Source organism: Mytilus trossulus, chromosome 2 (genome assembly GCF_036588685.1).
Source record: "Mytilus trossulus isolate FHL-02 chromosome 2, PNRI_Mtr1.1.1.hap1, whole genome shotgun sequence".
NCBI lineage: Eukaryota > Metazoa > Mollusca > Bivalvia > Mytilida > Mytilidae > Mytilus > Mytilus trossulus.
The window spans coordinates 103009976-103151849 of record NC_086374.1 but is presented as its reverse complement, the minus strand read 5'-3'; the positions used below and the strand labels follow the sequence as shown (position 1 = coordinate 103151849).

The 141874-nt window shown below is 31.8% G+C and overlaps 3 protein-coding genes and 1 long non-coding RNA gene across 4 annotated transcripts; all 4 read right to left on the bottom strand.

Moving 5' to 3' along the window:
• Positions 1 to 2529: 2529 nt before the first annotated feature.
• On the bottom strand, positions 2530 to 16959 carry LOC134706184 (protocadherin gamma-B5-like). Its single transcript, XM_063564892.1, has 10 exons — positions 16947 to 16959; positions 16317 to 16546; positions 14496 to 14684; positions 11197 to 11311; positions 10636 to 10763; positions 9750 to 9892; positions 8301 to 8480; positions 7666 to 7849; positions 4765 to 4790; positions 2530 to 3999 (listed from the first exon to the last, which is right to left on the bottom strand). The coding sequence occupies exons 1-10, from the start codon at positions 16957 to 16959 to the stop codon at positions 3849 to 3851; spliced, it is 1359 nt and encodes a 452-aa protein (XP_063420962.1). The 3' UTR covers positions 2530 to 3848.
• Positions 16960 to 23604: 6645 nt separating this feature from the next.
• LOC134706183 (protein dachsous-like) lies at positions 23605 to 57140 on the bottom strand. The gene is made up of 17 exons (XM_063564891.1): positions 57126 to 57140; positions 54487 to 54493; positions 53592 to 53876; positions 51352 to 51429; positions 49869 to 51052; positions 48140 to 48241; positions 44778 to 44891; positions 43642 to 43741; positions 43028 to 43184; positions 41938 to 42357; positions 39404 to 39619; positions 36088 to 36631; positions 31944 to 32127; positions 30614 to 30723; positions 28817 to 28966; positions 26076 to 26178; positions 23605 to 23906 (listed from the first exon to the last, which is right to left on the bottom strand). Exons 1-17 carry the CDS (start codon positions 57138 to 57140, stop codon positions 23605 to 23607), a joined length of 4071 nt encoding a protein of 1356 aa, XP_063420961.1.
• Positions 57141 to 69443: 12303 nt separating this feature from the next.
• LOC134706182 (protocadherin Fat 4-like) lies at positions 69444 to 112249 on the bottom strand. Its single transcript, XM_063564890.1, has 26 exons — positions 111838 to 112249; positions 110962 to 111033; positions 104683 to 105875; positions 103842 to 103949; positions 102080 to 102193; positions 101352 to 101451; positions 100236 to 100395; positions 97729 to 98151; positions 94822 to 95034; positions 93238 to 93790; positions 90340 to 90523; positions 89557 to 89678; positions 88730 to 88882; positions 87418 to 87514; positions 85284 to 85596; positions 84535 to 84541; positions 83432 to 83609; positions 81910 to 82136; positions 79891 to 80085; positions 79099 to 79213; positions 78394 to 78521; positions 76741 to 76874; positions 75385 to 75564; positions 74130 to 74310; positions 70734 to 70759; positions 69444 to 70258 (listed from the first exon to the last, which is right to left on the bottom strand). The coding sequence occupies exons 3-26, from the start codon at positions 105763 to 105765 to the stop codon at positions 70108 to 70110; spliced, it is 5145 nt and encodes a 1714-aa protein (XP_063420960.1). The 5' UTR covers positions 105766 to 105875; positions 110962 to 111033; positions 111838 to 112249; the 3' UTR covers positions 69444 to 70107.
• Positions 112250 to 112255: 6 nt separating this feature from the next.
• Positions 112256 to 135162, bottom strand: LOC134708581 (uncharacterized). Its single transcript, XR_010105858.1, has 6 exons — positions 134941 to 135162; positions 119237 to 119346; positions 117425 to 117651; positions 115657 to 115712; positions 115043 to 115116; positions 112256 to 113690 (listed from the first exon to the last, which is right to left on the bottom strand). It is a non-coding gene; the product is annotated as an uncharacterized LOC134708581 (long non-coding RNA).
• Positions 135163 to 141874: the final 6712 nt, after the last annotated feature.

Genomic DNA, 141874 nt, shown 5'->3' with positions numbered 1-141874 from the left:
AAATGGACCCACTACAACGGGGAACGATATAAAAAGAGAGAGTACAATAAGAGATATTGAACTGAAAGCGTTTAAACTAAGTCAGATGGACAATAAATCAACAAAGACAACAGAAGCTTCTGGTGACACCAAATCAAACCAAGAGGGAAAACAAAAAGATCCTATAAGAAACGGAAAATTTGCCTTTTTACGCCGACAGACCACATCATTAAGTTTAAAAGAGAGAACTCAGCGTGATGGAACACGAACAGATTTATCTAGTGTAAAGACAAACACTCCAACAAGTAGGTCTGAAAAACCCCTGTTAACAAGGAGAGAAACGAAACCTAAAATGTTCAAAAAGCTATCGGAAAAACCATTAAATGTTGTCTCAGAGATTGTTACACCACTCACTCCAAAGTCAGATAATAATGATGACAGATCAAAAGACAACACAGCACACAGACAATCAGACAGACAGACGGATATACAAAACAAAGACAAAGAAAAGAGAAAAGTCGAACAAGAAAATGTTGGAAATCCACCAACTGGTACAAAAGATGTAAAAATATCGACTAAGGAACAAGAAAAAGAAAAAGCAAAACTGGACGAGATGAAAGTGATCCCATCAAAAGAAGCAACGGCTAATGTCAAATTAGATAACAAGAAGACCGTAAACAATTTAGAAGAGCTGGGAAAAGAGAAAAATATGGTTGATGAAAAGGAGAGGCAATCTGGCAAGACACCAGCTGTATCTTCGAATAAGCCAACAGAGAAAGTAAAGCCAAAAGAAGATAACAAATCGTCAACTGTCAAACAACAGAATGATGTCGTAATAAGTCAACATAAAGACAACAGTAAACAAACAGGTAGTAATATCGACCATGCAATTCCATCGACATCCAAAAAAATAGATGCAGCTGGCATTTCTACCGATAAGTCTAAGACACAAACGGAATCTCCCAAATATAAAACACTAGACAACAAAAAAGATCAAACAAATCAAATTCTTCAGAAACCAGCAGTAATGAAAAGAAAAGACGATGGTGCTATAGTTGGAAACAAAAAAGATGAACAGAGAAAAGAAGAAAAAGAAGATGACAAATCCAATCAAGAAAAAAGTGGAATATCTTCAAACATTACTAGATCGCCGGGCAATAAGCAAACTGAAGAAACAATAAAGGGAAGTACCCATCAAACTCATACCAGTTCTATTAATCAGCAGAAAGATGCACAGAAGCAACACCAGAACCTCGATACGAAATCAAGCATGACAAAAAATTCAGGAAAACCGGATGAAGCAGAAGCAACTATCCACAAGGACAAACCGGAAGGAGCAGAGAACAAAATTAAAGATGAAACAAAGAGATATAAACCTAGCCAAAGTGTTGAGGACAGTTTAAAGGGAGGAAAGAAGTGATTAATAATTAATAGCCCTAGGTAATTAGTTTTCCCGTAAAACTAACGTTTATTGTTCTTGTATTTTATTTGTATATCATTTCACATTAATAAAGTCTTAAAACATTTGCTCAAAAAAGCAGCAATAACAAATTTTTTATATTGAATACAAGTTTCTACGATATATGAATAACACAGGTAAAAGGTATAAGTCAACAAGACACCAACTCAACAGCAAAAATAGCTCGATGTCATATAGGGTGCAACTTACAGAATTACTAAATGTACTATACATTAAATCAAACTCTTAATAGTCTATTAAAGTTGTAAACAAATTTAACAGAAACATCCAAAAATTTGAAAAAGCTTTCAACTCTCTGAATAACTAAAATAACACGAAGATATGGCTAATAAGTTCCTGATATCAGACAAGGACATAAACGATCAACCCTCTTTCTGTCAGATCTCAGTCAGTAAATTTAACACGTGGTCCCATCATTAAGTGCACAGGTGAATTAAATAAAAAAAATTATAAAACTCGTTTTTTCATTATCATAGCTTAAAAATGTTATTATAAGTATTGCATGCTTCTTTTTGTAACTTCATAGGGTTGTACAAGCGTTGCGTGCGCACATTTTTAGAATGAAGTGCTCCCGCGCTTCATACAAAATGTACTTCGGTCAACGCTTTTACACCCGAATTAAGTTACAAAAAGAAGCATTCAATTCTTAAATAAAATGCTCAATATGTGTACTTAGGTTAAGTTGTTGTCTTTTTGAAACATTCATCATTTTTTTTCTCAATTTATTCAAGGTTTTTACAATATCACAGGTTTTTTTTTAACAAATCACAAAATTATCAGTGCTTCAATATAGCCCAAAACTGGTGAATATGGTATATGAAAAACATCATTTATCAATCTAAAATGATGTTGAATGTAAATATTTCTCCTGTTGTTAGTAAACTAGCAATTTCAACAATGATACAGTAGCAAGATTTGTAATTTGCATGTAGGCGTAAAAACGTTTCTAGAACAATTAGATAATACAATCCTTTTTATTTTTATGGAAAAATGATATATTATGTATAATTACATTAATTTATGGTTAAGAATTAAATTGATAAATATAAGCAAAAAATATATACACATATTAGTAATATAAAGCATTTAAGTATATCTGTTTGAAACTATATGGAAATAAATCACTAAACAAGTATTCGTGTAGAGAGAGGTAAGAGAGAACGTAATATATATTTAGAGATATAACAAAAGCTAGAGATACCAAATCCAATAAAATGACACACCCCTCTTGTGAAATGTATGATTATCTAGAATAGTAATTCAGCCTCAATGGTTTACATATATAATTGTTACTTGAATAGAGAGTTGTCTCATTGGCACACATACCACATCTTCCTATATCTATTAACAATACATAGTAAAGGTTCTGAGCAAGATTCATTAAATTATGGCGAGGGTTTAGAAGGAAAAGCGGACCGTATAATATGCATATCCATATACGTACAATGATATCAGTCAATGTCATTCGAAAACAAGACCTTAAAATCATTAATATGAAAAAAGAAACACGAGATTCAAAACATAAAAAATTTAAATCATATAAGTACGATTTTGCATAAATAATCATGAAAAAAACATCAACAGTAAAGCTGTTCAGGATTTGTTGCTGGATTGTTTCTGATACAAACGTTGGACAGAATAATAAACAAAACACCAAAAGCACGTGCTCACAGTAGGAAGAAATATATTATCAATTTATTCTGCAAGCGTTACAAAGCAGGGACATCTTAAGGGGATATAACAAATTTAAAGGTTTTGTTTCAAGTTTTCTCAACTCCACAAAAAGTAATTATATAAACTATACACTGCAATGGTATTACATACAGATTTATATATTATATCATTGAATCTACATATTACATTTATCAGTTTGTTTCCTGTATTTATTTACGTGTTTTTGGAGTGGATGGATAACTTAACACATCCATAAATTCAACTAAAAAGAACATTGAATATTAAATTATTTAAAAAAAAATAAGTATGTTCTAGGATACCATATTTATTGTTCAATGTTTTTGTTCTCATTTTTTAAGTACATTTCATGTGGGAAACGGTAAAAAAAAGACCTAAAAATTAGGACAATGAATAATGAAATATGAATATGGTGGTAGATGATTATAATTAATGCAATACTTTAATTGAATAAACGTTAAACACATTTACCATATTAAAATACATTGACTGCAATGGACACTATATCACATACATAAATACCATTCATGGTAAGAACTGAAAACTGGAAACAATTTTATATAAACAATCAAGATCGACGTAAATACAATAGTCAAATAGAAAAGAAAAAATGAAATGAACAATTCTAAAAAAAACTCTGAAATGAATAATTTGTGTGATGAAGTAGGCATACCGGAAAATTAAACATATAACATTTTCAACAGTTTTCGGATGTTCTACTTGTAGACGGGATTGCAGGTTTGGTAACCTTTCCATCAAATTCGTAAACAGGATAGTCTGGTGTTGGTTCTTCAAAAGATAACGGCCTTGAAGAGTGTAAATGTTTATTATCGAGTGGTCTCCTAAATCTGAAAATAAACAACATTGTATCTCGGTTATAAATCTTAATCATATTAGAAATAAAAAGCTCATATAAACTCTTGGTTTTGAACCCACAGTTGATTCTCTGTTTGATTGAAAGTTATTGGATTTTGATTGTGTATGGATGAATTTAACATGCTAATAGGTGTCAGGAATCCCAAAATCATGCATGGGTAGCTCGTAATCAAGATAGTTTTCTCTACACAGATATAATGTAAATTCCCTATTCCCGAGAGACAAACAATAGCCTTTTATACAACAGGCAGTCTTTTTTTTAAAGATCGAAATGCATCTTACAGAGCCCAAAAAACTAAAAATATATTTAGATCAAAAACGCATGGTGACTTCAGCACATGTGAGATGTATTTTCGCTTTGATATATGAGAAATAGGAGGGTTTGTCACTGAAGAAAATGTAAATAACTGACCAATGTAACTATAAAAATAAACCGTTTGGTAGTAAGAACCGTTTTTAGATTGAGTTGTTCATTTATGCAGGATGTTTTAACACACGATCATATTCTTAATTGCCGAAAGTAATATAATCATGTCTTTATCAATCGTTTTTTTCCATTTTTGTGTTAGGCTTTTATGCAGATAACACCAGTAGGTTGAAAACACACCGGCATTCAAAATGAAGTATCATAAATTAAACCACACCACATTCTATAAAAGGAGAATTAAAGTTAAATACACTTCAATGCTGACGGAAAAGATAAAAGAAATGCAATATGCGTCATTATCGTTTCATACCTTGCTTCCCCTTCAAGCTCTGTCACCTATAAAGAAAAACAAATCACATATGTAAACTTGCACGAAAACAAAACTGAAAAATCTAAAAGTGAAAAATCAAATGATTTATTTCATCAGACAATTCGTAATAATTATCAATAGATTTGTCACTAAAACATTAAAGGTTCCTGCAAGAAGTTTCCGTAATAATATCTCTATAATATTCTGGATTATACATAAAAAACCTATTTGAAATGTTCAATAATAATGAAAATATAATATTAAAATGCTAAAACAAAAAATGTGTTCATGCACATAACAGTCGCTGTATAATTAATCTAGAAACAGTTATTATGCGCAGGGGAATAATATTATATTTTTACATATTTTTAAAAGCAGAAACCAAACTATTTTATTGCAATTTTTCATTACGATTAGAACTCAAAACGATTTGGATTCTCCTTGATTTTTTTATATTTGCATTTAATCCAGTCAAATTGTAATGGAATAGTATCCTGTAATAAGCATTTACTGTCAGCAGTCAATAATCTCATCATAGATACCAGGACTAAATTTTGTATAAACGCCAGACTCGCGTTTCATCTAGAAAAGATTCATCAGTGACGCTCGAATTCAAAAAAGCCAAAAAAGCCAAACAAAGTACGAAGCCAAAAAACAAGTACCGTACAGAAAAAGCTCGATAAAATAATGAATAGAAAAACCCTCAGCTCAGTTCTTGTAATCAATATCAACTGCACAGTTGTTAATGATAAACCTTTACAAATCTTAAAACAGGTTCACCTAACCCGATAAAATGGGGTACAATTTCAATGTAGGTTAGCAATTGATGAATAAAACAAGATTGGAAATTATCTTAAAAATTATGAATGAAAACAAGGAAGCTCTTTCCGGATTTTCCCTGACCAGTTAAACTAAATACCCCAAAAATTGATGGCTACTGATTTATAATTGTACGTTCATCTTAGGCTAAATTATCAAAAATGAGATCGTCATATCCATATAAAGTCAAATTTGCATGGGGAAGTTGCCATGACTTTTGTGGTTGAATAATTTCTGAAGTTATCAACGCACAATTTAAATCAGTCATAGAGCTACGATGAGCACAATTAACAATACTCGTGTGATTTGAATAAAGAGCTACAATTATTTTTATATTTAGAATATTCACACAACAAATGTTCAAAAAGCAAAGCAAGCAATGAATTCTTTTTTAATTTGTTTAGGATCATAATGACGGAATCCAATATCTTGTTCCGTTGTTAAATTTTTCAATATTGTGCGTATACGATTTTATAATCAACATGCTATCATTCATATAAAAATATAAATATTGTTTGAAAACTTACATGCAAAAAAAATATCCAATGCAATACTAAACTTCATTTTACAGTTATATACTGATAAATAAATTCTTTTCTATCCTCTATGACAATATGCGAAAATATAGCTAGCATAATTTTATAACTGAGGTTATATAAAGCTTTTTTTGAGGCAACATGGGCAGTGTAAAATGAAGTTTAATAATAATATTATTATCTAACTTACATTAACCCCTAAAAGCGATAACTCATATCGTAAGTACTTATCTAAAATGAAATAAGCAAGTAAAACGTTTTCCTTCATCGGAAATTCCTTTTTTTGGGTATCATATTACACCGACAAATAACCAAGCCAGACATACCTAACATAGTTTGTTGTCTGATAATGTGGACAAAATATAATATGCATAGGGATGTATCTACCAAATTAAAGTTTTCATATAACAGTGTATTTAGATGTAAAATAATGTAAAAAAAAAGTCGACAAAAGTGGAAAACACGTTGCAAATTTGATGCATTAAAAACACTTTTATGGACCTGTCTACAGCAGGAATACTCAGCCGTAGATTGAAGCCATAAAAGTATAAAAACCGAAACATTTAAGGAAATATGTTACCAAAAGGGATTCAATAGTTATCAAATGTACCAGGCGCGTTTCGTTTTCATAAGACTCGTTAGTGACGCTCAGATCAAAATAGTTATAAAGCCAAATACATATAAAGTTAAAGGGCATTAGGGAACAAAAATTCTAAAGAGTTGTGACAAATACAACTATGGTTATCTATCCGTAGATAAGAAAATCCTGCGTATTTCGAAAAAAAAATATAATTTTGAAGACAGGAAGTTTATAAAAATGGCAATACAATAGATATTAAGCAGTGGTCTAATCCAGTTGAGTTAAATTTGCATGAAAGAGTTGAAACCTTATTTATTTTTTCATTTTAAACGTTATCAACGGATAATTTAAGACGAGATTGGTGTAAACGACATCAGAAGCGAATCAATGAACACTAAGCTGACGATTCCTACAGGTATCGATAATCCACCATTAGAGGTATCGACATAGTGCTGTATATCATAAAACAGCACGTTATAAATGTGTATGTGTACGAAATGCTTTTCTTGAATTACCTTCATCAGAAATGCTCAAAGCCGAATATTAAACGTGAAGGATTAACGAGAACGTGATATAGAAGATGGAATAATTTACAAAGAAATGATTCGTAAAAGTATTCCATGCGCATTAAAACAGAATTTGAAAATTGGAAAACGATTATTTAACAAGAAGCATAAACATATTTTGAAGGATTACTGTTTAGGAAAACAAAACTTATTCAATGATAACAGTATACGTGACAATAAAGATATTAATACTTTAGCAATAAATTCTCATAGTTGCTGAAAGCATCCTCAACGTGTTAGGCTGTATTTATGAAATAATGCAAATCACGCTTTTAGCAAGCTTTACTCCTATAAGATAAATAGTTCGTAAAAAACGGGAAAAGGTTTAATACCTCCTAAATGATGTTCATTTCGACAAACTTCACAAAAAAACATCGAAAAACAATATTGGATTACTTACTCTTTGATACTGGTCTTTGTCGTCTGAGAAATCACAGTTTCTACCTGGGGGGTCAAAAGACTCATTTGAATGCGAATATTCTACAGTTTCCCGTTTCTTCAGATGATCATAAGGAATAGGGTTGTCAAAATATTTCATTTTCCCAACAGGAGGAGTAGTTTCAGACACTGGAGATGTCCGCCACCTGTAAACACATACTTCAAATAAGTGACGAAATAAAATCAATTTGTTTGCTTTCTTCAAATACATTGCTGTTAAAATTATATCTATTTACTGACTAAGGAACACTTTTGATCATATAAACATCGCAATCGCTATATGTTGTCAGTGATTGTAAACCGTCTTACACCCTTACATTCATAGATTAATTGAACGACAGAACAAGGCAAAAATCTCATTTGGATAGAAGGTACAACAGTTATTATAATAAGTTTGACCATAGTTCTTTACATTACAGTAAGTGACATGAGCAACATTTATTTAGATAGAAACTATCTATTTTATTTCGTATTGCACTAAACCCCCAACTGTTGTCATTTTAGATGCAATTGAACATCTTGTCTACTTTTTGGTCATTTTCACATTAATTTTTATCAAGTCATATAGTTCAAGGATGTTAAATGAATGATACATACTTGTAAAGAAATACAAAAGACAGTAATATTGCCAAACACAGTGCTGCTACGAGTCCATACAAAGCATAAGACCATTTGTCCCGTTCACTCTCTATATTAAGTAATTCCTTAGAATGTGCTGCTCCTTGTATACAAGTCCCTGGGTTTTGGCCAAAAATCCGTAGTTTGACATTGACATAACTGAAGAAGTTATAAGCTTACAAATGATTATACATTACAAATAATTGCCATGCAGTATTTGTATATTTAATTGTCTTTGGATATTTGCAGTAGAGCTTATACTATATGAATATACAAACATACAAATCTTGAATTTGTTTTTTCTAGAATGCAAACTGTTTGAAATAAATCCAGTCATCTCCCTTTTGAGGTGTAATAACACCATTATTATTGTTTATTTTGATTGTTAAATATATAAAAAAAATTGTGCAAAATTAATCTTTGTTTCAAATAAAATTACTTGGCATGTGTGAGGTTTTATCATGTCCAGTACTATTGACATAATTTCACATAAATAAAGTCAATAGTAGTATACCGCTGTATAAAAGACATACATCGATTGAAGAAAACAAATCCGGGTTTAAAACTAAATCCGAGGGAAACACATCAACTATAAGCGGAAAACAACGAAACAAGAATAATACATAAATAGGAACAACTGCTATAATCTTGACTTGGTTCACGATATTTTAAGAACATAAATAAGAACAACTGCTATAATCTTGACTTGGTTCACGATATTTTAAGAACATAAATAGGAACAACTGCTATAATCTTGACTTGGTTCACGATATTTTAAGAACATAAATAGGAACAACTGCTATAATCTTCACTTGATTCACGATATTTTAAGAACATAAATAGGAACAACTGCTATAATCTTGACTTGGTTCACGATATTTTAAGAACACAATGGTGATTTGAACTGTTTTTGTGGCTAGCCAAACCTCTTCGCATTGTATACCATTTCATTGCAAATAATAAAAAAAATCATCGCTAGAAGATAACCAATCGAATGTTCACCTCTGTTTTTTTTACTATGTACATTCTTTAGTAACCATGTAACCTCAAGTTTTAAAATATTTGATAGAAACTGCAAATAAAATAAAGGTGCTTTAAAAAACCCAAGATAAATGTTAATTACACGGAAACGTTCTATTGCAAACAAATGCATGACTAATTTAAATTCAAGAGAATATTTTTTTCGACCTAATTTTGGACCAGATGTGACGTACTTTGCTTTGATGGTATTACACCTTTTACGATGCAAGATTTGATATTCTTACACCTTTGTTTTTACGATGCAAAATTTTGTGATATTACAATGCAAAACAACTGTTTTTCCGAATTACTATAAATCAAATGAACTTAATTGGTTCAATAATTTAAGTGAGAGTGCAGTTGTAAATATGATATAGAGCTAAGTTAACAACTGCAATTAGTATTTACCTGCTCTTTGGAATAATTCCGCTATCTTCAGCTTTTACGGTCAAGTTAACTATTACTGTAGGATCCTTCCCTATAGAGGAGTCTAGTTGATATTTTAAAACCACATAACTCTCGTCATTTATCATGTTTATTGCAAAGAATTCCTAAAATATTTGTAAATAATGAAATGAATAGCAATCTTTTAGTGCACTTGAATACTATAAATTTGTTTTCGATTTTGTGTTTTGTGAAAAAATGAATTGAACAGACAGTACAAATGAATTAACTAAGAGACATGTAAAAATTATATATATTTTGTCATGATTCGATATAATACATAGGCGTGATTTAGTTTTGATATTCCTTGATAAAATCTGTATTTTTCATCAGAATATTTGATAAAATACAGTAACCGATAACCTATAAATACAAAGTAGATTTTTTTCTTTGATGATGAACAAAAACTAAACATTGCAACTTCAATTTCCTGCAATCTGTTGAGTGCAAATTGTAATTTGTTATCGTGTGCTGTTTTTTTTCAATTTATCGTTTTTTTTATGATTTGCTGCAGGTGGTGATGTTTGGTCGATTCAACCACTTAAGACACCTCTGAGTCATGATAGTATTGTAGTAATAACGAACGAATTATTAAAAAAAATTCGTAGTTCACAGACAAATTTGTGATTTAGTAGATGCATGGAATGCTATCATATAGAAACATGTTGAAAGAGTTTTCGCATTCGCATCATAATAAATGTAGTAAAATGTATGTGTATGGAAAAAGAAGATCGAGTAGATTAACTAAACGTAGGAACGATAGAAGTGGCCAACTTATACATCTCTTATAATCGTGTGTTTAGTTGGACACCAAATCTTTTATTAACTTAATGCAAAATATGTTAATTACTCTTGAATTTCCATCAATAATAGATAGTGTTACTTCCCCCTCTTTTCCGTCATCAGCATCTTCTGCAATTACTTTTACGATCTTATGTTCAGCTGCTGTATTCCAATCAACATTTTGTTCATACCAATCTTATCAGTGTTAAAAAAAATCAGTTATACATTATACAGATATTTAATATTCATCATTTTGCTTAAGTCTTTTATATATGCTTCTTGAATAGTAATAATTTAAAAGTATATCAATCATTGAATATTTAGAATATGTAAACCGAACATCAAATTGTCTCACAATAATAGTATTTTGATTTGACTGATATTCAAGATGACATTGTATTCGAGACCAGATAAGTCAATGTTTTATCTACTTTAAAAAGTAAGTTCAATTTCGAAGGAGTCTTGAACCGAATACGGTAAACAAACTGGAAAGATTGACAAGTGTTTCGAATTAACACAAACTTGAATACGATGAGAGAGATTTATCTAAATATTACAAAGACGATAGTCTAGCCTCCGAGTTCTGTAACATTGACATCGTATATCGTGAACACACAATTTTATCTACCTTGTTGAAATACAGGTGTATGATTGTTTTTGTCATCAAACTGAATTGTTATTATGATTTCAGCATGACTTGGTAACTTCTTCAGATCTTTTCCATCCTGAGCAAACACATTTCCCTACAGGAAAATATAAAAAAAGAGCTCTATATTGTAATTTTGAAAAACATAATAATTCAAGGAAAGGAGACGGATACCAAAAGGACATCCAAACTCACAAGTCAATAATTAACTGACAACGTCATGGCTAAAAAACTACAAAAAAACAGTAAACAAATCACAACAAAGAAAACCAAAGACTGATCCACACAAACTTTATAAAAACTGAGGATGCTCAACGTGTGACACTCGTCGTATTGCTTATGATAGTACAACCCCTCTTTTATCAACTCAATGCAAATATGTTGAGCATAATGATTACTCTCGAATCTCAAGCAATAATAAATAGTGTTAATTCTCTGTCTTTTTTTTCATCATCATATAATGCAATTACATTTACGATCTCAAAAACAACTGGTGAATTCCCATCAACCAAATTACATTTAGCATCTGTCTTGTTGATCATGATAGTAAAAACTCTGTGATAATTCTAATTCGTTAAAAAAAAACGGGAAAAGGGTTGTAGTTAAGACAGTTAGAACATATCAGTTGTCATCTATGAAACGGATATTCCAAACCGGTCAACTAACTCGTGATTACGTCCGTAAAATGGAACGAATGGGCGATTTAAACTTCACTATTTGGATTTCTTGGATAAAGGATGTTCACCTCTGAGAAGCCAAACATTTCTAGGATAAAACCATTTTTTCTTAACCTGATGGTGATGATTCTGACGGTAAGATCAATTATTAATGATTTTCCAATTTTGACCATATTAAGGATATTAACATGAACAAATCACAGTTTAACAATTCAAAAGATTTCATACTTTCACTTAAGATTAATGGACCAATCTGAAAAAATCTGTGAGTTGAATTTTTCTCTGTTTTATTTAGAACACAAAGCATATTTTTTCAACTTCTTTGTCTCTTATGAATGACAAATACATATCTAAGAAAAAAAATTGATACGGAATGTACATATGAGTTGGTAGCATCATTTGTTTGCACTCGTCATCCCTTGTCTCAGCCTTTTGACTGATGAAACCTACTGGATTGATTATTATATTTGAATATGTTATAAATAAACAAATATTTATTGTAAGTTATTATTTTTCACCGAGTTAAATTTCAGTTTAATATTTTAAAACTCATTGGAATTTTCCACTTGTACCACATGCTTTAGAAATAGAAATCCCAAGCGAGATTTCAACGAGACTGACACCTCAGAAACATATACATGTACCCTTAATAGCTTCATTCTGAGCAGCCACCGTATATCTAAAAAATCAGCACCTCTTCATTTGTAATTTGTTTATGTACATGTTTGTTTTGACAATAATTTTAGATATTGTATACATGCATGAAGTCCACGAATATCATATCTTTTAATGAATTGAAACCGGGGTAATTAGCTAAAGGCACTACTTCAAATGTGTAACGTAATGCTATGTTTATCAGGAATATTACAGTTATTATCCATTGGTTTGATGAGTTTGAGCTTTTGATTTTGCCATGTTATTAGGGACTTTCTGTTTTGAGTTATCCTCGGCGTTCAGTATTTTTGTGATTTTACTTTTTATTGCATTCGATTTCACTTGTTTAGTTCGAACAAAGCAATTAAACAATCGAAACAAAATAAGAATTTAATTCCAAATAAAGAAATCGCCGTTCTGTTTATTTATGGAGGCTCGCGGGTATAAATCGTATCCTTTTTTATATCGGATTTCGCTTTTTTTTATTCCATAAAAAAACTTTATCCTATACTGAAAGGAAAAATAAAATAAAAATATGGGGTCACCGTTCATTTAAACTCACAATCTGCCTTCGAAAGAAGCATGTCTTTATATAAAGTTACTTTTTTCTGTTGAACTAATAGGAGAAAAAAGTAATATCGAAATAAAAAAAACAACTCAATTTCAGAAATCACTTAAATTTTACATTTTGTGTTTCCAAAGGCAGAGAATTTGGAGCGTTTTCAATGATATAAACATTTTTAAAGTCATTTCGGACCAAAACGAATTGATTTATTGTTTGATTTTTGTACCATATTGTAAAGTAACAACTATATACGTTCGGAAGACGTGTTTTTCAAGACTGTAGGCATCCCAATGGGAACAAACTGTGCCCCTCTACTTGCTGACTTGTTTCTTTATTAATATGAGGCCGACTTCATGCAGGAACTTCTTAGGAAGAAAGATAAGAAGTTAGCAATATCCTTTAACTCTAACTTCCGCTATATAGATGATGTCCTTTCACTAAACAATTCAAAATTTGGTGACTATGTGGAACGCATCTATCCCATCGAATTGGAGATAAAGGATACTACAGATACAGTTCAGTCGGCTTCATATCTTGACTTACATCTAGAAATTGACAATGAGGGTCGGTTGAAAACGAAACTTTACGACAAAAGAGATGATTTCAGCTTTCCAATTGTGAACGTTCACTTTCTAAGTAGCAACATTCCAGCAGCACCAGCATACGGGGTATATATCTCCCAATTGATACGATATTCCCGTGCTTGCATTTCCTATCATGATTTTCTTGATAGAGGGTTACTGCTCACAAGGAAGATATTAAACCAAGAGTTCCAAATGGTGAAGTTGAAATCATCCCTTCGTAAATTTTACGGACGCCACTACGAGTTGGTTATAGGGAATAACCGTTTCACAAATGATATCGGATATGTTCCGTACGTCGTAGCTTCAATCGCCTTCCCTTTCGTGAATTTGACCTACCGAATTAGACTATTTACCGGATTTATAATCACATAAGCAACACGACGGGTGCCGCATGTGGAGCAGGATCTGCTTACCCTTCCGGAGCACCTGAGATCACCCCTAGTTTTTGGTGGGGTTCGTGTTGTTTATTCTTTAGTTTTGTATGTTGCGTCATGTGTACTATTGTTTTTCTGTTTGTCTTTTTTCATTTTTAGTCATGGCGTTGTCATTTTATTTTAGATTTATGAGTTGGACTGTCCCTGTGGTATCTTTCGTCCCTTTTTTATATTGTAATGAATAAAATTTGTAATGAAAAAACAAATACGTTTCGATATTTGCTGATTTTTTTGTACCCTCGAGCAGCGGTGAGATAATTTTAAAACCCTAATCTATCTGTAAAAAGTTGAGAAATACTTTAACATCAAAAGATAAGTTTAAAGAATTTCTAGAGAGGATAAATTTATAAATCTGTATTTTACTCACCTTTATTTGAACATTTTGTGTATTGCTAAGTGACATGTTACCAGACTTGACTATTTCTCCTGTTAATTTGTCTATTGTAACAACCGCGCCAACACTGCTTTCCGTTATATTGATAGAATATAATGTTTCAGGCTTCTCGTCAAGATCAACTGCTTTCACCTCTCCTATAGGGGTTTCATTAGGTGCATACTAAAAGCAAACACCGGAACTATCAGGTCGCAATGTTCTTATATTCATACATGCGTATTTAATCATATATAATTCCGAAATATGAAAAATCAAAATAATCATGCATTTGCATACATTAACTAAAGATATACAATAGATTTATGATAATAGCTTGTTATAAATATTATGTGATCCATGTTGCTTATGACGTCTTAATTTCTATTTTTTGCTGCATACCAAAAAACAAAAAATTCTCGCAAAAGTATTGTCATGCTTTACAAATGTAACGAAAAGGTTTTTTAATAATGGACTCAAATGTTATGCTTTGTTTTGTTTAGATTGAGATGTGCTTATTGCACAGATCTTCAATAAAATTAGATGTCACTTTTAAATTGACATCGTGTAAAAAATCAACTACAAAATTTGAGACGGTAAAGTCGTATTGGAATAAACAATTTAGAAATGAAATGTTCTTCCTTGATTTTTTTACGGAGAGTTTTTAGTTAAAGAAAAAAATCAATGATTTTGTTAATGCCTTTTCTTTGATCTTGTTAAAAGAAATGCATGGACAAATGCTGATTCAAATGGGTTTTCTGTACTCACAAATAAATGTGTCTAATGCATGCTAATCGTTTGTTTGAAAAACTGTCCAACGAAACACTTTTCATTGAAAGCCCCCAGTCCCTTTAAAGGAGTAAGTTCGGTAAGGGTCATATTTGGCCCCAATTTTAAAGTTCATAATAACAAGACAATAAATGTTTTAAGTTGCCCTAAAGACATGTTAGAAAGTTCAACAGAACTGTTTTTGTCAAAGTTTATTTCTAACACGTTGATTTTTACATCCAAAAAAGGTGAAGATAAGGGATTTTGATGAAATTTGACAAAATCAGCTAGATTTCAACCAAATAAAGGACCAGGAAACATAGAGCGCAGGCGTCGACAAGCTTAAGATTCAAATAGGACACGTGAAATGTCTTCACAAACATTATTTCAAAAGATCTTTGTTGTCGACGTATGCGCTCTATGTTTCCTGTCCAATAATCTATGGAAATTCACCCATTTTTATTGATTTTTTCGTGAAAAATCAATATGAGTTCAACTTGTGACGTCATAATGAAACGCAGAAACGTAAAGTTTTCAACAAAATGGTTTATATCCTAGCTAGTCAATGTATTAGCTATAATTTATCGTGATATTGGTCGATAAATCCGAATTTGAAATTTACGCTAAAAAAAGGGGGCCATTTTAGGACCTTTTCGAACATACTCCTTTCTTTTCTGTACTATTAGTTAATCAACATCAATTCGTTTAACATTCAAAAACGTTTCAATCATTAAACATTGAATGCTGACAACAATGAGACATATGTGGAATCATATGATGTAATGTATGGCAATTTTTATAAATTTACTGATTAAAAAGTATAAAATATTCGAAATACCAAGGATGATCCTATCCCAGGCATAGATAACCTAAGTTGTATATGGCACAACCTTTTAGAATTTTAGGCAACCAATGCTCTTCAACTTTTTTTGTTTTGCTTTTTAATGTTTTTGATCCGAGCGTCACTGATTAGTCTTATGTACACGAAACACGCTTCTGACATATTAAATTATAAGCCTGGTACCTTTGATATCTACTTAGTTAGTATACCTGAAATATGCTAAATGCATAATTTATCTGGTTAAAGACTGGAACCTGATCATTGATATCTGTTATCTTGATTTTGAACTCCATTGTTGAGGAATTTTTAGGATGTTCTCCTTTATCAGTTGCTATTACGCCGACGATAACTTGTCCAAAATCTTCACCTTCTCGATCAAGTGTATGGTTACTATATCTGAACTTTATTACACCTTTATCTTTATCGATAATTATGTCATCTAAAATAAAAACAAAAAGTAATTGTCAAATGTAAGAAAATTCCCTAATCAGCAACTGTCTATGTATATCACAGGTATTGTATGATTGACAACGGGTAACTTTTCATTAAGCGGAAAAGATAAACATGTCAACCATAACAGGTCTTCAAAATTAACCCAACCTCTATGGGTATAGAAATGAAACATGTATGACAAGTATAAATAAAAGAGAAACAAAACTGTTTCATTCAAAATTAAACAACATTTTAAAAAGGAAACAAGTATGGTAGACGACACCAATTTACCTTCACTTGATATCTATCTCCTGGTTTTGGTCTAGGAACATATAGAATGAGACGGGGTTAAATATAAGTTTGAACGCTTAATCCCCTCATTAATTGGGAAGGTGGTGATGCAATACAGCATGAATGCATGCCAATTGTTAATATTTCTTGGAAATTGCTTGACTTAATCTAAGATTATCCTAGACTACTGAAAACTATTTCAAATGTCAATTGAAATAATAGATAAACTATTTTCTTACGAAATAAAATGTCGTATACCTCAAACGGATTTAGTGTATTTACATCTTTAGCAGTTTGAGAATGTAAAAAGACAAGTATCAATTGGTCGAACGACCTAGATACATTTTTTGCATTTGTTTTATTTATTGTTGCTTACATTATTTACAGCGGCCGCATTTTCAGAATAAAATTATCATTACTAACGTTATCGAGGTTGTGAACACTGATGAGTTCAAAGCAATACGACACAATTAGAGAGCTTATCGTTTTCAGGAAAACAACTCATTTGGCATTTACAAATATATTTACACTCTTTTTTATGAAATTACATTGAGAGCAGTACCATCAATAATAGTTCCCGATCATTAATTTTTAATATTCTTTTCTTCAACACGTCATACAATTATATCAAACGTACCTCTTTTGGTGTCTAGTAGATAAGTGCAATCGCAGATGTTGATCTCACCACTATCTCTCCTGTCATGCGCTACGACCTCACCCAATATTCCGCCATCTTTTTTGGTATGTTCCTGAATATCTACAGTCAGTGATTGATCAACGAAAAAGGGTCGTGGGTTATCATCCTTAATTTTGATCGTTACCTATTCAGGAAAACAAAAATATCATGAAAAAAATTTGTGATTGACATTAAAATAAATTCAATTTACAGTTTTAATTATAGACAAATTCATTGAGTTTGTAGGTAAAATGTTTGGTTAGTTTGCTTGCTAGGATAACCGTGAAGTCATTATTAAGTTAGGTATACTACCCTTCTTAAATAGTAGATTAGTCCGACATATAACCAATATATCTGTCTGTAGACTACTCTGTAGATCTTTAAAATGGCACCCATAAAACGTTCCATTATATTCAGTCCTCAGCAACACACAACAGACAACAACTAATGACCAATTACTCAACGTCTTTCTGTAATTGCCATCGTTTGACTAACCCATGATTTTGAATACTCCTTTTGAATCGCATTTACACTTTTTTCTTTATTGTTCTGCAAATAAATGTCATTGAATATACTTAAACAACTTATAAAAAGTAAAAGTAGACATACCTGAGCTCTAGTTGACCTTTGAGGTAAACCTTTATCAGAAACACCAACACTGAACATAATCTCGTCTTTCTGCACACTCTGAAGAACCGTATTTACTGTAATTTGACCTGTGTTAGCGTCAATGGCAAACCTTGAACTATGTGCAGATGATTCTGTAAATTAAACATGAGATTACAACAAGGACAGACCTTTCATGTATTTTGTATTTTATATATATATATATATAAATATGTAACTGCCTTAAAAAAAAACTTTTTCACGTCTTTAATTTCAGATAACTAAAAAGTAGCGATATTTCAATTAATAGAAATCACAGTATGCCCATCTGACATTTTTACCAGTTTCGATGCGTTACCGGTATTATCACTGACTGTATATTCCTCTGGTATCGTTAGAAAGGTAGTTCATAAAAAACTGTATAAACTCAAATGATTGTAATTACCAGAACATGATCTTGTGACCTCAAAGTAAATTTATAACTTCCATGCGGATAACTTGTCTAACATTCAGCAGGTTGAGAATACGATCCGAGTTTTGTTAGATATGGGATGATGTGGTATGAGTGCCAATGTGAAAATTCTCCATCCAAATAACAATTTAAAAAATTAAACCATTATAGGCCAATGTACGGTCTTCAAAACGGAGCCTTGGTACACACCGAACAACAAACTATAAAGGGCCCCAAAACTACTAGTGTAAAACCATTCAAACGGGAAAACCAAACGTCTAGTCTATATAACTAGAGGCTCTAAAGAGCCTGTGTCGCTCACCTGCGTCTATGTGAATATTAAACAAAGGAGGCAGACAGATTAGTGACAAAATTGTGTTTTGGTGATGGTGATGTGTTTGTACATCTTATTTTACTGAATATTCTTGCTGCTTACAATTATCTCTATCTATAATGAACGTGACCCAGTAGTTTCAGTGGAAAATGCTAGTAAAAATTTACAAAGGAGTATGTTCGATAAAGTCCTAAAATGGCCCCCTTTTTTAGATAGATAGTTTATTCTCATAAAACCATGCAAATACAAAGGTTACTGAGAAGTTGAAAATAATATACATAAAAAAAACAAATTATGCATTTAAAATGCATAAAATTCAAAAATTTCGGATGAGATAACATATTAAAGAATATATATATATATATATAAAGATTTTGATAGTCAAGTGCAATAGTTAAAATTGTATAAAGAAATACTTCCTATAAGTATAGGTATGGTATATAAATTATGGTTGTTAAGAAGGAGTGAGCTTACTATTAATACATCTTATAAAATTGCAGAGGTTTCTAAGTGTCTTTGTTTTTTTTTAATTAAACAGTTTGTTGAATGCAATAGTGTTATATCTTGGTATTAGTTCATTTGGAATAAATCTTCTTCTTTCATCTTTTAAAGCCGGACAAACAAAAATATAGTGGTATTCGTCTCCGATATCACTGTTCGTACATATTGAACATTTTCTATCGCTTCTGTTATACCATCTCCCCTTTTCTATTGGCAGTGAATGATTCGATGTTCGGAATTTACAAAGTGTATATATATCTCAGTCATTTATGATGTTGAAATAATTCTCAAATTCAAAATGTTCCTTAAAGAGCCTGTAAGTAATGCATTTTGATGTGCTCTGAATAGCTGAATTCCAACTTTGTTTAAACTGGTCAATTAATCTAAGTTTGATACTTTTGGTAACCATTTGGTGAGGTCTGTATTTTGCACATAAAATAAATTCGAAAATCCGGCATTGTCCAATATATTTTTAATGTTCTTTATCCATAAAATATCATCATTGTTTGTGTGATATCGGGAATATACAAATTTATATAAGATTGATGATAACTTATTTTCATCTATAAGCAGCCTGTACCAATATGTTATCATTCGACATTTAATGCTTATTTTCAATGGGTATCGTCCAGTTTCACCGTAAACAATCATGCTTGGGGTAGATCTCTTGAGGTGTAGTAAATGCTTTAAAAATTTGAGATGAACTTGTTCAATAATGTCATTTTTTCCAAATCCCCATACTTCACATCCGTATAGAAGAATTGGTTTCACCAGTTTGTCAAATAACTCTAATTGGCATTCAATTGATAAATTACACTGCCTTCCTTTTTTAATAACGTTGTACATAGCTTTTGTTGCTTTTTTTTTAGCGTAAATTTCAAATTCGAATTCATTGACCAGTATCACGTTATATTATAGCTAATAAATTGACTAGATACATGTAGGATATAAGCTATTTTGTTGAAAATTTTACGTTTCTGCGTTTCAATATGACGTCACAAGTTGTACTCATATTGATTTTTTACGACAAAATCAATGAAAATGGGTAAATTTCCAAAGATTATCGAACAGGAAACATAGAGCGCATACAACGACAACAAAGAACTTTTACAATAATGTTTGTGAAGACATTTGACATGTCTTTTTTCAATATTAAGCTTGTCGACGCTTGCACTCTATGTTTCCTGGTCCTGTATTTGGTTGAAATCCAGCTGATTTTGTCAAATTTCACCAAAATTCCTTATATTGACCTTTTTGGTATGTAAAAATCAACGTGTTAGAATTAAACTTTGACAACAACAGCTCTGTTTAACTTTCTCATATGTCTTTAAGGCAACTTAAAACACTAATTGTCTTGTAACCATGAACTTTATAACTGGGGCCAAATATGGCACTTACCGAACTTACTCCTTTTATGAAAATTGTTAAATATTGACTAAAAAGGGCAATAACTCCAAAAGGGGTCAACTGACCAGATTGGTCATGTTGACTTATTTGTAAATCTTATTTTGCTGAACATTATTGCTGTTTACAGTTTATCTCTATCTATAATAATATTCAAGATACATGTAATAACCAAAAACAGCAAAATTTCCTTAGATTTACCAATTTAGGGGCAGCAACCCAACAACGGGTTGTCCAATTCATCTGAAAATTCAGGGCAGATGGTGATGTGTTTGTAGATCTTACTTTATTGACCATTATTGTTGCTCAATTATCTGTATCTATGATGAACTTGGCGCAGTAACTACAGTGGAAAATATTTTCTAAAAATTTACAAAAAATTACAAAAATTTACGACTATTGGTCTATGTGAATATTAAACAACAAAGGGCACAGATGGTAACATGACAAAATTGTGTTTTGGTGATGGTGATGTGTTTGTATTAAACATCATTGCTGCCTACAATTATCTCTATCTAAAATGAACTTGGCCCAGTAGTTTCAGTGGAAAATGTTAGTAAAAATTTACAGTTTATGAAAATGGTTAAAAATTGACTATGAAGGGCAATAACTCATTAAGGGATCAACTGACCATTTCGGTCATGTTGACTTATTTGTAAATCTTACTTTGAACAAAATTGCTGTTTAAAGTTTATCTCTATCCATAATAATATTCAAGATAATAACCCAAAACAGCAAAAATTCCTTAAAATTACTAATTCAGGGGCAGCACCCAACAATGGGTTGTCCGATTCATCTAACAATTTAAGAGCAGATAGAACTTTACCTGATTTACAATTTTACCGCGTGTCAATTTGCTCTAAATGCTTTGGTTTTTGAGTTATAAGCCAAAAACTGTATTTTATCCCTATGTTCTATTTTTAGCCATTGCGGCCATCTTGGTTGGTTGGCCGGGTCACCGGACACATATTTTAAACTAGATACCCCAATGATGATTGTGGCCAAGTTTGGTTTAATTTGGCCCAGTAGTTTTAGAGGAGAAGATTTTTGTAAAGGTTAACGACAACGGACGACGACGGACGACGGACGACGACGACGGACGACGGACGACGACGACGGACGACGACGACGGACGACGGACGACGACGACAGACGACGGACGACGACGACGGACGCCGGACACAAAGTGATGGGAAAAGCTCACTTGGCCCTTTGGCCCAGATGAGCATAAAAGTTGTACATTAATTTATATTTTAAAATTGTAGACCGACTTCATCCTATATTTTGTCTAGCAAAGTCAGTTGAAATAGTTTTTTTTCAAAACGAACCTAGTCTATGTGATCATGACGTCTACATATATGCAATATAATTTTAATTGTTTGGAAATATCGTTTTGATAGACACAAACACTACACATTAGCGTTAAATGTATCGTTTAACTATTTTGACAACTCTTTGACAGCTACGATCGATGGTCGTCTCTTTAAACAAGCAACAAAGTGCGTATAGTAAGTGTTTATCAACTAGTGTTGGTTTCTTTACTGTTAATCTTTAATGTGATTGCGGGTTCTGCAGTCAATAGTTATTGTATAAATTCATTCTGACTATTAACAGTAAAATAGCGAATGGAAACGAGTTATTTGTCAAAACAACAACAACCCGACTAAAGAGCAGACAACAACACAAGGTCTTCAATAAATCTACAAGTCAGCGAGAACATCCCATCCCGTAGGCGGGCTTTAGTTGGCCGTTAACCAATCGTGTATACTATTTGAGCAAAATGAACTTCACACTCAACTCTTTAACATATAAATGAACTAAAATTAAACAACACACAAAACTATCAAAGGCTAAAAGTATCCTGATTTAAGAAAGGTGCATACATATAGTGGGGTTAAACATGTTTTGTGAGATCTTGAACCATCTTACCTCCTATACTTTGCATCTAGCCAAGGACAGGGTATGATAAAAATGAAATTGCTCCCTTAAGGAATAAGTTTATATATAGAACATTAAGAGCCTTTGTATACAACTAGACAAAACTATAGTTGTTGTGTTCTGGTGAAAGGAATATTGCCTATCAACGGATTTACTAAATAGCCAACATAATCACTTATGAATTGCTCTCTCATTACAAATTAGTACGATTAAAAAAAGCATGGTTTGGTTATCAATAACCGTACGGCTGTCAACATTGAGCAAAGCTAATACCGCTCAGTTAGCTATAAATTACCCCAAATTACATATTTCAAACAATTTAAACGAGAAAAATGACGAGAGACCTAATTTATGTAGAAAATTTGAACGAAAAACAAATATTAAACCCATCAACAAATGACAACTACTGATTTACGGGCTCCTGACTTAGGACAAGCACTTATATACACAATGTGGACAGAGGTGTAACCTTGCACCATACGAAAGAACTATTAAAATCAGTTGAAAAAGATTTCAGATGGATACAAATAGTAATAACATAGTCTTTTACTAAGCTTTCATGTCAAGTTGTAATGCAACCTTATTTCACAATAAGTTGACAACTCGCACTGTTTTCAGGCCTATTGATATACGTATTGGCTGAAAACCCTTTCACTTAGTACACATATGATAAATGTTTGGAAAAGCCAAAAGTATACGACTTTTGACGAGTGAAACACAAAAAAGTGACAGAGCACCAGAAACACGTGTGTAATCAGAAATGTTGGTTCACAAACATAAGAACTAAAGTATATGTAATCATCAAACGGAGGGCTATACAACTATACAATTTATGAAAAGTTTTATTCTGACTAAACGAAATAGCTACTTACCGAGGCTATAAACCAACATTCCGTTTACACCAGAATCGTTGTCTGTAGCATGTATTTTGTCAACGATAACTGTTCCAGGATCTGCATCACGTGATACATTAACGTTGATGTCGGGGGTAGATATAACAGGTGTGTTATCATTAACATCCGTTATAGTAATGCTAAGTGTGGCGGTAGAAGACAGTGTAGGTACACCTTTGTCCGATGCGCTGAGAGTGCATGTGTTTTGTACATCACCTTTATCATAATCTAGGATAATGGTTGGCTTGACTTTCAGAAACATCTTATCATGAACTGAAAAAAAAACCACAAGCCAGTGAAGAAATGCGTTTTCCTTTGATCATGTACGTATTGACATTGTATGAAAATATAACTTTTTTCACAATTTAAACTTTTACTATTAGTTTAGTAGTTGTATATATTGTTGTTTTTTTTTTATAGCAAAAGTACTTTACAATAAGACAACTATTGACATTTGTATGTGAAAAAAGACTTATTGTTCTGGGGCTGTCGTTCAGTGGTTTTCGTTTGTTTGTGTTGTTCAGTATTATTACTCGTTTTTCGTTTTTATATAGATTATATGAGTACATGTTACACAAACTACTGTACTACGTACTACAACTGTTGCTTAATGATATGGCTAATCGTCTAAGGAGATCTCTATCATTAATATGTTATTCTGAACAAGTCACAATGTATTAGTTCATTCTTCTGACACCACTTATGCGAGACATTTACAACGTTTCTTTCTTTGGTTTTACAACAGCTTACTAGAGAAGATTAAACCGATCATTTTCAATATTATTTGCATAGTGAAAATTGTTAATGTGTATTTTTTTCTAAAAGTTTGCCATCCTATTCAATGGGCTGTTTGAGTAGTTCTATTTAAAACCCCAGTGTAGAGATGTACTCCTCAAAGTTATCACAAGCGCAGTAGTATTCACTTCAATGTTGACATGAATTAGCATTGATATGGTCATAATTCTATATTAACCGTTTAGATTTTCTTTTTCGAAATACCAAGGTTTTTCTACTCAAGAAAAAGATTACCTCAGCTTTATTTGGCAAAAACTTTCGGACTATTTCGTTCTCAATCCCCTTCATCTTAATACTGTATTGTTTTTGAGTAGTTTTTTGGTGCCTTAAAACAATTCAGAAAACCGTGTATCTTAAACTCATCTTTTCGGAAGGCAACCAATAATAAAAAGAAGAACACTGAAAATTGTGGAATTTTAAATACTTTTATAAAAACAAATAGAAGATGTGGTATGATTGACAATGAGACAACTCTCAACATGAGACTACAGTGACATAGAAAGTAACAATTATAGGTCACCTCTCAGTCACAGTCAGGGACACACATGACCATGTGCAATGCAAAGATAAAGGTATCGGCAAATCGTAGATCTATGAATGTGTATATGTATATAACATGCAAGTAATATTAAATTTTCTTTTAGTTTACTGGTAAAACAATCAATATTTATATCACTAAAACAATATTCAATGTCCTTATTACAGTGTTGAATTGGTTACCTTTTAGATTAAGTGTTTATTAAAAGGGGCGATAAGTTTACAAGGATCGTTTCTAAATTTTCGGGCACGGTTTACAAGATTTCCGTCAAACTGAGGATGTCATATCTTGTTAAAAATAAGTTTACTACAGGTACAATTAAACTGTAAAACCAAATCTTTATATCAATGGAAAAATTAAGTAAAGGTGTTGAGTAATTTATTGTTACGAAATCCATGGCTTATTGGTTTACCAGTAATTCATAGATTACGTTCGTTATAATAAAAAAAAAGACACAAAAACACGGGCATAGCGAACGAACTTTGAAATATAAACACTGTAAGATGCCACCAAAGGAACATCACCATCTAAAAAAATTTAGTGTGGAGTTTCCCGTTACAGACCGACATATCTAAATCTAAGAAAGGACAGTTATTACCGTTATTTTTGTGATTTTACTTTTTATTAACGTTTAAATTTGATTTATTGAAAGAAAGTTCCGTTGGGTACATTTCAGAAGTATATTGAGAAAATTTGTTGATTGTTTAACGTAGAGATGTCATCAAGACTACGGTAAGTGTTGTTGAATTCATCAATTAATGCAATTTGGACCAGTCTTTACTGAGTTTGGTCATAAACTCTCTTTCATAACAGTACAAAAACAAGTCTGCTATTTAAGGGGCGCAATTTTAGTGCCCATAGGAATACCTATATCCTGTCGATAATCTAATTTATGTTAGTGAATTATACTAATAATTTCTACTCCTTTCAGGATAGATGGCTGTTTCTTTTTTATTACCTGGTTATTTCTGGCAGTTCATTAAACTGCTATTGAATTTCGTTTCCATGTGATAATATTACCATTGGAGTTCTCACTACTGCTGATTTAAGCAATAAAGAGAAGTTACAAATATTTGTTTTTATGTAGTAATGTTGAAAAATTGACACACCTCTGTAAACAGTAAACCAACAGTCGACATTATTGACAATAGACAACTCTATATCTCCATTCTCTCTGCTATCTTTATCGTGCACCATTCCAAACGATGTTTGCTGTGTAAGGAAATAGATTTAAATACATGTGTTATTATATAAAGGAGGAAGTGGTATGAATGCCAATGAGACAATGTTTCATCCAAATAACAATCTAAAAAAGTAAACCATTATAGGTCAATGTACGGCCTTCAACAACTTGGCTCACACCGACCAACAAGCTATAAAGGGTCCCTAAATTACTAGTGAAAAACCATTTAAACGTAAAAAAACAACGGTCTATTCTACATAAAAAAACTAGAAAGTTCAACTACCTTTTAAGGTTACAATAAGCCATGAGTTATTATGGACGCAGACATTTTGTGAAAACATGGTATTCAAATTAAAGAGTAATGCTTATCATGATTAGTCGATAAGTGCGCCCGTTTTTTTTCTATTGAAGACTCCGTGCATTCTGCATAATACCAAAGGTCAAATAATTTATTTTTTTGCCTTAACGACACAAAGATGTCTTTTCAACAATAGAATGAGACACGCATGTCTAAGTTCAAAATTGATCGACATGACAGATAAATACAAATTACGAAAAGCAATGGGATCCTATTAGTTTTGGACCTAATAGCACTGTCCGAAAAATATTTCTTTAATTCTAGCATATTTTTGTTTTAAAAAAATCAACTTTCTAAATAAAATTGAGAATGGAAATAAGGAATGAGTCAAAGAGACAACAACCCGACCATAGAAAAGACAACAGCAGAAGGTCACCAACAGGTCTTCAATGTAGAGAGAAATTCCCGCACCCGAAGGCGTCCTTCAGCTAGCCCCTTAACACATAGTTTCGAAAGTCTGCTTCACGAAAAGGGCTGCCACTGATGCATATGAAGAAATTGATTGTTTATTTCAATCTAAAGGTTGCAACAAAACTGTATGTTAAATTTATACTTGTTTCTACGTTGTCAGAGTAAGAGTTTATGATATCTTGAACTGCGTCGATATCCTAGATTATCGTTAATTGCAATTTTGATAAGAACATATTTGTAATTTTCAAGGTATAAGACTGCAAATTAAAATAAATTGCCTAAAACACCCAATTTGTGAAGGAAATATTTCTGTAATGCAGCATAAATCTGTATTATTTGTCCTTCATCTGGATATACCCTTCTTGTTTGTGTCTCTATTTGTTTTTGTTAACGAGTATTATTTAAATAAAAAAGGGATTGCATATACACGTATAAAACCTAAAGCTACTCTGCCTTCTCAAGATTGACAATTATAACAGTTGTAAACTTTCATTTTTTTGGTCTTATTTCATTAAGGCATTTCTATTTCTTAGATTCATTCTGAACTATTTGTTGTAAATGTCTTGATATGAAGAAAAGGCATCGGTATATGACTGATTCACATTAAAGAACTTGTAAACTATATTAAGATTTGAGTTATTGTATCATTCACGTATATCCAACAGCTACGTTTTATACTATAAATATTATGTCTATTTTAAAGGATAAAATCCGTGCGCTAAGAAATTTATCAGCAAAACAGATTTCCTAAGTTGCGAAAATTATTCAGCCAGGAATAAAGGCTTAAGTCGCATTCAAACATTTTAAAATCAAATGTGAGGACATATTGCTCTAAATATTCACCCAATGATTCAGTTCATATGGACTTTATTGCATATGAAGCCTTTGGAAACACAATAAATCGATTTCTATCCTTATCTTATTAGAATGTCGATTGCATTCTCTGATTTAACGTTGATGACTGGTGTTCATCGTTTTAACATTGTTTCAACCCCCGATTGTACAGATAAGTGAAAACCAATAAGTGGAGAAAATTGAAAAATTCCGTTTCACTTCCTTATGCATGTGTCGTAACTACAATCCCGTTTCCTGTTCACGAATATGACCTATCGCATTATACTGCTTATCGGCTTTGTGATAACACGAGCAAAACAACGAGTGCCACATGTTAACCCTTTAGGAGCACCAAATATCACTCTGAGTTTTAGGTTGGTTTCGTGTACTATTATTTGTCTCTTTGTTTTGTTTGTGGTGAACTACATATGCTGACAAACAACCGTATGAAGTATGGGAGATTTCTTTCAAGCGAAAATATTTTTAAATCAAATAGTCAAAGTTCCATAAGACAAATTAACGATTAAGCAAGTTTAAGAGAATGTAATGACAAAAAATCCTACCAATTATGATAGTTGTAATGTCAAACGGACGGATAGAGACCATTTATATATTTCCCGCTGGTCGACGAAATGGGGGGGGGGGGGGGGGGGGTAGATGTTATTTGAGTAATTTTGTAGCAGACGTTTTCAGTTCTTATATTATACATTTGAAGAATTAAATGCTGTATTTCAATTTACAGTGGTATTTCCGGTCTACTCTTGACAATGTTTAACCTTCTCTATACATGCTACAGTCATAGATATAGGAAGATGTGGTGTGAGTGCCAATGAGACAACTCTCCATCCAAATAACAATTTAAAAATTAAACCATTATAGGTTAAAGTACGGCCTTCAACACGGAGCCATGCCTATTAACTATAATAGTTTAAAAAGGTAATCTAAAGCTGAAATATATATAACGCAGAGAAAACGTGATGAACAAATGATATTTCGGAAATACAGTAGGTATCAACCTTGATATAGCAATGCTGAAACTAAATTACTATTTTATTCCTACTTACATTCGTGTTGATGTTCGTATCTTCTGGTAAAGAAATTGTGAAAACATGATTGGTATGTCCTTCAAATTCTGGTACGTTGTCGTTATAATCTAATATATCTATGACAACAGAAACACTGGAACTCATCGTTACATTATTTGGATTAAATGCCTACACAAAAAAATGATAACAATACATTGAACATTAAAAAAAAGCCAATCCAAATTATACCTGAGTTATTGCGGTACTAAAAATGATGTCAGGTACAAGTTTAACTAGCTATAAAACCGGTTTTAATCCACCATTTTCTACATAAAAAAATGCCTGTACCAAGACAGTTATATGATAGTGGTTTCCATTCGTTTGATGTGTTTGAGCGTTTATTTTCTATTTTACAAGGTACTTTCTGTTTTGTACTCGGAGTTCGGTATTTTTGTTATTATTTTATTTTTGGTTGATTTTGAATATTTTAAAACTAATAATTGTGTTCGCTCAAGTTGTTCTTTTGACAAGGGTTTTACAATTAAGAACAACATGGACAATGCAATAACTTGCTTGTGATTGGACTGTAAATTCATTTAATGATATTCCTTATTGGTTTTAATACTTTAATACCACTATCAATGATGATATGGTTTAAATTATTGATATAAATAGTTTTTCGTGTGTGCGGAGATTTATTTTCCCGAGGGTATCACAAGCCCAGTAGTCAGCACTTTTTGTGCCTACATGAATTGTCATTGATATGGTTATATTTATAAATTTACTGTTTACAAGTTTTTGAATTTTTTGAAATACAAAGGCTTTTTTACCTCAGGCATAGATTACCTTAGCTGTATTTGGCAAAACTTTTAGGAATTTTGGTCCTCAATGATCTTCAACTTTGTTTATTATTTGGCTTCTTTTTTTTTTTTATTTTTTTTTAAACTTTTTTGGATTCAAGCGTCACTGATACAATGTAAGTCTTTTGAAGACGAAACGCGCGTCTGGCGTATATACTAAATTTAGTCCTGATATCTATGATGAGTTTATTTGCATGAAAAACAATAAGACAAACGGAGAACTAGATTTGTTAATGTCTGTGTCATTTTGGTCTCTTGTGGACAGTTGTCTCATTGGCAATCATACCACATCTTCTATTTTATAACACAAGTTATACATGTTATATAATGGATAAATTGTGCCTGAATTTTATCATAATTGATGAAGGAAAATCTAAAACGGCGCTTTCAATGTATGAAATATCTAAAGTCTACTTTCCATTGTTTTGTATGTTTTGGTATGCGTATCTATTAACAGCAGAAAAGAGTATGGACATTGCGGCCCGCCTTTAACCCAAGAAAACAAAATGTTTGACAACTTTTTTAAATTTGCTAATTATAATTCTAAATAAATCAAATCAAATAAAGACATAAATGAAAAACCTGAAATTATTTATGAAGAGCCCTTCGTTTATAGTAAACTACAACAAAAGGCAAACGTTATGTGCAAATGCGAAAAAAAGCGTTATTTAAATTAAAGAACATATTAAAAAAAAACATCATGTCACACTTAGTAAATATTTATTCATTTGATTTTCCAACACTTTACTTAGATTAATTTTGTCGGTCATTCAAAACATGTAATGGTTAAAGAAATGTAAGTACTTATTCGTCAAAAGCTATTTGGTCTAAAACAAATTGTAATATTAAATGAAATCTGTCTCAGCTCATTTTGTCGAAGCGAGTTGGTACATTCGTAATTTGAAATCGCAAAAATGGTTGAAGAGGAGGAAAACTAGGCTCATTGAATTTCGCTTCAAGAATCGAATATAATCACCTCGACCGTGAATTTACACTGTTTGATAACCTCGTAATCTACTTGATCCGCCAGTTGTAACACCATCGTATTAGATCCATCATCTTTTTTCCTGAACGCTGATAAACACCCTGGAAGGTAAGTTTATACATATAAGAACTACTTTTGGTATATTTATCATAGTTTCATACAAAATATTAGGTATTTTATCTATGGTAAGATTTTGTTTTGCATCATTTGACGTATGACGACGAATGCATTCATAGAATATTTACATGTTTATCAATTCGGCGAATATTTCAGATTTGAAACCTTCCCATCTCTTTGGATTTGATTATCATTATGTGACGTTATAATAGAATTGATAATCGTGATTGCATAATGTTCTATATTTGGAAGAATATTTTTGTCACGAGCTTCTGTGGCTTAGCCTCATATTAGCATTGTGGGTTGTTCTCATAATTATACCACATATTGTAAATTGTATTGCATTTGGCAATGTTTGGTACAGAGATGAACCATAATTTTCACCATTACAGTCTGGTATCATGGTTTGAAATATATAGGGGAAATGACAAATTTAAATTATAACTCAATATAGTTTTGATTGGGGTTTGTGCTCCGTCTTCAATTTTCTTTTTGTTTGTTTTTTAGCAAAGACGTTGTCAGTTTATTGTCGAATTACGAATTCGAACGTCAATCTGGTATATTTCACTTATCTTTCGCAAATTTCTCCATTATAACTTTTTACGCTTCAGACGTAATCATAATCAATTGTGCCTTTGACGAATTCGTGATAAAAATGAGAAGAGCATTATAAGGAAAGGAACTGGTTATGTTTTATTCACGAGTTTAAAACATGTTTTGATTTATTAATGAAACATTTAATTAAGCTTAGTCATGGACATGCTATAAAAAAGGTTTTGGTTGAAGAGACATTTGCATGGTTAATCATATGTTTTTACTGGTTCTTCGTACTGCAAAAACCACGTTACAAAAATACAGATATCTAAACTGTATTACTTTCTCTTATATTTGAGTGTGAATTCACATTACTATAAGACGTGTCACAGGACTTTTCTATCCCTAATTTATGTTTTTGGTTTTGGTGATATATTTGTTATTCTCATCGGATTTTGTCTAATGCTACGTCCGTTTCTGTGTGTGTTACATTTTAAAATGTTTTGTCGTTGTTCTCCTTCAATATTAAATGCGTTTCCCTCAGTTTTAGTTTGTTGCCCCAATTTTGTTTTTTGTCCATAGATTTACGAGTTTTCAACAGCGGTATACTACTGTTGCCCTTATCTATGAGACTGTTTTCTTAATTATTTCGTACATATGAAGAACATACCGTCTCCGTAAAGTTTGAATTCAATTAAAGCGTTGTCACCACTGTCAGCATCAGTTGCTGTTATCTTTCTCTCAGGAGGAGACACGACAGTATCTATTTGTTCCTTTTCGTTTATTGTAAAGAAATATGAGTTTTGAACAAATAAGGGCTTATTGTCATTTTCATCTTCAATCGTAACTCTGACCTGTGTGGGTAAGTAAATAAATTTTAATTTAAAATGAACTGAAAAGAGAAAACATTCATTTTTAAGACATATACCACAAAACACCTTTTTTTCAGAATTTAGATTATACAGCAAACGTGCGTTTGCCGGGTCAAAACATAAGTCTGGTACCTTGTAAAAATCATAAAAACAATAAAAAAAATATCATTTATAGTTTTATTCACAATACGTTTTTCTCAAGAAATGAATTAAGATGTTGTAGGTTTATTAGTGTTGAAATAGAGGGAATCGCATACGCTCTGTAGGAGCAAACTGTACGTCGACGTCACAAACGTCTCCTGCTATTCATGTATCGACCGTCATTGGAACTGAGACGACTACACTGGTATCTAACGATCCAAAACAACAAATACAAGGATTTATGTAATATATTTTATATTGATTTCTACAAAACAAGTGCAGAATTTCGATATCCAGTATTTCAATGTTGCATATATCTATTCTGATTAATAAATGAATGGCAATAATTTATTTTGAATTTATTGAACCATAAAAATAATTGTTGACTCTTCACATTGAATAATCCGCGAAGAGGATTATGTAAAATGTGAAGATTAAAAAATTAGTCAAAATAAATTATTGCCATTCATTATAAATAACTTTCTATAAAAAAAGGCTCAAAGAACTTTTTATATTAATGATATTATTCAATAACAACGTTCACACAAGTTGACGTATGAATACACAACGTCAGAGTGGGTGTGTCGCCATAAAAAATGACAACATTGAAAATAAAAGTAATACTTTTAACCAATCCAAAGACAGTAAAAACAATCAATTTATTTATTAGTTTTGGGTACATATCTCTATGCATTTTTGGTTATTTATGGGATAGAGATAAATTCCTGACGAAATCTGAAAAAAACATATATAGTTAGATTGTTATTATGTGTAATACGATTTGATGACATTAACAACGGTGAAAACTTGCTTTTGAAGGAACTTTAAGTTGTATCCTTGATTGACACGAAACAAAAATTCACAAATAATTAAAACAAGCTTGTGAAAGACAAAACTATGTGCGATATCGGTTGTTGATGTCTATCATTGCTGACATCCATTTCTTTTAAACCCTGCTGAATAGTTGTCTTATTGGTAATTATAACATATTGGTATTTTTTTGCTCTACTGTGCATCTTTTTTCTATTACAAAATGTTTTCCCATCTTTTTCGTCCAAATTATTTGTAAAAAAGCCTTTCCTTTTTCATTTATAATATAAGAGAGATGATATGATTGTGTATGGTACAATATTTACATAGTACTACAAAAGAATAATGACATTGGGTATACATGGTATATAGGAATACTGAACATGTAAAAGAGAATGTATTAGTTAAGCTAAAGTTATACGTAATAACAGGGCAAATACGTTATACTTTTTAGATACAGTTGGGTTATAAACTGCAAGAGAAAATACTTTTGACTTGAAAATGCCCTTATAGACATTTTTGTGAGTTCGTTTGTCGGGCGATGCATGTAAAGCAGAATACACTTACAACGAACCCAGACCAGATCCTTTGGAATTCATGTCATTCCCTCAGTTTTTGTTTGTTACCTTGTTTTGTATCTTCCTGATCGAATTACGCGACTTAAACATCAGAAACTAGATTTGTCTTAGTAAATTACTTTTAATGATGTCATGTGGAAAATATTTATATTGAGTATGGAGTAGCTTAAAAGTAGATATATTCAACATTTTAAAGAACATTTTACTATTAACAATAACCCTATTTCTCGTATCAAACATAAACTAAAAGAACTAGCCAAGGAATTTGTTTTTGTTCCGGCCGATAAAGCTGCTAATAATATTATTATTGTTTGACGTAAATTTTACATTGAGGTTCTGAAAAAGGAAATCACCAATTCACCAACATTCCAACTGACTCCATTTTCAGAAAACGAAATATGTAACAAACATAAACTTTTAGCCACCTCTTTACAAGCAGAGCCAAATACAATGAAAGTCCCAACTATGTATTGGCTTCCGAAGCTACACAAAACCCCTTACAAATATAGATTTATTTCGTCTTCAAGCCATTGTTCAACTACTAAATTGTCTATTCTTCTTACCAGCACACTTGGTACAATTAAAAACCTTATAATAAATTGTTCAAATAAGGCCTTCGAAAATAGTGGAATAAATTACTTTTGGAGTGTCAAGAACTCGTTGGAAGTACTTGTTAAATTGCATGCTTATATTGGTGATTTTGAATCTGTTCAAAGTTTTGATTTTTCTACCCTATACCACATTGCCTCACATTCTCATTAAGAAAAAAATCACACACCTAATTAAATGGGCATTTAAAAAATCAGAATGTGAATATATATTTTCAAACTCTTTTAGGTCATTTTTTAGTAGCAATAAACACAAAAACTATGTTAATTGGACATGCTTTGATACTATATATGCCCTTGAATTTTTACTAGATAACATTTTTGTTCGCTTTGGGGATTCTGTATATCGTCAGATTATCGGAATTCCAATGGGGACTAACTGTGCACCACTTATCGCGGACCTCTTTTTGTATTGTTATGAGTTACAATTTATGACAAAAATAAGCAAAGACCCATCAAAACAACATCTGATATACAAATTTAATAATACTTTGAGATATTTGGATGATATTTTGGCTCTCAATAATGACGACTTCAGTATGCATACTTATGAGATTTATCCTGGTGAACTTACTTTAAATAAAGCTAATACTAACAATGACCACTGCCCTATCCTCGATCTTGATATCTATACCACTAACAGAAAGCTGAATACTAAAATTTATGATAAAAGGGATGATTTTTCATTTCCTATCGTTAATTATCCGTTTTTAGATGGTGACGTTCCTTTGTCACCATCTTACGGTGTTTATATATCTCAACTTGTACGATTCGCTCGTGTATGTAACAATGTTTTAGATATTAACGAGAGAAATTTATGTATTACTGAAAAATTATTACACCAGGGTTTTCGATATCACAAACTAGTCAAAACATTTACTAAATTTTATCATCGGTATAAAGACATCATTCGTAAATATAGCTCAACATGCAGACTTCTTATACGTTCAGGTATTTCAAATCCATTTTTTTATGGAAATATTCTTTATAAAGCACAAAGGTGTCAGTATTCACCTCATACACTTACAAAACCTTTGAATAGACTTATTAAGAAGGGATATAATTACGATACTGTTGTCAAGTAATTAAAGATTGCATATTTTGGCGTTAATATTGAGTCACCAATAAGGTCTTTGCGTCGGAACTAAACACATTTATTCTAAAAACAGTTGTTGGCATGACACGGGTTACTTTCTTTTTATATTTGTTATGATGGTATGATACTAAACCCCTAACGGGGAGGATTGTGCCTGATGTTCATATGATGAAATCATAATCTTTCAGTCAGTTTAATTGAAGTCTGGAGCTGGCATGTCAGTTAACTGCTAGTAGTCTGTTGTTATTTATGTGTTATTGTCATTTTATTTATTTTCTTTTGTTACATCTTCTGACATCATACTCGGACTTCTCTTGAACTAAATTTTAATGTGCGTATTGTTATGCGTTTACTTTTCTACATTGGCTAGAGGTATAGGGGGAGGGTTGAGATCTCACAAACATGTTTAACCCCGCCGCATTTTTGCGCCTGTGCCAAGTCAGGAGCCTCTGTCCTTTGTTAGTCTTGTATTATTTTAATTTTAGTTTCTTGTGTACAATTTGGAAATTAGTATGGCCTTCATTATCACTGAACAAGTATATATTTGTTTAGGGGCCAGCTGAAGGACGCCTCCGGGTGCGGGAATTTCTCGCTACACTGAAGACCTGTTGGTGACCTTCTGCTGTTGTTTTTTTTTTTGTCGGGTTGTTGTCTCTTTGACACATTCCCCATTTCCATTCTCAATTTTACATTTCGAACACAAACTTACTAAAGCTAGATCACTTTGTTCAGCATTGTCCGTACTTTGCACATGAATAACAAATTCATGGACTTCTTTCTCTTCTCTATCAATTTCTTTTTTCAAGGATACCATGCCAGTAGCACGACCCAGATAAAAGGATGAGTCTCCACTTTCATCAATTAAATCAAACATCAATGTTTTATTTTTGGGATTGGAAACCTTCCCTATAACGGATTGTAAGGGCGAGTTTTTGAGACTATTTTCCAGTATATGCATGTCGATTTCTTGCTGAGTAAACTTGATTGGCTGTTCATTATTAAGGGTATTAACTATAACAACAAGTGATTGTGTAGTCGTCATTGGTGGATTACCGTTATCGGTAACGGTAACTAATAAACTGTAGTTTCCTTTGGAATTTTCATTTGTTACTGTACGTAAAATTCCATCAACTTTGCCAATTTGAAGAATCTGTGTTGCATTTCCGCTGATTTTAAAATGAACTTTCCCGTTCTCTCCAGAATCCGCATCCGTTGCCTTAAAAACTTCAACTACACGTCCTGGTGAGAAATATCTGTGTAAATAGTCAATAGTAAAAATAAATATAACAATATATAGAAATTCATATTAAATCTAATTTACAATGTTTCCGATTATCCATTAATCATTCAAAGTTTGATAGCAATAACAAAAATTGCTTTGAAGTCATTCTAATATATTATATGAATTTTATATGTCTCAACAAACAAAACGAATCGCTATCTACATGTTTGAGTTTGCAATTGGTAACCTTCTATTATATACCTATAGGTTGCGTTTTGAAAATATAGCTGTTTCTCGAACCCGGCCTCTTTTTGGGAAGATCTTGAATATTCATAGAAAATTAATTTTGTTTACATACTGGTTCCCAGTTATGCTCTCTGTGTTCCATCTCACAGAGACATAACTTGGGAATATTACCAATAAATATACATGTGCATATGGTTTACATTACAATCTGTGGTAACCTTTCATACGAGGTAGGGGTAGTTAAGAAAAAATAGTGTTAGTTTTAGCTCTGAGAAATTTAGGGCATGTAAACGTTGAAAATATGCCGCGCAGCCCTATATTTTGATCTTTGAAAAAAATTGTAGTGCATATAAACTTTTCTATTCTAGGATGAGATTTGTTTCAAAACTTTATATTAAAATTGGTACTGTTTTATCCGTAAAAGGAGTTCCTGTGGGAAACTGCATTGTAAATATTTACAGAAATGCAACCTATATTGGGTGAAAAAGGAGAACATTCAGAATTAAACCAAATGTGTGTATTTAACAGGCTTTAAAGACATTAACTCAAATATGAAGTTTTATAAACATTTCATGAAGATTGATAGAATTCTGGGCCTTCAATGTGATGATTCAGCATAAATTCACAGTTTACAGTATGCATAGTTTACTTAAAGTACTGAATACAAGATTATATCAGATTGCTAGAAACCGCAGACTGATTTAGGAAATTTGAGGCCCCAGGAGCAAAAAACATAGAAAATTGCCTACCCCCTAGGTCATAAAACAAATAATTCAACTTGCAAATGCTATGATTTTATGTTTTTCAAGTTTTTAATATAGAAAATCAATAATCATGCTTGAAGTTATGCAAAAATCAGATGTAAGCAGTCATCGCAATAACATTTTAAGTTAAATAAACTCATCATAGATGCCAGGACTTAATTTATATTTCAGCCTGGTATCTACATACATACAACTATTGCAAATATGGCTCTGTTTGAACACTTCTAGTATATATATATTAGCTTAATTGTGTCAGGTATATGGTTACAGATGATATTATTGTGACAAGAAATCTAAATTGACCATTTGAGGCAGAAAATGTGTACTTTAATTGACAAAAAGGCATACTATAAGATGTGGACTGAAGACAGAGGCAGGAATGGATACTTTAGATAATTTTATATGTTATAATGATTGACTCCTACACATTACATCATATTTGTGTGCAAGATTTTCAAAATCTTTTTCAGTCACACTGAATATATTGATCGATTGTTGGATGCTTGCTTAACGACCAGTGGCAAATTTTTCAGGACGATACACACTGAATAATGTGACCTACACGTATTTATATTCGTCTTCGTGTCAGTTCTTAACTTTTTTTAATTTATGTACATCTTTTTCTCAAATGGTCAACTGTTAAGATATTCTTATATTATATTTAATAACATTCACGTAACTCACCATAGGGTCGGGTGGGGAGGGTATATCCTTATTATATGACTGTTTAATTATATTCTGATTATATGTTTAAAAAATGTATTGCTATTCAAAAGAAAAACTTTCTCAATATATCATTCGATTAAATTAAAATTGTTGAAAAATAACCCCTTTCCGCGATTGAAATGTCATTACAAAAAGAAAAAAACCCATACTCCCCCTCATCTTTTTCATAATCTTAATTGGTACAATAATTTTTAACTATGTGTCTTGTATTTGTCGAACACTGTTATCAGATGGTAACAATTCATTTGTGGGTTTCTTCATGCAGTTACAGTAATATTTTTATTGTGTATGGATAATTAATTTTAAAATGTTTGTATCTAGATTAATAAGTGAGTTTTATTTCACATTCTAAATGAGCCGTAGGGAGTATTAAAACCTGACCGTATAAGAAAGCAATAAGCCACTTTACTGTGGTCGGTAAAATAGGAAACCAAATTTTGGAAATCTTTATAATTTTTTTTTTTTGACGGAATATAAGTCAGATACTGCATATTTTAAGGTTTGTCTTGTCGTAGAACACACCTCGGGGTGTAATACGACAAGAAAAACCTAAAAATATGCATTATCTACAACATTAACTACAGCGACTCATTAGCTATCGCTTCAATAGAATATTGGTAAACAACTGTTCGTCGATAATTTCAATTAATTCTAAAACGTTAAAAATGATTCAAAACTATTTATTTTATGAGTTAATAAAGAATATGAGTTTATGTCACCGAAACAGTTACGCAAGTAACTAAGACACACTTCGTACCGATATAACGCTCAAACAAGAAAATGTCTCAATTAATTCTTGAATGAGCGACATCGACAAGTATTTGTAGACGAGGCGAATGTGTGGCTTATACAATCATAAATTTTTGAGCAAATATTTACTTCGATTTTACAAAATGAGCGAATAGTTTAAAAGAGACTATCTAGTATTGTGTGTTAGCCTAAAAAGAAATACACCTCGCCCATTCCTTTTTTTCTCTAAAACCAGATAAATTTTCGAGTTTAGAATTCAAACCCATTCATTAATACTTTTTAGAGGATCTTTTTACTTTTTATTTAAAGTAACATACCTGATTATAATTTGAGATTTAATATCAACAAATATTGGACTGTTATCATTCATATCTATGACATTAACCATAACAATTTGCGTAGACGACATCTTTGGAGATCCTCTGTCTTGGGCTTCAACGATTATTTCGTACGAAGCTGTATGTTCATAGTCAAATAAGTCGTTACAAGTAAGTATACCAGACTGATTGTTTAACTTAAAATTGTCTTCTCCGCTAAAAAAAGTAAACATTGTGCTAAGGTAAAGTTTTTAGTGTATCAAAACGAAATATATACTTTGTTCCTGTAAACAAACTATCAAAAACTATAAAACTATAACTGTTTCACCATGTCTTTCGATTATACTCTTTAATCATAGACTTAGAGTAAATAACGTATAGTGTGTAAAATATAATAATAGCTTTAAATTTACGTGAATTCAATATTTTACCAAAATGTGTCTGGCGGGATGAAATGACCAATTTTTGTTACATGCTTCCGGCTATTTTCACAGGCTTTTCCGTAACGTTATCTCATAGTATTTCGACGTTTCTCGGCAAATTACAACAAAAAATATACCTCAGTGAAAAACAGAACAAAGCAGAATACAAAATATTATTAGGAAAAAGGAAAATATATCATACAATAGGCCATATACATTACAAATGTTGACTTTTCCAAACAGTATTTATTATGTTTTGTTTGTTCGTTTTTATGGTCAACAAAAATAAAACTATACTATCCTGGTTTTCTTCCTTTTTGTAACATATCATTATTTTATTTCTTTTTATATAAAAGAGGGGCGATAGATCCCAAAGGAACAGTCATAAATGTATCATTTGGTTTCCGACATTTCTAAAATTTTCACTAATTGAATTTTTTAACCACTAAAATGGATCGGTAAACTAAACGGAAGATTATAATCAAATGCTCATAGCATGTCGTTTTTCATATCTGTTGTATTATCAACCCTCGAGTTCTCGACTTTTTGCCTCATATTGACCCTTGTGCTGCTAATACATCTGATAGGAAATATGGCATGTTATTATATGATTCTAGCACGCCCTTACCATCCTCATGACGCTATTCTTACGACCTGACTACGTTCATACTACGACCATCATTCTCATTGTCATTTTCACATAAAATATATTAAATCTCTCCAGGTTTTGTTTGTCTGTATTTAGTTAGGACCTCTTGTCCATTTTCTCTAACGGCTCAACCATGCTTCCTGTTTTTTTTATATATATAATAAATCGTTGGTTTTCCTGCTTAAACGATTTTACACTAGTAATTTTGGAGCTTTTTATGGCTTGCTGTTCGGTATGAGCCAAGGATTCGTTTTTAAAGGCCGTACCTTGGCCTATAATGGTTAACTTTTAAAAATTATTACTTGGATGAAGAGTTGTCTCATTGGCACTCATACTAAATTTTACTATATCTATTGACACATCGGTGTCATCTCTGCTATCGTTCACTAAAATGTCGTTATTTGAGCTTTATGGACAATAAATAGATTGTAATTTAGGTTGGATTGGTCGGTCCGACATCTCTGCTTTATCAGGATTCATTACTACCAACGCCCCTCTACATCAACGCCCTACCACCACGTCCATGTATTTAGTAGATTAAGGTGGCATGACTGTATTGTTTACGGGAAATCTACGTATTTAAAATCAGAAATAGAAGGAATGAAACTGTATTGATATGGAACACGATGTTGACGTAATTGCCGAGAACGTAGTAAGATCGCGATATGAACGTAGTATAATCGTTGGAAGAACGTGCTATAATCGCAGTAGAAGCGTGGTAAGATCGTGTTGCAATCGACTAAATATTGGTAAGGTCGTAGTGAGAACGTTATGAGCGTAGAAAGATCTTGATAAGCGTAGTGAGGTCGCAGAATCAGCGCGATGAGAGCGTGGTATTATCGTAGCGGGATCGTTGTAGAAGCGTAATAAAGACGTAGTAGCATCGTGAAAGCAAAGAAATTTACATTTTCGTGCCGCTCATACCGCGACCTCACCACGATCTGAATTTATTTTAGATCGTGATGAACGTGGTGCGATCGTGATCTAGTGGGACTTGGCCATTACAAAATTTAATTTACAAATTAGCTGTAAATTGTGTATCATATTATCAAATCAGACTCCCACGTGTCACCAAATACTGATAAGAGTATCATTATAGTCTTGTCAAATGCATTTTATTTTATGGTAAAGGGAAAATAGTGAATAGAAAATAATTTTTAAACTTGATTATGAAAATGCATTGAATATTCGACACAGATTTTCGCTCAAAATTGTTTTGTTTCAATTTCAAGATTGTAATGTTTTAAAATTAGATTAACATGATTCATTTTATAATGTCATCATACTGGCGAAGGCCATCTGTTAACCAAAATATCTTACATTTGTTCGGGTTTTTTTTATGATATTGCACCCTTTTAGACTTATATGTATTGTTATATATATACAGATGAGCAAACTATGATAATCGAATTTTATCAACGTATACTTTCTCATTGTTAATAGTAACCAGATCTTTTTCTTACCTTTTTAAGAAGTATTTTATCTGACTGTTTAATGTATTAGCCTGGTCGGCGTCACTAGCGCTAATGTGTATAATAGAATTTGCGCAAGATCTGTTTTCCTCAAATGAAACTGTTACTTGGTCCTGGTCAAAGACTGGTGAATTGTCGTTTACATCGTCAATTGTCACGGTCACAGCTTCAGATGATTGGCGGATGTTGTCACCGTTGTCACGTGCATAGACAGTCATGTGGTGTATTTTAACAGCCTCGCGATCAAGTTGTCTGGAAACAAGTATGTTCCCCGTCAATTGATCTATTCGAAAATATCCACCATCAGTTACAAGGTCAAATGTTATTTTTGCATTTTTACCCTCGTCAGCATCACTAGCAGTCACCAGCCCTACATTGGTTCCAACTAACGAGTCTTCGCTCATATTATAACTGAGAAAAAATACCATATCAATGTTATTTTGCATAAACCATGTTTTGTGGAGGAATAAGAGTTCAGCTCAGTTTCAAAGAACATTTCTTGTATGTTATTCAAAAATAACCAGTAAAAATTGTTTACCCTCATCTTTGCAGTAGTTTATATTTGAAAATGGTATAACTGCTTTTAGATGCGGTTACAATTAAACAACATAACGTTTTTCAGCAAAAAAAAAGCAATGATATTTTGTATTTCTATCTACGATATGCAACTTCAAATAGAAAGAACGATCAAATGATTGTGAACTGCTCTTCAAAACTCTCTAATGATGATTAAACATTTTTTTTTTCAAAAGTCTGATAGAGTTACAATTTTTAAAGGCACTATAAGGGGATCTATAGTTGACTGCTTCAATCTCCGCCGTTTGAACTCTGCTGAATAACTGTCTCACTGGCAGCTTTGTTTCTATTTTCAGTTATTCAAAATACGTTAAAACAAACGGACTGGATTGTGTTTGTATGTTGGCAGCCTTAGCTAGTATTTCTCTTCAAAACTAAGATAACATAAACAGTTTTAGGCATTTATAACATAGAGGTGAAATACTACACAACAGATGTAACTAAACATTAAACTGGTAACATATCTTTTGGAACACCTTTATTGTGAAACAATTTGAATATTCACCTTTTTGAAACTGTGATATTCGGATCATTGTCGTTAATATCCAAGATTCTGACGAAAACTATAGTATTATTGTTATGAATTCCATCAAATGCATTAATCTCTATATCAAGCGATGGATATGTTTCCCTGTCAATAGCAACTTTTGTTTTAATAGTTCCTAAAACACAAGAACAACAAATTTCAGTACCTATTAATATTTGAATTAATATTTTGCATCTATAGTTACAAAAAAATTAAGGAACTCTGCAAGCATATTGAAAATAAAAGTTCCACTTGAAATGTTATGTAAAGTAAAAGAGGGTTATGGCCATGTGTTCAAATTTATGATATACAATCACTAGGTGCAGCTTAAAACACACAAAAAAAAAAGAAAGTATGCTTGTATTGCTGTTCTTCAAAGCATTAGTTCTTTGACACAAAGTAAAAATGTTTCGCCCGACACATTAAATATTCTATTCTGCATGAGGTAAATAAATGTGTTCAAATATTGCATAGTAAGACTCATCGCTTTTAACATATAACACATGCAACTTAAGTTCAACTGGGGAACACTGGAGTTTGTTTACGTATACATTTGAACCAGATTTTAACAGTATTAATTACAATCGTTTTACCAGTTTTTTCGTCAATAACAAATTTATCTCCATTTGTCAGAATGCTATAAAAGACAGTCTGGTTGATATCTTTATCAGTAGTAGATATGCCTGGAACAATCTAAAATATGAATAATATGAATAATGTGAATATATAAATTTTTATTTAAAGTCACATCAAGTATTGCTCTTTTTTCGAATTATAATAGTTATGGAGTATTTGTAAAGAAGAAGATGTGGTATGATTGCCTATGAGACAACTATCCACAAAAGACAAAATTACAAACACATTAACAACTATAGGTCACAGTACGGCCTTCAACAATGAGCTAAGCCCATACCGCATAGTCAGCTATAAAAGGCCCCGATAAGACAATGTAACACAATTCAAACGAGAAAACAAACGGCATAATGTATGTATAAAAAATGAAAGAAAAAAAAATATGTAACACACAAACAAACAACAACCACTGAATTACAGGCTCCTGACTTGGGACAGGCACATACATAAATAATGTGGCGGGATTTTTGAGACGGTAACAATAACCACAAGACAATTGAGGGCAACATAGACTGTTGCTTTACTATTCTTATACGAAACATCAAGCCCAAAATTTACAGATTCTATTTAAATGTATTCCTTTAACAAAATATGTATGCAAATGAATCTACAATTAAAATACAAGTTTCTTTTACATAGTTTTAATAGAATGCAATAACACTTTACTAAAATATATTTCTTGTTTCAAGTATAACGATACAGTACCGTTTATATCTTTAGATATTATATGACTCTGTAGAATAAATCCTTTCTTTTTTTAACAAAGTATGTTTGTTTTCAATAAGAATATTTTTAACTCTTTGCTTCTCGCATTCTTCCGAAGTAATACTGTCTTGTCTTTCAATTTAATTTTGGGTTGAAAGTGCTCTATATTTTAATAAATCACGAAAAGACTACACAAAACTAATAACGTAATATGTTATAGCAATTGGTTAATAGAACAGTTTGTGGACTGCTATTGCACGAGGGTAAAATTAACAAGAATGTATATAAATTCAAATAATTAACAGAGGAAATAAATGGCGAAATATCATCCAAAGTCCTAGCTTTTATTTTTACTCTCACTTTAGATATGGGTCTTTCAAAGTTATCTTACCAATATTTCTTTATCCTTATCCTCTTCTTCAATTGTAGCGTTGTAAGGAGCACCAACAAATATAGGAGGTTCATCGTTTACATCTGTTACTAAAATAGTCACTATGCCAATAACCTGTAAATTAAAATGGTACATCTAAAGGGCTCTAGTTGTAAAATTGTGTGAATAAAAGCTAACATGAACACTCTTTCAATTGCTAAATAAATGCTTAACTGAATAGCTGAGATGTTTAAAATCAAAGAAGCGTCGTTTTTTTTTTGTACAATTCTACATTCGGACAAATAATCACAAGTTTATAAGAAAGAGATAATGATTGGAATTACTAAGAAGGTTATCGCTAAATGGCTATTCAGAATCATTCTAGAAATTAATAATTAATTTATTGCTTTCTTCATCAAATAATTGCAAACCAGGGTATGCTTAACACGCACAAATCAAGGCTATACAATAGTGTTTTTTATAATTCAAAACAGTTTGAAACAATTTACAATCATTCAATTGATAATACTTTTTTTGTTCCTCAAGACTACACATTGGGGAAAAAACTTCTTCAAAATAAAAAATAAAATAGTATTATTTCAATGATTCATCAGTAAGATAAGTAAAATTGAGAATGGAAATGGGGAATGTGTCAATAAGACAACAACCCGACCGTAGAAAAAAACAGCAGAAGGTCACCAACAGGTCTTCAATGTAGCAAAAAATTCCCGCACCCGAGGCGTCCTTCAGCTGGCCCCTAAACAAATATATACTAGTTCAGTGATAATGAACGCCATACTAGTTTCCTAATTGTACACAAGAAACTAAAATAAAAAAAATGCAAGACTAACAAAGACCAGAGGCTCCTGACTTGGGACAGGCGCAAAAATGTGGCGGGGTTAAACATGTTTGTAAGATCTCAACCCTCCCCTATACCTCTAGTCAATGTAGAAAAGTAAACGCATAACAATATGCCCATTAAAATTCAGTTCAAGAGAAGTCCGAGTCTGATGTCAGAAGATGTAACCAAAGAAAATAAACAAAATGACAATAATACATAAATAACAACAGACTACTAGCAGTTAACTGACATGCCATCTCCAGGACCATTTATTTTGACAATGTTTTCCGATAACACGAGCAAAAGAGTGTTGTGAAAGTATTTGAATTTTAAAAAGATCTATTAAATAGGATTAATGGAAGAAATAAAAACTTTCTTCAACCCTTCATTAAAATAAACAAATTAGTTGATGATTTTGTCATAAAGCTTGCCTGTATGATTTTTATTCGAACTCGTATTTTGAATCGGAGTCTTACAGCTATTGAAACTACGACCAGTGTAGAGTAGAACGTTTAAATCAATAACGATAGTACAAAATTGCAAACGCAGAAATTATTGAGCATATTTTTGATTGCGATTTTCAAGAACGGACAAAAATGCGATGTTACTAATTTCGAATTCTGGAAAAGCTGCATCCAGGTATATGTATCAGTTATCAAAATGCATCATCCAGTCGTAATATTTGCAGCAAAATAAAATTCGCAATAATTTCATAATTTAATTACAGTAAACGAATACTGTTTAACTCAAACGATAACACATATTATGAGTTTTCATTATTCTGATCTCACATCGTTTAACTGGGAATAATTTTATAACAGTCAAATCTATTTTTATAAGAATCATAATTTAAATCAAGTACAATTTTGTTTTCAATTACATTCAACTGTATTGAAAAAAGTTACGTATATAAATATGGTAAAAAAGCTAACAACTATGAATTCGAATAACCAAATGGACGATCACTTGTTATAGTACAATATTATATCGTGGATAGGTTTTTGTGTCCTGTTAAATTGTTCCTTTTAAAAGTTTTGGATTCTCATAAATTCTATGTATAACTTTTGGACTAGTTTGATTTCTGTAATTTATTCTTACATACTTTTGATTTTTTAACCCTGTCTGCGCTCATTGCCTATGTAAAATTTAAAATTGTTTATAATCCAGGTACTTTGGATAACTATTGTATGCACATTGAACGACAAATTTATGTGACGTATATAATTTTTCTGACATCAGACACTCAAATCAATCCATGTGTTCGTAGATAGTAGATGTTGTTGTGTCCTGTTAAATTGTTATACGATGATGACTGATGTTCCCATATTTTGACTATTTTATTGATTGTGACTGTTTATTTAACGCATCATGTAAATGTAACGGAATTTGATGAGACTATTATTAAAGTGAGAGGGTTAGCGCTATAGAACCAGGTTTAATCCACCATTTTCTACATTTGAAAATGCCTGTACCAAGTCAGGAATATGACAGTTCTTGTCCATTCGTTTTTGATGCGTTTTGTTTTTTGATTTTGCCATGTGATTATGGACTTTCCAAATTGATTTTCCTCTGAGTTCAGTATTTTTGTGATTTTACTTTTCATTACTCTTTAAATAAGATATATTCAATGACTTGTTGCCGCCCAGTAAGAACGACTTCTTTAGAGTAGTAAACAGTCTGCCTCCGATTAGGAATCGATTTGATTTATGTAAAAATAAATAAAATATCTTTTCCTTAATGTTAATCAATGAATCATTCATATGCAGTACGAAGGTAACGCCAAGAAAATATAACACCTTTACTTATTGTTTTTGTTTTGTTTAAAAAGGTTTCATCGTCTGAAAGGAGAAAGAATAAGCAAGAAAACGAAATTTACTTTAAAATGAGCGCAGCTCAATACGACTACAGAGACCGAACATTCAAGGCAAGTATGAAAACAACATTTAAGTGTATTACAGGTCTGAACGATAATCGACAATACATATTTGACACAGCATTGGTTTCAGACAGAATGAATATGGTATAAGAACTTGAAAATTTGAATTGGACATTTACAAGTCATGGGCCAACATCAAAATTTTAATATAATTATGGTTAGATTCAGCTTATGAAAGAACCTCAGGAATTTAATTGTGGATGAATTAAAAAAAAAAAATTTGATTATATATCTTTTGCATCTCAATGTGGGTCTATTTGATATCAGGGCTAAAACCCAAATCTAAATACTATTTAAATTTTGGACCCAGATTTTAAACGATTTGGAACCCCTTGTGGGACATTTTCAAATATCAATATACTTACGCGTCGCAAATCATGAAAAATGCTTGTTTTTTACCACTTTTTGGCTCCAAATCCTCTAACGGTTTGAACAATAAATCATTAAAACAATCCAAAGATTCCTTCGGTGATATAGATTTTTAAGGTATAATTTCATAAGGATGAAGACACATATTCTTGAAACAAACTGATTAGTGACATGGGCGACAATGACAAAGTCATGCCATGATATACGACCGAAACGATGACGACTGGAATACCTTACCGCTAGAGAACACTCTGCTTCATTTTCTTTGCTAGCTAATATTGTAAGTTTGAATTCCTGCTCCTTCTCCCTGTCAAATGCTCTTTTGTTTCTTATTTCTCCCTACAAATGTAAAACAAAGAAGATTAACATTCTATAAAATAAAGTTGTATTTTGTTTTAAAGGCTCTACAAAGATTCATATATAACTTATTACCGAAAGATATTAATGTTATACACACCAGAAAATTCGAATCTATCGAAGATCATCTACTTACAAAGACTGCCAACAACGAACAACCTATGGTACAGAAACCATGACGTTGTACAGCCGAAAATTTAGCGAGTATAAAAAAGAAGATGTATGATTGCCAATGAGACAACTATCCACAAAAGACCAAAATGACACAAATATTAACAACTATAGGTCACCGTAGGGCCTTCAACAATGAGCAAAGCCCATACCGCATAGTCAGCTATATTAGGCCCCGATAGATCAATGTAAAACAATTGAAACAAGAGGTTTAGTTTTATCATATTCTATTTGCCTAAGTATGCAAAAGTGAGGACTATTATTATCAAACTAGTCAAAGATATAGTCAAGCCAAAAATAAAACGCACAAAATGCATACCTTTTTTCCATCAAGACCATGTGACATAATAGTAAAACACAAAAATTAAATCCTGCACATTTAAAACACAAAAAAGGATTAACGCAAACTTGAAAAAGCAGCAAAAACACTACGCATGTGGGTAAGCAGGATTAAAATACGCTAAGTTATCAGCGGCTGCTGTTGGAAGTGCTGTTACTTAAGATTAAAAAAAGAAATAAAGAAACTACTGTACTAACAGGTTTCTTGAAGTCTCATCATAAAATTTATTTCCCATTTGCAGAAGAATTGTTTGTGTATTGGATAAATACGTACTTAGAATCGCCATATTCGATTTTATTAGGTATTATGTGTTTAACAAATCCAATAATCAGCAGAAATGTAACTATTGTATTTTGCATTGAAGAAAATCAAATACCTAAATTAATATTTTTTTCAGTGGAAGGCAATTGCTAGATTAATTTCTGAATTAATTTTAGGCTTTGAAATGTTAAATGCTGAGCCTGTTCGTTGTATGTCAATTAAAAAAGTACTTACGACGCCTGAAATTTTGAAGCTTTATATTAATTTTCTAGCATTAAGTAAATCATCATGCTGATGGTCTTTTTGTTCCTGGTGGATTCATGCTCAGTAATCAGCTTTAGATACTGACATGATTTGTTACTTAAAGTTTTTGATGAGACATTCTGTCTCAAACAAGGCAAATTTCACCTAATTTTGTTGTTATATTACGCCCCTTTAGATGCTATGACTCCGAACGTATTTATAAAACCATTTTGTTTAATTTTCAAGATCAGGGCCTAAGGAAGGATTAGTTATATAGCTAACTGTGTAATCCTCTTGAAATAAAGCGTATTGTTGTTATTGTTTCAATTTAACAAATTCTATCAAAACTCAAACCTGAAGTTTAGAAACAAATGAGACAGTTATAATAGTTTGTTTAGTGTTTACAAGTCACCTTATTTGTGCAAGGAAATGATATACAGCATTGTAGAAGTGGATATTTTTCAGTTATATTTTTAGTACATTATTAAAATAAACATTGGAAAATGACTCGTTTGTGAAATAAATTCTGTAGAAAATGCAACATCTATTTATTCTTTACAAACCAGCTGATTTAATTACATGCCGATCACTTACCGTTTTAGAGTCGATAGTAAAATCATTTTTAGTTGATTGGTCGGCAAATCGATAGTTTTCATATTCGGGTTCATAAACAGTTACAATTACTGTAGATTCTTCATTTTCAAGGATTGTTCCATTGAATGTCTTGTTTAGCTCTAAGTTGGCAGCTTTACGAATATCAACAGTGATTTCCTCACTGTTGGTGTATATTCCATCTCTAATGGTAACATTTGCATAATAAATAATGGAACTAGGATCAAATTGACTACGAGTTGTAATAACTCCATTTTTATCTATCGATAATTTATCACTTGGAGTTATTGCATACGTTAAATGTGCATCTGTGTCGAGATCAAAAGCAGTAACAACACCCAATGTCAAATCTGTATAAGCAGATTGTACAGTAACAAAACGATACGGTGCTCCTAAAAACACAGGAGCTTTGTTGTTTACATCTAGAACCTTAATGATAATCTGTATTTTAAAAGCAGCACCACTAACTGTTAACGTAATCGGTTTATGTACCTCCTTTTCTGTATGATAGTCAAGTGACACTGATCCAAGCATTAACGAGCTGCCATTCAAAGCTAATTCTGTCGTATGAATTGTATGCGGAATAGACAGTTTAAAGAAACCCACAAAGGTATATCTTCCACTGTCCTCTGTTAATGTATGAGTGTATTGAGAACGTACAATAAGAATTGTTATATTAGCAACTAAATTGCCATTTTGTTTAACTTGGATGTATGATGAATATGCTATTGTTTGTGGTCCTCCTATGGTATCAAGATTGATATTTGTTGTTGTCTTTATGCTACCATCATTTTCAACAGACACTAAAACATCTGGTGATATAGTTGTTACGGTACCCCCGGATAAACACGACTGACAAACTTGACCGACAACACTGTCTTTCAGAGTCCCGTTAATTAAATATAGCATTTTCTCAATGATATTTGTTCTAGTAATGGTGATTGCAACATGAATAAAATCACGTATCACAATACCGTCAACAGTAACCGACACAACTACAAAAATGTCGTATTTTGATTTAGAAAGTCGCGCGTTGCTCCTGGTTATCACGACATTCTCTGTATTTGCAGTGGTTAGTGAAAAACTGTCTAAATCGGATCCCATCATTTCAGCTGTAGGGGAAATTTTGTGAAAACCAACAACCTCTGTAAACTTTTCTCTTAAAACTAAAAAAGATAATTCAAGGTAATTGTGAAATTTGAATAAAAACAACCTCAACAACGGCCAGCCAGTAACCAGTACAAAATGTCACGATGATATACTTTCCGACATGAGTTATGCACAACACATATTTTTTTTTAAGAAATCATTTATTAAACAATAGTTCAACTGCCTGTTAAATCATACACATCGCCATATGGATCACGTGAACTTGTTCAATCCAACTGATAATATCTGCCTAGAGATGTGTTCAATCTCTTATAAAACAGCACAAGTGACTGTAAATTATACAAAAATAACTTACCTTGCTGGCCTATTGGACCGCTCTCCGAAATATTTATTGACACTTTATGATACTCTTGGCTGAATAATTTAGTAGGCACTAAAAAGAAGAACACGTATAAATTAAGCGTTTTCTTCTGTCACAATTGTCTCATAAAATTGAAACGTACCCCAAGTATATTAATTCATATTACCCATTCATCTGACCAAATCTTATTCGGATCACTCCTTCACTACTATTAATTATGATAAGGATATATCTTATTCGTTCATAACTAACCTCATATCCATAAAAGATAAAAAAAAAAACAAAAAAAACAAAAAACAAAAAAAAAAAAAAAAACAAAAAAAAAAAAAAAAAAAAAACTTCAGTATTGTTTACTTTCAATTTCAGCCATGCTTTCATTTGTTGCTACTCATATTTTCACTTTTATTCTTTCTATAACTAATTCTTATATTAGTACTTGTAAATCTATAATAGAGAGGCGAAGGTACTGGAGGAAGAGTCAAACTCTTAGACCGAAAATAAAACTGACAACGCCATGGCTAAACAAATTAAAAGACAAAGAGACAAATAATAGTACAAATGACAAAACATAGAAAACAAAGGACTGAGCAACACGAACCCCACCGAAAACTGGGGGTGATCTCAGATGCTCCATAAGAGTAGGCAGATCCAGCTCGTGTTGCTCATGTTATAAAAAAAAACCGAGAAAAATAGTCTTATTAGGTAAGTCACATTCGTTGTGAAAAGGGATGTGGATTATAGTTACGCATCATATCTGTTAAACGGTTATTCAATAACGGTCAACTAACTCGTGATGGCTCACATAAGATTTACAATTGGATGATTTCAACTTCACCATTTGGAACTGTTGGTTTAATAGCTTCCTTTTAAGCAGCAACCCTCTATCACGGAATCATGATAAGAAATTCAAGCCCTTGAATAACGTATCAATTGGGATATATATACTCCGTATACAGGCGCTGCTTGAATGTTGCCACATAGGAATGGAAAGTTCACAATTGGAAAGCTGAAATCATCTCTTTTGCCGTAAAATTTTGTTTTCAACCGACCTTCATTGTCAGTTTCTATATGCAAGTCAAGATATAAAACATACTTAACTGTATCTGTTGTATCCTTTATATCTAGTTCGATGGGATGGATGCGTTCAACATAGTCATTAAATTTTGAATTATTTAATGAGAGAACATCATCTATATAGCGGAATGTAAAGTTAAAGGATATTGCTAAATTCTTATCTTTCTTCCTAAGAAGTTCCCAAATGTATGGAGTCATCCTAATAATAATAAAGAAACAAGTCGGGGGAAGAGGGTCACAAATATTTTCATACTTTAAAATTAAACTGAGAACTTACGTCCATATATTTATGTTATTGTAGACAATTTTGTTTGTTCTTCTCAAGCCAAGTTTTGTACCTCCTTATTTTGTATGTCTATATGTTACATTTTTGTCAAACTTTGACTAAAATATTAAATGCCTAATTAAGATGTTAAAATTAGTACATAATAATTTCAGATATGTCTATCCGTTTTATCTTAATATCCAGACTAAGAGGTATTATGATCATTATAAGACAGTATTTATAACCTTCATTATATAATATTAACATTACCCTTAGATCTTTACAACATATATATCAATACACATATATAAGTATTAACAATTATACGAAAGCCCCTGATAAGAATTTAGCATAAAAAAACCCGATCACTTACTAAAAAAAATCACTAATAACTTTTAAAAGAAGGGAACAAACGACTTATAATAGAATCCCAAAAAAAATCATTCAAAATATGTAACATATAACACGATACTATTAAATTTAATGATGTTTGAATCAAATGGTCATGGTAAAATGAAGGAGACAATAAAAGTGTACAAATAAACAAAATTATTTAAGATATACATGATTAATTTTTGTTATTTCATTTGTATCATCACAATTGTCGACAATTGATTAGCAACGATATTATATGTATAGCAACCGTACAACTAAGTTATCAAATAATATAGCACCGAATTATAAGATTAAAAGATCTCATGGCTTTTGTGTGCAAGAATTCTTAGTTTTCGTCGCCAAAGGCCATCAACACAAACTTAATACTTGCTATTAGAAAACGTCTGTTCAGGAAAAATGTCTGTTATATTCATGACACTGTATTTAAAAACAGATTGAATGCAAGATTTTTATTTTTTTTTCAATAGAATTTAATACCTACATTTCAGACATGACGTACTGTTCTTAGCATATCCCTTGACACATAAGCATCTCCAAGTGCTAGCTACAGATGTTTCAGTACATGCACTGTTTGAAACTATACATTTAGCATCTTGCCCGTGTGTACCGCATTCCTCGTCAAGTTTGGCATCAGTTCTGTTTAATCCGCCACCAATACAGGGTGTAGGGGAAGGAACAGGTGGTGGTGTTGTTGTTTTTCCTCTCGTAGTCGACGGTTCTGTTGTTTGTTCTGTTGAAGTTTCATATTGAGGGGTAGTTAACGGCTCCTCTGTAGTTGTATTTTCTGTAATGAAATGGCGTGGAGAAGCAGAGTTGTAATATTAACTTACACATAAAGTTGTTTTCTTAAGTTTTAATAAAAGTGCATTTATACTCTGTACATAACCATCAAACAGCTTATTGAGTTTGAAATTGCGTTGATGCTAGGATTTAAAATAAAATACTACAAAATAAACCTTAGGTCAAATACAACCGATTCGGATAAGAAATACATACTGTTTTAATGGAAATTCGTAGTTTCAGGGTCGATAATTTCAGAGTTCATTCACCTAAATTATAAAAGATGTTACACGATTGTTCGACTATCGATTGTTCACCATGTAAACCAAATAAACCAAACACATTTTTCTGGGCGCTTTGAAAATATTATTCGAAATGCTTGGATTCTGAAACGCTGAAATGAATAGTTTTCCCTAAAAAAAATGACCATTTATTCACTTTTTAAGTCACGATACACGATAAACGATAGAGCAGATTTTTTTAACGAGTAAAACCTCATTTTGTAATTCAATCTTTAACGAAAATTTAACCTTTCTGATAAACTGCATGATGCATGTTTGCTATGAAAGCAACATAAGCAACAAACGTGCTACTATCCTACAAAGCAAACTTACCTTCAACCTGAAATAAAGAAGCATCTAAAACGAAAAAGCATCTGAAATAATAAATCTGCAAACTCTAATACTTACTTTGGAGATATAAATGTAAATACTTTAATACTTACATACTTTGACTTTTAACGTAAACCTTATTCAACACCTACTCACGAAATGTTGATTTACTGAATTCATTGCTGTCAACTGGAAGTATAAAAAAAATCATTTAAAAGTGTTTATATTACAACAAAATCTTGCTTTTTTCCACAAATGAAGGTTTCCTGATGTGTCTCATTCGTCTATTCCCTGAATTGTGTGAAAACAAGTACTGCAAATGTGTATACGACTTATTCGCCTGTAGTTCCTAATCTTATTTGTTAGCTTCTTCTGTATGCTATTGATCTTTGACATCTTTCTAGACTTTTACTGGTGTTTTTTTCCAAAACATATCTGTTAATACTCTATATTTCATTTTATAATAGCAAATGGTGTATGACTATTCAATAATAATTGAATATTTAGAAGAAAAAGTTTTGATTTTAAAAATTTGTGGTGAGCAATCTTGTACAACTGAAAAAAAGCAGTGTGAAATCATATGTATTGAAATCTTTCGTAGAATTGACGACTTTGGCGAAAAAGTAATAAGCTTGTAATAAGTTTGTAATAAGTTTGTAATAAGTTTGCAATAAGCTTGTAATTAGCTTGTAATAAATAAGATTGTAATAAATAAGCTTGTAATAAATAAGCTTGTATTAAGTTTGTAATAAGTTTGTATTAAGTTTGTAATTTGTGACGTTAACCAATCACTAAATTCAATGAACGTTTCAACATACTAAAGAATTTAAGTTTTAACTATTGAGTCGTAACGTACCAAAAGAAAAAATTGCTCAATTAGCAAGGATGGATAGTGTCCATGATCTTCACAATGGAAAAATTTATTCTGGTCCTCCGTGTGTATCTGACGGTGCTGGGAATACACCTACAAACTTAAGATTACAGGTAAATAATACTGAATAATTCTTTCTCAATAACTCTACTTAAAAATTAAATAAACTGCAAGCCAGTTCTCTGTATATTTCGCTATACATTGTCATATTGTTTTCGTACTATTACATTAGAAAATTATACAATACATGTTAGGTAAAGTGTTTTACAATATATGTATTTACTTATTGATGTACACCTGTCGTTTTTTTTAAAGTTTTATTTGCTTACCATGTTTTCTTTTCTCTTACAGATCCCTGTAATTCAATCTGCAAAGATTAACGATCATAAACAGTTATAGGTGAAATTTCATTTAAAGATTTCAAATAATTGCCAGGCAACGATTGTTAAAGGTTCATTGATTGTTTCTTTTTCTATATTTTTCTATAATATCGGTTATTATTTAACAAAAAAATTAAGAAAATTACAGATTTATGAGAAAATAACTATAAAAAAGAGGATGTGGTACGATTGCGAATGAGACAACTGTCCACAAGAGACCAAAATGATACAGACATTTAAAACAACTATAGATCATCGTACGGCTTTCAACAATGAGCAAAACCCATAGCGCATAGTCAGCTACAAAAGGCCCCGATATAATAATGTAAAACAATGCAAACCAGAAAACTTACGGCCTTATTTATATAAAAAATGAACGAAAAAAATAAAAACACATACACAAACGACAACCACTGAATTACAGGCTCCTGACATGGGACAGGCACATACATAAATAATGTCGCGGTGTTAAACAAGTTAGCCGGATCGGTTATACATGTTAGCAGGATCCCAACCCTCCCCTAACCTGAAACTATGCTTTTTGAGTGATCGTTTACTATGCTCTATTGCCGTATCTCTCATGCTTATTTAATGAGGGTTGGTTGTGTGGCCAGAATTGTTGTACAGTAAAAATAAAATTGAAAATGGAAATGGGGCTTGTGTCAAAGAGACAACAACCCGACCATAGTACAGACAACAGTGTTATTACATCAATTGATAGGAGAACGAGACCGACAGACGCCCTGCATCGGTATTGATCTCGCAATAGCAGGTACGACAAATCTTGATAGCCATATAGTTCTGTACCATTACTACCCACGTGGTCCACAAAATAAACATTTATCTTTACCTGTTCTCAAATATTGTTTTATGGATTTGAAATATAACTTACTGAGATATAAATTTAAAATTGTTGATATAAATGTCTTATTTTAAGTGATTGTCGACTCACAATGTCATATTAAAAATATGAGGGTTTGTATGGGGTTTATAAAAAAGATAATAATGACCCAAATGTACAGAAATAATTGCAAAAAAAAGGGAGAATAATGAGGAGCTCAAATATTAAGAGTATAGAATATTGGGGGAAAAAAATATAAACAATAGGGAAAAAAGTATCAAAAAAATAAAGAAGAAAATAATGAAGAAACGCCAATCCAGACCCTCATAATAGGGACAGCATGAGTGAAACATAATGTCGTTCATTCGAAACAATACAGAATAAAAACTTTGCTGAATACGCGGTATGTCACGCCTCGAAATTAAGAAATCTATTTAAAATCATGGTGCATATACATACAAATTGGAGTTCAGTAAGATCCAATATTCTCTGTATACAAATTGACCAAAAGTACTTTAATTTTTGCTTCTTTACAGAAAGATTTTCATACCTCTTCTGCCTCCATTCTACGGAATGTAAATACTTTGGTGAATCGTTTAGTACTGATGGGGTACGTATGAGGGTTTGGACGGGGTTAAATGATAAAAGAATAATGCCCTTGAAATGAGGATTAGAGAATAACGTGCAAAAAAATGAAGATAAGAGAAAAAAAGGGGTTAATTTTTTGAAGATTAGAGAAAAAATGCGTGTAAATTAAATGTTCACAGATTAACAGACCCCCCCCCCCCCCACCCCATTCCAGATCCTCACGTATGACCTAACAAAAGGAGATAAACAAAATCTGAACATCAAGTTATTAGTAATACGAAAAAATCACAGTCGAGTCTAAAATGCATTTTAAAAACAGGATTATTTTTTTTTAATTTGGAAAACTTACATGTACCATGGTTCTTCAAAAGAAATTTAAATGTCGTCATCTCCTCAAATTGGATCATGCACACCGCCAATGAATATATCGATCATTTCACTTTCAATATCCAACAATTCCATCAAAGTACAGTTTAGTTCTGAAGCAGAAGTAAACGTGAGTCAGATTTATAGTTTGAACACAACATACATTTGTACTCATGAAACTTATCCGGGTTGGAAACTATAGATTTTTCCTAGAGCAAATTCACACGGCAATTACATAAAAAAGAAGATTCGGTATGATTGCCAATAAGTGTACGCGTTCATTGACTTGTATCAGTATTCAATTCATAGAAGCCGGGGACAACTTTGACGAAAGTTTCTACAATAGGCCTTTTGGACAGACGTGAGAATAATGAAATGATAGACAGAGCCGAGCGGTTACTAGACTAGCTTTGGAGATGAAGTTTTTAAAAATTGTTTTAAAAAATAAATTCAAAGCAATTTATGAATATATTTTCTATCTTTATATTCTTGGAAAAGGCAAATAATTCCTATTACATGTATGATATATTATGCAACAGCCAGATTTTTGATAATGCACATAAATAACAATGGCAAATTGAAATGTTTCAAAAACATGATATTTCTAAGACTAAAAAATGAATATTAAAGAAATATAGCACTTACCGTCACTTAAATTAGGTATGATTGAAAATAAAAAGTTCACCAACTGTTGCAAAGAATAGATATTTTGGACTTTTTTCCTCGTTTGCGAGTTTCGGATTTTCTACTTCCTTATATGCTTATCCAAGAATTCAGTTATAATATTTTCAATCTGTTTAAAGTGTTTTAACTTTATCTCGTTTTTCCAGATAATCTACGATATTGATGTAAAATTGTTTTATAACACAACCTTAAATATCTTAACTATTCACTGTCATTTTAAAAACTCATGCATTACGGTAGCGATATACGAAAATATATTTGATAAGAGCATTTAATGTATGATATAAATCATAAAATTTCATACCGACATGTATGTAACCCTTCAAGTATTTATTTAGTCGATGTTTTATTAGGGGTATTGTAATATTGCTCGCTTTAAAGATTAATTTAAAAAAAAAAAGCGGTTCACTCTTTTTCTCTCTTTAAAAACTGAGACATGCTTAATATATTCACGTTCCTGTCCAAAGTTAACAACCTTGAGCTTTTAGATCAATTTCCTGTTCCAAGACAGGAACTCAGAGCTCATGTTTATGTCCTGTCCAAAGACAAACGTCAAGCTACAAGTTCATGTTTCTGTCCAAAGTCAAGAACCTGGAGCTCCAAGTTCATATTCCTGAATCTCGAACTCAGTGGTCATGTTCCTGTCTAAAGTCGATAACATTAAAGCTCAATGCTCAAGCCAATGTCTAAAGACATGAACCTCGAGCTACATAGTCTTTAGTCTTTAGAGCTCCATGCTCAAGCCAATGTATAAAGACATGAACCTCGAGCTACATAGTCATTAGAGCTCCATGCTCAAGCCAATGTATAAACCATGAAGCTCGAGCTACATAGTCATTAGGGCTCCATGCTCAAGCCAATGTACAAAGACATTAACCTCGAGCTACATAGTCATTAGAGCTCCATGCTCAAGCCAATGTATAAAGACATGAACCTCGAGCTACATAGTCATTAGAGCTCCATGCTCAAGCCAATGTATAAACCATGAAGCTCGAGCTACATAGTCATTAGGGCTCCATGCTCAAGCCAATGTACAAAGACATTAACCTCGAGCTACATAGTCATTAGAGCTCCATGCTCAAGCCAATGTATAAAGACATGAACCTCGACCTACATAGTCATTAGGGCTCCATGCTCAAGCCAATATATAAAGACATTAACCTCGAGCTACATAGTCAGTAGTGCTCCATTCTCAAGCCAATGTATAAAGACATGAACCTCGAGCTACATAGTCTTTAGAGCTCCATGCTCAAGCCAATGTATAAAGACATGAACCTCGAGCTACATAGTCATTAGAGCTCCATGCTCAAGCCAATGTATAAAGACATGAACCTCGAGCTACATAGTCATTAGAGCTCCATGCTCAAGCCAATGTATAAAGACATGAACCTCGAGCTACATAGTCATTAGAGCTCCATGATCAAGCCAATGTCTGAAGACATGAACCTCGAGCTACATAGTCATTAGAGCTCCATGCTCAAGCCAATGTATAAAGACATGAACCTCGAGCTACATAGTCAATAGAGCTCCATGCTCAAGCCAATGTATAAAGACATGAACCTCGAGCTACATAGTCATAAGGGCTCCATGCTCAAGCCAATGTCTAAAGACATTAATCTCGAGCTACATAGTCATTAGAGCTCCATGTTCAAGCCAATGTCTGAAGACATGAACCTCGTGCTACATAGTCTTTAAAGCTCCATGCTAAGCCAATGTCTAAAGACATTTCCCTCGAGCTACATAGTCATTAGAGCTCCATGCTCAAGCCAATGTCTAAAGACATGAACCTCGAGCTTTATAGTCATTAGAGCTCCATGCTCATGACAATGTCTAAAGACATGAACCTCGAGCTACATAGTCATGTTCCAGTTCTGGGCAGCTACCTCGAATTCGAGAGTGGTTTTCTTTGATTATGTATTTTAAATCATTTTGTCCGAGAGGGAGTTTGTAGTGTATCCGTTTAATTTAAAGGCTGTTTTTTTTTCTCCTTGGCAACATATAAAGTGTGTGAGTTTAGCTGTTGTATAGTTTGGGCAATGTCACCAATGTATACAGGTCAATTGTAAACAACCCCAAAAAAAAGAATTGAGAATGGGCATAAAAAAAAAAGAAAAATCGGCAAACAATAAAGATAGAGGTGCTTAAAAATGAAGAGAAGATATTATTGGTGAACATTAAGCCTTAACAGGAAATTATCATATCATAGATACCAAGACAGAGAACAATGGCATGAAAGTAAGAGAAAGTTAAAGAACAAAGAAACGAGAAACAAGATCCTTGTTATTTATCATGAATGCTTTGAAACGACAGATAGAAAACGGTGTGACAGGTCACATCAGCTTTTGCATAAGTGTAAATGATAAACGGTCTGGAAATCTTGATTTTAGACGGAATTATTCTTTTCTTTTTATGAATATATGACATAGCACCAAATTTATATAGTGTTGTTTTCAAATATAATACAGAGTATTTTAACTCAAAGAAGATTGAGGGAATACCTTAAAATGACATTAATAGTGAATTAAATCCTGTTCCCATTTACGAAAATTACAAAACGTGGTAAACATTTCGGTCAAGGAGATAACAATCTTGATACCTTAACCTTTACATTCATAAAGTATTCGATAAGTAATAATTTATCAAAGAGTTATGTCAAACCGACACTCTAGTTTATCTAAGCGATTTTGGTCACACAACACTTATCAATTTTATCAACCAGGAAGTCTTTAAAATATATATAGCAAAAATATTGATTATTTAAAATATGTATCGATCTTATATAACATTGCTGATAACGGTTAAACTTACATTTCATTAAACTTGATAAATCCTTAGATATCTTATATTTAGCATTGATTCAACTAAAGCGATAGACACGTTAGACACTGCACATAGACACCTTTTAATACTTCAGATTATTGGTTACCATTTTTAAGAAGAAAAAAAATATTATCAAAGTAATATCCCCATAATAATCATAATGGAATAAACGGATGCATAAGTTCAAAACATAAGATCGATAAGCACACTTGCTATATACATGTATGAACCAGATTTTCATCGCATTAGTGCGGGTTTTCATTCCACAGTCATAGTAAGGCCTTCATCATGGACCAAACATAACTGAAAGATCAAGAAAAATCTAAGGATGTATATACAGTTAGGATTGGGGTCGGGTCAAATATTGCAAGTCCATGTTCAAACAGGTCCTATAAAATGGGAATGAAAACAGTAACATGAATAATTTGAGAAAGATAAGCAGTTATGATCTGATAATCATGAATGATATACAGTACCTGATTCACATAATAGAAACATAAATTTTGTGCAAGAAAGGTTTATGCACTACAGAGATATGTGAATGATCAAACGAGAACAACGGTAAAATGTGAAGAGAACCAAAGCGTTCTATGTTAAAATATTTTTTTTTACCAAATCGGGTTTTGTTCTACCTTTAAAGAAATGTTCGTTCAGTGATCTTTTACATATGTTCTGCAGTTTAAAGCTTTAGCTTCATTTGTTATAATTGTTTTATTGGTGTTCATACCTTTTTCTTCATCCAAAGTATTTCCCATCAAACAGCACTCAATCTAACTTTATTTTTGTCTTGATAAATAAATAAATAAATATATATTTTATTATAGTGTCACATATTGATTGACAATATTTACAAATCACAGTATACAATAAAACAATCAATACCCAGTCATAAATTTGACTTATGAGACACTTAACACATGTTATATACATTATTAATATAGTTTAACGGTAAAATTCATAAAATTATCATCAAAAAAGTTAAAACGTGTTTATGCATTTAAAAGCATATATACTTGAGCAAAAAAATAAAATCCGAAATGAATATTGGTAAAAAAAAAGTATGGAAATAAGTTAAAAAGAATAAAATATATATTCTACGTTTTAAAATAATTTCATCTAAATAATAACGATTACATATTTAATTATCTTATAAAAAATTAATCGCAGTGACTTTAAAATTATAAAATAGACTTTTACAACTAGTATGTTATTAGTAATAATTAAGAAAATAATTTTCGTCTCATAAAACTCTTATGTAAACATTTGCTTAAACATTTTTGAATATCAGAACATTTCATTATTTCAACAAGTTTGACATCATCATTTAACATTGTCTCCCTGTGCGTGGTAAAATTGGTGCAAAAATGAGCATGATTTTAATCTGGAAGTTTCTATTACATATGTATCCATCTTACTTAAAGATTTGACAATACAAAACATTCAAATCAAGATTTAGTGAAAAACATCATACATATATCATATAGTTCTACTCCCTGAGCTCATGAATGAAGTATGCCTTGTATGATCTAAATCAAGAAGATGACCCCACTCCGTTCCCATATGAATACCGAATTTGGTAATAGAAAAATGGTCTTCCACACGCTAAAAAAGTGATTTGTATCAAAAAGGACATCAACCATCTTGATAGTTTACTTTTCAGATATTTTTTTTGTTTGAATCACAGTATTTGGTATTAAGTATGATTTATCTCTTCCTCAAAAAAGATATGTGTATCTACGATGGTTTTTTTGTGAAATAAAGAGGGACAATATTTTTTAATCTGTCTATTAGTTTCTATTGTGGTCTACTTGTTTTGAAGGTTATCGAAATCAAGTGTTATTGCAAGATAGAATACACTTGGATGGTACGTTCTCTTAGATATCTTTCAATTGTTAAATCTGAGTATCCACATCAGATTAATACATCCTCTAGAGTATGTAGTTTTACATTAACCCTGCAATTGGCTGTAATTTTCTGAAACATTTAATGTTAAAAGTTCGGAAAGAGGTTTTGTGAATCACTTAACATACCCTGCAAACTATATATATTTGTTTGTAAATATAAAATAGAAGATGTGGTATGATTGCCAAGAAGTTAGCTCTCCACAAGATACCAAAATGACACAGAAATTAATAACGATAGGTCAACGGACGGCCTTCAGCAATGAGCAGAACACATACCGCATAGTAAGCTATAACAGGCCCCGAAATGACAATGTAAACCAATTTAAACGAGAAAACATAAACAAACGACAACCACTGATTTACAGGTTCCTGACTTTGGACAGGAACATACATAGATAATGGGGCGAGGATAAACATGTTAGCGGGATTCCAACCCTCCCCATACCTTGGATAGGGGTATTACAGTACAACATAAGAAACATGCAAGTACACTTGTGTGAGTTTGTTTTTAAGAAAAGTGAAGAAAGATCAAATTCTTCATCTTTGTTTGAAAAAGAACATATACTGTGTACGAAACCAACGACGGACAAGGAGTATCTCTTAGAAGCCGATGTGTATTAGCTTAGATTGTCTGAAAATGACAATGATGATGGAATATAGTCTTCATTTTTTTTGCCTCAAAATAAATTGTTATTTGGTCGAGTTGTCTCTTTGACATATTCTTTATTTTTATTCTTAATTTTATCTAAAATAGATGTTTCTCTATCAATGTAAATAAATGTGGAGCATACCTTCACTTGTAGAGCATATTAGTCTAATGTGATTTTGCGTCGTCCAGTAATTTTCGACATAAAGGAATATATGAGAAATTAATTAGGGGGGGGGATATTTTAAAGTATGGCAAATGAAGAAGAGCGCTTTGGAATTATGCAAAATGAAAAAAAAAATCTTTAAGATGTTTGAAACATAGTTGCATGTTCTTCATAAAACTCTAAATCAGCTTTTATTTACTATTCTTAACCTTCTAATAACATAATATTATACTTCTTATAAACTCTTATTCTAATATAAAAGTACGCAAGAAAGTTCGTGCAATCTCTAAAATACTTTGATGTCTCATTACAAACAAAATAAAATATAAAAAACACAACAATTCAAAAAAAAATTTCAGCTATGCAATATTGTTGGAAGTATAAGTTGAGGAATGTTTGGTTTTTTTTTTTAATTTAGAATGAGTTCGAAAAACTTTGTTCTGAGTTTTTATCATGTTTTTTAATTATATTCATGACAATATGTTGCAAGAATTCTGCATACAGGCGTTCTAATTCTATATATTCGTTTTTGTAAAACATAGAAAAAAACACTTACCTAGTCGGTAAATCTAATACGTGATTTTAAACATACTACTCTGAAAGAAATGTCGTTTTACGCTCATTTATCAATGTAATATACGAGATAAAAACCTAATCCGACATTTAAAATATATAATCTTTGATTAAACATTCATTCTTCAAGATGCATGCAAACATTGTTTTTTTTTTGGCAGTTAAATTCTTATAAAATTGAAAACTAAACATCAAACGACTTTCACGTTTCTGCATGCACACTTTTGAATTTTTGTTTATCAAGTAAATTCATTTTAAAACATTTGACATGTTTAAAAACAAAAACGAAAGCTTTTGGAACGAACTATTTTACAGAAGTATTGAACTGATATTATGTCCGTTTATCTTTAACTTTCTTTAAAAAGACTGACTTTTCTGTAAAATAAACATACAATTTTCTCTTTCTGGTTTCAAAACATGATTTTCTGGAGGAGCCTTTCTCCAGTAGTTCTAGGTCAACAGTAAATGAAGCTTAAACATCAATTGCCTTGAAACGTAAAACGGATAAAAAAAGATGATGAGGCAAATTAAATGAACCGGGTTTTAACTTGTTCATTTATAATTAAACATCCGTATAGGACTACATGTAATTTTTCCTGAACACAAAATTCTTACTACAAACCGACCATAATTTGCTCCGACTCCTAAATGCCGAGAATATTAACCCTGCTTTGTATAAGACTGGCACACAAAGGGTGCATTTCTTTCTAACACAAATGATGCAAACGGCTAAGCGCGCACATGTTTTGCTCATTTTTTTCTAACAGACGTTTGCAAAGTTTACATAAACTTTGACAAACTACCAACAACAGTTGCATGCATTATTGAAAGTTCAAAGAGGGTCAGTAAACACTGATTAAACAATGTGTTTGTTTTTACCTTTTTAGTGTTTAGAAAACAACAACAAACGCCACACAACGTTTTTACAAAATTTTAACTAAAACTAAAAGAGTGCATGTTTTTCTAATTAAAACTAAAATAGTGCATTTCTTTCTAACTAAAAATTTGTAAACGTTGTGTGACTTTTGTTGTTGTTTTCTTAAAGCGACAAAAGTAGAAACAAATACATCGTTTAATCAGAGTGAAGTTGGAAACAAATAAAGCGTTTGTTCTTATAAACGATGAACGACAAACTGTAGACGCATTTTTAGCGAATGCATAGCTTGTCAAAGTTTATGTATCACGAGTCAAACGTATGTTTGAAACAAATGATCAAAACATGTGCGCGCTTAGTCGTTTGCATCGTTTGTATTAGAAAGAAATGCGCCCTTAGTCGGATTATTTAACATGCTAATTCGCAAGGTAACAATTCACAAGACATGTCAATCTACCTGTACACATTATCCTGACTCCGAGTCAAACAATTTTTGCTTGTACTTTATTATGTCGCGTGCTTTGCAGAGAAACAGTGACGCTTAGTCAGACTAGCTATATAATTGGCTGGATCATAACATCGACAATATGACTTTCAAAATCTGAGCTTTTTCTTATTTTAGAAATTTGTGTTCCAAGCGAGCTCTGATATATTAAATTTATTTCAAACTGAATGTTTTCTCCAATCGATGTAATTTAATGCCGTCATTTTGCTTCAAAAATTTAGACTCAAGTGCACTATTTAGGATTGTGACGAAGAAAAGGTCGGTTATACCTCGTGAATTGAACTCTCTACGATTGTACAGAAGAAAAAAACGAGACTTAGTGTTTCTTGTCTAGAGGAACATGAGAAGCATAATAGTGATTATATACCTCGTGGGTTGTAACCTATAGGATTGACAAAAAAGAACATTGTATGTGCAATGATACTTGCGCCGTAAGTTTACAACAATATCATTTGTACAAACAGGAACTGAAGGTATGATTTTACATTTTCAAATCCAAACATATATGTGTGTGTCCGAATTCTGATTTATGTAGTCTTTTTCTTGTAACAGTGAATGTTATATGTATTTTTTTTTATCATGTGCAGTAAATTATACAGGTTAAGAGTCTTATGTAGATGAAACGCGCGTCTGGCGTACTAAATTATAATCCTGGTATTTTTTATAGCTATTTACACCACTGGGTCGATGCCACTGCTGGTGGACGTTTCGTCCCCGTTGGTTTCACCAGCCCAGTAGTCAACACTTCGGTGTTGACAGGAATATCAATTATGTGGTCATTTTTATAAATTTCCCGATTGCAAATCTTTGAAATTTTCGAAAAACAAAGGATTTTCTTATCCCAGGAATAGATTACTAAGCCGTATTTGGCACCATTTTTTTTGGAATTTTGGATCCTCAATGCTCTTCAACTTCATATTTTTTTGGCTCTATACATATTTTGATATGAGCGTCACTGATGAGTCTTATGTAGACGAAACGCGCGTCTGGCGAACTAAATTATAATCCTGGTAATTTTGATAACTAATTAGACATTTAGATATTTTTAGGAAAAAAAGGTTTCAACCCCCGCAGGCATAGTTCAATAAAGATGGATTTTGGCTATTATTAAATATTTAGATTCATTTTGCTTATATAATAGCTCTTTCACTTTTCCGGTCCTTATGCATCCTTTGTTTTCAAATATTCAAATTTTATCGTTCCTATTGAATGCTTATAAAACAAGCGCTTTGGACGCATGAGAACCATAAAGTGTTGATTTAATTTTTTTAGAAATATGAAATGTAACGGTAATGTAGACACGCAATAATAACTTACCGTTGAAATTCTAGTTTTTGTCTGAAATTTAGCGATTAAAAGGCCTAGACGTTTTCTTAAAAATTGTGCAAATACTTGTCCATAATAAAATCTAATAAGATTTAATATCTTGAAATTATATACCTTTATAGGAGTAATCTCTACTCGTACTGTCATATGTGATTATAATATAAAAAAAAAAAAGAAGATGTGGTATGATTGCCAATGAGACAACTATCCACAAAAGACCAAAATGACACAAACATTAACAAATATAGGTCACCGTACGGCCTTCAACAATGAGCAAAGCCCATACCGCATATAGTCAGCTATGAAAGGCCCCGATAAGACAATGTAAAACAATTCAAGCGAGAAAACTAACGTCCTTATTTATGTAAAAAAAATGAACGAAAAAAAATATGTAACACATAAACAAACGACAACCACTGAATTACAGTCTGCTGACTTGGGACAGGCACATACATAAATAATGTGGCGGGGTTAAACATGTAAGCGGGATCCCAACCCTCCCCTAACCTGGGATAGTGGTATAACAGTACAACATAAGAACGAACTATAAAAATCCGTTGAAAAAGGCTTAACTCATCAAAGAGACAAAAAAATAAAAGTGGACATTATTAAATTAAATATAATTGATTTCTATGTAGCGCAATTACTACATCTGATCGTAAGTTCATTTAAAACAGGTTTTTTTAACACCTTGTCGTATCCATCAAGTAATATGGACAAACTGAACATCGAACAAAGGTAGATGCACTAGGACATATAATACAGATACATGTACTCTGTCATTTACCATCACAGACATATATCAATCATATCACATAACAAAACCAAGGAACCAACATCACTCCGCCAGATTATCTGAGGGTTGACGCCTTCAAACATGTCTAACTCCACCACATTCAGGTGCCTGTTCTAAGTCAGGGGTTTGCATTTTAGGGGTTGTCGTAAGTTTATGTCTATTTCATTATTTTTTTTCGTATATTTTGTTTTTAATTATGCCGTTAGTTTTTTCAATTGAATTGTTTAATATCTTTTTGTTGGAACTTTTAAATTTATATTAAATATTTTTTTTTATAGGTTGTCTGACAGTTAAAGACGATTTGGTTGCTTATTATTGCTAACGTTCACTTCATATGAATTTTGATGGATATTCGTCTCATTGGCAATCATGTCACATTTCATAATCTATTTAATATTCATGTCAAATAAAATTGAGAATTGAAATGGGGAATGTGTCATAGAGACAACAACCCGACCATAGCTAAAACAACAGCAGAAGGTCACCAACAGGTCTTCAATGTAACGAGAAGTTCCCGCACCCGGAGGCGTCTTTCAGCTGGCCCCTTAACAAATATATACTAGTTCAGTGATAATGAACGCCATACTAATTTCCAAATTGTACACCAGAAACTAAAATTAAAAGGTTCACCAATTAAAATAATACACGACTAACAAAGGCCAGAGGCTCCTGACATGGGACAGGCGCAAAAATGCGGCGGGGTTAAACATGTTTATGATATCTCAACCCTCCCCCTTTACCTCTAGCCAATGTAGAAAAGTAAACGCATAGCAATACGCACATTTAAAATACAATTCAAGAGAAGTCCGAGTCTGATGGCAGAAGATGTAACCAAAGAAAGTAAACAAAATGACAAGTATACATAAATAACGATAGACTACTAGCAGTTAACTGACAAGCCAGCTCCAGACCTCAATTAAACTGACTGAAAGATTATCATTTCGTCATATGCATATCAGGCACAATCCTTTCCGTTAGGGGTTTAGTATCATACCATCATAACATATATGAAAAGAACATAACCCGTGTCATGTGTCTATTACTGGAGGTCCGGATAATGAGGGTTCTGTATTTCATTATTTTCTAAAATCTTGTGATGTTGTCACGTACTCGGTGTAATGACTTATGGGTATCTCATGTCTGCTTATCGAACAATAGTATGAAAGGAGGTATACATTTTGTTTTTCGAAGTAACAAACCTTTAATGAGTTTCGATAGTTTATGTTTTTCATGCATATAGTTGTTTGTTTGATATTTTTTTTAACCATGAATTTGTTCATAGAAAAATTAACAGTCATCCTTTAACTAACGCTCCACAGATTGGACTTGCTACATATTGTCAGCTTATGTTAAGAAATATATACGAAGGCATATGATGTTATTGTTGTTTTGGCAAACTACTAGACCTTTGGTGATTTGGGTGTTGCAGAATTTTACCCCCTCCCCCTTAACTACTTGATTTAAGTTTTTTCTTTATCCTACATCAATCTTTTGATGTCGCCCCTTACCAAAAACTCAGATGTTTGGGCTCCTATAACATATCTCATCGAGTTAACGCAAATATTTAGACTAATTCATTCTAAAATATCCATATTATTATTTTATTTTCAAGAAAGAACATAACATAATACTGAATTTAACTACAATTTCATTTTAACTCTACACTCGAAATAAATGATGATGCTAAATTCTACATAAAGTATATTAGTGTACAATATCTGATGAACAATTTGATTCTAACAATCTGAAATGCAATAAAAAAAAATGATGTGATAAAGTAGAACCAAATTGGCATCATATCAAAAAATAATATCATTGTGCATTATATAAATGTGCGAAATATGAATAATATAAATATATGACATTCTAATTCTGATTTTTAAGGATGATAATGAATGAAGGTACCAAATTGAGGAGAAATGAAGGATGAAGACAACGATAAAGGGACGTAACTCTATACATCAATAATGACAACTTCCGAAGACAGGTTGTCGGCTCTCCGAACTTTCCCGACGTCCTGCGTTTGATTACCGAATATATGAGCGTCGGTCTTTGCTTGGAAGTTGTAATAATGTGTTAAAAATAGTCAGTTTCATCAATGATATTTTAAGCATTCTTGTTACCCTGATCTAAAATAATCTTTGTTACTAAGAATAATAGAATTTATTTTAAACATGGTTTACACAAACGCATCGTTGGTGGTCAAGAGTTATGTCCCTTATCATAATCTACACTATGTCAGATACGATAATTTAATCTCATTTCAGTTATTGGATGAGCAGTATCATGATGATGATCCAAATGATGAAGGCACTACAGGTGGTAGAACTTTAGTTGCTTTTGTTTCCCAATCATAAACAGGATAATCTGGTTTAGGTTCATCTGACGATGCTTTTAAATCTGGTATCGGTTCATCGTAAGGCGACGTCTTGAAACTGAAAATAAAAAAAAAAACATTTTGTTTTAAATGGAAAATTTATACACATTCAACTCAGTCAGATCATAAATTGAAATAACATACATTTTTAGATGAACATTGACTGTTTGGAAACTTCAAATATTTTACAGACACTAGTTTGAAGTCGCCATAAAAGGTTTGAAGTAGTTGATTATAAATAAATAAAGTTCAGCATTCCAAGTGTGTTTTCACATTTCAGAGAAGCCTTTTGAACGTTTTGCAACTTCCAATTATTCAAAATCTTACTTAAATCGAGCGCCCTTAATGAGTCATATGTAAACAGAACGCTAGTCTGACTTGACGAATTATATGCTTGGTGTCTTTGACGAGTGAATTTTGATAAAGTAATATTTTATATGTATGTATATCTGTAGCACTATGATATGTTTTTTAACTCACTACCATCAGACGAACTACCATAAGACGAATGTGATAATTATTAATACACTAACCTTGCTCCTCCTGCTTGTGCATAAGGCTGAAAATGATATATAGGAAAATGAATTATTAAACAAAGAATGGCTAACCAATGTAGTACCAATATATAATCGTCATTGGCTAATACAAGTAAAGTGTAACCGGTTTTATCCGACACACCGAGGGACCAAGAAAAAAATGTCTGATTAAGTTGTATGTCTGAATTCTCAGGGTTTTTTTTTTAAAGGAAAGGTATGATGATGTTGTTGGTTAAATCAGGATGTTTGAAAATTCAGGTGTCGGATTAGGCAGGTTACACTGTATTTATAGTTAAATCAGAATGTTTGAATACTCAGGTGTCGGATTAGACAGGTTACACTGTAACTGCTTTCTATAAAGAGTCGTAAAATAATCTGTACAAATAACAACTTTTAAACTAATTGCAGGCACTAAAGCTTCAATTTGGCGAAGAGATTAGAAATAAGACGTATAAGGCAGAAGAAAATTCAAAATGCGTAAGGATAACATGGTACGTAATGAAACTGTATAATATAACAACGCCTAATTTATCTTTAAAACACACATTTGAATTAAACTTTAAAAAATTGAAACAAAAAGCCAAAAATCTCCAAACACAGATATTTCTTTTTTTATAATTTCGAAGTTGTATAATCATCTTTTCCAGTACAAAATGTGATAGGTATCAATATTCAAGCTGTATAACGTCTGAACAAAAGCAATTACTATCAAGCTTGTAATTTCTTACACATGCAATGGTTCGTCTAAATCAGTGACTTAATAAAGCAACATTATAATAAGGAGTTTGTAATGCACATTTGTGACAGAGAAAATCATATTTCTAATTTTGAAATCGAATATTATACTATCATTTTAGCAATCTATCTGAAATATCATTAATAAAATCTATTATGTCTGAAAAAAGCAATAACTACCTGTCGTTTAATGACTTTTTAATGCAATGTTATGCTTTATATAAATGTTTGATTGAGTTATATCATAATCAAGGTGTTTATGAAAGACTTTCATAACGGTAGAAAAAAAATAATTAGAAAGTTTTAATCGTACTATAGTATTGACCTAGCCTAAAGTAACATCAAATTCACATATCACTTTTATTTTTGAATGGGAAAAGTGTAACTCTATCATATTTATGCACTATATAGCTTTGAAGAAGAAACAGCCAAGGTATAAATCAAGGTATTCACACACAGTTTGGCAGTTATACATAGATATCAAATCAAAATTGAAGGGAATTTTCTGTGAATGATATCTCTTCAAAAAACAACAAGAACTTCACAAAGGAAAATAATTGCAAGGTATAAAAGCAGGATACACACTTATTGTGCTTTTTTTTCATGCAGAGTTATGTTTCTAATCATGAGTACTTTGTAAAGAGGCTTGAGGGTTGAAAGCATTAAAGAAAATGTTGTTTTGAAGCGGACATTTCGTTTAAAGCATCTTTTAACTAAAAGTGTTGTAAAATGCTGTCACTAGAACAGGAGTCCTCGCTTAGCCCTTTCCCTTATCTGCTTGCTGTATGCGTAACTGTTTTCCAGCAGAGAAAACAAATTGAACAAGATTATATTGGTCTAATCTGGTGAGTGATGCAGTAGAAAAGTCTTGGGAAAAGGCTATACAAAATAAACTCAATGTCGCATCATGTTATTACTGAACATTTAACAAGTTTGTTTTAGATAACTGAGTGATGTCAGTTTAAAGTATTTCAATTAACAATTTCTTGAAACTATTTAAGAAACGTAAAATCGGTTTGCTTTGTTATTTATCAGTGCAGTAATACAACATTTCGACAAATCTCTGAATTTCATTTGTGTTGCATGAAATTCAGATACCATACTCACTCAACATTTTATATATCCAAAGTATTTTCACTAATCTAAAATCAAATTTAGTATCCATCTATGAATTAATGCATCGTTAACAATAAATAACTTAACAGACTTAATAACGGAAAGCTGGATACTTCCAAAAATCTTAATTATTTTAATAACAGGCTTATTTACTTAGTTAGGAAAATGATTAATCTGTCACTATCATTCCAACATAAATAGGGGCTTTGGTGACCCAGTCAACACAGAGGCTGTGAGTTGAAATCACGCACGGGCTAGGTGTGTTCGTCTCCAATCTTAAAATGACGCTAAATAAATTTACTAATCAAATTATCTCTTCAAGATTGATATAAAGTGTAAATCGTCATGTTTGGTATGAGATCAATATATTACTGAAGTAACCCACATATTACAATATATATATATACTGAAGTAACCCACATATTACAATATATATATATTTGTATGGTAATGATAGATCTCATTACATATATAGAAGCAGTGTACTTATGTTTACCTTCAACTTAGCCTTCTAATTCATCGGTCTAATGAATAATTGAATGTATATAATTGAAGAATTTTATAAAACTTTACTCTAACATGATAATATTGCATTTACTAGACCATGTCGATTATCTACAATATGTTAGTGCCTGCATTATAAATCATACAATACTATAACCTTGATAGCAAGAACAAATCAAATATAGAATCGTCTTCGACTTTGTGATAAATAGGATAGTTATTATATAATTTATGCAATTTGAACTATTTTCCAATTTGAAACCAAAAATATATTTCAATCAGTTTTTATAACCATTGTTGCTTTTTTAAAAACGTTTGCATAATTTTGAAAAGTCAACCAAGACAACGTTAAATTGTCTCCCATTGTAATCATTTAAAAAAACCCAGTTTTTACTAAATCTAATAGATGTGATTATTATAACCGTTTCATGTTTTTGTACATTTAGATCTTGGTCTATGGAACTGCTCGCTTCTCCTAATATTGAAATTATCTTGTTGGAAGAGTTATGTGTTTCCCTCGATTTTAGTTTGTAACCCGGATTTAATTTGTTTTATCTCAATCGATTTAAGAATTTCGAACAGCGATAATCTACTGTTGCCTTTATTTATCATTTTTTTCTTCTATACATTTGATTTTTATCAAACTTCGAATCATGAAAAGCACAAACTCAAACGAACACTCATAAAGATTAAATGATCTTCACCATGTCACATTCGGCAATAAAGAACATAAAAATATAAATAGCCTTTCCTTTTTAGTCTGGATTTATATGAATAAAACAATCATTTGGTGCTGCCATTAAAATATAAGCTTTCAGTTTTTCAAACATTCCTCTTGTTTGTTAATTTTCTTGTTATAAAAACACCGAAAACGTAGGGATGAACATGATTAATCCAGAAGTAATGTTTAAGTGACTGCATAATCCATAGCTGAAAGTTTCTACATTTATGTATATTTTTGTTGTTATAATTTACTGAAGCTTCTTGTAAGCACTAACCGATTTTTACAACAGACCACAATAAAACGGGTTTACTTACTTTTTGATAAGGATCTTGATCTGTAAAGTTTATATCTTTTCTTGGAGGTTCAAAAGCTTCATTTGATTGCGAATATTCTACAGTTTTCCTTCTTGCTGCAAGTTCGTCATATTCCGGACTAAAATATGCCTTCTTGTTACTCTCTTCCGTTGTACTTTTGGCAGGTGCAGATGTTCGCCATCTGTAAATTCAAATCAATTGAACGAGAACTTTATCTTGACAAATGTAATACAAAATTAAATCACTGGGAATAAGCATGATAAGTATGCATACCCTAAAAATTAGAATTAAAATTATATATTTTTATGCATTGGACAATGAAAGGTCTCAAAAGATTAACTACAAAACGGCGTTTCTTTTTTTTTCTCAATAAAAGACTCTTGTTAATATCCAAACGTTAGATGTAAACATTTCTATCAATCATCTTTGTCTTAACGTTTTTTTTCTATAGGACTTCAAACTTTTTTATATGCAAAACTGAAGAAAAACAGCACTTTAAAAAATAGCTGATATTTTGATATTTTCATTCATACTAAGTAATAAGTTTTCAGGCAATTCTTGTAAATTTAGATGTTTGTAGTTCAAATTTCCTTGTATTCTACCTTCTAAAACGATGTTTTTCTACGAGATTTCTTGAAAAAAGATGTTAATGTGTTGAAACTACCCCTTTGTGTAAGCTAGTGCCGATATCAGATATTTGCTTTCACATGTTGTGTAAAATTACATTTACGATTGAAATAAATATATAAACGACGATAGTGATACAACAAATTACATTTCAGTGTTAAAGTGTTACAAGATTATCGACGGGAAATGTAGGTTAGTGTAGCTCTGCTTACCCTTCCGAAGCACCTGAGATCACCCCTATTTTTTTGTGGGGTTCGTGTTGTTTATTCTTTAGTTTTCTATGTTGTGTCATGTGTACTATTGTTTGTCTGTTAATCTTTTTCATCTTTAGCCATGGCGTTGTCAGTTTGTTTTAGATTTATGAGTTTGACTGTCCCTTTGGTATCTTTCGTCTCTCTTTTACTATGCATAGGAAGAATATGTAAACAATCCAATGTTTGTTATATATTCAATTGTCCTGTTTTTTAATATTCATTTTAAGGGTGAAATCAGGAACAAGCTAATCTCTCATCCTTTATCATGCTCCTCGCTAGTTATTCATGAACAGTACGTTTTAGTACATTCCTGTAATTTCAGGATTTTTAAGTTAAAAATTGAATTCTCAACGTAATGCAGACAAAATACTTACTTAAACACAAAAAAGAATGACGCTACGAGGGATATACAAAGAAGACCAACAAGTGCATAAACAGCAATAGACCAATTTTGCCGTTCGTCTTCCAATTCTTTTGTTTCTTTAGAATGTGCTGCACCTTGTATACAAACTCCGGGATTCTCGCCACTAATTTGTATTTGTACTGTGGTTGTACTGAAAAAGAAGTTTAATTTTGGTTTATTCCTTTGTCAATATATATGTATAACGATATAGTTTGTCAAACTCACCTTGCTACCAAGTATTTTCACTTCACGATTGGTAAAGTGTATGCAAACGTCACTTTTTTTCTCTTTATGATGTACAAATGCTAATTGTTTCTGAACATCTTGTTTGAACCCAAAATGTGGGAAGTGTTTGATTGAATAATTTACGTTTCTTCAATGTTAAAAAAAGTTATGGTTTAATAACTAATAACTACATTCCAAATGGTTACGATATTCGTGCTTGCAAACACTCACAAACCTTTTGACACGATTCTTTTATCAAACTTTATAAAATGCAAAATTGTTTTTTAAAATCAGTTATATGTGTCGTAGATATATATACTTGTCAACTGAAATAGTATTGCAACGTTCCTTCGGTTCAGTGAAAAAAAATAAGTCATATCATTTAACCAGTTCTTATGTTTCCACAACATATCCAACATAATCCTTTTCATTTGAGAATTCAGGAAAAACGATCGTTGAAAAGATAATCTAAATACGTCAATTACGACAAAAGTAGATTAGAATTTTTGAGTGTAAATTTACATTGCGATAAGACATGTCACGGTGCTTGTCTATCCCAAATTCATGTATTTGGTTTTGATGTTATATTTGTTATTCTCGTGGAATTTTGTCTCATGCTTGGTCCGTTTCTGTGTGTGTTACATTTTAGTGTTGTGTCGTTGTTCTTCTCTTATATTTAATGCGTTTCCCTCGGTTTTAGTTTGTTACCCCAATTTTATTTTTTGTCATTGGATTTATGAGTTGGAACAGCGATATACTACTGTTGCCTCTATTTACGGTCTTCAGTGTCTGTTAATCGAAAGGGAAAGGAAAATCTAAATAATAAGGAAATTCTGAGAGATTTGCATGGACTCTAAGTGAATGTGAACTCTAAATGAGTGAAGTGAGTGCGTGGATAGGGTAAACATCTTCTGTAAAGCGTGCATCAATCGTCATTCGAGTTCACAATCTAGAATAGGGCACAATCGGTAAAACCAATAAAGGTAATAATTATACGAGTTCTTGAAATAGTTTAAAACTTGTATAAATTTACCAACGTCTACAATATTCATATTTAAAAGAATGGCCTGTCCAAATCTTATAAACTACATCTTATAGTTACCTGCTTTTTGGAATAATACCATTGTCTTTAGCTATTACTGTTAAATTTATTTTAACCATATTATCGCTCCCTAATGAGGAATCTAACTGATATGCTAACGATATCACACCGTCATTATTTACTGTGAAAAACTCCTACAAATATCAAATGAACATAATTATGCTATTTTACATTAGCAAATGTTGCTCTTATATTCCCATTGACTCTATCACATACAATTATTTTGATATTTTCGTACGCTTTTGAATAAGATATAGAATATTCTGAATTTGATTTATAAATAATACGGCATGTCTATATACCAGTTTGTTTAGATTATGATTAAAGAGGTAATTAACAACTATTAAGTGCAATGAGATATGAAAGACAGTGACATTATTTTCATGGTCACTATATAAAAAAGGAGATGTGGTATGATTGCCAATGAGACAACTATCCACAAAACACCAAAATGACACAAACATTAAAAACTATAGGTAACCGTACTGCTTTCAACAATGAACAAAGCCCATGCCGCATAGTTAGCTATAAAAGGCCCCGATAAAACAATGTAAAATAATTCAAACGAGAAAACTAACGGCCTCATTTTTGTAAAAAAAGAAATATCAATATCGATATCTGACTGTGTCAAGTTTCTATTACATTTCGATAAATAATTCATTATATTTTGAGTGAGATGAATAAATATGCAAAACCGCTAACAAGCAATGTTTTCATGTCTTATGCCTATCCAATTAAATAACCGTTTTAGAAATTCGAAATTGTGAAATTGACCTTACTAAAATATTTAAAAAGTCTGTTTATTAAGAAATAATTCCTTCATGTCATACTCTATGCTCATTTTAACATGGGTAGGCATTATACTTGTCGATATTTTACCCTGACCGTTAGCCAGGTGTAAAATGTGGTCAAATGTAATGGCTACCCATGTTAAAATGAGCATAGAGCATGACATGAAGGAATTGTTTCGATTTTAATAGGACAAATATAGTATTTGTATAGGTCGAAGAGTACAAAATAACCGTAAAAATGTTTGGCTGTTCCCGTTTCCTCCTCGAGTACTCTGTTCATTGCATTTCATATTTATTATTTTTAAAAACTACGAGCAGGGTAAATGTATGTTGTTTCATAAAAATATAATAAAAGTTTATGTTAGCTGCTTACATGTATATATTTTAAAGGATAACGATGGAAATAACGTTAATATAAACAGTAAGTTCGTGCGCATGTGTCAAACATATTTTGTGCTCATTACGAACACGGATTTGTTTACAAAGCGTAATAAGGACGTCATATTAAAATCTATAATTTTTATATTAATTATTCATCTTAAAATTTGGATTGCTTATAGTTATCAAAGGTACCAGGATTATAATTTAGTACGCCAGACGCGTATAACTTTTTATGAATGACTACCAGACTAAAGTATTATTATGCATCATAGTTATCAAAGCTACCAGGATTATAATTTAATACGACAGACGCGCGTTTCGTCTACACAAGACTCAACAGTGACGCTCATATCAAAATAGTTATAAAGCCAAACAACTACAAACATGAAGCGCATTGATTCCAAAAAAAGTGAGCAAAATACGACCATCAACAGGAGAATTGTATGCCAGGCTGTGTAAATAACATTCATGAAATACTTACTCGTTTGCTAGTATCTGTTATGGAGTATGAAACATCGCTATTTCTGCCAGAGTCAGCATCTGTCGCATTAATTTCAGTAATAAGAGAACCAGCTGCTAAGTTCCAATTAATTTGAGCTGCATATGGAGCTACATAGTATAACATGTATTCTTATTAAATGTAGTTATTTTTAGATAAATAAATTTGGTGTATTTACTGTCCTCTGATTGGTAAGAAGTTTTATTTTTATTTTCAATGTTGTCAATTTTCATGGCGACACACCCACTCTGACATTGTGTATTCTAACGCCAACATAAGTGAACGTTGTTATTTATAATATAAATAATTTAAAGTTCTTTGAGCTTAATTTTTTATGGACATTTATTTATAATGAATGGCTATAATTCATTTTGAATTTATTGAACCATAAAATTAATTTTTGACTCTTCACATTTTACATAATCGGCTTCGCAGATTATTCAATGTGAAGAGTCAAAAAATTATTTTATGGTTCAATAAATTCAAAAAAAATAATAGCCATTCATTAAATAAATAAGTTCTTTATAATGATAAACTAAATAGTTTTGTATAAAAATAACTTGTATATAGAAATGCATTTTATGTATTTTTTGCATTTTAATCATAACAAAAACGTTTTTTCATGTATGTTCTTCCTTTTCACTTTGAAAAACTATTATCATCAAACAAAATTATAAAAATCCTCACTATTTTGAAATACAGGTGCATGTTTGTTGTTATAATCATATTCTACTGTAATCTCGAAGTTTGAATTGGCTGGTGATTTAGCAGTATCGTTTCCGTCTTGCGCAAAAACCACTCCCTGCAAATTCAAATAAAACAATCTTTAAAAAAAAAATTAACGTTTCGAACGTAAATGTTCTTTAGGTTATTCGTTCATAACTACTTTAAAACACATAGCATACAAAAATACTTTTGTAATTACTTTATAACTAATAGATGGAAACATACGTATAACATGATGCTATTGCAACGTTTTGAAAAGCCAAACGTTTGGGAACTGTTCATACATCTTTACGTATACGTTTACCCATGTACAATTGCATACCGAAAACTTTAGAATAAATTGAATTTCTATACCTTTGCATCATAGTAAACATTCGACACATATTTATTCTTGGCATTAAAAATTTGTTCTTTCAACCACTTATCTATAACGTTGCTTTATGAATACAATACACTATTGGATATTTTCAGAAAAGACAGCTACTTTTCCCCATAGTCTCATACCTTATTTAAATATATATAGACAAATTTCATGTGAAACAGATAGTTGATTTTTTTCAATTCTTTTGTCCAATGTATACACGTGTATTACAGTTGGGAGTTAACTTCGTGTATAACAGTAACAGTCTATTGTAAGTTTTGTATTGTGTTCATCTTCGTTTATGTTATCAAGATATAATGCAGAAACTGACTTTTACAACTGTCAACGCTCGTGTAACTTTGGACAAAATGTATGTATGTCATTCAACCAACCTTTATTACAGCATTTTGTCCACTACGTATGGTCAAATTTCCGGATGTTGTAATTTTCCCTGTCATCTCGTTTATGGTAACCACATTTCCATCATACCCCCCATTGTCTCTTATGCTGATGTTATACAGTGTTATAGGATTTTCATCGGGATCGATTGCAGTCACCGTTCCTACTGTAGTTCCTTCAGGTGCATTCTATGAGATATTAGCATTGAAATAAATGTTAAAAAATAATAACATTATCATACTTTTACGACGGTTGACATTTCAAATATTTTGGCCACGAGCATCACTGAAGAGACATGAATTGTCGAAATGCGCATCTGGAGCAAGAAAATTGGTACCGTTAATTTTATTACTACCACTGGGTCGATGCCTCTGCTGGTGGACTATTAGTCCCCGAGGGTATCACCAGCCCAGTAGCCAGTACTTCGGTACTGGCATGAAAATACGGATTTTTTGTGTTATTTAAATTTGCTGTTACGAAATATTAGAAATTATTATAAATTAAGGAATGTATCTTCCTCATGCAAAGCTCTGATTCCTTTCACGGATTTGGCTATATTTTTTGGACCTTTTGGGTTATAGCTCTTCATCATTTATATAAGCTTTGGATTTCAAATATTTTGGCCACGAGCATCACTGAAGAGACATGAATTGTCGAAATGCGCATCTGGTGCAAGAAAATTGGTACCGTTAATTTTATTTTTATTGACACATGTGGAGTAGGATCTGAGTACCCTTTCGGAGCACAAGAGATCACCCCTTGTTTTTGGTGAGGTTCGTGTAGCTTATTTTTTAGTTTTCTATGATGTGTCATGTGTACTTTTGTTTGTCTGTTTGTCTTTTTTTTATTTTTAGCCATGCCGTTGTCAGTTTATTTTCGATTTATGAGTTTGACTGTCCCTCAGGTATCTTTCGTCTCTCTTTTAATATTGTATATTTCAATAAGTAATTAAGCGTATATTCATTTGTTTAACTTGTAACGGTGTAAACGTAAGATAAAATCCGTCACAAAGCAAATAAGCTGACCAATAAGGTTTAACCTTCGAGATATACTATGAAAGAGGATCGAAAGATACCAAAGGGACAGTCAAACTCATAAATCTAAAACAAACTGACAACGCCATGGCTTAAAATGAAAGACAAACAGACAAACAATAGTACACATGACACAACATAGTGAACTAAAGAATAAACAACACGAACCCCCCACCAAAAACTAGGGGTGATCTCAGGTGCATCGGAAGGGTAAGCAGATCCTGCTCCACATGTGGCACCCGTCGTGGTGCTTATGTGATAACAAATCCGGTAAATAGTCTAAATCGGAACTTATATCTTTTCAGTAACTTTTTCTATTTCAATTTGTGGTGAATTCTTCTTTTTCTGTCTAATGTGAGCAACATTTAGTATTCTTTAACTTGCACCATATAACCATATACATTTTCAAATTCACAGAAAAGATGTTAGTTTAGGCTCAAGCTATTTACCAATGTACATTAAATAAATCAATCGATTAAGGATAGAAATCGTGGTGAATAATAAACATGAGGACATTGAACGGAGAACAAAAAGAATCAGATTGGGTGCGCCGACATGGCGATAGTTTTTGCTATTCATGCATCACATGTTGTTCAAATCTTCAATTAGTCAAAATGTCATAATCGTCAAAAGGAAAAAACAGGTAAAATGACATAATAGACAACTATTCTGGTATGTACAAATTAAAACCGCAAACACGTGAACCAATTGTGTTGAGACATAGAAACATCGACACATTGGTTATTGTGACCTAACATCTTACGAACTGTCAATGTTAGTCGTTCTGTGCCGTAACTAAGTTGGATCAGAGTTTTAGGTACCTTGGTAAGTCCGGTGAATATACACGAACGATATCAAACTTGTACTTTACCATCCCGATGTGGAGGTACTATATACTAAAACTTATCAATTTTTTGTACGAAATTACCCAAACCATGCAAACAATACATATCATTATTTCTGGTATTTCATAATTACCTGTGGTATTCTAAAGGCATATGCAAGCTTCTCAAATGCTGGACTTTGGTCATTTATATCGACTATATTTATAGTAAAAGGCATTGTCTTGGAATTCTTAGAACCTTTGTCGGTTGCTATAACTCCAATGATCACTTTTCCGTGAGATTCTCCTTCCCGATCAAGAACGAAATCACTATCTCTAAATTTGATAGTTCCTGTGGTACTTTCTATAATAATAATGTCCTCTGAAATACATATAATATATAATTAATGTATACTATCGATTTATGAAAACAGTAAAGAATTATCATGCATACTTAAGGTCAAGGAACAGTAAATGGGCTATGTCGCAGATTTTGCTTAAAATTTGCATACAACCTTGGCTCGTTGAACTTCAACTGAAAATCGAAAAAATCATACATTTATCTCTTTTATTATCTGAAAAATTGCAGATTGATTTCTTTTAATATGGATGAATATTTGTATAGAAAGCACATAAAATCGGCTAAAAACCTTTTAAAATTTGTCTTAAAATCGCCAAATCTTTAATTCCACTCCATAGATTTTTCTTAAAAAACTATATATTGTTGACACATAAATTTCTGTTTTAATGATATAAAATAATCATAGGGTCACCGACTTTGTTTTTTGTCTAATAATCAATTTGTTACCTTGTTGGTAGTGAAAAACGTCAAAAATCAACGTTTTTCGGCCTGCAACGCGATAACTTTACGATTATTTCGACGTTTTGTTGGATTTTTTCACAAAGAACGCAACTTTAAATGAAGTGTACTGTACAAACGAAGTCGGTGACCCTATCTTTATTTTGCATCATTATATCGATAATTTATGTATCAACAACATATAGTTTATCAAGAAAAATCTATGGAGTAGACAAATTTTAGAAGGGTTTTCGCCGATTTAATGTGCTTTCTATACACATGTTCACCCATTTTGTAAGAATTCAATCAATAATATTTCAAATGATAATTCAGATAAATGCAATATTTTTTCGATTTTCAGTTGAAGTTCATCGAGCCAGAGTTGTATGCCAAATTTTACTGAAATCTGTGACATAGCCCATCTACTGTAACTTGACCTTAAGGGGATTGCCATTGGTTAAATAAGATATTAACGGGGTATTGTGGCAGATTCGGTTATAACAGAAATTGTAGGATGATTTGAGAATTACATTTAATTCAGTAAATTACGGAACGTCCATACCACTCACAAAAAATAACAAACATTTAATCAGATATATGGAATAGAATAGAACATATTTCATTTCGGTAAGAGGTACCCTCATGAGCCAAGTGCATATACATAATATGACAATATAGAGTTACAGTTACAAATACAAGAAGGCAGAACTAAATGATTTGGTTGAATTTAAATGGGTTTTTTTTCAATAACTTTTTTTCTGTATAAAATCATTCATCAATTATAAAATCCTGTATCATCTTGAACTTATTACTTTGTTTAATGACCGAAAAGAGGAGGAAATAGGAATGCAAAGGCAATAAGCTGAAAATAAACATACTTCGTGTTGTGTCGAGTGAATATGTACAATTACATTTATCAATTGTGCCATGACTTCTATCAAATGCTGTTACTGTAGATAGGATGCCATTTGGTTGTGGAACATGCTCTTTGATGTGAACTGTTTCTGATTGTGAAAAATAAGGACGTGGGTTCTCATCAAGTATGTGGATTGTTACCTAATAAAAAGAGTAATGTTAATAATACATTAATGTTGTAGTCATATTGTTAAATACAGATTTCTTGATTTCATTTGAATTTGAATTTGACAAAATTGAGAATGGAAATGGGAAATGTGTCAAAGAGACAACAACCCGACCAAATAAAAAACCAACAGCAGAAGGTCACCAACAGGTCTTCAATATAGCGAGAAATTCCCGCACCCGAAGGCGTCCTTCAGCTGGCCCTATACAAATATATACTAGTTCAGTGATAATGAGATAATTGGGTACAAACCATGTAAATAAACTATGAAACTATAATAATATACCCCGAAAGACATAAAGTATACGACAATTTCAAGCTGAACAGCAATTTAATAAAAACTACATATTTGAATTATAATGGTCAGATCAAAAGAGAGGCAAAAAACAACTAACTGACTTTTAAAACTCACACATCAAAAATACCCCCCCCCAAAAAAAAAAACAAAAAAAAAAACAAACCAAAGCAAACGCCATCTCTGTTCAAAACAACGATAAATTCGGTCAAATATATAAAGAAAAGAATATTTACCGTTGCAGTCGCTGACAGTTTAATAGCACCTTTGTCGGAAACGATAACCTCAATCGTAATTTTATCTTTCTGGACGCTCAATAAGGGTGAGTTTAAAGTGATTCTCCCTGTATTTTCATCGATGGCAAATTTTAAATAATGTTCCGACGCCTCTAAAAAGTAAGATAGAATAATTTTAAAGTCAAAGCGGTATGTGTTTTGTACGGTGTGGTTTTCATGTTGTACACCTTTGCATTGGTAGTGTACTTCATATGTATTTAGTCGGGAAATATATGTGTCGTTATGTTTTACTTTACTGTATGTACTATCAACTGTCTGTCCGATTTAAGTCATTTCTGATGTAAATCGTTGATGTATGTTTACACATACTTGACTGCTGCATTATAATTATTACACAATATGTCTGTTTAGCTTGCGATTTCAATTTTGTCAATATACTGGAACTATGGATAACTGTCATACAAGTTGCAGGTTTAGCTACAAATTAAAACAGATTGAATCTTCCAGTTTAATCGTACGATGTCTGTATAAAGTCAAGAATATGACAGTTTTTTCAATTATTCGAACAATTGGATGATATAGTCGAATATTCGATTTTTCAGTATTAATTGCGGTTACTAGTTCATACTATTTCAAAGAGGATTAAGACGCACACATATATAGTGCTGCCCTTCATTTATACAGTGTATATAAAAACGACGTTAGTAATCATTTATGCGTACCTTTTTAACTGTTTTGATCTGAGCGTCACTGATGAGTCTTATGTAGACGAAACGCGCGTCTGGCGTATTAAATTATAATTCTGGTACCTTTGATAACTATTTAATCATGTGTTCAGTAGAATTAGGATCATTGGTCTATGTAGTAAAATCTTTTTATCAGAGGATATATTGTACAAATACTAGTATATAAAGGTATTGTTTGAATAAATATCAAGTGATGTTTCTTTTTGTGTTTTTATCATGTTTTATTACTTAACTTTGAATGATAACAGTATAAAATTTATTTTACGATTATAATTTAAAGTAAAATCACAAAAATACTGAACCTAGAGGAAAATCAATTCGGAAAGTCCATAATATCTGCAATTCGACAAATAAAACAATGCCAATATTTACTTACGTATTGCATAACCTAACTTGCCGTTTTCACCCGAATCTGCATCAGAGGCTGGAATTCTATCCACAATTGTTGTGTTTCTTCCAACGTCAGCATCACGTGACACACTTTTATTTATGTGTGGGTTAGCTATTACAGGTCTATTATCATTAACATCTATTAAAATCATACTCAGTGTTACTGTTGAACTCAAACTTGTAGTAGTGCCCTTGTCAGAAGCTTTTATTATACAATCTTTTTTTCTCAGTCCACTTTCATAATCAATGTTTGCATTCTCCTTCAACCTCAACATTATCTCACCAGTCCCTTCAACTGTAAACATATTTCTTATCAATTTAAAGACAATAACAATCAAAACCAAGTAGTAAACAAATACTTAAAAAAACCATAGGATATTTACATCAACAGTAATAAATAATGAATAAAAAACAACACGAACTCAGGCTTCACTAAAAACCGGGATTAAAATTAGGTGATCGGGAAGGGTTAGCATTTCCTGCACCGTATATGGCACCCGTCGTGTTATTTTTTTGTTCAGTTTTGTGTTAAAGTTTGACACCCAGGACTATAAATGAGTATACAACGCTATGACAATGGGTGAACGGTGAGGAAGCAATGGTAACACATACGACAAAGAAGTATTAAGTTAATGTTCAAGATCATTTGAGACAGACTTTTGTTAGAAGAAAATGAATTTTGTTCGCAAACAAATCATATTCTGTCTTTTAGTAGATATAGGAAGATGTGGTGTGAGTGCCAATGAGACAACTCTCTATCCAAATATCAATTTAAAAAGTAAACCATTATAGGTTAAAGTACGGCCTTCAACACGGAGCCTTGACTCACACCGAACAACAAGCTATAAAGGGCCCCAAAATTACTAGTGTAAAACCATTCAAACGGGAAAACCAACGGTCAAATCTATATAAACAAAACGAGAAACGAGAAACACGTATATATTACATAAACAAACGACAACTACTGTACATCAGATTCCTGATTTAGGACAGGTGCAAACATTTGCAGCGGGATTAAACGTTTTAATGGATCCAAAACTGCCTTGATTGGTTATGTTTTAAAATATGAGCAGTCGATAACGAACTAATATTTTGTTTGGGGTACTCAAACTAATTATCTGCGTAGTTTGATATATTTTCATAAAGTAATAACATTAAAAATCTTATTTAGCTAGTCAGGTTGAAAGCGAAAGCGAGGGAAATACATTTCTGACTTACTTTTTTGCAATATGCAATTGATATTTGATTCTGTGCATTAACCCATCATAATAAAAGATGGTTTTAGTATTGATCGTTGTTCTTTTAAGTTGACACTTTTTGGGGATTACAGTGTTATCTCTTATTTCATTCCTAGATTCGTTCAGGTAAAAAAAATAATCCTTCCTTGAGGATTACAATTCAAAGCTATACCACAGGGCCTTCAGATCCATTAAAAAATTACAAATTAAAAAAAAACACATTTGCACTTGTTAAAACTTCATTTCGCAGTTTTCTTATTGCATTCACATAAACTCTCATAATTGTTATTAGCATATGTCAGTAAAAATTAACAAAAACCATTCGAGTCAAATGTAAAATTAAAAATCATCCACTTCTATCATAATAAAGGATAGATGTTCATTTCTTATCAAGACTTGTTGAAGTATATATATTTTGATAATCACATGAATCATTCATTCCACAATTCTGATAAGATGCAAGCATATATATAACAATATCGTATGAATGAGTACAAACGAAATGAAGGTTCACCACGATTAGAAAAGAATTTAGAAAATTCATGTTAAAGTCAGAATGCTTTAAAAAGTGTGCCAAATTAGTTTATTGTCATTCCCTTCGTATTTTAAACTCTGCTAAGTCACTCCTTAATTCCAGTATCACGGCCTGTGAAACGTCTTATGCGTTATCAGCGATGTCGCAACGTGTGAGAAAACGATATCGGATTTACATTCGTCTCACGCATAGATATCGTAAATCATAAACTCACTCGCTCGCTAAAAAAAATCGCTGGAGGTATTTTACGACTTAAACATGTAGAAAACTTCAATAAGCTATATGTAGTTTAATATACGTTTACCTAAACATATATTAAAAGATTATTTCTAAAATTTCTAACCTTTTGTGACATCGACCCAACAATCACCATTGGTTACAGTCAGATCTATGTCTCCATTCGCTCCAGAGTCAGCATCTTTTACTGTACCAAAATATTGCTGTAACATAGATATAACACCAGATTCATTACACAAAACAAATGTATTCTCAATTGAAACATAAAATTTGATTTTTTTAACAAGAGAAACAATGTTTATGCTGGGGAATATTTCAAACCTTGTATGTATTGTTATATCTAATTTTCCCTTTGTAACACTTTCATTAATTCACATCTTTCAGTTCGGAGCAAATACTATAACATTATAATCGTGATATAATGTTTTAGAGAATTTCTTTCAAGCTGAAGAATTATTCACGTAATTGTTTACGTAACTATTACATCTATACTTAATATCGAAAGTAGAATTTACCGAATACATGTTTGCTATACCAGTTTGATTTGCTTTTTAGTTAATACAGATTGTAGGTCAAAGGTTATTGACAAATCAATGCTGCATGTAATAGTAAAGTTGATAATTTGCTAAGAGTATTCTTTAGATAGTTATATCTGATTTAAATTCGTAAGTACATGACATTTGAATACACGATCACTTACATTTAATGCGTTTCCTTCAGTTTTAGTTTGTAGCCCTGTTTTTTTTTCTCAATCGATTAATGAATTTCGAACAGCGGTATACTACTGATCACTGCTGTTGCCTTTATTTGTTTGATTTGTCCCCAAAAAAATGTGACATTCATTTTTGTTTTTTTAAATTTTCTCAGTTATGATGAAATTCAAACATTGGCTCCAAGATGTTAAAGAAAATAAACGAGTCGAAGAAAGAGAGGACACCTCTCTTGGTTTGGTTGAAATTATTAGAAAATTAATTGGAAAAGATCTTCGTAGTTTATGTCTATAGTTAAATTAACTTGATGTTATTCAGTAGTTGTCGTTTGTTTATGTGTTACATTTTTGATTTTCGTTCATTTTTGTACATAAATAAGGCCATTTGTCTTCCCGTATGAATGGTTTTACAATGTCCTTTAGAGGACGTTTAGAGCTGACTATGCGGAGTGGGCATAGCTCATTGTTGACGATTATGCGATGACCTATAGTTTCTAAGTTCTGTGTCAGTTTGGTCTCTTGTGTAGATTTATCTCATCGACAATCATACCACATATTTTTTATATATATATATATATAAACCAAAGCTTAGGCTTGTAAATAAATATACAAATAAAACTGCATACAATCTGGATATTTTTTCTACGGGAAAGAATATCATATAAGAATTGTAGCGTACGGAAGAAAAGTCTAAAACTTTAAAACTTACAGGATCGTTGATGGTTGTATCCTCAAGAAGATCAACTGTAAATATATTGGTTGAAGACTGTCCAGTAAATACGGGTGAGTTGTCATTATAATCCAGTATGTCAACTGTCACAGAAACGGATGTACTCATCGTTCTATTATTTGGATTATATGCCTGGAGACCAAAATAAATTTATAATTTAAACATGTACTGACATATTTGGTTAAAAAAAAAAAAACTTTTCTTTGGATATCTCTCTTTATTCATATTTTTTTTGTCTATTTTATATTTATAGCTTCGAATATTCGTAATATTCATAAAACAATATTTTTTTGAAAGATATGAATCATCAAACTTAATTATCATAGACACCTACCATTGAAAATAAATATCTGTTTAGTATTTACAGAAAAATAACTGTTTAGCTGTACACTAGTTAAGAGTACTTATTTCTTTAAGTTATGTTTGTATTTGTGTTTGTTGTGGATATCAGCCATTTTGCTCATTATTGACGGTCGTGTCTTTGTCAATAGAAGTTAAAAATCCTTTTCATGTAGTCTTATGTGGATATTTGTCAAATTGTCCATTACACAACATCTTCCTTTTCTTGTGATTTGTAAAGTATTCTATCCTAATTGTATGTAATGGTGCGTGTTTTAACAACAATGCAAAGATAAAGCATTACCTCAGAATAAGCTTAGGAGTAGAATTTTGTTCTTATTTCACAAAGATAACACACGGAGTAATTATAAATACTCTGTGTCACTTATTAATAAAAAAAGATATTATATAATTTATATTTTCGAATCATATAACTAGTATTCAAAAATATTATTTAAGAAAATTACCTCAATACTGAAAACACACTTCTTTAAAACTTCATAATCGACTTTCTTTGAAAGTTGTATAGTTCTTGTATTCCATCCTACGTTTTTAAGACTGAATGCGGAACTGCATTCTATATAAACACCTTTATACAAATGTATTAACAAATAATATTAGATATAAAGGAGTAAAATACCAAACATAGGAACAAAGCGATATGTACTAAACGATTTATTAAATGTAGTCAGGTCACGTATAAAGACAGAGTACGCTATGCGTCCCCTCTATGTTGTGTTTTGTGTACTATTGTTTGTCTGTTTGTCTTTTCACTTTTCGGTAATTTATTTTAAATTAATGACCCTCTGATATCTTTCGCCCCTCTTTCTCAAATAAGACTATTCCAGGTATAAACTGGGAATTTTTAAATGGAACATAGTCAAAGTACATTTGAACAGATGCTGCAGTTGAATTGAAACCATAGTGCATGTATCATGCTTTATAAGTGTTGTATGCTGTATGGAATGGGATGGCAAATTTGTTTAATGAATACAAAATATAAACACATATAGAAGGCACTAAGGTGACCTATTGTTAATTTCTATACCATTTGGTCCCTTGTTATTAAGATGTTGTCTCACTGACAATTATATATCACATCTCCATATTTATATATATATATATTATATGCTCAACAATGTATAATGATTTCGAAATTAAAACACATTTATTTAGAGGAATTCACAAACACTTATAAATTTTTGAAAAGTATTGACAAACCTGTATCATTGGAAAATCCGTGCACTTACCATCTCCAGATAATTGAAATTCAATTACAGCATTATCACCAATGTCATTGTCTCTTGCTACTATCTCTCTGCCTTGTGGATCTACTACAGTGGATATAGCTTTGTTTTCGTTCACTCTAAAGAAATAAGCTGGGCTAACAAATGTCGGCTTGTTATCATTTTCGTCTTGTATATAGACCCTCACCTACAATCATAATTTATAATGTTTGTGAAAAGTTTCTTTTTATAAATACTGAAAAATTAGTTTCATGTTCATAATATTTAATTTTCATTGGTAAGTATCTGCATTAATGTTTATTTCTTTTAAAAAAGCCCGGAAATTTACTATGTTGGTGGTTTAAAAAAAAAAAACCGGTGTCTGTGCTTTTTGTTTATTTGACATGGGTTCCTAGTATGTCATCAACTTTTAATTATTGTTGTCTCTTTAAAAAAAGATGTAATAGAACAAAGGTTTTGATCTTTGTTGTAAGCCGTAGGTTTATTTATAGTTTATTGAATTGTTTGTCTTAATTGCAAATTCTGTCATACCACACATAATTAAATTTCGGCCGTTTATATCAATTTGGATGAAGGGATGGGGGGTCAAATTACTATTTAAGGTATCTTTAAAATTGGTTATTCTGGAACCAAATGAAATCAGTCCTGACATGTGTTCCATATAGTTTATAAATTAGGGCAACAGTAGTATACATCTAATCATTATATTTGACTGTTCTTTATGGAACCCGAAGAACGACCAGATATAGGTTGCACCTTCTTAGATAAGTTTGACATAACTTGATTTGGATGGAAGACAAATCGACAAATAATTGTACACAACATAAAACTTAAGACTTAACAAACCGACCACCACCAATACTGGGAGTGATCTCATGTACTCCGGAAGGGTCAGCAGATCGATCCTGCTCCTTATGTTTCACCCATCGTGCTGCTTGTGTTATTACAAACCCGGTACATAGCCTAATTTGGTAGGTTACATTCGTGAAAAGAAAAGGAGTTTGTAGTTGCGACATAAGGAACATATCCGATATCATCCGTGAAACGGATATATTCCATAACGATCTATCAAGTCGTGATGACGTCCGCAAAATAAAAATTTATATCATTTAATATTTTTGGTGGGAAAGTTTTCTTTTTTTTAGAAATTAAAATTGAGAATGGAAATGGGGAATGTGTCAAATAGACAACAACCCGACCAAATAAAAAACAACAGCAGAAGGTCACCAACAGGTCTTCAATGTAGCGAGAAATTCCCGCACCCGGAGGCGTCCTTCAGCTGGCCCCTAAACAAATATATACTAGTTCAGTGATAATGAACGCCATACTAATTTCCAAATTTTACACAAGAAACTAATATAAAAATAATACAAGACTAACAAAGGCCAGAGGATCCTGACTTGGGACAGGCGCAAAAATGCGGCGGGGTTTAACATGTTTGTGAGATCTCAACCCTCCCCCTATACCTCTAACCAATGTAAAAAAATAAACGCATAACAATACGCACATTAAAATTCAGTTCAAGAGAAGTCCGAGTCTGATGTCAAAAGATGTAACCAAAGAAAATAAACAAAATGACAATAATACATAAATAACAACAGACTACTAGCAGTTAACTGACATGCCAGCTCCAGACTTCAATTAAACTGACTGAAAGATTATGATTTCATCATTTATCTACATTTGAACCTGTTGTGAGGCCGGCTTTTTTTAAGTTCAGACATTTTAAACTTCGTACAGCTTTTTAAAGCATCCGCCTCCTTACCCACGACCGAAATATAAAATATTCATATCAATTTGTTTTTTATTTTTTCGCTCATACATACATGACATATGTTCTCGGTGTTTTTAAAGTTTAAAGTAAGAAGACAAAAATAGGACGATGCAAAATTTACTGGTCAAACGTATCGGTTCTTGCAATGATTTTTTGTTGATAAAGTAAAACTTAAATAGATAGTTTTGCTAAACATTTATGAATTCTTATAATCGTATATCCTTTCGACGTTGTTTATCTATATCTTTAACATTGCATAATGTAATAATTACGCGCTTCATACAAAATGTACTTCGGTCAACGCTTTCACACCCCAATAAATTTACAAAAAGAAGCATTCAATTCTTAAATAAATTGCTCGTGCTGTTTATGATATCGTTAAACTAAATATGTTAGTAAGGCCTTTATTGAAGATTATTCGGAAAGAAAATAATTTATCTATTAGTTGTTATTGGCTTGAAGTAACTTTAAATAACTGTGAGTATTTTAGATCGTTACTAATCTTCATTTTTATTCTCGTGTTATTTATTTCTGTGTTTCAGTCAATTATTGTCAACTAAATTTTACAGATCGTTATTATATTGTACTGTCAGTTTATTTAGAAATAAGCGCTTACAAACACAATTAACCCAGCCACGTTCTGAATGTACCTGTCATTAGACATGAGCCTGTATTATAGATGTTGTCGTCGTGAACAGTCTGTCATATTTGTTTTATCATAGATAAGATTGTTGGTTTTTCTGTTGAATTTTTTCAAAGCTTGTCATTTCCGGCTGTGCTTTTTGACAAAAGTTGATATGCAGCAAAAACTAACTAAGGAAACGACAGAGGTTTGACTCGGGTGTATCGGGAAGGCGTAGTCCTTTATCAATAAGCTGCATCGATTATTGAAAAGTTCGACGATAAGAAGTACAGAAAGAGAGAAAATTATTAAATATTATGCACTCAATTGAATGACAATTACACGAGGTTTTTTTTTTTACCGATTTTGTCTTTATTGAAACCAAAATTGAAATCTAGACAACCACTCATGAATACGACAAGTGAATATAAACTCTTTTGAAACTAACAGGAAAAGACGTATACCTAATCAATCTATTGTACTTACGAATTATAATTAAACTTACTAAGGCAAGATCACTTTCATTTGGTGCAGCCTGGTTTTTCACAAGAACAACAAATTCATGAGTGTGGATTGTTTCCCTGTCAACCTGTTTTGATAAGGACACCATACCCGATGTTGAATGTACAACAAATGCCACGTCTGAACTACTGCTGTCAATAATCGTGTAGTTCAAAGTTACACCAGATGGTTTGGTGACTTTTGATGAAACACTTTCTAATTGAGAGTTGATTGGACGATTCTCTTGTATCGTCATGTTTATTACTTGCTGTGTAAATTGAATTGGTTGAGTCGTAACTACGTTTTTATTTACTTTTACTGTCACTGAAGTAGTAGTCTGCTTCGAAGATTTACCGTTATCCATAGCGATAACTTGTAAAGCATAGTCACCATTGTTTTTGTCACTTTTTGTACGCAAAATACCATAAATTGGGTCAATATTCAGAAATTCCGCTGCTGAACCACCGATACTGAATGTCACCCTACCATTCTCTCCAGAGTCCTCATCAGTTACTTTAAAGACCTCAATAACACGTTCCGCTGCTGATGATAAATATCTGTACAAAAAGGTGAGGAAAACTCATGTTACATAGTAAAAAATGGAATATCCTTTCAAATACAAAATCAGTTTGTTTGTCTAAAGCTGTTATATAAACTTTTATCGAATAGAATATTTCAAATATATCATCATATCTATGTTTAAATGCGAAAATATGCTACAGTTATGTTCGATTAATATCTTCATTCCAAGTTAGCAATTTTATTTGGATTTTATCATTCCTAATGCAACGCAGTGTCAATTCAATAGAAATTACGGAATACGTTAAGACTGAATAAATCATTAAAACGCATTTTTCAGCAGTTACAAACATACAAAAATTACGCACGATGCAGTCACAACGACACTCTAAATTTTTCTTTTCGTTTCCCCCCAATGCGGTGTAGCTGTTACTGGATAACTCAAAACAACAATGTAAAATTTGATTTGTATGTTAAAAATCACACATTGAGAAGAAATATATCTATGAGGCAAGCAACATGACCAATTAATGATCGTTGCATTTAATTAAATTTAGATAGGTTATGATTCCTCAATGTTCTTCAACGTTGCGTCGTTTGTTTTCTCTTATTTTTGTGTGTAAATTCACATTGCGATAAGACGTGTCACAGTACTTGTCTATCCTAAATTCATGTATTTGGTTTTGATGTTATATTTGTCATTCTCATGGGATTTTGTCTGATGCTTGGTCCGTTTCTGTGTGTGTTACATTTCAGTGTTGTGTCGTTGTTCTCCTCTTATATTAAATGCGTTTCCCTCGGTTTAAGTTTGTTACCCCGATTTTGTTTTTAGTCCATGGATTTATGAGTTTTGAACAGCGGTATACTACTGTTGCCTTTACTCTTCAACTTTGTACTTGTTTGGCTTTATATAAAGGCTTTGGCTTTGGCTTTATAACTATTTTGATCTGAGCGTCACTGGTGAGTTTTATGTAGACTAAACGCGCGTCTGGTGTATTACATTATAATCATTGTACCTTTAATAACTATTTACATATGTATAAGTTTTTAGTTCACATAGGCCACAAACCTGATAGTAATTGTAGTTGGAGGAGATTGGAAGATTGGAGCGTTGTCGTTGATATCCTTTATATTGATGGTCACAGACTGATTTGAACTTAATGAAGGAAACCCATTATCTTGAGCTTTTACTGTAATCTGGTAGGATGATTGATCTTCGTAGTCCAGGGTAGTTTTACATTTCAGTATACCCGATGAATCCATTGTAAAATGTTGCGTTCCACTGAAAGTTGAAACATAACTTATAGAAGGGTATGTAATGGTTCATTTCTTACAGGAACAATATGACCTGATTGGACGGGCTTACACGTTAAAGTTATATGTTATTGCTCTATTGAATTTAAAAAATAATTAAAATGCATGTACTAAATCATTTGATCCTGCAATTTGATAATGAATTGTCTATTATGAGTTTTCCTTGGAGTTCGGTGTTTTTGCTATTTTACTTTTCACAATGGAATGATCAAAATGAGGAAATTAATTTTGCGAGGAAAAGGACAAGAAACGATAAGGCCTGTTTTTGGCCCCCCTTCTTTTCTCATTTTCAAATTATGTTTTGGAAAGCTACTAATTATGTTAAAATACTCCCTGAAGTTTGAAGTTTGTTTGACAGACCTTCAAAACCACTAATTTTAGGTGAGTGGGGTTAAACAAATTTTTATGTTTTAGTGCCTGCGCCAAAGTGACCGAGGAATTGTTTTATTCCAATGTCATAAGAACTGTTTTTGCTGTCTAAATCGCGTTTTCAGGGTCACGTAGGCGCATGCTATTAAATTTTAAGTTTTATTGTCAAAAATTGTTATTTTCCTTCTTTTGACGGGTTTTTATGCTCACACTCCCCCCCCCCCCCCCCCCTTTTCACATCACCCATTTTCTGAAATTAATGGTTTTGAAGTTCATCCAAATAAGGTTCAAACCTAAAGGAATATTTTAACGTGACAAGTGGCTTTCCAAACTAATATCTAGAAAATGAGAAAATAGTGGGCAAAAAACGGGCCTTATCGTACCTTGTCCTTTGCGTTTAATATCAACCAAACTATGAAAAATCTCTTTATGCCAAATAATGCACAACAAATATTTACCATCTTATAATGTGATATAAGGCGAATATACTATAATATCACTGATTTAACGTTACTGTTTAAAATGATTGAAATAAAAAGAATCAAAATGTAATAATTAGTATTATGAACTTAAAGTCATCTTAAACCTCAAAATGAAATGGATAGTTTTCATTATCAAGGTGGTATGGGAGAATTATTAAATACTTCAGGAAAAGATAGCTTTCAGGCACTGCTTTGAGAAGATCAAAAGAAAAGATAGGGTTACCGTACGTTTTTTCCGGTTAAAATACAAAATAGGAAAATACCATGTAGAATCCTTCAGAAAATGCACTGTTTTAGAGTTACCTCCCCTTAAAATGCTTATTTAAACAAGTGAAACTGCGAGCTACTGCTCACTGATGATACCCCCGCCGCAAGTGGATAATATTAATAGTGTAAAAATATGCAATGTTATGCTATTGTTTCAGAAAAAGGGAGAAGGTTTGGGCCCATTAAAACGTTTAATCCCGCTGCAAATGTTTGCACCTGTCCTAAGTCAGGAATCTGATGTACAGTAGTTGTCGTTTGTTTATGTAATATATACGTGTTTCTCGTTTCTCGTTTTGTTTATATAGATTAGACCGTTGGTTGTCCCGTTTGAATGGTTTTACACTAGTAATTTTGGGGCCCTTTATAGCTTGTTGTTCGGTGTGAGCCAAGGCTCCGTGTTGAAGGCCGTACTTTAACCTATAATGGTTTAATTTTTAAATTGTTATTTGGATGGAGAGTTGTCTCATTGGCACTCACACCACATCTCCTATATCTAAGTGTTCGGTAAACAGGAAGTTGTCGAGTGATGAATCTGAAAACGCATCACACGGTATAGCTGACTTATATAAATCCTGAAACCAAATTTCAGAAATCCTTGTATTGTAGTTCCTGAGAAAAATGTGACGAAAATTTTCAACTTGGTTATCATGTGTAAAATTATACAAGTGTTCGGTAAACAGGAAGTTGTCAAGTGATGAATCTGAAAACGCATCACACGGTATGGCTGACATATATAAATGTTGATACCAAATTACAGAAAGGGTGGATGTGTAGTTCCTGAGAAAAATGTTACGAAAGTTTCATGGGACGGACTGACGGACGGACGGACGAACAGACGGACTGACGGACGGTACGACGGACGGACGGACTGACAGACAGAGGTAAAACAATATCCCCCCCCTTTTAAAGCAGGGGCTTAAAAAAAAACAAAAAAAATCAACCAAAATTAATTAACATTTGCAAAAATATTAATATTTATAAGTTATATTCTTATAAATTGGTTCTTATAAATACAAATTCACATTAAATATCTGCATTCCTGCATCAAATGTTGCTAACCCGATGGAAAATCTGGACCTTTGGGTCTCTGTTTTTCACAATCCAAGATAGAAGAAGACACCCATACCACCTTAAACTTATGCACATATACCTTTTTTCGAAGAATTGTTTTTAATAAGTCTAAATTAAGAAGACGTTTATCACTTTTTAATTGCTTCCCGGAAGCTTCCTTCCAGGAAGCAATTCGCCGACATATTTTCCGTATGCAAGTGACCTTAGTAAAAACGCGGTGATTGCAATATGCATGGATATCTGGTCACCTCCATTTAAAGTGATAATGTATTTTTCCGTAATAAAGAGAAGAAACAGCAACGGTTTGGCTCGAACATTGAGCCGCGAATTTTGGTATTAAAGTAAAAATTATATTGACAATCCAGTGAAGAACTCAGCTCACTATAATGACTTTTACAACATTATATACAAAACATGGTTGCTATCGCTTGATATGATGCACTGACAAATAAATCAGATAGAATAATTCTAACCTTAACAATGAATAAGTTATCTGGCTGTTACTTGTACCAGCTTTGTCTGCATCAGTTGCAATAACAGTTGCTATTTGGTTGGAACAATCCTTATTTTCTTCAAATTCAACTTTAAGGTCGTCTATAGTAAACACTGGTGGGTTGTCGTTTACATCAAGTACAGTTATCGTTACTGACATGGAACTTGATCTTATTGATATACCATTATCTCGTGCATATACACTCACTCCATATGTCTCGGAAGTTTCACGGTCTAATTTTCCAGTGACAGTTATTTCTCCAGTTGTTTGGTTAATTCTAAAAGGACCACCATTATTACTGACGAGGTCAAAAGTAATTTCTGCATTTTTCCCTTCGTCAATGTCAGTAGCACTCATTTTTCCAATACTTGCTCCAATAGATGAACCTTCAGAGACTGTCATACTGAGAGAAATATAAGATGTTTCAATTATTAATAAAATTTATCAAACATTAAGCAGATGTATGAGTAGAATTTTCAACGAGACGACACTTCAATGAAACAATAACCTAATAAATTTTCAAATTTATTGCCTCTAATATATCCTACACGGTTATCGAACTCGTGTATTCAAAATCGATGTTTGTGATTTGTTGAAACAAAGATTACCTGTCACGTGTGTTTCGCAAAGTTCGAAGGCGTGTTATATCTATTTTTAAAAGATGTCGCTTTAACCGGCACAAAGTGTTGTTTTGATATTTTTTCTGATACAGAAGCATTTTATTAAAAGCTTCACTTTAGTTTAGAAATTTAACACTGCTAAATGCCAATGTTGTGTAGACGTGCTTAATGTTGTTGAATTATTTGATTGTTAAGCGAATAAGAACACAATTTGAGGTTTTAAGCTTAAAAGGAAAACTTAGTCATTGGCCATAACTGTTTTTTTTTTTTCAATTTCATAAAACAAAAATCATCAAGGATAGTTGATTTGTATTCAGATTGGTTTTGTCTGTCTCATGTATTTTATGTCCAGCTTGTAAACATAATACAAACAAGTATGTATCATAATATTAAGAATGTAAATGTTTCCGTGAAAATGCATCATCTTTAACCTTTTAAACATATATTTTATCGAAATATTCTTTATAAAGCAAAACATGTCAATATTCACCTCAGAAGCTATCAAAACCTTAACAAAGACATATTAAGAAGGGATATAGTTACAATACTGTTGTCAGGTCATTAAAGATGGCATATTTTGGCTTTAATATTTACTCACTTATAGGGTCTTTGCATCGAAACTGAAGACATTTATTCAAAAACCAGTTGTTGGCATGACACGGTTTATGTTCTTTTCATATATGTTATGATGTTATGATACTAAACCCCTAACGGACGGATTGTGTCTGATATTAATATGATAAAGACAAAATCTTTCAATCTGTTTAATTGAATTCTGGAGCTGCATGTCAGTTAACTGCTAGTAGTCTGATGTTTTTTATATCATTGTCATTTTGTTTATTTTCTTTGGTTACATCTTCTGACAGCAGACTCTGAATTCTCTTGAATTGAAATTTAATGTGCGTATTGTTATGCGTTTACTTTCTGCATTGGCTAGAGGTATAGGGGAGGGTTGATATCTCATAAACATGTTTAACCCCGCCGCATTTATGCGCCTGTCCAAAGTCAGGAGACTCTGGCCTTTGTTAGTCTTGTATTATTTTTAATTTTAGTTTCTAGTATACGGTTGTGAGTTTAGTTTGGCGTTCATTATTATTGAACTAGTATTTATATTTGTTTAAAGGCCAGCTGAAGGACGCCTCCGGGTTCGGGAATTTCTCGCTGTATTGAAGACATGTTGGTGGCCTTCTGCAGTTCTCTGCTCTCCTGTCGGGTTGTTGTCTCTTTGACACATTTCCCATTTCCATTCTCAATTTTGTTTTATCTTGATTAAATTACATGTATATTTGTGTTTAAATATTTCTGTAATTTAACATAAATTAACTAATATCGTCTTAACACGTAGTGTATATATTTGAGTCATGGATGTGATAAAAAAAATGCTAAAAGATATTATTACACTGTAATACTTTCACAATAAAAAAAAAACGAAATTTTTTGCATAGAATACACGAATAACCTAAATCAGGAGCCTGTAATTCAGTGGTTGTCGTTTGTTTATGTGTTACATATTTGTTTTTCATTCATTTTTTTACATAAATAAGGCAGTTAGTTTTTTCCTAGTTTGAATTGTTTTACATTGTCTTATCGGGGCCTTTTATAGCTGACTATGCGGTATGGGTTTGAAGGCCGTACGGTTACCTATAGTTGTTAATGTCTGTGTCATTTTAGTGATTTGTGGAAAGTTGTCTCATTGGCAATCATACCACATTTTCTTTTTTATGAACTACAAACAAAACCCAAACAAATTATTATTAAGCTTTTATCTCAATCACCACTCATTAATTTAACCAGATTTATATATCAAGGAAATCATATTATAGTCGGTAAGTTTATAATACAAATTCATCATTCAAACAGAATTTACCTGCTTTGACCAGAATTGAATTGGGGTGTATTGTCATTTTTATCCAGTACTTTGACAGTAACTGTAGCTGTTGCGGAATTTGTACCATCTGATGCAACAACTTCAACATTTAGGTGATCTTCCGTTTCTCTGTCGAGTCCCAGTTGTGTTGCTATAGTTCCTATTTTAAAACAAAACAATGATTGATAGAATGTACATAACATTATTCAAATATGCTACACATATTTATGGGGCACTAGCTTTTTGATTTGATATGACTCAAATTCTCATATTTGATATTCTAAAACGTATATCGAAATCACAATAAGTCTGAAATAAACAGTTAAAAAAGCATGTACTCAAAAAAAAAAATTAAGGACTCAAATCTACGGCGGGTTCCAAATCGATTGCAGATTTCTAATGTATGGGAAAAGTGACGTTACATACGTCAAATAAATCAAATCTATGACAGATTTTTGTTTTCTCCAAATCTATGGCAGATCTTTTCCGTATCATTATAATTGAATAACGCCATTTTACATCGTCGCCGCCGCTTACGTTGGTGGAACCCATAGATTTGAACACCACTTCAAATAAAGGTTTTTCCTTTGACAACAATTTGCGTGTGGTTTGAAGGAAAATGTGATGGACAAAACGTGCTATTTAGAAAAGGAATTATAATAAATGTTTTACGGCTGGGAAAGCATTAAACAGTGAAATGTCAAATTTTAACTTCGATGCAGGGTCATAAAATTAAAGCACAGTCATTAGAAGAAGCTCATAGAGCCAAATTACTAAGGGTGGTGTGTTAGTGACCAAATCATAATGTACGCACGTCAACACTGTTGGGAGCGACAATACCGACAGACATCGAATATGTGTGTGATTTTGTTCGATTGTAGATCTATTACTAAGCGGGAATGTGTTAGATATTCCCATTTTCTACTTTTTTGTAATAAGGTAATGTTCAGGGTATGTTTCTGAATGTTTTCTTAATTAAATATTTCAAAATAAAGACAATTTTGACCTATAAAGGTTTACTTTTATAAATTGTGACTTGGACGAAAAGTTGTCTTCTTGGCACTCATACCACATCTTCCTTTATCTATATACAATATGTTACAATATGTATCTTACCAGTAAATGAATCTATGGCGAATTTGTTAGTATTTGTTGAAATGCTATATGTTACTGTAGGATTCAAATCTTTATCAGTCGTCGATATTTCAGGAACAACCTAATACATAAATGGAATTCAAATATTTCATTATATACTTTCAATTGCTATTTAAGAAATTACTGCAATATTTTTTCTGACTATGGAGGAAACACATCAAAAATGTGTGCCACACTGAATAACCCGTGTAGCGGTCTATTTTTAAGTAAGCACCACAATTGTGATGTTATTTCGAGTAAAAAGAAAAGAAATATAACAGTCATGCCTTCTAATTTAATTCTAAATTTCATTTTAAGACGGAATAAATCATCGAAAAACGTTGATAACGTCATTTTCACATGACACAAATAATGTATATGACAAACCACTATCAGTCAACCAGAGGACGTATTACGTCCAACATTACATTATATACTTATGTTTTTGATTTCTTTTTAACATGTCAGATTTTCTAGGTTTTGCCTGGACTTGTTTTGTCGAGTCAGTTTATATCGATTTTTGATATACAGCAATTCTATAAGTTAAGATTGGATTAGTGTTTGAAAATACAAGTGTCATATGCCTGGCTTTATACAGGCGTTACCTTATGTCATACAATGGGGGATAAACCCTGTCAACAAAACATAAACCGTAGTATATGTTCATAAAAAAACGCGAGGGTTTATAAATCTATTTGATCTTGCCTTACCATCAATTTTTCATTAAGAGCGTTCTCTGAAACCGTGGCTGTATAAGAATGGCTGGCAAATACAGGTGGTTCGTCATTTTGATCGGTCACTGTAATAGTTATCTCTCCTATTACCTGTCAATTACATGCAATAAATATGTGTAAATCTAATGAAAAAGTAAAACAAGAATTATCAAATGCATCCGTAACTATAAAACTACCTTGAACGTATCTTTCTTTAATTCTTTTTCTTTTGACAGATATTAAATAAAAATAGCAAAATAAATTAGTCATCGTTTTACAAAAGATAATGCGCAAAATCTTATAAAACAAAGTGTGACTCTCTGATATTAAAGCGAAAGGGTATAGATGTTGTCAAATGTAAGGAAGGTCAATTCCGTATACAAAATTATCAAACTCGCATATTTGTTTATTTTTTTAAAAATGCAATAAAAAATGCACGAAATAATTTCTACCTTAGCTTTTATATATTATCCATCAAAGTATGCATTTGACTTGTATGGTCCCTTATGAAATTATGAAAAAGCATATAGAAGTGTCATGTATTGAGATCAAAATTGTGAAATGCAGTTAGGTATTTAAACATGCACGACAAGGTACAAGTATATGTTTCAGAAGTTTGTTCTGTATATTCATTTAAAATTGTTGCTATGGAATCATTTATTTTCGTGGGTACCAGTATTTGTCGATTTAGGAACACTTAGTCTTGCGTGTTCTTATGTATTGGATTTTGTGATTTTGCAAATTCTGCCTGCAAGGCTATGGGGAAATTGTTGTCCGTTAAACATTTAATGTGCCCCTCTACTTGCTTACTTGTTTCTTTATTATTATGAGGCTGACTTCATGCAGGAACTTTTTAGGAAGAAAGATAAGAAGTTAGCAATATCCTTTAAATCTACTTTCCGCTATATAGATGACGTTATTTCACTAAACAATTCAAAATTTGGTGACTATGTGGAACGCATCTATCCCATCGAATTGGAGATAAAGGATACTACAGATACAGTTAAGTCGGCTTCATATCTTGACTTACATCTAGAAATTGACAATGAGGGTCGGTTGAAAACAATACTTTACGACAAAAGAGATGATTTCAGCTTTCCAATTGTGAACTTCCCATTTCTAAGTAGCAACATTCCAGCAGCACCTGCATAAGGGGTATATATTTCCCAATTGATACGATATTCCAGTGCTTGCATATCCTATTATGATTTTCTTGATAAGAAAGCTATTAAACCAGGAGTTCCAAATAGTGAAGTTGAAATCATCCCTTCGTAAATTTTACGGACGCCATCACGAGTTGGTTTCATGAATGTGACCTACCGAATTAGACTATTTACCGGATTTGTAATCACAAAAGCATCACGACGGGTGCCACATGTGGAGCAGGATCTGCTTACCCTTTCGGAGCACCTGAGATCCCCCCTAGTTTTTGGTGGGGTTCGTGTTGTTTATTATTTAGCTTTCTATGTTGTGTCATGTGTACTATTGTTTTTCTGTTTGTCTTTTTCATTTTTAGCAATGGCGTTTTCAGTTTGTTTTAGATTTATGAGTTTGACTGTCCCTTTGGTATCTTTCGTCCCTCTTTTAATGCCGTGGTTTACCTGTAAAAACGACATTTACGAAATTGATTTCCTACGAAACATAATAAACCCACATGAGTTGTATTTCGTTTTTCTGTCATTTTCGTTTACAAGTTAAACGGACATCTGTCTTATAAGTAACAAACTTTAATCCTGATATCTATGTTAAATTTACTTACCACTAATGAACATTTCAGTGCGCCATCCTCGTTTGCTACAATGGTATATTTAAACTCCCTCTCAGTTTCCATTTCCCTGTCAAAGTCTCTTACATTTTTAACTTGACCCTTAAAAAATAATTACTGGGTGCTATGAACTGTTACAATAATGGCCAATGTTATTACCTACTAGATTTAGATATATTTACAAAGAATAATACCATGATGACTGTATGATGACTGTATCGCCACCACTATTTATTATAACATTATAAACGTTTGATAAACATCATGTTTTGTTATTAATCATTTTGAATAAACTAAAATCGATTCTTTAATGCATTTATTATGATTCGTTTGTGAATATAGCATTTTAATGAAAAAAATCTGAAGGTCGAAATATGCTACAAAATTGGGATTGAAAAATGTTATCTTGTTTTCTCTGATATGGGTTTTTTTGGGGTGTTTTTTTTTGTAATAGTTCGGGCATTTTTATGGGTTTGGAATTTGCGTTTTCTTATCATTTACTACCATCTAAAGATGCACTTAATTTTGTGAAATTGCCTGAATGAAATTTGATGATTAAATGAAGATATCATAAATCTAATCTACAACTTCTTCTGTAATTCAGTAGGTTACAATAAATTCTTCCTTTAACGATTGTTGTTCTTAAACAAAAACACAGCTTCACAAGTACACTATGATGTGACAAAATGGACAAATTATTGACATTGACGGCATGGCCACTTCGGATGGGTAAATGTTGAATAAAACGAAAGATAGGTGAAAAATAGCTTATCTGACTTACTTTTAATCGTTAATGTATGATATTAAATATCTTGTAATAAATGTATAATCTTACCGTTTGAAGGTCAATACTGAAATCTGTAAATGCTGATCTATCTGTGAACTTATAGTTTTTGTAATTTGGGATAAAAACGGTTTCTATTACTCTTGGAGTTTTTTGATTTTCAGAAATACTTCCAGCAAATTTATTTTGGAGATTACTGGTTGTCGTTTGTTCAATTTCAACAGTTACAAATTCAGTTACAGGATGCAACCCGTCAGTCACTGTAACAGTGGCGTTATAACCATTTGCGTTTGTGCCAAAACCACTTCGTATTGTTATGATACCGTAATCATTGATCCTCAATTTATCGTCTGGATTGATCCTAAATTTCAAATCGGAGTTCGTATCGGGGTCAATTGCTGAAACAACACCGACTATCAACCCAGGGTATGCCGACTCCAATGTAAAAAAATTATACGGTGTGGCTATAAACGTTGGACTTTTATCATTAACATCTTGTACATTTATCATTATTGTAGTGTCAAATGTATAGTCACTTATTGATATCCTGAGTGTTTTCGTTACTTTAATTTGCTCGATATAGTCTAAAACGACGGACCCAAGAGTCAATGACATTCCACTTATTTGAAATTCAGAATCGGAATCAATTGAAAATGGATTATTTAATTTCAGGTTACCGACAACTGTATTTGCAACACCATCTTCGAATAACTCACATTCAAACTCAGCACGTATGATATGAATTGTAATATTAACAACGGTAACAGAAGTAAATTGTTTTTGAATTTCGACATATGTTGAATATGCTATTGTTGTGGGCCCTTGGATACTATTTAAATCGATAGTTTTTGATGTTGTGATAACTCCATCGTTTTGTACCGTTACGATATCATGAGGATCTATTTGTGTCATGTTTTCAAATAATAAGCACGACTGGCAAACGAGGCCAACCACACTGTCTTTCAATGTTCCATCCATTATGAATATTTCTTTCCTTATAACACTGTCCTTGTTTACTGTTATTGTTATATGTTTGAAATCTCGTATCACTATACCATCAGCTGTTACAGACACTACCACAAAGATTTCATACTTCGGTTTCGTCAAATCTTTGTCCAATGCAATAGTAACCATCTCCGTGTTTACAGTTTGGACTCTAAAAACATCAGAATCTTGTCCTATTATTTCAGCTACAGGATTTGTTTTATATAGACCTTGCACCTCTGTGAAATCTATTGTAGTAACTAAAAAAGATAAAATTGAAATTATTAAGCAAAGACCTATAGTTGATCATATTATGATTTAGACAGTGGTCTTCCAAATTACTAGGAACTTTCTAATTATGACTTCTACAGTAATCAAATTACTGCTAACATTGAGATTGCGTGTTTTTACCCCGCCAGCGGCAGCATTTCAAGTTTTTTTTTCCAAAAAAATTAGTGATTAATATTATTGAAACCTTTCATCACTGTTGTGTTATTTCGTAGAGGTTATTATTTTCATTGGTAAAGGAAGCCGGGGTACCAAGAGAAAAACAACATCCTTTGGTAGGAAATATAACATGATATATCTTATAGCTAAAATCAAATATATATTTTCGTCTTTGACAATGTGTCTTTCGAGTTGCTTACCCATATGCTTACGATATATTTAGTTTACAGTTTGATTCAGAAGAAACACCGACATAGCTAAATAATAAAATTAATTATCTAATTACTACTACAATTTGATATTAATTCGTATTGTAATTTCTACTGTTATTAATAAATGTTTGATATTTCATACAAATCTAATCTTGAATTTCATCCAAGTGTCTTCCTTAATTTTGGGAACTCGTTTTAAAATTCAAATATGACGTCACTGTATACTTTGTGCATTGCACTGGCTTTGGCTAACACGGCTGTGTATTTTTGTAATGTATCCAGTTTTTTCTGTAGCTAGACACCACCTCAATTTAAACATGTACATCTTCTATATAGTAATTTTATAAAATTTACTGTTTGCAAAAGTATGGATTATTCTAAATAATAAGGATACTCTCGTCTCAGGCGGATAACCCTGGTCGTATTGGTCACAACTTTTTAGAACTTTTGGTCCTCGGTTATATTTAACTTTGTACTTATTTTGGTTTTCAAACTTTTTTCATCTGAGCGTCGCTTATTAGACTTGTGTTGACGTGGCGCGCATAAACCTAGTAACTTTTGTTGGCTATTTTTGGTTTGTTTCTCTGCCCTATATTTTCTCTCATTTATTTGTATTGTAGTCATAAAATTTAGTTCGTCGGACGTAAGTAGTTCGTGAATATTCATGACATGTGACCATTTGTCCGCACTTAAAACCCGTGCGGTCACCTTTCTGACCATCGACTCTCGCTATAGCCTAAAGTAGACACGTGTATTCACGGTTGATTTAATGTGAATTTGTAATTGGAATTATGATATTATTGTTATTATGTTTGTATGTGGTACATACATTGTTGTATTATATAGAATTAAAGGTTATAGCGAGTAGCACACATACTTTATGTCGTTTGTTCTTTGTTAGGCCATAGAATATTAATTACTTTATATTCGGACGAACGTAGTGAGGGAGAACATAGATATAGGAAGATGTGGTGTGAGTGCCAATGAGACAACTCTCCATCCAAACAACAATTCAAAAATTAAACCATTATAGGTTAAAGTACGGCCTTCAACACGGAGCCTTGGCTCACACCGAACAACAAGCTATAAAGAGCCCCAAAATAACTAGTGTAAAACCATTTAAACGGGAAAACCAACGGTCTAATCTATATAAACAAAACGAGAAACGAGAAACACGTATATATTACATAAACAAACGACAACTACTGTACATCAGATTCCTGACTTAGGACAGGTGCAAACATTTGCAGCGGGATTAAACGTTTTAATGGGCCCAAACCTTCTCCCTTTTTCTGAAACAATAGCATAACATCACAACATATAAAAACATACGATAAAATATCAATTGGCAGACTTAACTCAATCAAAAAACGTATGATTACACAATGAACGAATAAATTTGATCTGCGATATCTGAATACAAATGCACAGTTAATTAAATATTAGAGACAAACATTCATGACCAAAAGGCTAACAAACAAATTCAAACACACTGAGAAATATTTAACCAATCAATGTTCACTTTAGAAAAAAACCGTTTTTTTATAATCTTGAAGTTTATACAAATGTTGTAAGAATAAGTGAAAAATTGAAGATATTACAAATAATCAAAGCTGGTATACAGCAAAGATCCATATAAATAAAAAATGACAAAAAAGCATTATAAACAGTATCAACAGGTCGAATTAACTGTTAATGTTGTCATGTAATGTTGTCATTGCAAAGTTATAATTCACATTGCCAAGTTAATGCGGAAGGTTTGACATGTTACAAAACCATGTTCAACCAACCATTTTTTTCTTAAAATGCCTTGTACCAAGTCAGGAAAATGGCCATTGTTATATTAAAGTTCGTTTCTGTGTGTGTTAAATTTTAATGTTGGGTTTCTGTTGTGTCGTAGTTCTTTTATATTTGATACGTTTCCCTCAGTTTTTGTTTGTAACCCAGATTTGTTTTTCTCTATCGATTTATGAATTTCGAACAACGATACAGTCAGAAGTCTACTTCGTCAAAATTATCTCCCCATTACGCCAGTTCATTTTCACAATAATAGAAATGGTAGCCATTGTTGGGATGACGCGCTACCAATTTTGTTCTTGGAAACTGATAAATTTATCCACATTGCATCATTACATTCCTTATATGTCAGTTGTATTTTCAAAGACAAATGTATCAACTAGCTAATGAGAATCAGTTAATAATCTTTTCTGCAATGATTCAACTTAAAACTATTGTCTGATCGGTTGTCAGGTGGAATTTTCGAAAATTCATAAACATTTAAAAAAATTCTAATTAAATATTTCGGCGAAGTGCAGACTAGATTTTTATAGTGTATGATGTCTATAAACCCTAGTTATCACAAACAAAAAATTAGAAATGTTCGAAGATATGCATTTTCATCATCCAACTTGAAAGACTGCCGTCAAGCACTTTCAGTAAAAAAATAGCTATTCGAACACACCTTCTCTGTTTTATGACTCATTAGATAGGTATTTCACTTGACCCATATATTTCATCTTTTAGTACTTTGATTTTTTGGTGTTATAAAGCTTTAATATATAAAAATGATAGAATCTGAAGCGATACGATGTATGAAATATTCTTATTTTGTACGATATTAAGACAAAATACTCAACTCAAACACGCCCTAACATAAAAAGGTGCACTCGATTTTCTCTTTTCGATACAATTGTTACCCATTTTTTGTAATTTTTTCTTCAGTCACATTATGGAAGGGCAGACACGAAAATTACTGAACTAATAGATTGATATGTTTTCCGTCCGTGGTAATTTTTTCAAAAAAATCGGAGGTTATGCATTTTCATCATCCAATTCAACTTGAAAGATACCCATGTCGTTGACTTGATATTTAATTGTTCTGCTTAACTATGTACTAGATAAATTGAAAACTTATGCAAAGAGTGTTTTTAAAATAAAACACCTCGTAATTGAGAAGAAAATTGCAATTTTGTTTGTTTCTATTAACTTTTAAAATTTTGTTCACTAAAGTAAACTATACAGTAGTCTTTTTTCGCCTTCTCTAATAAAGAGCTTCGATTCTTTTGTTCTATTTCAACCTGATTTCCGACTGGGTATACTATTGTTGCCTTTATTTACCCAATCGAATCATCCGGTCTTCATTGCATTGACAAACGTTAAACAAACATTTATATAATAATGCAATGTATATGTTCTATTACATATGAGTTTTTTAAAATCGAGGTATCTACCTTTATTCATATACAGGTTTAATAAAAAAAAAATGTAGTTCTAGTAACATAACCTCTGTCCTACATTATGAAGTTTGTCTGTATCTAATAATACGTTACACAATCATATGTGTGTCTCGTGCAACACTAAAAAGTAAAAACACAAAAATACTGAACTCCGAGGAAAATTCAAAAAGGAAAATCAAAAATCAAAAGGCAAAATCAAAAGTCCAAACACAGCAAACGAATGGTTAACAACTGTCATATTCCTTGACTTGGTACAGGCCCAGAGACATGTATTTTCGATATATGCATCTGATGCATTCAAAATGGATTTATTACACAGCCACGTGTTTATTGATGATATAAGGACTTCATCTAAAGGGTAAAAAAAACCGATCAAAACCCTGGTAAGGAATTGACACAATACGGACACAAGTGTTACAAAAGTCAACGCGAACTACTATAAACCAACTAATTTTCGCGAATAGTTTATTACCCGTTTTATCTTTTCTAGTCTACTTCGCGGCTATTAATTTTCGCGATTTTCAAATAATTTGATGTATTCTAATGAGGGAAAGATACAAATAAAAATAATATTCGCGACGATTTATATTCGCGTTATATTTCTTACGCGAAAATAAATCGCTCGCGAATATCATTTCGTTTAAAGTAGTTCTTCAATTTGATGTGTCTCTATCATGACAAAAATATGTTCCCGGTCTTATGTCTGATCTGATTAACAAAACCCATAATAAACATGAGAGAAGTCTGATCTATCAAACTGTTCTTTGTGTCCCACTCTCCTTTGAAGCCTTTTTTTTTATTTGATTTGAATCGCCTGGCATGTAGGACCTGCACAGCTGAAAAATGGCCATGTCGATTTATCAAGTCTAGAATATCAATAAACTCATTGTGCTGCTTATTTAAGCCTTAATTGGAACTTTTGAATTATAGCTCTCCATCTTTTAAATGAAATTTGGATTTCAAATATTTTGGCTACGAGAATCACTGAAGAGACATGTTTTTGTCGAAATGCGCATCTGGTGCAGAAAAATTGGAACCGTTAATGTTATTGCATAGTTTGACTAACGAAAATAGATTGAACAATTGATTATAATTGTTGTATCAGCCACTTCCAGGGTAAGGGGATATCTAAATGTTGTTTTCTGTTGTGCATACAAATCAACAAAATCATGAGCAGATCATACACTTGTAAATAATAAATGATCAATGACTGATGGGGAAATACTCCATTATTTCATATCATTCAAAAGTTATGACAAGCAGAGGTGTTTCAAGAATATCTCAATTCTAAAACCTGCTACTTGCTTTATATATATTGGTGTGTTCATACTATGAAGACTGTTGACGTACTATTGAAAGTTTTAAACCTGAATATTTCATTTAATCAACTGATTTCAGAAGCAAGGAAAAAAATGATGAATTGAAAATTCTTACAATGATTCACAACATACCTTGATCACCCGGTTGGCTACTTTCCAAAAGATTAAGCGATGACTGTTTTGATGTAAATAATTCGCTCGGTACTGTAAAATAAAGATGAGTTTTTTTGTTTATGTTTTGGAAAAAAATAAAATCACAAAAATACTCAACTTCGATGGAATTCAAAAAGGATAGTCCCTAATCAAATGGCAAAATCGAAAAACGCAAACACATTAAACGAATGGAAAACAACTGTCATATTCCTTTCTTGGTTCAGGGATTTTCTCTTGTACAAAATGGTGGATTGAACCTGGTATTAAAACAAGCTAAACCTCTTACTTGTATGACAGTCCCAACAAATTCCATTATATTGACACCGATGTGTGAACAAAACAAAAAGCCATAATAGGTTAAAATATCATAAATAGTGGTAAATAGTCTAATTCGGTAGGTCATATTCACAGTTTATGATTGATATTTAAATTAAGGCAAAAAGAAAAGTTAATTGAAAAATAATAACTTAAGTTTAGAGTGTTATCATTTATTTTCCACTTGTTAATCAGTTTTAGACCAAAAAAAATAAACGTTTTTTTGGGGGGTTATTTTGCCATTGGTTTTTTTTTCGGCATGTTAGTTTAAATAACCCTTTGGTATCTTTGACCTCTCTTTTGAATACGGTTTGCCTTGTATGCAAACATCAATGAACTCTACCAATATTCTAAACTAAAGGTAATTTATAGATTAAACCTAAGATGCAGTGTTGCTTAATATGTCTAGGATGCTTTGAGGAATATCTGACGGGTGTGTCATTATTTCATTTATTTATTATCAAACAGCTGAATAATTGTTTGTGTATAGACAATACATGTGTATGAATTAAATACAAAACGACAATCAAACACACTCACATTGTGTACACAATCCATTCTTTTTTGCATATCCCTGTGAACATCTGCATATCCACGTACTGTCAATTTTGGTACAGGCACTGTTTGGTATTATGCATTTAGAGGTTCCACTGTATGCACCACATTCTTCATCCAGTGTAGCGTCTGTTCTATTGACGCCCTCAACATTATCAAGGCATTGTGATGGTTGTACTGTACTTGGTGCTGGTGTTGTAGTTGTTAATTCGATTTCGGTAGTCGTCGGTTCCTCTGTTGTAGTATCTGAAACAATACATGATCAAATGACAATACAAATTCATAAGCCATTTATTGTTTTACCACGTGATGAGGACAAACCCATTCCGGTAGCTCGAACAAGTTTGTGACAGTTAAATTTAATGGATTTATTCCACGTCACTTTGAAATCACAGATTTTTTAGGAAAATTTTCTTCTAAACTGAAAGTTTTGTCATGACAATTTGTCAATCGCTTCGTTTGATCCGAAAGATAAACAAAACCGAATGCTAAACTAATAAAATGAGGTGTCCAAAATGTACGAATGGTCTCAAACAAGCGTTTAATTTTTGATTTTAACCACAACCTGGTCTAGTTCAATGTTGAAGCATCAGATAGTAGTTACGTTGTCCTATCTGTAGCTTAAAGGATGTCAAAGAATAAAAATGGCTTCGAACGATTTTATTTTGATATGGCTTTTAACTCATCAATATCATTTTGTAGATATAAATTTTGATTGCGTTTAAACCTGAAAAAGAAATGTCAGTACAAGGTAATATCGGTGTTATATATAAAATGAGAACTTTATTCTAAGTTTGATAAAAAAATTAACTTAATTTTTGAAAATTGGTTTGTAAATTGAAGCCTACAAAATTAATTAAATTTAAAGTTCCCATTTGTAGTTGTTAATTTGGTAGAAACCTCTTTCTTGAATTAAACCTATCAAACAAAGAGGTTTGCGCATGATTAGTGCCAAAAGGGATTGCATATTTTGTGTTGTATATTTAAAACAAATAAATTTAAAGATTAGAAGAAAAAAATAAAAGATATATCTATCAATAGTCTATTTGCTAATTCCACAATTGACCCTGTAATTTAAGATGCTTTCCTTAGTAATGACTTAAGTTTTATAAACAGCTAGCAATCAACCCAAATTTTTCTGTGCATATTATGTGTTATCTTTTGTTTAGATCAAAACCTTTGCTTTGCATGAGAAGTATACTATTTTTGTCAAATCTAGAACCAGTCGTTAATGCAATTGTCAAAGGGTCACACAATATCTTAAAGTGTGTAATTACAAAATCTAATCCGTAATTGGTAAAATTACTTTTAAGTTATTTGTTTGTATATCGATCTTTTTAGTTTTCAAAGATAAAAATACACAAAATATGCATTCCTTGCTAATGAAATAAAGTTTGCACATTTAAAGATATCTTCCATCAACCTGTAATTACGCCAGTAACGATAATTTTACAAATATATATCCTTCATTAAAGTGTGCCATTTATTTAAAACTGGTATGCCAATGAAAAAAATAACATCACTGTTCTCATTAGATAGTTGCATGTGATATTCCATAACTTAACAAAACGCTTTTAAATTTAGAATTTCTAAATGTGCATGCCTTCCTTCATATTTATCTTTATAATAATAAATTGCATTCCATTATACTAGTGTTATAAGCAGACAATGTTAGTACAAGAAAGCGATCAAAACTTACCCATATCTGAAATAAAAGGAAAAATTAAAGCATCCATACCTACCTGTGCAATTGAATATACTTACCGAACTCCTATAAGTTTCCTTGCAATGATTCTAGTTTACTCACGATTTTTACAAGAATTACTTCAGTACAATATCTACAAAAAAGAAGAAGAAATTTTTAATAATAAACGTTACATTTCCAGTCCCCGAGGGTATCATCAGCTCGGTAGTCAGTATTTCGGTACTGACATGATTTAACAAACTTTACTAAAATTGTCCGTTTATAAATTTATAAATTATTAAGAAACTAAGGTTTCAACTCCCTCAGGCAAAGTTGGCTTTAGATGAATTTGGCTATTATGTTAGGTATTTTTTGACATACAGCTCTTCAACGGTTTCGGTACTTATACATCTCCGGATTTCAAATGTTTGGCTTTGAGCGTTCCTGATGAAGGTAAATCCAGAAAAGCGCTTCGGACGCAAGAAATTAATAACGTGTTGTTTTCTCTATTTTTTCCACCATTTACTTGATTCCTTGCATTGGTTTGAGTTTGCATTTTTTTTAAAGATATAAAAAGTTTGTTTGTTTCGAACTTGTGTCTGATTGACAACAATAGAGGTAGCAGAAAAGACATATTATAAGCAGGTATTAATGTGCAAATTATTATTACTGCTACTACATACTTGCATATTTTCAGTACTTTGATCTACTTTGAAAATACGTTAGAAATGTGCATTACCCCATTAAGATCTAAATGTCGATATGGTCTAACTTTGCTTTCCTGTTTACAAAAATTGCTTTTTTTTCAAAATACTAAGGGTTTTCTTATCCCAGACATAGATAACCTAAGCCGTATTTGGCAAAACATTTTTGGAATTTTGGCTCCTCAAAGCTCTTCAACTTTGTACTTGTTTGGTTCTATAAATATTTTGATATGAGCGTCACTGATAAGTCTTATGTAGACGTATCGCGCGTCTGGCGTACTAAATTATAATTCTGGTACCTTTGATAACTATTTGCTAATACGACTTAATTATGTTCAAGATTGAACTGTCCCATGTTTCTGTGGATGGATGTATAAGAGTAAAAACTATATACTTAGTACTATATTAAGTCTTTGCTAGTTGTTAGAACATGGGATTTCTCTTTTGTTGTCAACATCCACTGGGGTTCGTGTTGTTTATTCTTTGGTTTCCTATGTTGTGTCATGTGTACTATTGTTTGTCTGTTTGTCTTTTTCATTTTTAGCCATGGCGTTGTCAGTTTGTTTTAGATTTATGAGTTTGACTGTCCTTTTGGTATCTTTCGTCCCTCTTCTATATGGGACAATTGTTACTTATATGTGCTTTTTCATCTGACATCTTACATCTTATTGCCAAACAATAGTGTCGCGTAGTATGAGCACGAAGCATACACAAATCAAACATGGTTGTAACTCGAAGGGATATAATTTAATAAGAAAATGGTGTACAAACGAGTTTCGCGTTATTTATATATTTATTATACCTCCGTAAACGACTGTTGAAATGTATTTCAGATGTTAGCTGATCTTCTGTATGGGAATTTAAACTGGCCCAGTACTGAAAGAAATATATATTTTATTTTATTTTGCATTTGCAAATTTTTTTTTATCAAATATAATAAATTAAAATGGAAAGCTTTTTAATTTAGTTAGTGTAAGAGAAGTATATTTTGTGCAAAATGATTTTTTTTTAACTATTTGATAAAAATAAAAGAATAATTACAGCTGTTAATTCAGTTTTCAAAAAGACACAAATTATACTACCCTCCCACTACATCATAGTACTGTACATTTTAAAATTAATTCAATTCTTATTAATAAGAATCACAAACAGATTTAACAAAAATATGAACAAGATGCAAACGTCACATTTCTAAAGGGAATTATCGGTATAAAATTATTTTCGCTATCTAATCTTATCAACATTTACTTCTAAATGTACAGCACAATGAATGCAATGCATTAGTTCGCATAATACATGTATTCTGCAGACAATTTATTACTAGAAAGCGTTCATAGCGAACTTACCTCAGGTCTGAAATATGGTTATAATTGTTATGTCTTTATACTTACCTCGCGTCAAATGATTTATACTTACAAGAAATCTTCTACCTTTTAAATCTTTTTTTTTCTATTTAACATCCTCTATATATTCTGCAAAATATGCAATACCGAATTCATTGGAATATCATAACAGAGTAACCAGTAGTAATAAAGATTTATATGATATTCAAACCATGCCTGGTAAAAAGTATAGCTGTAAACAATGTTATGTTTATTTAACGCATCATGTAAATGTAGCGGAATTTGATGAGACTTTTATTAAAGTGAGAGGGTTAGCGCTATAGAACCAGGTTTAATCCACCATTTTCTACATTTGAAAATGCCTGTACCAAGTCAGGAATATGACAGTTCTTGTCCATTCGTTTTTGATGCGTTTTGTTTTTTGATTTTGCCATGTGATTATGGACTTTCCAAATTGATTTTCCTCTGAGTTCAGTATTTTTGTGATTTTACTTTTTTATATGTTTGTCTCCCTTTGCTTGCTCGTAACTGTGCATTGTCTAAATATGTGAATTGGTTTCTTTATTTTACAGTGATATTTAAGGAATGACTGTAATATTTTTTCTGTCTATGAAGAAATAATTTAAAAAATGTGGTGCACACTGAATAACGCGCATAGCGGGTTAAATAGTGTGCACAACATTTTTTATGTTATTTCGAAAAAACAGAAAAAATATAACAGTCATTTCTTATAATTTAATTCTAAATTCCATTTTAAACCGTAGAAAACCATTAAAAAACGTTGATGACGTCACGGTCACATGACTAAATTATGTCTATGGGCTCATAACAAAATAACGTCAGCCAATCAGAAGACACGTTACATCCAAAATTAAATTCTACATCTACATCATACGACGATCCATCAGCACATTGATGACTATACGTCTGCGCATCGCAAACAGACACTTAATAGAGTATACAAATGTAATAACTAATTTTGTGCAATAATTCAAAACTAATTTTGTGCAAAAACAAAACAAAAATACCCGCATTTACATTATTTACAAACAGGTTAGATATCTAAATATACTGACTCTGGATCAGTATTTCAAACTGATCCAGGGAGTTAAAACTGGTGAAGTTTTGTGGGAGTGAGTCAGAAGACACGTAACATCCAAAATTAAATTCTACATTTACATCATACGACGATCCATCAGCACATTGATGAATATACGTCTGCGCATCGCAAACAGACACTTAATAGAATATACAAATGTAATAACTAATTTTGTGCAATAATTCAAAACTAATTTTGTGCAAAAACAAAACAAAAATTAACGCATTTACATTATTTACAAACAGGTTAAATATCTAAATATACTGACTCTGGATCAGTATTTCAAACTGATCCAGGGAGTTAAAACTGGTGAAGTTTTGTGGGAGTGAGTTCCACAGTACAACTGTGAATGGAAAGAAGCTGTACTTGAAGTAGTCTGTTCTTGTGCTAAATGTTTGGTATTGTAATGAATTAGTGAATCTGGTGTTTTTGACTGGCTGTGGTAAAAGGAAAAGGTTTGGGTCTACTGCAATAAGATGGTGTGAGATTTTGTACAACATAGTTACTCGATTGATGTTTCTGCGAGTTTCAAGTGACCTCCATTGTCCAATAGACATATTGTGAATTACCTGTATACGTTTTCCTAATTGTGTGTTCCTCAAGTCACAAAAGAGGGACGAAAGATACCAAATGGACAGTCAAACTCATAAATCGTTGAGAAACACAAAGTTAACGTACTTTATCAACACTGAGTTAACACAGCATGGGTACAGTGTACACAATTGAAAGAAAAACATCATACCTTCAAGGTAATTGTTTCAGTTGTTGGATCTATTGTTGTTAACCAACAGTCTTGTGAATGCTCCCACTGCATTTGTAATGCTGTCATGCTTTCTTCAAGCATTTTCAGCAATTTTGAAATGGAGTAGAATACCCATCCATGCCTTTATTGGTACACTTCTGTTGTCGTGCCATTCAGGTATATGTAGAAACCAGTCATTTATGATGGAAACTAATCAGACCCCAGTCCTGAAATAAAAGTACTTTTTTCCATTTCCAAAAAAAAGACTTAGATAAAATATATATCCAAAAGCTTCCTAATGCATGTGTGATAGGCGAAGCATATTTTTTGCGACATTATTATTTTTATTTGCAAAATATAACAAGACAGTAGCTCACTCCTATTACCAGTTATCATTTTGGTAGACATAATATGATGTGTGTCCCCAATTGCTTTTCAACAAAAAATAATCGCGAACAAAAGATTCTGTTCTCCCTTTTCTATTGCAATGTAATTGCTATACAATGAATTTTGAAATCCCATACAACTGATTTTGATTTGTGTTGCAGCGGCAGAAGTGATATCTGGTAATAGGGTGTGTACTTAAGTTTGTAACGTGTTAAACATTACAAAAACTATGCATCCTGTCATTGCTTATTGTACACTATAATATGTAAGTAAATATTTAGCCGACAGTGTTAGTACAATGAAGCTATCTTACCTCTTCACCTGAAAAAAAAATGTTTTGTAAATTGCTATGGCTATACTTACCTTAAAATGTGTTATTACTTATACTTACAAATGAATCTTCTACTTTTTTAATCTGTTTTATATAAATGCAAAACTTCTTTAAACAGCTTCCAAAAGAAGATTTAAATGACAGAGTGTTAAATGAAATAATAATTAAGGAATGACTGTAATATTTTTTTCTGTCTATGAAGAAATACCATTAAAAAATTGGTGCACACTGATAAACGAGCGTAGCGAGTTATTTAACAGTGTGCACAACATTTGTTTTGTTATTTCGAATAGACAGAAAAAAATATTACAGTCATTTGTTATAATTTTATTCTAAATTCTATTTTTAATCGTAGAAAACCATGAAAAAACATTGATGACGTCACGGTCACATGACTAAATCATGTCTGAAAAGAATTGTAAAGAAATAATACTTCATTATTATTTTACATTCGGAGCGCTTTTTTAATTAAAAAAAAGATACATAAAAATAATATCAAGAGTGTGTTCCTTTTTGTTTTCAGTTTGGTTTTTAGAGGGTTTTTTTAACATGCTTTATGGGTATTTGTGTTCATACATTGGCTTTTCAAAATTAATCGATTGATTGATCGATGGATGTTTAGTATATGTATATTCAGGAGGATATAATGTTAAAGCCATATGAATAGCTTAGGCTTATGTATTTGATGTCAGGGCCCGTATGCATAAAACCAATTAAGTTAAGACATCGAATCGTAATACTTATTTATCGAATGACATGCACATGTACGTTCGGAACAAATTTTAACTTAAGCAGCTTATTTTCAACGTGCTACCTTACACTGCAACATGATAACAATTCGTTCTACCCATACATCAGATTAACCTGGTGAAGAATCACGCACTTGAAGTGAGCACGCTATTGTAGGACCACCGCGCCCGATAGCTGAAATTTAAGCTCAGTGCATATTCGATCAAAGACTACGGTATTATTTCAGTGATGTATTGTCCATTAAAAAGTTATATAAACCAGTTTCACGGATTATGACTGCATGCATGCATCTTTTCACTAATTTAAAAGAAAATTTAGGTTTACAGACGGTTAAGTTAACATACCTGCTGAATTATACACAAAAATGTAAAGATCGTATGCTTTCTGTGATGGAGTAATATTTCGTGAACGATCCTCTTGATCTCAAAAATTTCGTTCCTTGTCTGAAAGGCACCTGTAAATAAAGAAAAGAAGTAGATAATTATAGCAATCTATTCATATAAATAAATACACGGGTGATGTATTTTGTAAGTTTCATATAAATAAACAAAATCGGAGTCGGATAGTAGATTTGAGTTAAGGAACTTTAAAGAATTACGAAAGAGACAAACACATTATTGATGGTTATATCATGTCAAATAAAATGAAAAATTCGATGGGGGGGGCTTATGTGCACTGTTTACCACATCTTGAAACCGTCCAAGAATGTGATGACGATGATACCGATTCTAAAACGAACACCTTTGTCGTTAACAACATTCATCTCAAAAGAAACGAGTTTTTGCTAAAACAGTCTGCCTGAAGGCGTTTTCCCCTTTAGCGTTGCTTCAGTTATCAAATCACAACCGAAATGCATTATTAAAATTATGTGGGCAATACATGGCTTGTACATGTGATGTAGGCATTGGGATTGTTAACTCAAATAACATAGTAGATATTTGGTTCATGACATTAATAATTAAAGACATGTATTGCAATACTAATATTCTGATCACACGGATTGTTTGGTAAATGGTACATTAATGATCTTGCAGAACATCAACAGCACTTGTATGATAATTGTCCATGCGCTTAATCGCTCAACATTAACCATCGTTGTATTAAACTTAAGATAGCGCATTTAAGATTGGTCGTAATCATCAATAAATCTATTACGTTCATTAGTCTACATTTCTTAAACTGTATAGCTATAGAATACGTTGCCATATTCAAATAAAAAAAAACAATACATCGTTTATCACATTTAAACATATAGTTAACCATTTGTAGTCAACATCGTACCTTTAACTGAATTTGATGATACGTCATTTGTACCGAAAACACATTTTTCAATTAAGGACCTTTTGACAAACATTCAGTGTGAATTAATTACATTTAACTCTATAATAAGCTGTGATTAAACTTTGTTACGTGACAAGAACACATATAAATTATGCCAGCACAAAATGTTGGGATAACTTTATGTACAATGAATTCTTTTAATTTGGTTTATAGACCATTGCTCAGATCGCTATGGTTCAGCTTACCTCACTGCTCTAAGGTTACTTCAAATATAAGTGCGTGTTATATATTTTAGGAACACAAATCATGTGACAGATGTGTAATAAATTCATTAAAAAATAAATCTTGGTAGCAAATTATCAAGAAATTCCAATCATTTTTTTAAGCACAATAAAAAATAATTTACATATAGCCTCATATCTAAAATTTGTTTTGATATTTTAGATGGTTCAGCATGAATATACCCATGTCATACCCAACTATATCAGTCCTATTCAGGACCGATAACTCTGTCGATAGATATTATCGGGTGTACAATATTGTTAAAACCAGACCAATCGTAGTATACGTCTCTGTTGGAATGTATACAATAACTATTTCTTTTTACACAATTTGATTTTTCAAAAACTAAGGGTTTTCTTACGCCCAGGAGTAGATTACCTTAGCCGTATTTGGCACAACTTTTTGGAATTTTGGGTCTTCAATGCTCTTCAACTTTGTATTTGTTTGGCTTTTTAACTGTTTTGATCTGAGCGTCACTGATGAGTCTTATGTAGACGAAACGCGCGTCTGGCGTATTAAATTATAATCCTGGTACCTTTGATAACTGTTAACACCACTGGGTCGATGCCACTGCTGGTGGACGTTTCGTCCCCGAGGGTATCACCAGCCCAGTAGTCAGCACTTCGGTGTTGACATGAATATCAATTATATGGTCATTTTTATAAATTTTCTGTTTACAAAACTTTGATTTTTCAAAAACTAAGGGTTTTCTTACGCCCAGGAGTAGATTACCTTAGCCGTATTTGGCACAACTTTTTGGAATTTTGGATCTTCAATGCTCTTCAACTTTGTATTTGTTTGGCTTTTTAACTGTTTTGATCTGAGCGTCACTGATGAGTCTTATGTAGACGAAACGCGCGTCTGGCGTATTAAATTATAATCCTGGTACCTTTGATAACTGTTTACACCACTGGGTCGACGCCACTGCTGGTGGACGTTTCGTCCCCGAGGGTATCACCAGCCCAGTAGTCAGCACTTCGGTGTTGACATGAATATCAATTATATGGTCATTTTTATAAATTTTCTGTTTACAAAACTTTGATTTTTCAAAAACTAAGGGTTTTCTTACGCCCAGGAGTAGATTACCTTAGCCGTATTTGGCACAACTTTTTGGAATTTTGGATCTTCAATGCTCTTCAACTTTGTATTTGTTTGGCTTTTTAACTGTTTTGATCTGAGCGTCACTGATGAGTCTTATGTAGACGAAACGCGCGTCTGGCGTATTAAATTATAATCCTGGTACCTTTGATAACTGTTTACACCACTGGGTCGATGCCACTGCTGGTGGACGTTTCGTCCCCGAGGGTATCACCAGCCCAGTTGACATGAATATCAATTATATGGTCATTTTTATAAATTTTCTGTTTACAAAACTTTGATTTTTCAAAAACTAAGGGTTTTCTTACGCCCAGGAGTAGATTACCTTAGCCGTATTTGGCACAACTTTTTGGAATTTTGGGTCTTCAATGCTCTTCAACTTTGTATTTGTTTGGCTTTTTAACTGTTTTGATCTGAGCGTCACTGATGAGTCTTATGTAGACGAAACGCGCGTCTGGCGTATTAAATTATAATCCTGGTACCTTTGATAACTGTTAACATTATATCGATGCATTGGCTGGATTTAGCTTTAAATATTGAATTAAAAAATAAATAACAATAAAATCATATTCAATGATCGGAACTCATTTAAATTAAAATTTGAATCAGAATATTTCCTTGAAACAATTATAGAAACCAGAGACATATAAATCCAGTATACATGTCTCTGTAGAAACATATAAATATTTGAATGCCTTTTAAGCAAAAAAATATTTTTTTAAAGAAATTTTCTTAATATTCCTATTTTCCTAAAGTTAATTATGAACCATATTTCTTCTGATTTGACACGGGAAGGAGAAGATATTTATTTGTACATTTATGAAAACTTTTGTATATCACAAAATTTAAACTCTGGTAATACATGTATACACACTGACAGGATGTTGAATGTCACCTGGTTGCTTTTGGTTTGCACGTTTACCTGACAATATATTATGATGTAACATTATAACCCAAGTTAGATTTCACCTGTTCGGTCAAGGAGTGAAATTTTTAAGGTATAGAATATTTATCTCTTATAATTGGACATTTTTAATTTTTTTTCTCTTAGGATGAAAACATTGTTTTTTGTTCTAAAAGGAAGTATAAATATTTTTCTAACGAAAGATAAAATATACAATAAACTTGAAAAACGCCTTTAAAAAAAGATATTTTTTTTATTATAGATATTGTAAACTTTTTTTCTGGTAACAGTATCTCCTGGATGAATATCTGTCAAAATAAGTGTTCCCGTGTCACACTTGATATATTTTTTTTTATAAGAAATTTTGAAATCAATGATATCGAAATATCACTAAAGGAAAATAACAGAATCATCGGAGATTCTTTATAAAAAATTAAATATAATCTAGGAAAGTCTTACTATAGAAATCATTGATTTGATGTAACATTTCCATATGATACATCAGCCGCCATTTTGAAAAATCTCGGAAAATTCCCTTTTTTAAATCGATGTTTGACCGAATTTGCCCTGAAATTAAACTGTTTTAAGTACTATTCTTCGCCAGCTATATGTTTGAATATACTTAATCGATTTGCAAAGTTTGTGTTTTATTTACAGAATTTCTTTATTTGTTATAAAAGTGGACATGGGTATCGGTAATTTAGCATTGAGTCAACGGAGAAATGTTGAGAAAAAGTGCATGTTTTACGATTCCGATTTGACCGAATTTAATCAAAAATTAAACTGTTAGGACCAATATTGTTTGATAGAAATATGTTTGAATATCGAAGATTAATTTGCAAAAGTAAAAAAACGGATCAGGTTTATGAGAAAATTAAAGTTTATTGAGGCATATATGCATTTTATATGGGGAAATATAATACAAAATGGCGGCTATTATACGTCACAAAAGTCACGTGATGTCTAACTTAGTTGGATATGCTTTACCAAACATAATTATGTTTATGTAAAGGGGAGGGTTGGGATCCGCTGACATGTTTAACACCGCCACATTCTATATCAAGTCAGGAGCCTGTAATTCAGTGGTTGCCGTTCGTTGATGTGTTACACATTTGTTTTTCGTTCTTTTTTTATACATAAATAAGGCCTATATTTGTTAATTTCTGTGTCATTTGGTCTTTTGTGGAGGATTGTCTTATTGGCAATGATACCACATCTTCTTTTTAAGATGTATTTTGCTTTAAAACACAAGGTTACGGGAACAAGCAACGCTCGTGCAGCATTAGTTTCATACTTCTACGCCATTTGGTCACTGTTGGAGAGTAGTTTCATTGGCAACCAAATCCCATCTTCTTATTTTGTTTTAATAATTCGGATGAGGAGTGGTTACAATTATTTTAGACATTCATTTTGTATAACTGAACGACGATTTTTCAAAATTGAAATGAATCCAAATTGTATTTTCAAAGAGAAAGTTTAAAATTGTCAGTAGATGTTCAACGGGAATGTAAACTGAATACAGTCATGTAACTCGAATAATCATGCGCCCTTTAGCGGCCTATAGCCTATCGAGGTTACTGTAGCAATCGGAGATTAGACGGAATCCGCGGAATATAACGACTGACATTATTCGGGTAAGTATAAATGGGACTAACTAATTAAAACCGGATGTGGCATGCATACCTTTTCAACTTCGAATTATTGGCCTAGTTGGTATTGCATGACATAGCATCTTCCTCTAAAAGTAATTAGTGTTTGTCCCGCTACGGCTATCAGAAAGGTATCTTAGATAACGGATAATGAAATCCTCGCATACTACTCCACAAATAAATTTAAAAAAAAATGAGAATCTTTAATTTTTAAAAGTGTTAAACTGTTGCCACAATATATGATATGCAGGTCAATTTTGGTCAGAAATCTTTGATTGAAGTCTTTGGTTGAAGCGCTCGCGTTGATTACTTAAGAAGTATCTTGTTTGCGTATGTATGCAAGATATATTGTGAAGTACATCAGTAAACAAGTATAAAAAGATTTAAGACGTTATTACAGACTATGTAATCTACCATAGAAATGAGATTTATTACATCCTGCAGTTAGATAACTCAATTTACACTCAAATGATACTTCAAATTTAATACAAAGTATAATATGTTTTATATACCTGCTAAGGCTAAAATGTATTACTAGTATATAGCACGTGCATATTAATTGACTTCCCTATTAAATAAATCCTTACTTTTATCTGAGAGTAATCTCAGCTTTAATTTAATTATAATAAAATTGGTAAAACACCAATCCAAAATTATCTGTAGTTAAAAAAAATCATACTAAGATTTAACTGCAACAATAATAACAACCTAATAAAATCAATTTGAACAACATAAAAAAGAACCCATTCATTCCCCATTTTCATTCTCAATTTTATAAACATTTTTTACTGAATGAATCACATGTCACTCTCGGAATATAAATTGATCATACTCCGGAAAAAAAAGTTTCCTTTTTATGATATTCTATTTGCGGAACAATACAAAATATTCATTAAGCACGATGATATGTAATGTGTGTGATTATAATCAACTTACTTCTTATATTAGTATCTATATACTTAACGTCAGTTTGATGACTAATTTATTGTTCTTTGTTCAAATTTAATTGGAAACTTAACAAATGGTCCATATCAAAAACAAAAAAATATCACAAACATGAAATTTATGAAAAACCTGAATTCAAATACGAATAAAGATAGTTTTACAAAAATGATCTTTTTTTTTTTTGCAGTTTTTAAAATTGCCTGTAGTTTTCGCATTCAATTACTAAATTATATTTGTATTATCAATAATAAAATTATAGTGTAATAGAAAAAAACAAGGATGAAGTAATCGATTTAAAAAACAAAAAGGTTAAGACTACCTTCTACAAATTTAATGGATGTGCATTTTTCAATAATCCCATTTGTCATAAAAAGATCCCAGTTGATAGTTACCACAGTAATGCCAATATTCTCCGCTTTGACCCCTGATAGGCTAAACGCCCCTTAAGAAGTATTCGAGTTAGTTCATAATAGTACAGCTGTTAACTTCGAAACCGCAACTCATTGGATATTGCAATGAACTGATAATTTACATATAAGATGAATACCGGATAAATTTAGTCGCGAAAATGACGATGTATCCATTTGGACTGATAGTCCGCCAGAAATCTCTTATAATCTAAAGCAAAGAAAGTACTCGAGAGAAAAAAATTGTTTTGACATGAAGCTTAAGAGTATGCTTATTTACATAACTCTATAGGAGATTAACTATTTAATGTGGAATATAGTACCTGTCAAATGTCTATAATGTTGATAATCCCTAACTAAGGAAGTATCTGACAGGATAGCTTTACTGATCAAAGTTAACATAAATACGATTCGTATACGGAATGAAATATGATCTATTGCATATAGATCTGTGGCGGATACAGAGGGTGGTGTATGATCGTAAATAAATTTAGTCATAATGTTGGTTTTTTCACGGAATATATAAATATTGTAAAAGTTTAAAATCGTCCATTTTTTTCTCAATAATAGAATGGTTGATTAGGAATTACGCCTTCTTTCAAAAATCTCGAATCTGCCTCTGCTATCATTAAAAGGAAATTTGAAGTTAACACCCTGGTGCATATACCATGATATATTATGTTATAGTTATGTAATATTTATAAAAAGTCTTATGAAGATATATGCAGGTTTGATCATTTCGATAGTTAATATTTTCCTGTTCTAAACAAATAATTTCCTTGTTTTTGATGAATTTCAGTCTGTCTCACGTTTTAGACACGCTATGACAGTTATTGAATCGTCATGAGATTTATTTATTTTTCAACAACTACCATTGTGCTTGTCATCGGGTTATTTCCTTTCGTTTTATTTTCAGTTTCTTGATTGACTTTTATTTTGTTGTTTGCTTATAGTGCAGTTGCAAACATTTTGTACCTATTCTGGACAATTTAGTTTCGTGCTTAAATATTAATTTTTCCTTAAAAAACTACATAACAATAAAAGAACTTTTGATTTATTTTCATTTTAAAACTTTTAATCCTCAGAATTTTGTTTCGAATAGAGGTATAATCCGTAGAGTATGCACAATAGATTAAATGACTGTAGTGCATCACTTCTATACAAATATATCGTCTATTTGGTATAAAGCAATACAAAAAATACATCTACAGCGATGTATTATTGGTCCCTATACTTAAAAAATAAATACATATACTTTTTGTGGAAGGTTATACAATGGCGTCGTAATTTCATACCGATACATTTTTCAGTTTATTGTAGCGCTTCTTCATAATCACAAGAGGAGAACAAGCCAAGCCGATAGACAACACGAAAAGGACGCTGTAAATCACGTCAGTAGACACTGCTTTATTCCTGAACGGTAAGATAATCAACCAAATGGGCTAAGTAGACTTTATAGATGAACTTACACATTCAAGAGAATCCTCAGTTTGATATTTAACATGATTGAAGTATTTGTTTTCTGAGAATCATGAAACCCTTAAAAAGGTTTATATAAAGGCAGAGCAAATGGTGTTTATATAAAAAAAAAAGAAGATGTGGTATGATTGCCAATGAGACAACTATCCACAAAAGACCAAAATGACACAAACATTAACAATTATAGGTCATCGTACGGCCTTCAACAATGAGCAAAGTCCATACCGCATAGTCAGCTATAAAAGTCCCCGATAAGACAATATAAAACAATTCAAACGAGAAAACTAACGGCCTTATTTAAGTAAAAAAAATTAACGAAAAACAAATATGTAACACATAAACAAACGACAACCACTGAATTACAGGCTATAGGTCATCGTATGGCCTTTAAATATGAACAAAGCCCATACCGCATAGTCAGCTATAAAAGGCCCCTATAAGACAATGTCTTTTTAAAGAAAAACACGAAGTTAAAAAAAATAGTTTTCGTTAAACCTTTCTGATCATGCATGAAATATTTGTCACTGGACATTAAGCAACCAACAATCATTTAACAAATTAAACTTAAAAAACATAGTATATGATTTAAGATTTATTCAATAAGGACTTTTTATAATATATCAATATGTCATACAGTTAAAGATCAAATGTTGTTCTTCAAATCTTATAATCTGTAAGGAAGGGAGTTACTGTATCTGACATAACAGCTTTGTCATAAGCTATATATGTATGATAAATAACACATCTTTCAAATATTCTTCGTTGGTACATTTAAAAGTTACTAAGGTTGAAACTCCTTAAAAAAAAACCTTAACGCGTTAGGTCCATTTTGGTCAAATTACTCGTTACGTATTTTACTTATACATCCATGTCTTTCAATTTTTTTATTTTAAGCTGCACCAAAACAAACTTTACGCTAAACTGTTTTATACAAATGATTGATACGGTATCATTGGCATATAATTAACCAACAGCCGAAGCAAAGTAGTTGAATATTCCAATTTTCTAAGAGTTCCACGTTGATTGCCGAGTATATAGCTTCGGTGCTTGTTTGATAGTTACTGCCATACATCTCCTTTAATGGCCCTTTTATATAATGCGTCTGTAGTTGCTAAGATATAAACTATCACATAAACTGGATTACAAAACACTTTCTATTTATCCAACGAGTCAACTTATTTACCTAACCAAACATTTAATCTTACAATGTAAAGTAGCATAATATGCATAATGTAAAAAATTGGAACGTAAAAATCCTTTGCCTCGTGTAAGTAAGATTTCACTGCAAGGCAAGACATAATTCATAAAACAACTTTAATTTTACTCCTGGTAATTACAGAAAGCTGAAAAGTTAAGGTGTGGTAAGAGACAAATACTATGCTCACCTAAAATGGTGAACTTTTTGCCATTCCTGGCCAATATTATTTGCTTTCCCATTTTTCAAAGCTTAACCTACCATATTGTATTATTTGTCTTCGTTCTGAATGTTTGTTTTCATGACTAACAATTAAAAGAAAAACAAGAATATAAACAAGAGATCGTGTATTTTTAGCAGTTGCGCATTGTCATGGTCAGTTATTTTTATATAACGAAACTAAATAAAGATTATTACTTTCAGAGAAAACGGACTTATAAGTGCTTTCATGCTTCCAGAAGAAAATTATTTTGAAACGCAAATAAATTGTACTGTAAAAAATTTAACCTTGATAATTATGTACATTTTTACTTATAAGTAATTATATGTTAAGTAATCGACGAATTTCTATAATGTTCTCTTATAATTCTGTACTATATGGCTCTCTATTATATATTTATATTATAATCACTCATAATGCATTTAATTTTATTCTGTGTTGAATGTTTTTGAGATACGAGACTAAAATAAAATATTGAATTGAATTGAATTGATTTAGATTTTTCTGATTTGCGTCGTTTATCTTTAAATATTTTCTAAATACGCTTTTTCAACAACTTATAAATATTTAAACGACCAGGAAGTACTGACACAGTTGTTTGTTGTAATGAATGCATCACTCGTTTCCATTCATTCAATACATACAATGTAAATAAAAGGGGGTTTCATTTCTAAAATCATTTACATAAAAGTTTTGGAACGAATCCAGGTTATTCAATTGAGTAAGACGTAGTTTTAAAAAGCTTATTATAGTAATGAAACTTATCAAATGTGCAGAAAAACTATCATAATACCTGCTAATATATTTAAATATATATTCTGGATTGGGCTGGTACCTGCAGTAATACTATATGACATAAGACATAAAGCTTTATTTAGAGTCGATATAAGCAAGCAATTACAAACATAAGCTCTGAAGAGCTTTTAAAACCGACATTACAACAAGTAAAACAAAACATACATATCGAGTCATGCACACAACATAAAACCTATAAAGCAAGAATTCAATCAGTATATAAACATGCAGCACAAAAGTTCTTTAAGTATCTTACAAGTTAAACACATACTAATTATGAGATAAAAACACAAGAAATTGGGATCTTGATGATGATCAACATGTCTGTATTCTTGAATTGTTTATAATTTATTCTCTCTTTATAAACCTTGTCTTTTAAATCTCTTTTTATTTTTATCGTAATCTAAAATTTTATTTTTTTATTTCTTGGGGGAGTAGGGGGTATATTCTTTGCTATTCTTCATTTTTTTTAAACCATTTTACCATAATATTTGCTTATAACTATTCTCTATTATATAAACCGCACGAAGATACTCCTTTGATACATTCGTACCATGTATATGTACTTGTTAAATCGAATGATAAACTTTAATATGTTTGAATCTTGAATGTTATGAGATGTTCATCTTTTTTTCGCCTATGTCTTATACATGTATCTGAATACTGTCAAAACTGGTTTACATTTAGTGATCTTATCTTTTTTAATTTGGTTCTAATCTGAAATTTAATCGTGCTAGTTTGCATAATATCTTATTCCACCCATGTGATCAAGTGTTGTTTAAACATTATCACTCAGTTAATTTTTTAATCATATGAGGTAATGATAAGTGTACATCAACAAGTAATGCAATACTTAAAAACATAATTAAAAGTTCTTAAATTGTTCCCGAAGCAGCATAACTTTATTTGACTTCACTTGCATTTGTGAAACAGGATCTGCTTAGCATTAGGGAACACCTCAGATCAATGGTGGGGTTCATTCTGCTCAGTCGCCATTTTATTGGGTTTTGTGTACGGTTTTGTCATTGTTATAAAATTGAGAATGGAAATGAGGAACATGTTTAAAGATAACAACTCTACCAAAAAGCTGACAACAGCTGAAGGCCACCGATGGGTCTTCTACACAGCGAGAAAATTCCGCTGTTTTCGAATTACTGTACTAAAGTGTTCAAAACATCGTTCTTTTTGTTAAAAAACCTGTGTTATCATGTTGTAATTATATGATTTTTTTCTGATTTTTTTAAAAAACGACGGATAGTTGTATGAAAGGGTTATGCTATATTGGAATACAAATAATTATACCTCTATTTGAAACACATGTATGAGGGTTAAAGGCTTCCATTGCTTTCTCGGTTTGTTCAAGACTTATGAGTTATAACATATCTATGGTATCGTTCCCCTCTCTTGCAATAATAAAAAAGTATTCTTTTTTTATTTTCTGAGTGACTGAAAGATGATCGTACTATAAACGTGAAAATCCAGCAAGAACAAATAAAATGGTAAATCAATAACAAACATTTTTTTGCTTCAAATTTTTCATTTAAAACCATTTGTATACTACGGTCCGTATACTACCTGTGCTGATAGGTACATTGTATTTAACCAAATGATGCGTACCTTTGTTTTTTTACGGATTAAAAAATGGGACTTGCTTGTCGAAAACGTTAAGAAATGGATGTCAGAGGCAACTATTAGATTTTTAATTGGTTTTGTTTACAACTTATTTTAGTTTCCGAACGATTTAGAGACTGACCTATTGTAATGACACCCTTGTGAATGCTTAATGTTGACCTCTGGTTCTACAAATAAAGAGAAACAGGAATACCAAATACTAGAATGGTTTTTTTTTATTTAAGCTATTGGACTGCCATTGATATAAAAATACTCCACATTTTTTTCTTATTGTCAATGGTATTTTTAAACAAGTTGTTATTTCGTCACTCATAATATCTAATATTTATTAAGGCAAAGTTAAACTATTTCCTTACCTACATGTGGTAGATAAAAGTTTCCTTATTTTCTAAAAGATCTAAAAACTCAATCATTCTGTTTTGATTTATTAATAATCAAACAATATTTCAAAATCTAACCGCATTTAATTCCTTCAACAGAGGAAGTTCAGATGGAAATTTTAAAAAAAATAAGCGATTACATTTCCCTCTTACCTTTTATTTTTACATAATTTTTGAAAAAGCGAAATTGAACTACCTCTAAAGCGTATTCACTTTGTAAAACAAAAAAGGTTTGCTATATTCGCATTCCTTTTCCTTTTTTTTCTATTATGTACAATAAAAGATGTGGCTAATTTTGTAACTCTGAAATGCCCCCGGGGTGACAGATATCACAGCCCTAGTTTGAGCATTTCTCTGCTTACAATGAAATATCTTTGACATTGGCCAATTCATTTCACTGGCAAATTATTTTGGAATATTTGCATTTCACGGCTCTCCCACTTTGTTTTGATTTTTAACGGCATAAATGAGTCAAGAGTTTTGTGTTTACGAAACGCATGTCTGGTGTATCTAATTATCAGACTGGCATCTGTGGGGAGTTTGGGGACTCGGTGACTGAGTGATATAATTACTTACTAGTGAACACTGAGGCTGTGAATTCGAACCCCACTCGTGTAGGTGCACTCGCCTCTAATCTTATTAGACTAGGATTGTCAGTTTTCCTATCGAAAGTCGGTGGGTTCTTTTCGGGCACCCTGGCTTCCTCCACCTATAAAAACTGGCCTCCACGAAAAAGCCCCAAAATGGTACTTATTATTTGCGTTAAAAACAGAAAATCAAATCAAAATCTGTGATGATTTTGTTTTATATTCAGGGCTAAATAGTATATAATTGTAGATTTGTTTTTATCTAGACTATGTCATGCTCGGTTACAACCATTTAACATTCAAGTATTCATGTAATTTGAGGATGTATACGAGAATGAAAAGATAACATGCAACATAAAACATCAAAACATTGAGTCGTAAACAACATAAAACATCAAAACATTGAGTCGTAAACAACATAAAACATCAAAACATTGAGTCGTAAACAACATAAAACATCAAAACATTGAGTCGTAAAAAAAAACACTTTTTTAAAAATATCTACACAACCGGTTTACCTACACATTATGGTCAGATGACAATTCAGTGTTTTCGTGGAAAAGCATAGAGGCTGCTGACGAGCTCTATCTATTTATACTACAGTATTGTTCGTTCTATAATAGTTAGATACATACTTCTTAAATTTGATATCTTCATTTAAAGTTGAAAAAAGCAAAGTCATATAGGCTGAATCATAACATATAATTTAACCTTTTTTTACAAGTTACAATAATGATGTTTTTCCTAAATAGTACCAAGCAATACCAAGCGTTGTAGTATAACCTTGTAATGATGATGTTAATTTAAATTGTACCAAGCAATACCAAGCAAGTAGTATAACCTTGTAATTATGATGTTAATTTAAATTGTACCAAGCAATACCAACCATGTCACATTACCTTGTATAAGATAAATTTAACGCTTTTTTGACAAGTAAACTACAACCATACTTATGTATACTTGTAAATACCCGAAGCATAGATCGAATTTCGCAAAACAAAAAAGTAATTTGTATTAAAAATTCATATTGTTGCAGCATTAGTATTTCTGATATATTGATATGTATATAAAACATGATTAATTTTGATATGTCAGTTCACTTGATTGAATGATGAATTCATGTTTAGCGCCACTTTCATTTTAGCACTAATTTGCTATATCGTGTGGTCAGTTGTTATTGTTTGAGAAAGCATGAAGCTTAAAATATTGCCTTGATGTCTAATTGTCCACTAAAGTACTTGACAATCTTGGGATAGACCTGTCCATTAAGTTTTAGATCAGACATTTGTTAAAGTAAACATTAAAATTACGTTTCTCTAGTACTCCATTGAACTTGTAGTGCCTCATATAGGCACAATTATAAATACACTACTGTAACAGTGTCATACAAACTTTACGATCCACGTAATTAGCCATGACGAGATTGAATTACATACTTTTAACTAATATTGTTTTAAAAATTTGGGAGCATCATGCACAATTAAATTCAGGTTTAATACATTCAACGAAAAGAATGAATATCATAGTATTTGTAATGGAATCTTTATATATACTACATTGGTTTGAAGAAGGTGTTTCAAAAAGTGATTTACACAATGAACAGCTTTTGTATCATCAAAATTCGTAATGACAAAATATCAGTTGGGCTCGAAGTCGATTCTTTGAAATCTGAACCTTTTTAGTCTTCAAACCTAGACATGTGATATTTTTTCCGCGTTGCATTGTTGCTTCAATGGTCATAGCTCGGGTGATTATGTTTCATTATTCTAAGAATTAAAACTATAAATCATGATAACACATTTTAGTTTCTAGGTATTAGGAAGATTTTCATAATTTGCATATTGTGGTTGATTTAAGACACGAGGCCACGTGTATGTATAGTTATGGGTTTCATAACGAGTAAGAGTTGGATTTTTTGCGTGATATCAACTCGAGTTATTCAATTACAATGACAAACTGTTGCAGAGGTATAAAGGTATACCCGTTACAGTGTCATATGTCGCTAAGATAATGAATCCTTGACCTTAAACTTGTTTGTCATCGGCTATCGATAGCAATAAGTTTACGCTCACCCAGCCTATCAGAGGCCTTCCAATGGGAATTTAAACAGAATAAAAGAGTGAAGTTCGTCCATGTGCATGAGAAGGAAATGAAAAATAAAGAATTCAACATTAAAATCAACACACAAGGTATAAAAATCCTTTGCTAGTTATTCGTATTATTTAATTTAGGCGTATAAAACCTTTGGCGACCCCGAAATTTAAATGTCTTTAACACGTACGATGTGATAAGTGGGCGGTACAGACGAACGTTCACCTAACCTGACCTAGTCAATTGATGACCTGAGCGCGCCAAATAATGGTCTCGTCCACATTGTATTCTATTCTGACCAAATTCAACAACAAAAAAGTTGATGCCCTTTTTATCTTCAAATTTTTATCAAATTCTGTGTACCAGTTCTTGAGGAGTTTGAAACAGGATTTACGGACTGACGGACTGAAAGACAGACGAACGATTTAAAACTTTACACCCTTCGAGGGGTATAATGATTTGCCGTCTTTTTTAAACTGAAATTTATAATATTAGTTCTTCTATTATTCAGCTTTAATTTCCTTATCATACATTCATACATCACCACTAATCAATACTCCAAGCATAAAAATAAGTCTTTTAAAGAAATAAACGACAGTTACGCTATTTTCTTTATGGAGTTGAATATCAATTGTTTACAAATCTAAGCTTTACTTCTATATGACCATCAATCCCTGCCATGTACAACCTAACCTTAGGAATCGACAATTACATTGTTCTCTTTAACCGCATTGGAACTGCTCTGATATACACCAACTAAAGATGCAATGTGTGCACAGAAGAAAATACATTTAAAGTTTTAAAAAAAATGGATTACAAACTAACATTATATTGCTCTAAACCCTGCATCAACCTCAGGGAAGAATACATATTTATTTCGGACAACTTTTTTTTTTATTTTGACAGCCATAAAAGTAGTTTTCTATTTGTTTGTAATAATTTTTTTAATAGTTTCAAATTGTTTAGATTTATAAGAAAAAATTTGGTAATTGACCAAAATTAGGCTACGTTTAATATCTATTCTAAACCAATAAGCATGTCATTGAAAATTTTAACTCAAATACAAACAAACAAAAAAAAAACAAAAGAAACAATCTACTTACCAGTTTCTGTCCTTTTCGAATCTTGAAACTTCAAGTCAGAAATATTACACTGGTTATCCATCCGATTGATGTGTTTGAGCTTTTTGATATTGCTATTTGATATTGGACTTTCCTTTTTGAATGTTTTTCGGAGTTTAGTGTTTTTGTGATTTTACTTTTCCCTTGGTATCTTCCGCATCTGTTTTTTTTCACAAAAAAATAAACGTCTTTCTCATATTGAGATTTAAGTAACACTGGAAAAGTTGTCAACCAGGAAGTATATAGATATATATAGAAAAGGGTACCTGTTTTTTAGAAGGACGATTATTTAAATAGAAGCTTTTGTTCACCGTAAATATATGAAATTTAATATGCTAGCATCAGGAAGTTATGTTGTCTTCTGTCTCATAGATACACGCACTGTAATTGTTATGGTATATTTAAACAAGTCAACCTTCAAGTTTTTGTTCATATTATATATTTTTAAACATAGTCACGACCTTTAATTTGGCTCTACTAGCGTGTCAATAAAGTTTGCAAATATTTTTTTCGTATAGAATTTAAAGAGCATCAAAATATAAAATAGTTGTTTCTAGATATAATCAGAACAGATCGTGTTTTCATTAGTAGCTCTGAAATATGGTCATTTTGTTTAAAATACATCATCGTGATCATAGAATAAGTGAAATAATAAGAAATTACAGAGACACAATTGTTTGCACTTGGTTAGGCAATTTCTTTTCACCAAACTCCTCCTTTATAAAATGATTGGTGTCCAGGTCTGTAAAGAAAGATTCCCTAGCTAACAATATTAACAACAACTATATTATCCAAAAACCGTTAAGCTCTGTTTTGTTTGGTTAATTAATGCCCATGCTTGTAGTAAAAAATCTCAAAATGTTGAGCAGCACTTATTCAACGTGTTCTGATCAATTACCACGTTGAAACTTACAACTACATTATTATAGTATTGCATATCATTAGATAGGTCACACTATGTACCTACGTGCAGATAACAATCTGTTATTTAAAGATGGTTTACATTTCTTGCATATAATTAACTTTAATAAAGGTAAAATATTGACACAAATATGTCTGCACAAATGTTTGAAATGCCAGTCCTAAACGTGATGTATGATGTATGTTTCATCAAATCCCGCTTGCAAATCTATTGATTTTTTGCTTACTTCTATTAAAAACATAATATATGTATATGTAAGTGGCAACAAGATCAAATTTTATCAATTAACACAATAGGTAGGTCCTGCAATAGGAATCAACAGGAATAAATGGTCGAAAAAACTAGAAAATAAAAGTATATTTGGATTTGCAATTAAATTTAGCCTGATAACAAACTACGGGCTCCTCAAACAGTTGTTTCAAGAGACAGTTTACTCATTGCAATCTTGTTCATTATTTATCCCAATTTTGACATGATGGGGCACCAAATCATTTCAAGGATATTACTGTCGGCTAGAAGAAGCCAAGAAGAAGTTAAAACCTAACTTGCAGAGAAGACGTTTCCTATCGCAGCAGATACATCAATTAGAGAATAACATGAATTATTTGATGCTTGCCAGGCATATCAACGCATATCAAGGCATCGTTTTGATTATATTTGCGTCAACCTTGACCTTGCAGAATGCTATTTGGGTTTTTTCTTCTAACGAATCAACATAGGTTTAAATCGATCAATTGGCTTCGTTCCAAAACTGATCATGTTTTATCAAAATAAGTCTCATTTATTTACACTTCAATTGTGAAATTGATGGAAATAAGACATGCATCTTATTTGCTTCCTGCTTGACAGGTTGTCTAAGTGAAATGTGCATGATTTTAATCTTGTCAGTCAATATTTTAACAACAAAAAATACATACTTGATATAACAAACGACACCGATTGACAAATTTTAGCTGAATTCTTATTGGAGAAAACGAAGAAACCGTCTTTCAATATAGATAACGTGAGACAGCAGCTGTTCACAGAAACCAAAGCTATATCTTGACCTTAAAACAGAGCATCTTCATGTCAAAATCATCCATGTACATGCTTGTCTTTGTTATATTTCACTTTGTTTATGTTGTATTGTTAGACCAATGTAAACATCTTTAGATCGAACATCATACAAAAGAAAGTTTTGTTCAGTATTGATCCAATCAGAAAGAACTGTACGGAAAGCAACATGCTTTTATGTTCTGATAGTATCAGAGGCTTAGCGCTTGTTTCTTCCTGATCAAGATGAAATGGACCATGTCTGATTCTCTTCATGTTGCGATATTGACGAACTTATGAATACTTTAAAAATGGTCGTCTCTGTATACCTTTGAAGTATAAGGGTACAAGTATTTGAAATTTGCACATGTTTTTCTATATCATGCAAGGTGATTTTTTTTAAAGATTTCTTTTTTGTTGATCGTTTAAATCACTTAAGAAAAAATTACGTGTTAACCTTCATCTTATTCTTTACTGATTCTTTAAAATCATTCTACTGAAAGCAAAATATATTGATAAGCGTAAAATCACTAAGGGTAATCTTTCATTTCCAAATTAAATTATCAGTAAATAATGTAAGATACTTATGTCGCAATTCCATAATGCCAAATATAAAAAAAGAAGATGTGGTATGATTGCCAATGAGACAACTCTCCACAAGAAACCAAAATGACACAGAAATTAACAAGTATAGGTCACCGTACGGTATGCAACAGTAAGCAAAGCCCATACTGTATAGTCAGCTATACAATGTCTGTACTACTTCGGGAATATGGCAGTTGTTTACACTTGTTCTGTTCATTGACATCGTTTAATATTGTCAGTTTTTCTGAATTTCTCCTTTTTGAATTTGCCTCAGAGTTCATTAATCGCCTGATACGTTCTTTTTATTATTGAAAAATTAATACATGTTCGTTCGTTTTAATTGGTATGTATGCTCTCAAACTTTTTATGTATCTGTCATTACCGTTGGTCTGGTGAAGACCGGATAAAACTAGTTTTTAACAAACTCGTGTACGAGTAATTCAAACTGTATCAATATAATTATATTATGTAATTCAGAAATACCAGCACAAAATTGTACTGCGTATAAGTAAAAAATAATATCGGTGTGAATTTTAATTTCCTCCATATCATTGTTGTTAATCAAGTGATCTGAAACTGGAATTTAGTAATAAGCTTTTCAAATTGTTCCTGGTAAATGACATGCTGTTTTAATCAAACTAGTGTATCATGGTTGAAAATAGTCACTCACTATCAAAAAACAGTAACTGACGTTTTGAGTATATCGACCTTCATGAAACCTTATGAATTGTGTCTGATCTCTGTTATTAATTTCTTGCGTGATGATATTCAACAAGCAGCTGTGGGAACTATAGTTTCTTTCGTGAAAGCTTGCACATTGTATCCTGTTTTCCAAATTCTTTTGTTCTTCATTTTCCTATAAAAAAAAATGCAGGCCATATAGTTCCTATATTTACTGTGTATTTTTTTTTATGGTACTAGTGTTTTAAAACCATTCTTTGAATTACATGCAAATCTGATTGTTTCTTATTGACAACACATTTGTTGAATTTAGAGGTAGTTTTTTTCAACAAATTGTCGGCATTCCTGTTGGAATGTACTGTGTGCCAATCTTTTCCGGTCTCTTCTTATTTTTGCATGGGTGGGAGTTCCGTCAGACACTTTTCAAAACCAAGATGATCAAAGAAGCCAGTTCGTTTAATTTCAGATTCAGATATAGCATGATGTTCTTTCCATTGACAATCCATTAACAATCCAACTTTTATCGAATTTGATATCATGCACATATCAGCTAGAACTATAAATCGAAGATACAACAGGCACAGCTCCCTCTATCCTTGAATTTAATATAAGCGGTTACCTCCGCACCAGAATATATGACAAACGAAACGATGACAAACGAGACGATATATATAATTTTAACAATATAAATTTCCACAAGATATTCCATATGGGATAACCTCATTCGGTTTCAACATGTGCTTCTCAGACTTAATAAAACGTCACAAGTTGGGAAGAAAGTTGATGAACCAGAATTTTAATAATAAAAAAAAAGATTTCGTCAATTTCTTTTTATCTAAAGAAAGTTCATCGGATGATACCAAGACCTTCTTGATAAATATTTCGTTTCAACTGAACTTGTTATGCATGATTTTTTTGTAGTAAAGATTCTGGTTACTGACATTTTTATCCTCTTAATTACGTGTTAATATGTTCTTTTTATCTTTTTTTGGTATAATTTTAATGTTTACTTTTTAGTTTATTGTTGATTATATCCTTTTATCGTAGTTAGTATTCACACATCCCGTTATTGTATTAATGTGTTATGGTATTTTTTTGTATTCGTCTCTTTCATTTTGCTTATGCATGCTTTGTCTATAGATGTCTTAACCAGGTTTTATCCATATACGGACATGCATGTACCAAGTCAGATATTTGATAGTTATTTTCAATTCCTTTGATGTGTTTGACTTTTGGATTTTGCTTTTATCAAAATTCTGTTTCGAAGTTTCGTTTGTGTTCGGAATTTTAGTTATTCTACTGTTAAGTACTTTTACTGTGTAGGCTTTTTATTTCTTTGTTCAAAGCTTTCTTAAATCTTCAATTTTTAATCATGTATTGATGTATTTCATGTTTGTCATAATAAAAGACTAATAAATTTTATCCATCCATTTTGATTTTAAAAACAAGATATTTTTAAAAATAAACAGTTTTGAAACATCTCTAAGCAAGTTGAAATAACGTGATGCACAAATGTATATAGTTTCAGGACACAGTGCTCAAGTTTCATAAATATATATTACAATTTGGATATAATTTTCACCTCTCATCATTTAACCTGTATATCTGATATCTTCTTTTCATGGATGATATGTCATTTTACTAAGAATAGTATACGTTATTTTAAGAACTAAGAATTGAAGAAAACACCTGATTTTATCAGAAAGATATAAACTTAATGCACAAAAGGTTTTATTTAATGACATTAATATGGCTTCTATTTCAGCCTCCATTATGAATAGTTATTATGATACTATAAAAGTGAAGGTTAATTACAACCTACATTACGAAGGAATGTATCTATTTTTCTGCGGCAAAATGTGTTTAATATCTCCGGTTGCAACCCAGCTCTATACATTTGTGTTTTCCACAACCTAGACTAAAATCGTTTCGTGTAATTCCCCGCAATATTCAGTTTCAGTTTGCATTTACGATTAAATCATCGCGATACAATACCACAAAATCATACTACGTCACATCCGGTTTTATTCGTAAAAGGATGAGTAAAAAACTTTCCCTTGAACTTGACAGTTGTAGGAAATAAACCCTGCATTTCATCGGTGACATGGTTACTTTGGCTTGTTAATAAGAAAAATGGGTAACATTTTAAATGGTTTACTTCTGGTGATCTTATATACAATGACACGATATGTGACATTTTTCACTTTAGTACTGGACAGGATAAAACTTTACTCATACCAAGTAATTATTTATTTGAAACAAATATACAATCTTTACGTTTGTTTTTTATAAAATGCAAATTTTACAAGGACTAAAAGGGGGAATCACAGGTGTTATTACTCCTTGAATAAATAGATTCTTCATTTTCTTCCGTTTAAAACAAATGTATCCACTTTCAATATGAGTTTTGTGACACCTATAATTCCAAGTCCCCAAAAAATTGTGTGATGTATATAGATTCAGGATACAGAGTTTTATTAATGTGTTTTGATGATGAAATTGAGAATGGAAATGGGGAATGTATCAAAGAGACAACAACCCGCCCATAGGAAAAACGGTATAGTGTTACGACTAACACTTAACCTTGATATATGATATCTTTTCTTATGGATGAAATGACATTTTACCAAGAAAACGTAATTTTAAGAATTGTTTTAAAAAAAATCATCGGATGGTATCAGACAAAAACTAAATGCACAAAATATTTCGTTTAATGAGATTCGATTCGTTTCTTTTTCAGTCTCACAGCCACTTTTCTCTGAAATTCTCCTTCATATACCTTAAACTAACCAAAGGTACTCAATTGTGTTGTGGATCAATCGATATATAATGGAAGTTCGCGATCGGTTAATATTTCACAAAAATGTGAGTTAAGTATTTTGTGTTGTTTTGAGGTTTAGAGGAAATATTTCAGTATTTTGTGTTGTTTTGAGGTTTAGAGAAAATATTTCAGAGTGGAGTGAAGAACCATTGTGCCAGTGGCTGATGCAAGGGAAGGAGTTCCTCAGGTTGGAACCCCCTTTATTTTTGGACGATTACTTTATTTGAATGGGAACATCTGTTTTGAAACCCCCTTCCCCTGGATTGGAACCCATTTTAAAAATGGCTGAATCCTTCCCAATATTCAGTTTCATTAATGACCACATATCATAGTAATGGTAATAGTTATGAAAGACAGGCCAAAGATCCAAAAGGGACATCCAAACTTAATGTCGAAAATGATATGATAACGCCATGGTAAAAGCGATGAAGCACTAAACTACAAACAACAGTCTATAAAACACAACATAGAAAACTAAAGACTGAGCAATACGTACACCACCAAAAAAGCAATGGTGATAACGTGTGCTTTGGGTAGACAAACAAGCCACGTAATGAAGGAATTTATACATTTTTCTTCGGAAAGATATGTCGAGTTCTGCTATATTATAATTCGGTATGCTTTGAAACCGGTTCTTGCCAATTTAACACATTTCTATATGATTCTATTTGTCTTTTGTGATTTCACGCCACATTCATGTTCACTCAGAATTTAACGATTAACTCATACAGAAATCGATTCTTCATTCGCTCCCATTGACGGACAAATGTATCCACTTTCGATAGGTAAATCTTGAAATATTCAAATTCTAGATATTACATCAAACCTCGAATTTCCAAAACCCCTGACCTTTATTCCAAACCCTCTGACCATAT

Excerpts from the sequence above, each read along its gene's own strand:
- LOC134706184 (XM_063564892.1), bottom strand. Across the intron at positions 11,312-14,495 it reads CACAAAATGTTCAAATAAAG|GGAAATGTGTTTGCTCAGGA; the intron begins GTGAGTAAAATA and ends ATTTTCCTGTAG. Across the intron at positions 4,000-4,764 it reads GAGCTTGAAGGGGAAGCAAG|ATTTAGGAGACCACTCGATA; the intron begins GTATGAAACGAT and ends GTTTATTTTCAG.
- LOC134706183 (XM_063564891.1), bottom strand. Across the intron at positions 43,742-44,777 it reads ATAAGGATAAAGAAATATTG|ATTGTTCCAGGCATATCTAC; the intron begins GTAAGATAACTT and ends TTCATATTTTAG. Across the intron at positions 23,907-26,075 it reads TTGGTTTACTGTTTACAGAG|TTCATGATAAGATGTTTCTG; the intron begins GTGTGTCAATTT and ends TTTTTTTTTCAG.
- LOC134706182 (XM_063564890.1), bottom strand. The coding sequence starts at position 105,765 with ATGGTTACTATTGCATTGGACAAAGATTTGACGAAACCGAAGTATGAA. Across the intron at positions 82,137-83,431 it reads TTCACTCGACACAACACGAA|AGGACATTATTATTATAGAA; the intron begins GTATGTTTATTT and ends TATGTATTTCAG. Across the intron at positions 78,522-79,098 it reads TGCACCTGTATTTCAAAATA|CTCCATATGCAGCTCAAATT; the intron begins GTGAGGATTTTT and ends TATACTATGTAG.